General features: G+C 44.5%; 4 protein-coding genes across 7 annotated transcripts in view; 2 read left to right on the top strand and 2 right to left on the bottom strand.

Moving 5' to 3' along the window:
• The first annotated feature begins 10,539 nt into the window (after positions 1-10,539).
• Positions 10,540-26,577, top strand: entpd3 (ectonucleoside triphosphate diphosphohydrolase 3). Its single transcript, XM_078539675.1, has 7 exons — positions 10,540-10,630; positions 13,280-13,439; positions 19,525-19,752; positions 23,924-24,193; positions 24,311-24,421; positions 24,969-25,106; positions 26,334-26,577. The coding sequence occupies exons 1-7, from the start codon at positions 10,617-10,619 to the stop codon at positions 26,520-26,522; spliced, it is 1,110 nt and encodes a 369-aa protein (XP_078395801.1). The 5' UTR covers positions 10,540-10,616; the 3' UTR covers positions 26,523-26,577.
• Positions 26,578-30,757: 4,180 nt separating this feature from the next.
• Positions 30,758-37,644, bottom strand: rpl14 (ribosomal protein L14). Its single transcript, XM_078539854.1, has 6 exons — positions 37,560-37,644; positions 37,123-37,224; positions 34,181-34,275; positions 32,648-32,747; positions 32,379-32,432; positions 30,758-30,869 (listed from the first exon to the last, which is right to left on the bottom strand). Exons 1-6 carry the CDS (start codon positions 37,560-37,562, stop codon positions 30,807-30,809), a joined length of 417 nt encoding a protein of 138 aa, XP_078395980.1. The 5' UTR covers positions 37,563-37,644; the 3' UTR covers positions 30,758-30,806.
• Positions 37,645-37,801: 157 nt separating this feature from the next.
• On the top strand, positions 37,802-101,206 carry gask1a (golgi associated kinase 1A). 2 transcript variants are annotated; one of them, XM_078539853.1, is made up of 5 exons: positions 37,809-37,863; positions 64,407-65,882; positions 82,346-82,468; positions 94,588-94,691; positions 100,557-101,206. In XM_078539853.1, exons 2-5 carry the CDS (start codon positions 64,482-64,484, stop codon positions 100,756-100,758), a joined length of 1,830 nt encoding a protein of 609 aa, XP_078395979.1. In that variant the 5' UTR covers positions 37,809-37,863; positions 64,407-64,481; the 3' UTR covers positions 100,759-101,206. The 2 variants fall into 2 exon arrangements, 1 of the variants encoding a protein (XP_078395979.1); XR_013576347.1 differs by lacking the exons at positions 64,407-65,882; positions 82,346-82,468; positions 94,588-94,691; positions 100,557-101,206 and adding an exon at positions 50,321-50,538 and having other exon boundaries at positions 37,802-37,863.
• A 23,087-nt stretch (positions 101,207-124,293) lies between these two features.
• The window catches only part of pomgnt2 (protein O-linked mannose N-acetylglucosaminyltransferase 2 (beta 1,4-)), a 33,608-nt gene continuing 13,722 nt past the window's right edge, over positions 124,294-144,179 (bottom strand). The window contains exons 1-3 of one of the 3 annotated variants that reach the window (XM_078539849.1): positions 142,120-142,364; positions 137,601-137,768; positions 124,294-127,068 (exon numbers count right to left, since the gene is read on the bottom strand). In XM_078539849.1, the coding sequence (XP_078395975.1) occupies positions 125,244-126,998 (1,755 nt within the window). In that variant the 5' untranslated portion in view covers positions 126,999-127,068; positions 137,601-137,768; positions 142,120-142,364 and the 3' untranslated portion in view covers positions 124,294-125,243. Of the gene's footprint in view, positions 127,069-137,600; positions 137,769-142,119; positions 142,365-144,179 lie in introns of those variants that run through there. The other 2 variants (XM_078539850.1, XM_078539851.1) reach the window with 2 other exon arrangements.

The raw sequence follows: 144,179 nt of genomic DNA, 5'->3' as shown, positions 1-144,179 counted from the left end.
ACTTGGAGGGGAACTTGCAGGTGGTGGTGTTCCCATCTATCTGCTGCCCTTGTTCTTCCAGTTTTTATTTCTACCTTAAGTCTACCTGAACAAACCTTTCATAAACTTAAAGACCCCTTTCCAATCGGCCCTCAGCCTTGTCTTCGCAAGAGAAAAGAGCCCCCAGGCTGCTGAGCATTTCCTGATGGTCATAACCTTTCAGGTTGTTTGTTTAAGATTTGAAGGTGTTGCCTGATATTATTGGGGGGGGCAGGGGTGGAGGAGATGACCCTGGTGACATAACGTTTGTGGGGTTGGTGTGAGGGAGGATAAAAAAAAAATCCCTTGCGCCACTAGACAGCTCAAAGAGGTTTATTTGGGGTGGGTTTTGACTGCAGTTTGTTTATAAAGGCTGTTCCAAATGAAAGCAGACATTAGATTAAAACTGACAGTGAGATGCCAAGTGTTTGCACGGAGAGGCCAAAACCACTTACCTGTGACTGCTCTTGGGATTCAAGCATCCATTAGCGTGTGTGGTACTATTAGGCTGCAGGGAACAGAAAAGCAAGCGCCACTCCACATTGCCTGATACCGCTGATTCCATTATCATGATAGATCCCCATTAGTTTGTTTATTTGGTTAGGAGCCACCTAATTTTCCGACAATCCTTCTAATCGGGAGGGGCAGCGAGAAAGCCGCGATTGTTCCCCTTTTCTCTTTAGAGTAAAAAAGGTTAAGAGGAGATTTAATCAAGGTGTTCAAAACGATGAAGCGATTTGATAAGAGTAAATAAAAAGAAAGTGTCCCCACTGGCAGGAGGGTGGGTAACCAGATGGACACCGGTTGAAGGTAGCTGGCCAAAGAACCAGAGAGGAGGGGAGGAGAAATTTTATTTACGCAGCGGGTTGCTGTGATCTGGAACGTGCTGTCTGAAAGGGTCTGGAAACAGGTTCAAGGGTAACTTTCAAAAGGGAATCTGATAAATAAAGTGTTTAGGACTATGGGGGAAAGAGCAGGGGAATGGGGCTAATTAGATAGCTCTTTCAAAGAGCTAGTACAGGCACGATGGGCAGAATGGCCATGGGAGAGACCGAGGGCAGAGACTGGGGGGTCAGGAGGTAGCTGATGATCTTGGTGGGAGGTGATTACGGATAGGGAATTAGTGATTGCGTGGGGGTCGCTGATCACGTGAAGCGGAGTGGGGAACAGTTTAGCTTGGGGAATCCCGGGGAAATCATTCCTGCTTCTCCTGGGCCACAGGCAGTGCTGGATGGACACTGACCTCTTCCACACAACAGCCACGTAATCCTTTTTTTTTTATTTCTTCATGGGGTGTGGGTGTCACTGGCTGGGCCAGTATTTATTGCCCATCCCCAATTGCCCCTTGAGAAGGTGGTGGTGAGCTGCCTTCTTGAACTGCTGCAGTCCATATGGTGTAGGTACACCCACAGTGCTGTTAGGGAGGGAGTTCCAGGATTTTGACCCAGCGACAGTGAAGGAACGACGATATATTTCCAAGTCAAGGTGGTGATTGACTTGGAGGGGAACTTCCAGGTGGTGGTGTTCCCATCTATCTGCTGCCCTTGTCTTTCTAGCTGGCAGTGGTTGTGGGTTTGGAAGGTGCTGTCGAAGGAACCTTGGTGAATTCCTGCAGCGCATCTTGTAGATGGTACACACTGCTGCTACTGTGCGTTGGTGATGGAGGGAGTGAATGTTTGTGGATGGGGTGCCAATCAAGTGGGCTGCTTTGTCCTGAATGGTGTTGAGCTTCTTGAGTGTTGTGGGAGCTGCACTCACCCAGGCAAGTGGGGAGTATTCCATCACACTCCTGACTTGTGTATTGTAGATGGTGGACAGGCTTTGGGGAGTCAGGAGGTGAGATACTCATTGCAGGATTCCTAGTCTTTGACCTGCTCTTGTAGCCACAGTATTTATAAGGCCAATCCAGTTCAGTTTCTGGTCAATGGTAACCCCCTGGATGTTGATAGTGGGGGATTCAGTGATGGTAATGCCATTGAATGCCAAAGGGCAATGGTTAGATTCTCTCTTGTTGGAGATGGTCATTGCCTGGCACTTGTGTGGCATGGATATTACTTGCCACTGTCAGCCCAAGCCTGGATAGAGTCTAGGTCTTGCTATATTTGGACATGGACTGCTTCAGTATCTGAAGAGTTGTGAATGGTGCTGAATATCATGCAACCATCAGCGAATATCCCCATTTCTGACCTTATGATAGAAGGAAGGTCATTGATGAAGCAGCTGAAGATGGTTGGGCCAAGGACACTACCCTGAGGAACTCCTGCAGTGATGTCCGGGAGCTGAGATGATTGATTTCCAACAACCACAACCATCTTCCTTTGTGCTAGGTATGACTCCAACCAGCGGAGAGTTTTCCCGATTCCCATTCACCCCAGTTTTGCTAGGGCTCCTTGATGCAACACTCGGTCAAATGCTGTCTCGATGTTATGCGCAGTCACTCTCACCTCACCTCTGGAGTTCAGCTCTTGTGTCCATGTTTAAACCGATGCTGTAATGAGGTCAGGAGCTGAGTGACCTTGGTAGAACCCAAACTGAGCATCAGTGAGCAAGTTATTGCTAAAAAAACGCCACTTGATAGCACTGTTGATGACCCCTTCTATTACCTTACTGATGATGGAGAGCAGACTGATGGGGCAGTAATTGGCCGGGTCGGATTTGTCCTGCTTTTGTGTACAGGACACACCTGGGCAATTTTCCACATTGCTGGGTAGATGCCAATGTTGTAGCTGTACTGGAACAGCCTGGCTAGGGGCGCGGCAAGTTCTGGAGCACAAGTCTTTCAATACTGACTAACCTGTATCCTATCTCCAGTTTTCCTCCTTTCCCCCGGTATCTTGCGAGCAAAAAATCTATCCACCACAGTCTTGGAAATTTCCATTTAACCCTAGCGTTGTGAGGAATTCCACATTTCCACAATCATAACAGAATGGGTTACACTTGAGAGTGTTTATATGGAATGCTAAGATCAACAATCATACAATGTAGATAAGGTGCAGAGAATATAGACGTTAATGTGAAAAATTATTATGAGGTGGAAATCATGAACACAGTATGTTTATCAACACAACAGCGAGGGATAAACTGGCAACACTCAACGTGAAGACAGGTAACACTCAACATGGAGAATGTTAACTCTCCAGATGGGGACAGGTAACTATCCACATGGAGACAGGTAACACTGGACATGGAGACGGGTAACTCTCTACATGGAGACAGCTAACTCTCCACAGGGAGACAGGTAACTCTCCATATGCAGGCAGGTAACACTGGACATGGAGACAGGTAACTTTCTATAGGCAAGTAACACTCAAAGGAAGACAGGTAGAATTCCACATGCAGCCAGGTAACAGTCGGCAGGGAGACAGGTAACACTCCACATGGAGATAGGTAACTGTCCACATACAGACTGGTAACACTCTACGTGGATACAGGTAACACTTGACAGGGAGACAGGTAATGCTCAACGGTGGGGGGGGAGCTTACACTTCACATGGAGACAGATAAAACTCCATAATGACACAGGTAACTCTCCACATGGAGACAGGTTTCAGTCAAGAGGGAGACAGGTAGAATTCCACATGGAGGCAGGTAAGACTCCACTTGGAGATAGATAACACTCCACATAGAGATAAGTAACTCTACATGGAGACAGATAACATTTGACATAGAGCCTGGTAACTCTCCACATGGAGACAGGTAACACTCCACCTGATGACAGATATCACTATACAGGGAGACAGATGACTCTCCATTTGGAGACAGACAACACTTCAGAATGAGGCAGGTAACAATCAACATGGGGACAGGTAGCTCTCTACATGGAAAGAAGTAACACTCAACATGGAGACAGGTAACTCTCCACATGGAGACAGGTAACTCTCCACATGGAGACAGGTAACTCTCCATATGGAGACAGGTAACACTTCAGATGGAGACAGGTAACACTCCACATGGAGGCAGGTAACTCTCCACATGGAGACAGGTAACATTCTAGAGGGAGACAGGTAACACTGAACATGGAGACAGGTAACTCTCCACATAGAGACAGGTAACTCTCCACATGGAGACAGTTAACACTCTAGAGGGAGACAGGTAACACTGAACATGGAGACAGGTAACTCTCCACATAGAGACAGGTAACTCTCCACATGGAGACAGGTAACATTCTAGAGGGAGACAGGTAACACTGAACATGGAGACAGGTAACTCTCCACATAGAGACAGGTAACTCTCCACATGGAGACAGTAACACTCCACATGGAGACAGTTAACTCTCCACATGGAGACAGGTAACTCTCCACATGGAGACAGGTAACTCTCCATATGGAGACAGGTAACACTCCACATGGAGACAGGTAACTCTCCAGATAAAGGCAGGCAACACTCCACATGGATTCAGGTAACTCTCCACATGGAGACAGTTAACTCTCCAAATGGAGACAGGTAACTCTCCACATGGAGACAGGTAACACTCCATGTGAAGACAGGTAACACTTGAGAGGAAGACAGGTAACTCTCCACATGATGATAGGAGTACTCCAGAGTGGGAGAGGGTGTTGGAGGGCAGAAGAGATCCATGTAGTCCATATTGGGAATTTAACAGGACAGCCTAAGCAGGGTGGAATCATGCTGTAACTAAATTTCACCCCAAATGACTTCCTCACCCCTTTTCACTTCCTCTTCAGCTCTGAGTCTTTCCTTCCTCTCATGCGCCTATCGTCGCTCTCAATCTAAGCAATTCTGTGACCACCAATGTCTCAGCTGAGATGCTTTTTGTGAACATTCTCTCTGTGAAATGCTGTAACAAGATTTAAACAATCTGAAATTATAACCATTTGGAGCTGAAGACACAGCAGGCGGTCTGCACTCAGCCTGGGAGTGGTCAGAAACACTCTGGGGAAGAAGCAGTCTTCTCACAGCAATCCAGAACTCATTTGTGTGAAATCACTTAGCCAAACCGCTCCATTTATCTCCAATCTTTATTGTGAGAGCAGCAATATCTCTTGTGTGTCCTTCACTGGACTGTCAGCAGACAAAGGCTCCTAAAACTGGTAGGTGGATGTTTTAAGGAATGATTTCAGGTTTTAGCTTTCAGTGCTGGAATATACAGTGTCCAGCAGCAGGAATTTACCTTGTGATTTCTGCCCATATCCCACTGTAAATCTCTGGGCGTGAGTTTGAGTTGTTGCCATCATTCTGATTGAAGAAATTCAGTAGCTGCTCAAAATCTGCAGCACCTGTGTCTTCAACTTAAACATGAGCGCAATATGTAACCAGCCCCCGGATGCAGTGAGGAATTGTCGGGTGAATTCAGTGATTCCACAGGGAGTCAGGCTCAATATGGGTGTGAGGGGCAGGTCTGAAAGAGCTGTGTAACACCAACTCAGTGATCTATCGGAAGAGGAAGATCATTCAGCTGCTATGCCTAGCCATCCTAGTTATGCCTGTCTTTTTGTGGGGTGTGTAGAACATTCTTTGATCCAGTGCTACTCAGGTGATATATTTCCAAGTCAGGATGGTGAGTGACTTGGAGGGGAACTTGCAGGTGGTGGTGTTCCCATGCATCTGCTGCCCTTGTCTTAAGGGATATGGGGAAAAGGTGGGTATGTGGAGTTGCGTTGCAGATCAGGCATAATCTCACTGAATGTCAGAATAAACTGGAAGGTCTCCTCCTGTTCCTATGCCAGTGTATGTAGTATATCTCCACTGCCACCAAGTGGATAAAGCTCCCTGTACCCCTGGTGCTCTTGCAGTGCCTGCCTCCAATGGGCATGGAACTGCAGGTACAGGGGCTGCATTGTGACGAGCAAGTGCCATTACAATAGGGAGTTGAGGGGATTGATTCACAGTTAATGCACAGGGTCTTCGTGCCTTGGGTGTTACCTGTTCCATTGGCCAACAATCAATATATCAGATGGAGCACGTACCAATGCCCTAAGTGCTCTAGTCTTCAGGCACTGTGAATTATATCATTGACATACGAATATATGAACTAGGAGCAGGAGTAGGCCATTCGGCCCTTCTAGCCTGCTCTGCCATTCAATAAGGTCGTGGCTGATCTGATTGTAACCTCCCGCCTAACCCCGATAATCTTTCACCCCCTTGTTAATCAAGAATCTATCCAGCTCTGCAATAAAAATATTCAAAGACTCTGCTCCTACTGCCATTTGAGGAAGAGAGTTCCAAAGACTCACGGCCCTCTGAGAGAAAAAAAATTCTCTTCATCACTGTCTTAAATGGGCGATCCCTTATTTTTAAACAGTGACTTCTAGTTTTAGATTCACCCACAAGAGGCAACATCCATCCTCAGGATCTTAAAGATTTCAATCAAGTCACCTCTTAATCTTCTAAACTCCAGTGGAACACATTTAAATATCAGATTACATATTTATTGACAGTGAGTGGATTCCTAGAACATTCTCATTTACAGCAAGTAACATTTAGTTATTGAATTATGTAGAATTTTACAGCACATAAAATGTTTCAGCCCAACTCCACACAATCCTCCCCCACCACTCTTTGTCCCAGCCTATCAACATATCCTTTCTCCCACATCTACTTATCTAGCTTCCCCATAAATGCATCCATGCTTTATGCCTCAAATCCTCCCAACGTTCCACATCCTCACCACTCTCTGGACAAAGAAGTTTCTCCTGAATTCCCGATTGCATTTGTCAGCAACTATCTTATATTTATGGCCCCTATTTTTGGTCTTCCCAACAAATGGAAAACATCTCTGTGCCTACCTTAGTAAACCCTTTCACAATGTGAAAGACCTCTATCAGAACTCTGTGGTGAGTAACCCACCTCCTGACTCCCCAAAGCCTGTCCACCATCTACAAGGCACAAGTCAGGGGTGTGATGGAATACTCGCCACTTGCCTGGATGAGTGCAGCTGCCACAACACTCAAGTAGCTCGACACCATCCAGGACAAAGCAGCCCACTTGATTGGCACCCCATCCACAAACATTCACTCCCTCCACCACCAACAAACATTAGCAGCATTGTGTACCATCTACAAGATGCCCTGCAGGAACTCACCAAGGTTCCTTAGACAGCACCTTCCAAACCCATGACCACTACCATCTAGAAGGACAAGGGCAGCAAATACATGAGAACACTACCACCTGGACACTCCCCTCCAAGTCACTCACCATCCTGACTTGGAAATATATCGCCGTTCCTTCACTGTCACTGGGTCAAAATCCTGGAACTCCCTCCCTAACAGCACTGTGGGTGTACCAAAACCACATGGACTGCAGCGGTTCAAGAAGGCAGCTCACCACCACCTTCTCAAGGGCAATTAGGGATGGGCAATAAAGCCAGGGACACCCATATCCCATGAATGGATTTTAAAAAAACCCTCTAAAGAGAACCTCAGCCTCTTCAATTCTTCCTGATGGTTATAACCTCTCAGTTCTGGTATTATCCTTTGAAAAATGCCTCTAAATCCTTTCTATAAATTGGAGAACAGAACTGTGCACAGGAATCCAAGTATGGTTTAGCCAAGGTTCTATACAAGTTTATCATAACTTCTCTACTTTTTAGTTCACTGAACCGAATCCCAGTTTGTTTTATTGATAGTCTTACTAACTTGCATTGCTATTTTTAGGGATTTGTGTATCTATATCCCCCAGATTACTTTGCTCCTCTATTCCATTTATTTTCCAAGCTATATATACCCTCATTATTTTTGCTACTAAAATCCGCCACCTCACCCTTATTTGTATTGAAGTTAATTTGCCATCTGTTAACCGCTGCTGCATTCATCTTCCTTCTCTGCCTTTCTGCAGGGACATTACTCAATGGGGCTGAAAAGTCCAGTTGTCGCCGCTATCATCATCCTATTCGGCAGTGTGATCACCGTTGTGACCATCTCCATGTTGCAGCAGCTGAAAAGGGTTGCTCTTCCCGCTGGGCTCAAGGTGTGGCACATATTTCAGCAAAAGCTCGCTTGTTCTCCTGTGTCCCTGGGGGTCAGTGGGGGAGCCGGGCCGCCCCCGTCTAGTTTTAAGCAGGTGTCATCGTGTGAACTTCCTTGTCCATCCCTGGCAGTGCCCCACCTTTCCACAGCCAATCAGGAAGTAGACAGATCCTTTGTTAACTGAGTGGATGAGTCTTTTTCTCAGTCTTTCTGATGAGCTGTTGAATCCTGTCTGCTCTCTTAGCTGGGCGTAAAAGATCCCATGGCATTATTTTGAAGAAGATCAGGGGAGTTCTCCCCAGTGTCCTGGCCAATATTTAACTCTCAATCAACATCACAAAAACAGATTATCACATGACCATGGTCTAATAATATCTAACTATCACATAACTATATCTTCCTCTGGTCTAACTGTATCCAACTATGACCTAACTGTATCTTTTCTAGTATGGAATCGTTTTTGATGCTGGAGCCTCCGGTACAAGCGTTTATGTTTACAGCTGGCCAGCAGAAAAGAGGAATAACACTGGTATAGTCAGTGAGAAACACCTGTGTCATGTCGAAGCTACGAAATTCAAATCCAGTTGAAGGATACCTTCTGCTAATTAAAGGGATTAACACCATTTATAGAATTATAGAGTTATTGTGGCTCTGAAGGAGGCCATTTGGTCCATCAAGTCCATGCCAGTTCTCCAGAGAGCAATCAAGTTATTCTTATTCCCCTGTTGCTGGGTAGAAAACTCTTCCTCACATCCTCCTTGCATCTCTTGCCCAAAACCTTAAATCTGTGTCCCCCAAAGCTATGTACCTTCAGCCAATGGGAACAGGTTTTCTTAGTCTGCCTTATCTAAACGTCCCATAGTCACCACAGACCCAATCTGTGCTCCAAGGAGAACATCCCCAGCTTCTGGAGCCCATTCTGGTAAATCTCCTCTACACCCTCTCAAGGACCCTCACATCCTTCCTAAAGTGTGGTGACCAGAACTGGACAATTCTCTAGTTGTGGTCTAACCAGAGATTTATAAAGGCTCAGCATACCGTCCCTACTTTTCTACTCAATCCTTCTGTTTATGAAGCTCAAGGTCCTGTGTGCTTTGCAAACTGTTCTCACTATGTCCTGCCAACTCAAGGAACTATGAACATGAGCCACCAATGTCCCTCTGTCCCTGAACACTTTTAGAATTGTACCATTTAGTCTATATTGCCTCTCCCTACTCCTTCTGCCAATGTGGGAGCATGATGAGATAAAGAGAAAAATTATGCAGCTCTTAAAAGGCTGCTGGTCAACCTCCAAGTTGTCCAATACTGAGAGTAAGGGGTGTAAAGACTCCACTGACAGAAAGAACAGCTACTTCTTCTAGGTGGCACTCTATCCTCTAGGCCAGGAGGTTATGGGTTCAAGACCCACTCCGGAGACTTGAGAACAAAATCCAGACTGACACTCCCAGTCCAGCCCAGAGGGAGCGCTGCACTATCAGAGGTGCTGTCTTTCAGATGAACCGTTAAATCATGGCCCCATCTGTCCTCTCAGACGGGTGTAAAAAATTCCCGTGGCTCCATTTTTGAAGGAGAGCAGGAAATTTCTCCCCAGTGTCCTGGCCAATATTTACCCCTCAAACAACATCACTGGTGGCCTTGCACCATCAACACTTTTGTCATTTAATCTCTCCTGCCTTCCACCCTATCACAGGCCTTCCCTCTTTTAACTGTCACCCCGTCTCCCCTTTCCCTGACTCTGTGCTTTTCTAAAACCCGTTACATCTCGTAATTCTTTCCAATTCCCATGAGAGGTCATCGACCTGAAACATTAACTCTGCTTCTCTCTCCACACAGATGCAACAGACGGGCCAAGCATTTCCAGCACTTTCTGTTTTCATTTCGCTGAAAAAGAACAGATTACCTGAGTCATTATCTCCTTGCTGTCTGTGGGATCTTGGTACATACGAACAAACATACGAACTAGGAGCAGGAGTGAGGCCACTCGGCCCCTCGAGCCTGCTCCGCCATTCAATAAGGTCATGGATGATCTGATTGTAACCTCAGCTCCACATTCCATTTACCCTGGATAACCTTTGGCTCCCTTGTTAGTCAAGAATCTATCTACCTCAGCCTTAAAAATATTTATTGGCCCAGCCTCCACCGCCCTCTGGGAAAGAGAGTTCCGAAGGTCCATGACCCCCCTGAGAGAAAAAGTTTCTTCTCATCTCCGTTTTAAATGGGAGTCCCCTTATTTTTAAACAGTGACCCCTAGTTCTAGTGTCTCCCACAAGGGGAAACATCCTCTCAGCATCCACCCTGTCAAGTCCCCTCAGGGGTTTAATGCTTCAAAAAGATCGTCTATCAGTCTTCTGATCTGCAGGCCCGCCGTCCAAACTTTCCTCGTGAGGTAACCCCTCCCCCCCACCCAATCTTGCTGTGCGCAAATTGTCTGCTGCATTAGCTACGTTAAAGCAGTGACTACACATCAAAAGAATTTCATTGGTTGAACAAATGCAATTTCCGTCTTTATCATTTGTGTGATTGTCCACATCCACAGGGCCAGACGTTTCCAGCTACGATAATGAACCCGCACAGGCAGCTCAGTCACTGCAAAAATGCCTCAATGAGACAGTGGAAGAGATCCCAGAAGAAAAGCATAACTCCACCCCTGTCTACTTTGGAGCTACCGCTGGAATGCGACTACTCCAGTAAGAGTATAAGATTACTTATTCGCTTATTCAAACAATATCACGTTGCTTAAGACGTCGCCTTTTAAATTCAAAACATACGCACAGTTTGAAGAGAAAAAAATTTCAGGTTTAAGGTGGGAAAGACGGGGGAGTTTGATTAGCCCAATGTTCTTGCAGAGAGCTGGCAAGGATATGATGGGCCGAGTGGCCGTAACCATTCTATGATTCTATCCTATACACACCAAAGCATTTAAAACACAACAAACTCTTGGAACTTTTGGCTCTTGTGTATCCCTGAAATGGACAAAAAATATTGCAGGGCTGTTGAGGTAGGGCGGGGGAAAGAGAAAGGGGCAAATGGGATGGGCAAGCTCTTTCAAAAAGCTGGCACAGGCACAATGGGCTGAATGGCCTCCTTCTGTGCTGTATACCAGGACTTCACCTTTTTTTTTTGCTCTGGTGGGGTGAAAGCTTTTTAAGGAGATTCATGGAAAAAGCCATGTCCTCTTCACTTTGGAGAACAGTTACAGCAGTGTGGCCCTTACAGCACTGGCCTAGTAACCCAGAGAATGTGAGTTCAATCCCCACTATCATGGCAATTTCTGGCTGAGTTTCTAGTCCCCCCCCCACCCCCTTTGTATTTATTTGAAAGCCCTGGATTTTAAAATCCTCACCCTTGTTTTCAAATCCCACCATGCCCTCACGCTCCCTATCTCTCCAATATCCGATCAGGAATGCGCTGCCTGAAAGAATGGTGGTGGAAGCAGGTTCAATATTAACTTTCAAAAGGGGATTTGGATAAGTATTGGAAAAAGAGGCATTTGCAGAGGGCTCTGGGGCAAGGGCAGGCGGAGTAAGAACTAAAATAAAAGCCAAATACTGCAGATGCTGGAGATCTGAAATAAAAACAGAGATGCTGGAAAAACTAGCAGGTCAGGCAGCACATTTGAAGAGAAACAGGGTTAATGTTTTGAGTCTCTTCTTCGGAGTGAAGAGAGGTAAAAACGTGATGGGTTTTGTGTTGTTGAAATAGGGGGAGGGGCAGGGGGAGCAAAAGAGAAGGTCAGGGATAGGTTAGAGAGTGAGGAAGATTAAATGACAAAGGTGTCTTAGAGCACAGGCAAAGAGTGTGGTAATGATAGTATTAAAGACACAAAGCCTGATCAGAGGAGGTGTTAATAGCAGAATAAAGGTCAGCACTGTCTGAAAGCAAAATAGCAGAATGTGTTATTAACAGAATAAAGGTCAGCACGGTCTGAAAGCAAAACCATGGGAACACGATACAGACTGGCACTTAGGGGGGGGGATATTCAAAATGGAGGACAGAGTTCATGGTCTGAAGTTGTTGAACTCAATGTTGAGTTCAGAAGGTTATAAAGTGCCTAATCGGATGATGAGGTGCTGTTCCTCCAGCTTGCATTGGGCTTCATTGGAACATTGCAGCAGGCCGAGGATGGACATGTGGGCATGAGAGCAAGATGGTGAATTGAAATGGCAAGCAACAGGAAGGTCAGGGTCATGCTTGCGGACTGAGCGAAGGTGTTCCACAAAGCAGTTACCCAGTCTGCGTTTGGTACCCGCAATGTAGAGGAGACACGTTGTGAGCAACGAATACCATCGACTTAGATTGAATGAAGTATAAGTGAATTGCTGCTACACCTGGCAGGAGTGTTTGGGGTGTTGGACAGTGAGGAGGGAGGAGGTAAAGGTGCAGGTGTTACACCTCCTGTGGTTGCATGAAAAGCTGCCATGGGAAGGGGATGAGGTGTTGGGGGTGATGGAGGAGTGGACCAGGCTGTTGTGGATAGAATGGTCCCTTTGTAATGCTCACAGGGGGTTGAAGGGAAGGTATGTTTGATGATGGCATCATGCTGGAGTTGGCAGAAATGGCAGAGGATGGTCCTTTGAATATGGAGGCTGGTGGAGTGGCAAGTGAGGACAAGGGGATGCCCTATCACGGTTCTGGGAGGGAAGGAAAGGGGTGCGGGCAGAAGTGCCGGAAATGGGTTTGACACGGTTGAGCTCAACAACTTCAGACCATAAACTCTGCCCTCCATTTTGAATTTATTTCCTCTAGTGCAGGTCTGTACCTTGTCCTCATGGTGTTGCTTTCAGACAGAGCTGACCTTTATTCTGTTATTAACACATTCTGCTATGTTGTTTTCAGACAGCGCTCACCATTATCCTGCTATTAACACCTACTCTGACCAAAGTTTGTGACTTTAATGCTATCATTACCATTCCTTTTGCCTGTGTTCCATGACATCTTTGTTATTTTATATCCCCCGCTCTCTAACCTATCCCTGACCTTCTCTTTTGCTCACCCTGTCCCGCCCCGCCTTTTCAACAGCATAAAACCCATCACATTTCTACCTCTCCTCAGTTTGGAGAAGAGTCATATTGGGCTCAAAACATCATCTTTCTCCACAGATGCTGCCAGACCTGCTGAGTTTTTCTGGAATTTTCTGTTTTAATTATTGGAGTAAGGACTAATTGGATAGCTCATTCAAAGTGCTACCATGGACACAATAGATTGAATGTCTTTTTTCTGTGTGGTATGATTCTACTAAGTAGCTGAGGCTAAATCAATCCGCTGTGTCTGATGTAAAACGTATGTAATTCTCTAACTCTGGCTTCAATTCCTTCTTCTTTCCATGAAACTGTCAGGTTAGAGAATGCAGGAGCTGCAACCATGATCCTCTCAGAGATTAAAGATTACCTCCGATCTTCACCGTTTGATTTTAAAGGCACCCAGATTATTTCAGGGAAGGAAGAAGCAGTCTATGGATGGATTACAGCAAATTATTTACTGGGCAATTTGCTTCAGGTTTGTTAAGGTTACATTCTTGAAGTATGGCCTGTTCTGGGAGAATCATGGGGAAATTGTCACAGGGAAATTGCTGGAATCTGTTATTAAGGAGGCTATAGAGGGGCACTTAGAAAATCGCAGTGCAATCAAGCAGAGTCAACATGATTTTGTGAAAGGGAAATCATGTTTGACTAATTTATTGGAGTTCTTTGAGGAAGTAACAAGCAACGTGGATAAAGGGGAACCTGTGGATGTGCTGTATTTAGATTTCCAGAAAGCATTTGACAAAGTGCCACATCAAAGGTTACTATGCAAAATAAGAGTTCATGGTGTAAGGAGTTAACATATTATTATGGGTGGAGGATTGGTTAGCTAACAGGGAGCAGTGGGTAGGGATAAATGGGTCCTTTTCAGGTTGGTGAATGCAGTGTCACAGGGATCAGTGTTGGAACCCGACTATTTACAATCTATATCAATGACTTGGATGAAGGCACCGAATGTATGGTTGCTAAATTTGCTGATGACACAAGGATAAAAAGTAAGTTGTGAAGAAAGCAAAAGGAGGCTGCAAAGGGACATAAACAGGTTAAATGAGTGGGCAAAAACTTGGCAAATGGAGTATAATGTGGGAAAATGTGAATCTGTCCACTTTGGCAGGCAGGATAGAAAAGCAGCATATTATTTAAATGGGGAGAGATTGCAGAAATCTGGGGTATCTTGGGTCTCTTGGTACATGAATCAGGAAAAATGAGTATGCAGGTACAGCAAGTGATTAGGAAGGCAAATGGATGTTGGCATTTATTGCAAAGGGGAAATGGAATATAAAAGTAGGGAAGTTTTGCTACAGTTGTACAGGGTGTTGGTGAGATCACATCTGGGGTTCTGTGTACAGTTTCTTATTTAAGAAAGGGTATAAATGCTTTAGAAGCAGTTCAGAGAAAGTTCATTCTACTGATACCTGGGATTGGGGGGTGGGGTTATCTTATGAGGAAAGGTTGGACAAATTGGGCTTGTATCCATTGGATTTTAGAAGATTGAGAGGTGATCTTATTGAAACATAAGATGCTGCGGGGACTTGACAGGGTGGATGCTGAAAGGTTGTTTCCCCTTGTGGGAGAGACTAGAACTAGGGGACACCGTTTAAAAATAAGGGGTCTCCCATTTAAAATGGAGAGGAGAAGAATTTTTTTTCTCAGAGGGTTGTGAGTCAGTGGATCTCTCTTCCCAGAGAGTGGTGGAGGCAGGGTCATTGAATATTTGTAATTTAAGGATGGATAGATTCTTGACTAACAAGGGAGCCAAGGTTTATTGGGGTTAGGCAGAATGTGGAGTTGAGGCTGCAATGCTATCAGATCAGCCATGATTTTATTGAATCATGGAACAGACTCAAGGGGCTGAATGGCCTACTTCTGCTCCTAATTCATATCTTCGTATGTATGTAATCACTTCGCCCATGTCTGCTGCTTTGCTCTCCCTCCCTGTGGAATGTGACTGCAACCAGCAGACAGACACAGCGCTGTCCTTTAATAACTGCCTCAATAGTTCATCCTAATGGTTTGAGCCAAATGCTGACTGCTGACAAGGTATTCCATTGGAAAAGACCTTGAATTTCTATAACGCCTTTCACCACCTCAGGATGTTCCGAAGTGCTTCACAGCCAATGAAGCCCTTCTGAGGTTAAGTCACTGTTGCAATGTAAGAAACGTATCAGTCAATTTGCACACAGCAAACTCCCACAGTCAGCAGTAAGATAATGACCAGATAAGCTATTTTAGTGATAATAGTTGAGGGATAAATGTTAACCAGGACACAGAGGAGAACTCCTCTGCTCTTCTTCAAAATAGAGTACTTGGATCTTTTTAACATCCGCATGAGAGGACAGAAAGAACCTCTGTTTAATGTCTTAACCCAAAAGATGACACCTCTGCTGTCCTTCAGAGTGTCAGCCTGGATTTTGTACTTGGTGTGGGAGAAGTGGATTCTGGTTCATGGGGCACTGGCATCAGGACTGGGGATAGCGTGGGCTGTACCGTTGGGATGATCTACACCTGAACTGTGCTGGGACCAGTGTTCTAGCGAACTGCATAACTAGGGAAGTAGAGAGGGCTTTAAACTAAACAGGGGCGAGGGGGGTGGGGGTGGCGGTGATGGTTGAGGGATCGAGCTTGAGTAGATATAGCAAATCGAAGGGTAGAGTCAAGGCAGGAAAGCAAAATAGTAATATGGGAAACGAGGATCAGAGAATGGCAAGAAGGGACAGAGAGAAAAAAACCTAAGAATACACCAACACTCAAGACTAGATGTCACAAAGATAACAAAAAGACAAAACTAAAGGCTCTGTATCTGAATGCGAATAGTATTCATAACAAAGTAAATGAATTGATAGTGCACATTGAAGTGAAAAATAAGATCTGATGGCCATTACGGAGACATGGCTGCAAGGATGACAAGGACTGGGTCCTGAATATTGAGGGATATATGACATTCAAGAAGAATAGGAACCTAGATAAAGGTGGAGGGATAGCACTGTTGATCAACGATAGCATTGGTGCAATAGTTAAAGATGACCTTGGTTCAGGAGGTCAGGATATAGAATTGGTTTGGGTGGAGATGAGGAATAGTAGGGGAAAGAAGTCACCAGTGGGAGTGGCCTACAGGCCCCCAACATTAACCACAATGTAGGACAAAGTAGACAAGAAGAAATGTTAGGTGCTTGTGATAAAGGGTGATTTTAATCTACATATAAATTGGGAAAAATCACATTGGCAGTAGTAGCCTGGATGAGGAGTTCATAGAATGCTTTCGAGATAGTTTCTTAGAGCAGCATGTTCCGGAACCAGAAAGCAGGTTATATTAGACTTGTTATTGTGTAATGTGACAAGATTAATTAATGACCTCAGAGTGAAGGCACCCCTAGGTAGCAACAACCACAAAATGATTGAATTTTACATTCAGTTTGAAAGGGAGAAGACTGGGTCTAAGACTAGTATCTTAAACTTAAATAAGGGCAACTATGTGGGGTTGAAAGCTGAGCTAGCTGAAGTGAACTGGGATGCTAGACTAGAGGATAGGTTAATAGAGGAGCAGGGGCAGACATTTAAGGGGATATTTCAGAATACACAGAATAAATATATTACTACTATAAAGAAAAATTCTAAGAGGAAGATCCACCATCCGTGGTTAACTAAATAAGTTAAGGAAAGCATCAAACTTAAGGAAAAAGCATATAATTGCGCAAAGATGAGTGGCAGGTCAGATGATTGGTCAGAATATAAAGAATGGCAGAGAACGACTAAAAGGTCAATCAGGAGAAAGAAATTAGAGTATGAGAGGAAGCTAGCTAGAAACATAAAAATGGCTAGCAAGAGTTTCTATAGGTATTTAAAAAGGAAAAGAGTAAGTTAAGTGAGTATTCGTCCTCTAGTGAGTGAGAATGGGGAGTTAATGGTAGATAATAAGGAAATGGCGGGTGAAATGAACAAATATTTTGCTTCTGTGTTCACTACAGAGGACAGAAAAACATTCCATTAATAGCTGTAAATTGGGAGGTGGAAGGGAGAGGGGAACTTGGTGAAATTACAATCACTAGGGAAGCCTTACTGAGCAAACTGTTGGAGCTGTAGGCTGACAAGTCTCTGGGTCCTGATGGACTTTATCCTAGCGTGGCAAATGAGGTAGCAAATGAGGCAGTAGATGTTAATTTTCCAAAATTCGCCAGATTCTGAAAAGGTTCCATCCGACTGGAAAGTAGCAAATATAGCCCTCTATTCAAGAAGGGATGGAGGCAGAAGGCAGGAAATTATAGGCAGGTTAGCTTGACATCTGTCGTGGGGCAGGTATTAGAATTGATCATTACAGAGGTTACAGCTGGGCACTTAGAAAAACTCAAGATAATTGGAAAGAGTCAGCATGGTTTTGTGAAAGGGAAATCATGTTAAACCAATTTATTGCAGTTCTTTGAAGGAGTAACACGAGTCGTGGATAAAGGGGAGCCTGTAGGTATGTACTTGGATTTCCAGAAGGCATTTAATAAAGGGTCACATCAAAGGTTATTGTGGAAAATAAAAGCTCATGGTGTAGGGGGTAACATATTAGCCTGGATAGAAGGTTGGTTTGCTGGCAAAAAACAGAGTGTGCATAAATGGGTCTTTTTCTGATTGGCAGGATGTGACGAGTGGAGTCCCACAGGGGTTTGTACTGGGGCCTTAACTTTTTACAATTTATGTCAATGACTTAGATGAGAGGAGTAGAGACATGGTAGCTAAATTGCAGATGGCACAAAGGTAAGTAGGAAAGTATGTTGTGAAGAGGACATAAGGAGTCTGCAGACAGATATAGATAAGTTGAGTAAGTGGGAAAAAAATCTGACAGATGGAGTATAATGTGGGAAAATATGAAGTTGTTCACTTTGGCAGGAAGAATAAAAAAGCAGAGTATTACTCAAATGGGGAACGGCTGCAGAATTCCGAGGTGCAAAGGGATCTAGGTGTTCTAGTGCATGAGTCACAAAAAGTTAGTATGCAGGTACAGCATGTAATCAAGAAGGCTAATGGAATGCTATCCTTTGTTATGAGAGGAACTAAGCATAAAGGTAAGGATGTTATGCTTCAGTTATACAGGGCATTGGTGAGACCACATCTTGAATACTGTGTGCAGTTTTGGTCTCCTTATTTAAGGAAGGATGTAAATGCGTTGGAGGCGGTTCAGAGGAGGTTTACTAGATTGATACCTGGAATGAGCAGATTGTCTTATGAGGAAAGGTTAGACAAACTGTTTCCACTGGAGTTTAGAAGAGTGAGGGGTGACAACTAAAATATATAAGATCCTGAATGGTCTTGACAAGGTGGATGTGGAAAGGATGTTTCCTCTTGTGGGTAAGTCCAGAACTAGGGGGCACTGTTTTAAAATTAGAGGTCGCCCTTTTAGGACCGAGATGAGGAGAAACTTTTTCTCTAAGAGAGTTGTGTAACTTTGGAACTCTCTGCCTCAGGAGGTGGTGTCAATGAATATCTTTGAGGCGCAGTAGATAGATTCTAGTTAGGCAAGGAAATCAAAGGTTATAGGGATAGATTGGAATGCAGAATGTGAAACGCAGACAGTTCAGCCATGACCTTACTGAATGGTGGAGCAGGCTCAAGGGGCTGAATGGTCTACTTCTGCTCCTATTTCGTATGTCTGTATGAGCGGGAATTGGGCCTACAACTTTCTGACTCAGAGGTACGCACTCAGCCTTGGGCTGATGAGAATGTGCTACAGGTGAGTCTGTAGCTGTGTTCAACAGATGATCATCACAAGTGATCAAGAGTAAGAACCCAAATTGGTTTGCCTGGAGCTCAAAAGCTAATTTCTGCACTCCTACAGCCACTCCAGCTATGACCAACTGATGTCCAAACCTGGGACCGTCTGGTCTGCATGCATTTAGAGTGTACTCTGCTTTTGACCATTGAACCACTGGGGAAGTGACTGACATGGCAGATTAGTTGAATATGTAGGTGAGAAGTAGGTGATTCTATCTCCTCCATAAACTTAAAGTCATCCAAATTTCTGCTGTCCCCCTCCTAACTTGCATCAAGTGCCATTCATTTGTCACGTCTTGTCCTCACTGGCCCACACCTCCATTGGTTCCTGGTTAAGTGATGCCTCAATTTTAAAGTTCTCATCCATATTTTCAAATCCCTCCATGGACTTGCCCTTCCCTATTTCTGTGATTTCCTCCACCCCTCCAACATCCCTGCGCTCTTTCTAATTCTGGCTTCTTGAGCATCCTCAATTTCCATCATTTCACCATTAGTGGCCGCGTCTTCAGCTGCCTTGACCCTAAGTTCTGGAATTCCCTCCCTAAACCTGTGTGCTTCTCTCTTTGCCCTTTAAGATGGTCTTTAAGTCCTACCTCTTTGACCAAACATTTTGTTGTTCCACATTATATTTACTTTGGCGGCTCAGTGTTAAATTTTGTTTGATTACGCTCCTGTGAGGTGCCTTGGAACATTTTACTACATTCAAGGTGTTATATAAATGCCAATTGTTGTTGTTGTTCTGCAACGTTTTCATATTCATCAATACTAATCTCAGCGTTTTACTGTTTGACCCCAATCCTTTGCAGAGACGTACTTGGAGGCAACCGCAAAGAACTTTTACTGTGAAGACCATAGGCACTCTGGATCTGGGTGGAGCTTCTACAGAAATAGCTTTTGTTCCTGAGTCACATACGCACGTGAAGGAAGCCACAATAATCACACTGTACAGTTACAAGTACAAGGTCTACATTCAAAGCCTGGCATGCTATGGAAGGGATGAAGCTGAGAAGATGTACAGGGCAAAAATCATCCGGGTAAGATCTTAAACCATTCAAACAACTGGCTCAAAATTCCTTCATGTGCTAAGAGTCTAAGTGTAAACATTGAAAAGGGAAGGATTTCTATAGCACCTTTCATGGCCTCAGGACTTCCCAAAGCTCTTTAAGACCAATGAAAAACTTTTGAAGTGTATTCACTGTTGTAATGTAGGAAATGTGGCAGCCAATTTGTACACAGCAAGATCCCACAAACAACAACGTGAAAAATGACCATATGATCTGGTTTTAGGTGTTGGTTGATGGATAAATATTGAGCGGCAGGGGAAATTTCCCTGCTCTTCTTCAAATAGTGTCATAGGATCTTTGACATCCACCTGAGAGGGCAGCTTGCTTGTTGTTCCAGGCTGACAGTGGCCACAGGGTCACCTCTGGAGCTAGAACAACACATTTAATTATTGTGGAGACTATCCATTGGAGGAATAGCAGCATTACCAACTCAATGAGCTTAGTATATCAACGATTCAAAATCAAAATACTGCAGATGCTTGAAATGTGAAACAGGAAACGCTGGAATTGGAAATACTTGACAGGTCAGGCAGTACTTGCGGAGAGAGAAATAGAGTTAACGTTTCAGGTCCATGACCTTTCATCAGTTCTGAGGAAGCCTGAAACATTAACACTGGTTTTTGATGCAATGCAACATATGGATAGGGAAATCATTTCATTTTTACACAAGAGGGCCAAATGTACGATGGGGTGGAAAATTGTGGAAAACATGTTTGTAAGTTTCCTAAACATACCCCCAAGGGTGAAATTCACTGCAGTGGGTGCAGCTTCCTTTATAGTTTTATGACTGGGATGGGAGGAGTGCGCAGTTTATCTAGCCCTACTACTCCACAGGTCACATCATTAGCTTACAAGTTTAATTCACTCACCAAAATGGCCGATGATTTACCTTCGCTGCTGTTAGACCCAGAATAAGAGAGACTTTAACCAGGCTTCTTTCAATAAACCTAGAATAATTGATTTATTATAAAATGAAACTTCTTTTTTAAAGCAAGTTGCAAGAATTGGTTAACACACAATGTCTAATCTGGAAGTGTAACTATCTATCCCTTTAAAAATTCCCCAGCACACGCACACACACACACAAAAACAAACGACAAACAAATAGGGTCTTTGCAGAGATCGGCGGTTGAAGAAAAAAACTTCATAAAAAGGATTAAGTTCGCAGAGTTTTGGCACTGTCGATCTGGTGTTCCCGCTTGCGAGAATGGGTTGCTAATTCCAGTAGATGTCTGGAGGTCCTCACTAGGAGGTCCTCTCCTCACTGGAGAGCTTCAGTGTGGAGGAAAATAAAGCCAGATCAATCCTTCTCGTCCCAGCCTCTCAGGTTTCCACATGTAGACAAGTTCCACTGAGATGAGGATTCCTAGCTGGATTCTGATAACCACACTGTATTTCAAGCAAGGCCAGGAGAGCACAAGGTGGGCAGCTTTTCCACTTCTCCATTCATTACCAACTGAGTTCAAAACAACAAGTTCAAAACATGAAGCTCCTCTGTCAGGTGATTACCAGTAAATCACCAGGCCTTTGCCTTCAAAACAATTTTTTTCCCCCATCAATTAAAGAGATTACAGTTCAAATAGGCAAATAGCTCTCCCCAGTCAAGTACCATGCAGCTCAGGTGAGTTCTTGAAGAAGGCAATGCTTGTTCATGGTCCAAGGTGAACCTACGATTTTTTTTTAAAAAAATCCAGGTCAGCTCCCAAGCTTCCAAATAATGCAAAGTCCTTCCAAATTTTAAAAGAAAATATAGTTCTTGTAGATATGGCTCTAACAACAGGCTGAACCCTGGATGGAATGTGATGATTGAAGATATTTCCCTATGTATTATGTATAGAGACAGAACTATACAGAGTTAACTGTGGATCAGTGGTTAGCACCCTTGCCTCTGTACCTAGAAGGTTATGGATCCAACTCCCACTCTAGAGACTTGAGCAGACTATCTAAGCGGACACTCCTGGGCAATACTGAGGGAGAGATGCATCGAAAGATTTGCCGCCTTTTGGATGAGATGTTAAACTGTTGCTCCTCAATCAGCATCATTAAAAAAAAACACATTACTATTTGTGGGAGCTTTCTGTATGCAAATTGGCTGCTGAATTTCCTGAATTGCAACAGTGACCATACTTCAAAATTATTTCACTGGCTGTAAAGCACTTTGGATCATCCTGGGATAATGGAACATTGAGAAATAGGTATAGGCCATTTGGACCCTAAAGCCTTTTCCACCATTCAATAAGATTATGGCTGAATCTCTGCATCAATCCCATTTTCCTACCCTAAACCCATATCCCTGATATCTCGTGATTCCCTTTGTCCTGAATTTCTGCTCCCAACTTGGGAGCGCAGGGTTAGGAAAATTCCTAGCTCAGCAAACCCGATTTGGGAGAAAGTGCTCCAGACAATTGAATTTTTGCTCCGGATGCTGGGGAGGAGAGGTTGGGTGTTAGAAGGAGTTGGACACGGAAAGAGTTTGGAGGCAGCCACAGGGGCTGCTGGGTGCAGAGGCAGGCTGCAGGAAAGACCATCCTCGATGATCCACAACTTAGTTACAGCTGTTAAAAAGCAATGAAACAAAAACAGCTCTCCAGCCCTTATCCTTCACTCCCTATACACTTGACATCCATGCCAACCCATGCCACCTCATGCACTCAGCCCACCCCCATGGCATCTCATACCCTCCATGCCAATCTATGCCCCTCTATCCACCCCACAAGGCCCTTTATAGCTGCTATGCCAATTTAGTGCCAACTCATGACCCCACCCACCACGCTTTGCCCTTATACTCTCCATGCCAACTCATCCACTATCCACCATGGACAGACCTCCGGACCCATGCTGAGATTAAATAAAGTTCTAAGTGTCAATTGATGAATTCACTATTTTGAAAAATAAACATTCTCATTGATAAAAATCCATTCACTACATTTAACTCCCTTCAACTACTTAATCCCTTACAAAAACAAGCATTTGTATTTTTAGCCCCACTTCAAAGACTTTATAAACACTGGGAGCTATCAATCAAACTGTGAACTGACAGGAACTGATGATAGTTTGTGGAATCAGTCATGCAGCACAAATCCTTTAATGATAATCCTCAGGCTTATTTCAACAGAGTGAAATAGCAAACACTGATTTTTTTCACCCTACAGTTTTCTCAAAAAGTTAAAGGCTAGGAGATTTAAATGACTTGACAGCTGGACAGTTCCAATGAGCTTGATGGTTTGACAGTTCCCTTGACAGTTCCAATGAGCTTGACAGTTCACTTGACAGCTTAACAGGTCCCTCGACAGCTTCACAGTTTCCTTGATAGCTTTACAATTCCAATGAGCTTGACAGTTCCAATGAGTTTTTCCATTTTTTATACACATTCATTTCTAATTTTAACAAGCCCAAAGAACACCTTACCACTCCCAAAGCTGTCCCTGGACCTATCCAAAGGGCACCCTGCTCTCCAAAAGGGTACCCTACCTCTCCATAGAACACTGGCAGCTTTAGACCTTCTCCTGAAAGGTCTAAAGCCCTCAAATCATGTTTTGAACACACCACCAGTGGAAATTAGATCTGACTGAAGGCAGCTGCACTTTAACATGCCTTTGTGAACCATGGATGTGAAAATTGCTACTCCACCCCCACCCACCCCACTTACCCTGCCAAAATGGCAGGTGTCGGGTTCAGGGGAGGGACTTCCAAATTCGGGTCTTGGGTGCTATTTTGGCTAAGCCAGGGACCCTCTCCATCATGGCAAAAATTTTGGACCTCAGTGTCCAAAAACCTATTGATCATTGTCTGGAATATATTCAATGGCCAAACATCCACAGCCCTCTGGGGTAAAGAATTCCAAAGATTCACAACCTTCTGAGTGCAGAAATTTCTCTTCATCTCAGTCCTAAATGGCCAATCTCTTATCCTAATTCTGTGATCCATAGTTCTAGACTACCAAGCTCAGAGAAACAGACTCAGTGTCTACATTGTCAAGCCCTCTAAGATTTTTATGTGTTTTCACGAGATTGTTTAAACTTTAGGGGACATTGGTCCATTCTACTCAATGTCTCAAGGCTGTATAGAAATATAAGTTCTTTCTTTCTATTTTAGCAGAAATAACTATATCCACACATCCCTTTCCATTTTATCAACTCAGGACTCAAAGAAAAACTCAAGCATTGAAGATCCTTGCCTTCCCTCAAATTATAATCTGACTCTCCAACTGGAGAATATATTTGATGGTTTATGCACTGCAACTGAGATACCAAAGCATTATGATCGTGAAAATAACGTCACATTTATAGGAACTGGAAATCCTGATCTGTGTCAGAGGAAGTTGTTGTCAATATTTAGTTTTGAATATATCAACATTGGAGGTAACTGGACACAAAGAAAACTTCAGCCATATATCAGTGGAGACTTTGTGGTATGTTACCAAATGTTTGGAATATCTCTTTGCTTTCCTCAGATTGTCTGGTCATGAGCTTAACTTGTGATATATTTACTCATCTTTATCCAAACCATCTTTATCCAAACTGTATAGGCCTTCTCTGGTTTCTATTACACAATGCAAGCCTTGAATTTATCCAATTCCTTTTCCATGGAAACCTTCATCTCAACAGTTCAGGATTTCTGCCGGAAAAACTGGGATCAGGTAAGTGAAGGAATTCATGTCTGTATCATATTCACCGCAGCCAATTGGAGATCCCAGGGTTGCTGCAAGTTGTTTGCTAGCTTATTTGCCCGAGACTGGTAGATGGTCATCTTTTTCAATGGGGTACCATTATGTACAGGGTGCAATTACCATGCAGCAAACAAGCTTATATAATCACTTTCAGGTACGTCTGAGTTTAAAATCCAAACTTATTTATATGCCACTCATAGACATTTTACATATTACTTTCAGGCATAGCCTGTTGTGTGCTATTTATAGACATGGTCTATTACATGCTACTTACAGGCATGGCATGTTACATACTACTTACAGACATGGTCCATTGCATGCTACCTACAGATATGGCCTATTACATGCAACTCATAGACATAATACATGCTACTCAAAGTTGGCACATTACATGCTACTTAAAATTCTGACATATGTCAAATTCAATGCAAATTGATATGGTGTCAGATACAAAATGAAACGTGCATCATTATCAATGTGGCAGAATGCAAACAAGAATATATTATCTATTGTGCAGGTTCAGCAGGTATTTCCAAATGAGGACGACTCATTTCGCAGAGCGAATTGTTTCAATGCAAACTACATCTACGCCCTACTGGTTCAAGGTTACAACTTCAATCGAAAGAGTTGGACCCAGATAAGCTTTCAAGAAAAAGTAAGTTTAGAAATGTGAAAAAAAAAATGTTTTGTAAAACCCTCTTGTTATTTGTTTTGGGTTGGGGTTAGGATTATGCTCAAATTTCTCCATATTATTCCAACGCTAACAATGGCAGAAGGCAGTTCGTCTTCATCCACAGCCAGAGTACAGGGTTGAGCTGACGTGAGGAGGAATTTGGGTCTTAATGATGTTATTATGCAGAATCACAACAGGGAAATGAAATAATTCTGATCCAAAGGGGTGTTGGGTGATATCACTAGTAGCATGTCCGACAGACTAGGTCGAGTTTTCCAAATGTATAGGATTGCGCCTTGGTTGTCATAAACTCTTCATCATTCACCTGGAGTTTCAAGATTCTACTTCTTTAAGTAGAAAGGAATATTTTAATGGTTTATTTTAATCCCTCTCTCATGCAGTCTCCGAGATGTCAATCTCATATCATTGTTAATTATTGTTCTCTCCCGGGTCTTTTTTGACAAATTTAGATTTTCTGGACACTTGTTAATGAAAATTCTGTATCCTCCAGTTTTGTTTTATATTTGTGGGAGGCTAAATAAGTCAATTAGTGTTGCTATCAATCAGATGATTCTTTTCCAGTTACAATGGTTGGGCAACAAGTGATGATAGGAACATAACAAAAATTGGCCAGTTAAGTACCAAAAGCTGGCACATAATGGGAAATATTGATTAGTAGATGGTTGAAGTTAACCAATATGTAACATAAATTGACTAATTGGTAGAATAGGCTGACTTCTAGGTAGCATAAGTTGTTGCCCTTGGTAAGCTTTGAAGCCTTAAAAATTCCTAACAGAGAAACAGTTGTAAGAGATATTCAGGGCCCTCATTGTTCATGACTGAAAGTCTTCCCCCAGAGTTAAGGATTGCACAAAACAGATGATGCAACTGAAATTCTAAATGATGCTTTGAATGGGTTACATGTCTCCAGAGGCTTATTGTGGCTCAGGTTAGTGTCTTACGATCAATCCAAGGGTGGTATTTTGTTGGGGAGGTTGTAAGGCAGGTATGCACTGCAAAGAAATTGACAGCTATTCTATTTTCCACTGAAGTGCCATCCCCATATTAACTATTGCATAGTGGGTGCAGTACCCAGTAGTAGCGATCCTTTGAATTTCAGTACAAGGCCTTCTTAACTTTTGGCTGCTGCAGGCATCAAGACTCTGTGAAATATCTAATCCTCTTAACACACCGTTTTCCTTGTTGCAGGTGCAAAACAACAGCTTTGGCTGGTCACTTGGTTACATGTTAAACCTTACCAACATGATCCCCTCAGAGAACCGAGTCATTCAAACACCAATAAGTGAAGCTGTATTCTGCGGACTTCTCTTCCTGTTTTCCGCTTTAGTTTTGTTCTGTTCAATGTTCATTTGTATGTCAATAATACGTTCACTTTAGTGCAATCTTTTGCTTTCTGAGCTCCTTACAGCAGAATGGTTGAATATTTGAGGGAAAAAACAGCACTATCTGGGTGATAAGGAAAAACACTTGAGTCGGAGAAACTTCTCCAAAATTTTTAGCCCCTGTGGATTTAATGGGAAACTTTCAAAAGCACTAAGGATTCTGTCCATGTCTTTCTTCCATCCTGGCACTGCACTGAAAAAGCAGTGAACATAACACTGTTAGCCATGGATTTGACATCAGAAATTGAGCGAGAAAAGAGAAAGGATAGAGAAGAGTCAGAGAAAAAGATGACAGAGACAAAAATAAATAAAAGTTAAAAAATTATCAGGCCCATAATGATTGTGGAATCGAGCCAATACTGTATCCACAATGAGGCAAGCGGGAGCCACATTTTTACTGCTTGCTGCTAAGGTTAGGAGGGTTCTATTCGTGGAACTCAGAGGGAGGGAAAGCTGTTCGCTTGCTAGTGGAAAATAATAGTTGTCTTTTAGTTATTAACAAAGAGATGGTGGGGTTTGGCAACTATCAAAGGTTGAACTGGCCTTTACATTGGCATGAATTTGAGCAACCCTTAACCATCCAACTTCACATAACATTCTTTTGACGCATTCTACAGCTAATCGACCTGTGTCCTTTTTGCTGACAGGACCTTTACAAGATCCTTTTCCTATCTCATCTTGTAGTTTTGTTTCCCGCCCCCCCAGTCCTTGCTGGTTCCACGTACAGCATTTTAGCTCAAAAACCAAGTTATTGTTAAATTGTAGTCATTAATCCTGCAAGGCATTAACCCATTCACTCCTGGCACGAGAGAGAGTTTTAGCTGGAGGCACACACCTACCGTGGAATGTCTTGCTGCATTGAGCATGTAAAATAAAGACCCAAGATGTAACACTGCATATCTGTATGCTTAAGACTAAAATAATTAAAAATCTTTGTTTCATAGTTGATATGTAGATGTAAACAAGCACTTCTGGAAACACTGGTCCTGTGACACAAATTCTTTCATTACTTCTTGTGCAAAAATAAAAAGTGTTTTCAAAGTATAAGGATGTGGTGGTGGAACACTTTTTGACTGAACTGCTAATGGTCAAACAGTTGGATGACTGAGTGAATGGTCTCCACTGCTCCTTATTAATTTGTTTCCATGAGCAATAAAACTGAAATAACACGAGAGTGAAATACTGCAGATGTTAGGAAATCTGAAATAAAAACAAAAGTGCTGGAAAAACCCAACAGGTCTGGCAGCATCTATGGAGAGAGAAACAGAGTTAACGTTTCGGCTCAGTTCTGAGGGAAGTTCAGCGAGGTTTTAATTCATTCAGAACTTATCCACTTGCAGAGTTAAAACCGGGGCCCAATGTTTTGGGTCAATATATATCGGTCCGATATAATAAAATTAACACGGAAAGCAGCTATCAAAGGGCCTAAAGCCCTCAGATGTTGGACATTATAGATCATGTCTATTACAGCCGCCTGTCTGACAAAACATTCTATCTGTGGCTCCAAGTTAACAGTATTACCAAGACAGCCGACACATTTGTATGCCACGTGGCATTAAAAAATCTGACTTTCAGCAGTCATTTCAGAGCCAATGCATCTAACCGCATTACACTTTCATGTTAAGTAGTTGGATGTATTCCAATACCATTTACTTGATCAATGAAAGTTAAGCATTTGGAGATCATTTTCAATCATTAAAAAGGCCACTAAGAAAATGAATTGGCATGAATTCAGATTTTGATTTGCAAAGATGTCAGAATTACATTTTCCACTTGCAGCACCAGAATGCCAAATTATATTGCCACAGGCTTACAAACAGACCAGTTCCACAGATGGCTTACATCTGAATGGAGTCCCTACCACATAACACCAACAACTTGCATTTGTATAAGGGTCATTGATGTCGTAAAGCATCCCAACCCATTTCACAGGTGCCATTAACAAAATCAGACATCGAGCCACGTCAGGAGATACTAGGTCAGGTGGCTAAAAGCTGATTCAAAGATTAAAGTTTTAAGGAGCTTCCTAAAGGTGAAAGAGTGCAAGGTGGAGAGGCTTAGGGAGCTAACTCCAGAGCTTAGGGCAGGGAGCTGCAACCTGCAGCTCTGGAGCCCCATGAGGATCTTTAACATCTCATTCATGGCTCCTTTTCAGCTTTATTTTTCCAGTTGGATTGCATTAACATGAAAAAAAGCCTAAACAAAGTCAAAAAAGACGAGTGTTTATTGTGAGGGATAATCATTATGCTGCACTTTAGATTCATGTAATTATTTTAACAAGAAAAATCAATGTGCTCTAAATAAATGCCATCTATATAGATGTCTTTGGTTCATGACAGATTTTATGGTTGCGACCATTGTTTCTAATATAGCCAAGCTGAAAAATTATTCTGAATGTGCTCTTAGAAGCTATTTTTTAACCACGAGAATCAACAGCTGAAAATCTAATTTTATCCATCTTAAGGCAACTTGTTTTAGAGATGACTGATAAAATAGTAAAGTCAAAAAAGGGGACAATTCAGTTAGGTCCTTATGTATCTACCAAGAACACTTTGCAACTTGCCAAGTATTAGGGTTTAGAAATGCCAAATTTTCATCTTACAGTTCCCAATAATTGTTTTAGGCAATTTTTTTAAATAAATGGCTGCTTGGGTAATAAAACACATTTCTAACCTGTCTTAGGGCCTTAGCAGCTGAAGGCATGGCTGCCAAAGGTGGGGCAATGCAAACCGGGGATACACAAGAGACCACAACTGCCAGAACACAAGAGGTTTGAGAGTTGTAACATTTGAGGATCCCGAGATGGGAATGGGTGAAGCCAAAGATGGATCTGAAAATCAGGATGAGAATTTTAAAAACAAGCCATTGCTAGACAAGGTGTCAGGGAGCACAGGGTTGATGGCGAATGCGACTTGGGTTAGAATTGGATACAGGCAGCAATTTTGGATATGGAGTTACAGATGATACAAGCTGGGATAGTTCCTCAAATGTGTCTACACTGAGATTTTCCCGCTATATGTGGTGGATGGTAAACACGGCTGCCCAATATCACCTGTAGTTAAACGTGAACAGTTTCCAAAGTCTCCCATCAAATTTTGGCAGCTACCTACAAGCACAGCTAGAAAATGGAGACTTTAGGGAGCTTCAATTTCCCAAAATTAAAGTTTGTTTTACTGAGGCAGCCTTGATAATAGGGTACATCACACTGTCACTTATGAACTCCCTGAATTAGCCTGCATCTTTATCTGGCTTTAGTGGTAATAACAAACACTGTCATTTATTCTCACTTAAGTGTGGACAATGTAATTGGTTGGAACAGTACCAGGGTGATGAACCGGTGACAATTACTGCCTAAAACAGCAGTGCTATGATAATGAAATTCAGGAGGCATTAGTTTATGTATTTCATAAAGTGGCGGATGTTAATTTTAGTGACAAGCTAAATGTTTAGTTTTGTATATTGCGATGCTATCAGGGCCAACTTTACTCATACAAATAGATATTTATTGCTAATGCTGGTTTCAAAGCAGAAAGACCAACAGATGACAATCTTTAAAAATAGCACATCACAACAAAAAAAAAGGCAATGATGATGCAATATTATATACTTGCAAAAGCAGCCTGTGATCTAACTCGTCAAGTGAGAAAATAAGGTGAATATTCCTGGTGTGGGTGCCGTTGACACCTTTGAACGCCCTTCAGCTCAAAAATACTTTTGCGCCGTAACTTACTGGAATGTGAGCTGCTGGCACTGTGGAGCCTCTGACCAGTGCAGCAAGCCATTACACAGTTTGTCAGGGTCACACGTTGCTGTTCAACTAGATGGGAGCTGTCTGACAGCATCTGATATTGGGTAATTCCTTTGACATACATGTACCCTCTTTGTGACTATGGTGCAAAAATCAGAAAGGGGCTACAAAGTATGCATCAATAACTAGTAAGTTCTGGATTTTCACCTCAATCCCCTCAACTTCCTGGGCTAATTGTACATTAACAGCACACAGAGGACAATTTATCCTGCAAAAAGGGTCTGTCCTAAATTTATACATCAATACATCAGTGTTAAAATAAAATTCCATATCTTTGCTTTAAACAACTGAGAAACCTGGAAATTGCTGAGTAGTAAAAGCTAGGTTTTGCAGACTAAATGAAAGGCAAACATTTCCAACCTGGCATGCTACTTTACTTTGTTAATCCACTCAATAACAGGCAATGAAGTCACAAAGATCAGTTTAAAATGTTGGTATCAAGTTTATTCTTTTTGTTTAAACGATGAACATTTATGCTTTCTTGCCGGCTTCCTTCTTCAGCTTTGACAACTCGTGCTTGATGATTTTGTTTCTCTGAGGGCGGGAGGAGAGGGAGAAAAGAAATGAAGTTACTCCACACTGATTCATTAACCATGCCACACACAGTTTGTCAGGGCCACATGTTGCTGTTCAGCCAGATGGGAGCTGTCTGACAGCATCTGGTATGGACCCTAATTCCTTTGGCATACATATCCCCCCTTTTTGAATATGGTGCAAAATCAGAAAGGGTCTACTAAGTATGCATAGCATTAAACATTTATATGAATTCAATTCACATTTTACCTACCACAAGCCAACAAGTGCATTTCTGAGCAAGCACTGGATTCCCTGAGTGTGGCAATTATGCAGAAAGATCGATTGGAACAGGAGGCCATTCAGCCCCTCGAGCCTGTTCTGCCATTCAATGAGATCATGGCTGCCCTATGACCTAACTCCATGTACCTGCCTTTGCCTCATACTCCTTACTAACAAATGTCTATACCAATCTTGGGTTTAAAGTCAACAATTAACCCTCCATTAATTTTTGCTTGCAGAAAACATATCCAAATGTACCCGCCTTTTGCGCATTTAAGCTTTTTCTAATTTCACCCCTGAAAGGTCTGGCTCTAATATTTAGACTGAGTCCCCTAGTCCCAGGCTCCCCAACCAAGAGATATAGTTTCTATATCTGCCCAAAAACTTTGATCAAGTCACCCTGTAACCACCTAAATTCGAGGGAATACACTTTGGTGTCTGGAATCTCACCTCGCAATTTAACCCTTGGAATCTAGGCCATTACCTCTCGTGAAGTAATGTTAAATACAATGACCTTATTTACCAGACATTAGTTCAATAAAACCTAATAATTTGCCTGGGTAAAGCAAATATCTTCAGCTGTAGTTAATAACATGCCTCAATTTTCACTATTTTCAAATGTTTTTGACCAATAAATTGAATGGCTGTTAGCACGAGTTTAGTAGAATGAGAGGCGATCTCATTGAAACATTCAAGATTCTGAAAGGGCCTGATAGGGTAGATGCTGAGAGATTGTTTCCGCTGGTCAGGGAACCTAAAACATGAGGGGCCACAGTCTCAGGATAAAGGGCCAGTCATTTAGGACTGAAATGAAGAAAAATTACTTCCCCCAAAGGGGTTGTGAATCTTTGGAACTCTACCACAGAGTGTGGTGGATGCTTCACTGTTGAATACATTTAAGGCTGGGATAGACAGTTTTTGGATCCCTCAGGGAATAAAGGGATATGGGGATCGGACAGGAAGGTGGAGCTGAAAACTAAGATCAGCCATGATCAGACTGAATGACGGAGCTACGGTCTACTCCTGCTCCTAGTTTTTATGTTCCTTGTGCTAAACAATTTAAATAAAGCAGTTATGAAAGACCTTCCTATCACATACCCACCCCAGTTACCCAGCCAGCCAAAGTCAGCACCGTACATACTGTAAAATAAGCTAAATGAATATAACAGATTTAAAAGCTGAAATGCACACACTTAGTAAAATATCAGACAACAACGTAAAGAGTTAGTCTTGTGAAAGCAAACTCACCATTTTCTTGGCCTTCATGACCTTGTAGCGGTCAAAGTCTGTCATTTTAGCTCTCTGTGGGTGGGTGAGAGAGAGAGACAGATAGGTAGATTTTATTCAGCACTCTTTTTGCAAAGTCATTTTAATTAGACAAAGCATTGATACACCTATATGGAGGATGTAAATTTACAGCTTTTAGTTAAACAACAGGTTTGGGCACTAACTGCTCAACACAAACACTTTAACTTGGCATTTTCCCCATGGATAAAAGGTGTTGATAAAGTACCAACCTTTGCACGGGCTTCAATTTTCTTTGCCCAGTGGGTGGCTTGCCATTTCTCGGTGATTTTCTCCTTTTCCCACGCCGCTTTCACAGACTTGTGGCGGACACTAAGAGAAAATTATACAATGTACTTGCTTGTTAAGTCATCCAGTTACACAAGGTGCGCGTTTTGTGATTGGTTGCTGATTCCTACTTCCAAGAGCCTTTTTTTTGATATGATGCATTTTTAAATTAAATCTTTCCCCTCCCCCAAACACAAGCTCAGGAGGAATTTTGGTTTGGCAATACAAGGTGATCACTAGAAATGGTTTGAAATAGTAAGAATTCAAAGTAAACGAAACACAGACATTCCTTAGCTGGGAAAAATGACCCAAGTTCTGCCCATTTTCAAATTAAAGCTCCTTTGTTGGATGGGTTGTCCAACCAAAGCTGAAGATAAGAGACAGGAGGTGGCCAGGTGAAAGTTAACAAGTGCAGCCACATGGTCAGACATTGTAGGAGGGCAGACATTGAATTAAAGCACATTCAATGGAAAAGCATTGTTGGCCGTGGATGGACAGAGAAACCTAGGGATTCATATGCACAATTTTCCTGAAAGTACAAGTCCAGGTAGACAAAGCCATATATCTAGGTCAAAAGCATTTGTTAGTTTATAAACAGATAGAGCATATAGTGAGAATAACTAGATCATAATTAATGACGTGCAGTTTTGGAATTCCATTATACAAAAGATATTAACACAAGTATACAACATACAGGCCAGGGAAACGAATTATTACCTAGAATACACAGCACAAAAAGACCACGTTGATGTTTATGCTCCACATGAACCTCTTTCCAACTCTCTTCATCTAAACCTTATTAGCAAAATCTTTGATTTCTCTCGCCATCATGTGCTGACCTGGACTCCCGTTAAATGCGTCGATACTAGTTGCCTTAACTACTTCCTGTGGTAATAAGTTTCATATTCTAACCACTCTTTGGGTAATCCAGTACCAAAACAATGCAAAAAGTTCATTCCTCCTTAATTCCCTCTGAGATTTACCTTCTTTTTCAAGATGACCTGAAGGAGTAGTTGGAATGCATGCATGAACACAAAGGCTTGACATTGAGATCAGCCAATATATCCAGGTAACACGGCTAACACTAGTCAGGAGGTTACATCTTCGCAGTGAGAGCCCACTCAGCAAAGCTGTGCGATAAATAAACAGCTAGCAACTGTGCAATTTGCCCCCCGAAGCAAGGAAACCACACATTCAAACCCATATTCTGCCACATTGCAGTGCAAGTTACTGGGCCGACTTCAACTGAATTGTTTCAGCCCACTTGAAATCTAACTTAGCCTTCAAAATCAATTTTAAAAATGATGAATTGGCCTATCACCAAGAGACCGGGTTTGAATCTAGTCCAAGCTTCTGAGCCGAGACTTGAGATTCTAAGACTGAAAAAAATGCACCATATTGAGTTCAGCTTCTTGGTAAACTATATACATTTGTATAAAAAGGATATTTAATTTTCACTGAAGAAATCTAGATCTCACCTGTGGGGTATTTGAATCTTGAAATCAGTGAGCTGCATGCACTTAAATGGCATTGCTTGTCTCCGCACTCCACTGCAAGGGCCATCCACCAATGCCTAGGGGAGAGATTCAAAGAAGTGGCCTGACTTAACGCAGTTCATGGTTGATGTTTGCAAAGAACGATCTTACAAAGTATGAAAGTCGACACAGGTAAAGGTTGAATCCACCCCACCCCCCCTCCCACCAAAATTGTGCGTGTGTTAAGTTTCAGCAATTATTTCTACTGATCCTCATGGACAGAAAGCCATTTCAAAGTATTTCACAGGAGTGACAATGAGCCAGAGAGAAAACAGCTGCAGTTAATAGCCAGTGTGGAGAACCAGTGGACAGTAGTGGGTTTAGGGAAGGGCTCTAAAGGAGAAAGAGCAATAACTGAAGAACATGTACTGATGTAGAGCAGGCAGTGGCATCTGGTAGGAAGAGGGTAGCTGCAAGGTCAAGAGGCAATGGGAGGATTTAAAAGCAGAACATAAGTCATTTCACTAGGACAAAACCCACAAGCTGGTTGAAGCTATCCATGCTGCACCTCACTTACCACTCCAAGATGACCTGATTAACACACCTACTGCCCGCCTTCCATCTCTGCGCCCCAAAATGAGCACCTTCCTGAGCAAGATCTACCAACTTTGGATCAAGGAATGGGATACACAGAAAGTCACTAACAGGTTCCTTGTGACAAACCCATCTCAACTACCACGGCGAGAGTGGTCCTTGCTGAACAGGCTCAGGAAAGGCCAAGGCCCCTGTCCAACCAACCTCCGCCGCTGAGGCGTCAGTACAAACCCCTTATGCACTTGTGGAAAGACACAAAGCTGTACATTACCAGGGAGTGTCCCCTCCAAGGGCTAAGTGACTGAGCTTCCACGGCTCTCTGGGGTAGAGATTTCCAAAGATTCACAACCCTCTGAGTAAAGGAATTTTTCCTCATCTCGGTCCTAAGTGGCTTCCCCCTTATTTTGAAATTGTGTCCCCTGGTTCTAGACTCTCCAACCAGGGGAAACATCTTACCTACATCTACTCTGTCTATTCCTTTAAGTATTTTTTAGGTTTTAATAAGATCATCTCTTATTCTTCGAAACTCTAGAGAATACAGCCTCAATCTCTCTTCATAAGACAGTCCCGCCGTCACTGGGACAAGTCTGGGTGAGCCTTCATTGCACTCCTTCTATGGCAATAATATACTTTCTGAGGTAAGGGGACCAAAACTGCACACAGTACTCCAGATGCAGTCTAATCAAGCTTCTCTATACAATTGATGCAAAACTTCACCAACTCCTGTGCTCAAATCCTCTTGTGATAAAGGCTAACATTCCATTAGCCTTCCTAATTGCCTGCTGCACCTCCATGTTAGCTTTCAGATTCAAGAGAGCTGCAAGCAGAGGAGCTCGAGTTGAAAGGCACAAATGCAGACACAAAGAGAAAGCAGACAGAAACAGTAAGAACACAGAATTCTTGAGAGAAGCAGCAAATCACTCTCAGAAAGAGGTCCATTTTCTGATGGCAGAAAAAGAGACTGGAGCTCTTGGAGGTACTGTGCGAGCTGGCTAAAAAACTCTGAAACCTGGAAAGCTGTGTGAATAGCTAAGGCGCTAAAGAGCTGGATGTTTTGCCAGAAGTGTCCAAACTGTGAACCGGGGTGTTATTGGTTAGCTGGTTGAAAAGAAGCTCTGGAAAGACACACCATTAGGATTGACGTGATCTGAAGGAGAGGATTCGTAAAAAACGGATTCGCAAACTCAAAGGTGAAAGCTGTTATCAGATAGGACTCCTGACCTACCCTGCATGTATAAAGAACAGCATATTATGGAACTGTGTAACCATGTAATGTGCAGGGAGTGATGCAAATGCTTGTGGTTGCTTAAGTATCTTTGCTGTGTCAACTATGTAAAAGCCACCTTTTTATTTGAAGTATAATTTTCCTGTTAATTCATGTAATTTGTGTTGGTTCTGATTCATTTTAAAGTAAAAAAGGAATCGTGTCAATAATTTCTTCTTTGGGGGTCATTTGGTAAATTTGGTTTACAGTTCCCATGGGGATAACAATAGCCTCTGCTTGCAGCACTGAAATGTCAGGTGTGATTTTAGCGCTCAGATCTCTGGGGTGGGCTTGAATCCACAACCTCTGGTTCTGGAGCACTGTTCCTCAAACTGGGGTCCATGATGCAGGGCAGGCCCAAGGATGGCTGACAACCTAGAGCATGATAGGCATGAGCAGGTTAGTGAGCAGCAGTCAGAGGGGTGCTTTGCTGCCCCCATGCTCCTGCTCTCACTGCAATGTGGTTCCCCAATGCTCCTGCTCTCCCCCTCCTCTGCCCTCCGTGGGCTCCTACCAAATATAGACAAGACACTGTCACGGGAAGGAGGCACACTCACCTCACTCAATTAACATTTGTTTTCTTAAGTGCCATTTTAAAAGAGTTTACATCCAGCACTTTCATGTTATGAGTGCTGTACAACATTACAATTTAGATGTGGGGGGGTTGATGGGACAGTGATTATTAAAAACAAAAACAGAATTACCTGGAAAAACTCAGCAGGTCTGGCACCATTGGTCTCCACCGATGCTGCCAGACCTGCTGAGCTTTTCCAGGTAATTCTGTTTTTGTTTTGGATTTCCAGCATCCGCAGTAGTTTTTTGTTTTTTATCTCAGTGATTATTAATCCCATTTCAAAGAAAACTGAGAATTGCTGAACGAGAAAGGAGGGTGCGCTGCCAATTGTGCCAGGGGTGAGAGAAGGGTTTAACGCAGACAAAATATAACCCTGCCACAAGTGGATCAACCACGTCAAACTATTGACCGGCTGCCCAATTTAAGGTTACTGCTGAGATACTTCAAACTGCTCACCCAGAGCGAGTTTAAAGGGTTTAATATGCAATACGGGACCAGTAGGAGAGCACCTACCCTGTTCTGGTCAATAACATCCACAATCGCCACCAGTTTGCCAGCATGAGGGCCGAAGGCGATGTAGGCCACGCGGCCGATCTCCACGTATCGCTTGTAGACCTGGGAACAGAGGAAAGGAGAATCAGCAGGAGCCGGCCCGAGAGAGAGAGAGGGCCCGGGGAACTCAGGAGCGCGCCCAGGGCCTGGAGCAGAGCCGCCGGCCCCGCCAGACACCGGCCCAGCGGCCCCGCCAGACACCGGCCCGCCCGGGGCCTAGGAGCCGGCCCCAGGGGCACGCGGTCCGCGGGGCTGCTCTCCCTCATGAGGCCCGGCTCAGAAGCCGGGCGGCCTACGAATGCTATTCTGCCGCTAATCAAATGCCCGGGGCCCGAGGCCTGACTCCCCGGCACCCCGGGACGGTCAGGTTTTAAGCAGCGGCTCCTGTCCACACTCACCATGGCGGCCGGCAGCGAGGGAGAGAGAGAGAGAGAGAGAGAGAGAGGGGGAGGGGGTTGTTTCCGGTTCCGGTCTTACACACGCGGTGGGCGCATGCGCCGTTCGCGCAAGGGGGGGAGCGGAGTGGGGCGGGTGTGGCCGGTGTGCGCATGCGTATCCGTTTCCCGCCGCCTCCGCTCTGTACCCTCACTGCGCATGCCCGCCGTCCGGAGCGCCCATGCTTTGCGGGTGTGATGGCGCCTGTTGTTGTCGTCGTCGTCAGGAGAGGGCAGAGATTCCTGAAACTTTGCAGATGGGCACAAGGTACACCCGGCCGGACTTTACACAGAAATACTTTTAATAACATAAGAAATCGGAGCAGGAGGAGTAGAGCCTATGGCCCCTTTAAGCTATTCAGTAAGATCATGGCTGGCTGAGCAAGTGCTAACTACATTGATAAGTGTTGGCAGAACACAGATGTTAGTCTGTGATGCTGACACAGCCAAACCAAACCAAACCAAACCAGAGCTTCCGTTTCAACCCCACTTTCCCACCCACTCCCCCAAACCCTTCATGCCCCACAAAACCCTTCATGCCCCCAAAACCCTTCGTGTCCCCCAAAACCCTTCGTGTCCCCCAAAACCTTTCGTGTCCCCCAAAACCCTTCGTGTCCCCCAAAACCCTTCGTGTCCCCCAAAACCCTTCGTGTCCCCCAAAACCCTTCGTGTCCCCCAAAACCCTTCGTGGCCCCCAAACCCTTCATGTCTCCCAAACCCTTCATGTCTCCCAAACCCTTCATGCCCCCAAAACCCTTCATGCCCCCAAAACCCTTCATGTCCCCCAAAACCCTTCGTGGCCCCCAAACCCTTCATGTCCCCCAAACCCTTCATTCCCTCAGAGATCAAAAATCTGCCTATTTACAGCCCTTTTAGCCCATTTGTTTCCTGCCAGTGTTTATACTCCACACAAGTCTCCTCCCACCCCTCTTCATCTCACCCCATCAACGTCATCTTTTGGTTCCTTTCTCCCTCATCCAGCTTTCCACATCACAACAGTAATTACTTCAAAAAGTACTTCTTTTGCTGTGAAGTGCTTTGGGACATCCTATGGCCGTGAAAGGCACCATATAAATGTAAGTCTTTTTTTTCCGTCAATGCATCTACGCTATTTCTCAACCATTCCCTGCAGTAGCGAGTTGCACATTCACATCACTCTACAAAGTTTCTCCTGAATTTCTTATTGCTGGGGTTCTTAACTTTTTTGCTTTTGAACCCCTTCCACCCCTTGTCATAAGAATGTCATGGACCTCCAATAACACAAGACAAGTATTTTTTCTGTATAAAAATTAAGCTATACAATTAAACATATATATTCATTATTATTTTTGTTTTGATTATTTAATGTGAAATTTGTTGCTGCTGTTGGGCAGCAATTCAGTCAGGATGTTGAGATACTCTGAGCTATGCAGTTAAAGGACTCCCTTAGCCCCATTTACCAGGTTCACAACCCAAATTATGAGGTAGATTTCACACAAGAAAGGGAACTTGTTTCACAGAGGGAAGGCTCTGGGTAAAATCTAACTGTGATCAAGTAACCAGGAGGGAGAATTAATCCCAAGGTGAGCATGCCTCTGCTGAACCCCCTGACCTGGCATCCATGGAGTAGTTGGTGGTGAGTGAGCCTGGAAAATGGATTTAAATGTCAAGAACATCAAGGTGGCTAACACGCTACCATGTGTAACCCCCATCATGTGTACTGAAGGCAGTTTCCCCATCTTATGATGAAGGGGGAAACTCAGAGACTTGGGAGGACAACCACTGGAGCCATTACCTGGCAGCTGAACCAGTGAGAACCATCCCAGTTCTGTGTACTGGGAAGTGGCCCGTGTATGCTAGGTACAGAGGGAGAGACATTTGGGGGTATGCAATCCTTGATCTTCTCAACATGCGCCTAAACTGTCTGTGGTTAGGTTAAGCAAGCCTGTCTGTCAGGGCTAGAGTTTGGCATCCAAATCTGGACCTTGTATTTGTTTCTTTACACTGATTTTCTGGAACCATTTGATCTCTCAATTGCCGTTCCTCCATTGGAATGCATGGCGTTAAAACAGTCTGTTAGTATCTTTAATTGTCACTGTTTCTAGAAGGAACTGAGGAGTTTGATTTTTTGCTTTACTCTCTCTTAGCATCCTCCCTTTATTTGTATGGAACTGTCCTCAGTATCATATTATGTTGATAGGATCCTTCTGTGTCGGGAAACGGTGGACTGTGCCCGGGGTGTCTGTCACTTCTGGATTGAACACCATCTGTTGTGGCTGTCCCTTCCACAGCTGGTATTAATGAATAGCGTTGTCTCGAGGTCAACTAATGATTTTTGTTTATTCTAGCGGGCTCTCTTTTCCGCCATCTGGTCATTTATTTTGTCCTCTCCTTTTTCCACATCCTTCCTGACTGCATGGCTTCAGGCACTCCCCGAGGACTTCCCATTTATCGACTCCAATCCCGGACAATTTGAAGTCCAGCTTGCAGGCATCCTTGTATCGCACATGTGAGCGACCTGTTGGTCTCATGCTGATAGCAAGCTCACCGTAGAGCATGTCTCTGGAAATGCAGCCGTCATCCATTTGGCTCAGATGACCCAGCCAACGGAGTCACTGCTGACTCAAGAGGTTAAACATGTTGGGGATCCCTGCATACTGGTGTACTTTCACATTCGGCACTCTGTCCTGACAGGAAATGCCCAATATTCTCCCTGAACATCTATAGCACGTCATATTTAATATTGATTCTAAGGGCCCATAGGGGTTGGAGGCATTTTTCCGTTTTTCTTTATACTCGGAAGATTCAACAGTTGTGTGAAAGAGATTTTCATCAGCCTGTGCCTGTAAATTCTGATGTTTTGTTGTGGAGAGATTTTGCAGTACAGGCAAAAAGTATCAGGTGTAACTTTGAGAAACACAATATAAAAGGATGAACCTGAACAACAGTTTAATTTGCTTCTCCTTGTTCACTAGACCCAATTTTATATAGGTCACCACCTGAAGGGGAATAGTCCACGGATTGTCTCCATCCCTGTATAGTTCAGGCTGCGAAACACTCAGGGACTCTTAAAGTGAATAAACCAGAGACTGAAACTATGTTCAATGTGAGATCTTTATAGCTGCAGTTCCTAGGGGAGCCACTGGGTGACAGCATCATTCTGGGTCCGATCACATATTAATCACAGTAGTCTCTTTGATGAGAGAGAGCAGCCTATGGTCCTCTGGAACCAAGGCAACTTTCATTTTATTTTTAAACACCGATTTTAGCTGGCCTAAGCCTTTTTTGACAGACTCCTTGAAACTTTCCAGCAGACTCAGGGTTGAGAACCTCTGATCTGTTGGATTTATTAGTGACTATCATATTTACGGCCCCTAGTTCTGGTATCCTCCACAAATGTAAACATTTTCTCTGTGTCTATCCTATCAAACCCTTCCATGATCTTAAAAACCTCTTGGAGGTCATCCCTCAACCATCTCTGGAGAAAAGAGCCCCAGCCTGTTTAGTCTTTCCTGAAAATTAGAGGTGTAACAGAGAACACCATTTTTTTCTTTCCTCCCCTCTTTCCCTTCACCTGTACTTCCTTAGAACCTGTTACCTCGCTAATGTTTTCCAGTTCTGATGAGAGGTCATCAAACTGAAGAGTTAACTTTGCTTCTGCCTGCACAGGTGCTGAATATTTCCAATGCTTTCTGTTTTTATTATAGTACTCTTATCAGTACAGTGCTGTTTAACCATGGTAATACACCATGTTTAACATAACTTCTCTGTTTTTCAATTCTATCCCTCTAAAAATGAACCCCAGTGCTGGTTTGCTTTATTAATTACCTTATTAATCTGCATTGCTACTTTTAGTGATTTGTGTTTCTGTATCCCCAGATCACTTTGCTTCTCTATTCCATATAGGCTGTTATTTCCCAAGGAGTATGTGGTCACCTTATTTTTCCAACCAAAATACACTGGATATATTTAAATTCATTTGCCAATTACACACCCGTTCTGCCAATTTATTAAGGTCTTCTTGGATCCTGCTCAGAATTAACTACATCCCTCAATTTGGTATAGTCTGCAAATTTTGAAATTGTTCTTCCAATTCCTGAGTCCAAATTGTTTTATGTAAATGGTGAATAATAGTGGCCCCAGTACCGATCCTTGTGGAATGTCACTTCCTACTGTGCGCCCTTAATGCCTAATTTCTGTTTTCTGTTTTGTAGCCAGCTAGCTATCCATTCTGCTAGTTATCCTTTGACACCACATGTTCTGGCCTTAGTCTCGAGTCTACTAGGTGGTACCTTATCAAAGGCCTTTTGAAAATCCAAATATATGACATCAACTATGCTGCAATTGTCAGGGTGATTTTTCCAGTAAAATGCAGAGTGAAGGATAGTTAAGTGATTCAAATTAGTTATTTGTCCAGCAAAAAGCAGTGAGTGGAGGATAGTTACATGCAAATTATGTGCATAAAATCAATCCCATTCATTTGCAGCAACGATTGACAGAGGAATTCCCCAATCATCTCCATTCTGGCCTGGAATAGTGGTGTCACCATTTGCAGCCACTGCGTTTTGGTTGAGTCAGCAGGCAGTTCTGTTGCAAAGACATTGGAGGATGGTGCAATATATGGATGCACGGTGTGCTCAATTGAAGAACATTTCATCGTGATACCAAAAAATATCCATTTCACTGTCTAACTAGAGGGAGTTGGAGAAGGGAATGTAAACCTTGGAATAATACAGTAAGAGAGGCCATTCAGCCCTTTGTGTTTATGCTAGCTCTTTCAAAGAGTAATCCAATTCGTCCCACTCACCTGCTCTTTCCCCATATCTCTGCAATCTTTTCTCCTTCAGATATTTATCTAATTCCCCTTTGAAGGCTCCTTTTTTGCCTTCCCTATCTTTCCTGAATATTTAAATATCCTAGACCCTGTCTGTGAATCGTTTATCCCAGGTTGCTGTGTTTTAATTATAAGTTTTCATTATTTGTGCAGGAAATAAACTTATTACCAAATAGAACTTTTTAGCATATCATTTACTCGTATCTACAGTGAAGCCTGAAAGAATGAAACCGTGCCAGTCTTATCAGGTAACAGGAGCAGTTGGCCTGAGACTGGTTTATGACAGACTGACAGCTGTTGTATAGAAGTAAAGGTTAATAATCAGGTTTCTACCCAAACTCCAGGGGAAGCTTTTCATTTGACATTCTTTCAGCTGCCAAACTGTGAAAACAGCAAAGGAAAATGTACCCAGAATAGCTCTCTATTTAAGTCAGTCCAGAGCTACCCTGCATCTCTACAGGCATTGATGCCCAGCTGGGCTCTTGCTGTGCATCCTTTATTCACAGCTGTTCTCGGTGTGCATGCATGAACCCTCAGGCAATGAATTCCAAAATGAACCTTTACCAGATGTGTTTTTAATCCAGTCTGATCCAGTGGCTCAGCTTGGCCAGTCCACACTGACAACTGTTTGGAGTGCTTGTGTTTCAGTCTGATGCTTTGCATCCCACATTGAAAAATGTCTATCCCCCATTGTCTGCTTCTTTGTCTTTGCACGGTTCTCACACACTCTCTTATAGAGTTGGATTTAATTCCAGGTTTCCGGAACCATTCTCAGGCTGTCTGATTTTCGAGAGTACCTTTAAAGGGTCTGGGCTGGTTCCACTCAAAAGCCCACACCTGGCAATCCTAACCTGGCCAGCTTTATTGCAGAGATAGGCAAGACCTACTCCTTCACAATTTTCATGGAGTCAGGCCAGGTTTATAAAGAGCTGTGGTTCATGGCCCTCAGGAATCGTGAACCATAGTCTGCTTGAGGGTGCCTTTTAAAAAATCAGTTCAAAGAGTCCTCATTCATGCTCCGCATTTTAAGGTATGCCCCCCAACGACCCCCCATGGCCCCTTATGCCAAGCTATGCCTCTCTACCCACCCCTCATGCCCCCATGCCAAGCTATGGCCCTCCACCCGTGCCCATGGCCCCTCGTATCCCCTATGCCAAGGTATGCCCCTCCATCCACCCCCATGGCTCCTCATGCCCCAAATGACAAGCTATACCCCTCCACCCACCCTCCCATGGTCCCTTATGTCTCCAATGCCAAGCTATGGCTCTTCCATGCCCATTGACCCACTATAAACTGTACAGAACCAATGAACCCTATAGTGATCATCGGTTGTGAGAAAAAGCTTTTAAAAAAGTAATTCATTCATTACTTTCCACTTTTAAAAAAAAAATTAATTTCACTACAGGGCAATAGAAGTGACAATCATCCAAATCCTTTAAAGTATCAATAACAGAAACAACAAAGCCCTTGAAACAACTTAATCTTTTTTAATGCTTTTTTTGCACATCTTGCTACCAACCTCTGTGATGAAAATCCAGTCCATAATCTCTATATCTCTCTATTTGTCTACTCTTGTGCTTACATTTTCTCTCTCTATCTCTCCCTCTAAGTATCTCAGCTCTCTTCTCTTTGTCTCTCTTTTGGTTTATGCCTCTTACATAAGTTCCTTTACTAACTTACAGAATTTGCAACTTATTGCCTTTTACAGAAAACTCAAGGCACACAGGAAGATGGTACTCAACCCACAAACATTGGACAGTGAAGGAACATGGCACATGGTTAGAACTGAAAGTCACAAATGACATCCCCTGTGAGTGTAACAGAGAGTGGCTATCCTTTCTCATCCTCCTCAAGTTCTTCGTAGCCTTTTACATGGTTGACTACCCCATCTTTCTCCAATGCCTCTCTACCATCATCCAGCTGGGTGGGACTGCACTTGCTTGGTTCCACTCTTATGTATCCTGTTGTAGACAGGGAATCACCTTTAATAGCTATTCTTCCTGCTCCCTCATCATTACCTCTGGTGTCCTCCAAAGATCTATCCTTAACCCCCTTTTATTTCTCATCCACATGCTGTCCCGCAATTATATCATCCAAAAACACAGGGTCAGTTTCCATATGTACGCTGACAACATCCAGCTGTACTTCAACGCCACTGATTTTTATCCCTGCACTGCAACATCCAGTACTAGCTGAGCAGACATTTCTTCCAAATAAACATTGGGAAGACCAAAGCCTTTGTCATCAGACCCTACCACAAACCCCATTTCTTGGCCACCAATTCCATCGCTCTCCCTGGCAACTGTCTGAGACTGAACCAAACGCATTGCAAACTTGGTGTCATATTTGATCCCATATCTGTGCTATCAACGGGGCTGCCTATCTCTGTAACATCACTCAACTCCATTCTGTCTCAGCTTGCCTACCGCTAAAACCCTCCTCCTTGCCTTTGTTACCTCTAGCTTTAACAATTTAAAACACTCCTGGCTGGCCTCTCACTTTCCTCTGTCTACTTGAGATCATCTAAAAACTTACTGTTCATGCCTTAACTCAAAACAAGTCCTATTTACCCATTACTCTTGTGCTTGCTGAGCCACATTAGCTCCCAGTCCATCAACACTTTAATTTTAAAATTCTTACCCTTGTTTTCAAATTCCTCCATGACCTCAGCCGTCTCTAACTCTATAATCTCCAATTGTTCTTCAAGAGATCTGCACTTCTCAAATTCTGACACCTCTCATCCTTTAAGACGCTCCTTAAAACTTACCTCTTTGACCAAGCTTTTGGTCATCTGGCTTAATATCTCCTTATATGACTCAAGTGTCAAATTTTATTTGATAACGTTTCTGTGAAGTGCCTTGAGACATTTTACTATGTAAATCGCTATATAAATGCAAGTTGTTGTTGAAAGTGGCCTAAGGAGGAGACAGGACCAGAGGTTGTACTATCTGAAGGAGAACAACAGAGTTCTTCCTGTGTCCTAGGCAGCATTTATCCATTAACCGGCACTATCAAAACAGATTAACAAAGAACAAAGAAAAATACAGCACAGGAACAGGCCCTTCGGCCCTCCAAGCCTACGCCGATCATATTGCCCATCAACTAAAACATTTTCCACTTCCAGGTCCTTATCCCTCTATTCCCATCCTATTCATGTATTTGTCAAGCTGCCTCTTAAACACCACTATCGTACCTGCTTCCACCACCTCCTCTGGCAGCGAATTCCAGACAGACACTCACTACCTCTGCGTAAAAAACTTGCCCCGCACATCTCCTCTATAGTTTTCTCATCTCACCTTAAATCTATGTCCCCTAGTAATTGACTCTTCCACCCTGGGAAAAAGCTTCTGACTATCTACTCTGTCCATGCCACTCATAATTTTGTAAACTTCTATCAAGTCGGCCCTCAATCTCCGTCGCTCTAGTGAGAACAATCCGAGTTTCTCCAACCTCTCCTCATAGCTAATAACCTCCAGACCAGGCAGCATCCTGGTAAACCTCCTCTGCACCTTCTCCAATGCCTCCATATCCTTCTGGTAATGTGGCGACCAGAATTGCACGCAATATTCCAAGTGTGGCCTAACCAAGGTACTATACAGCTGCAGCATGACTTCCCAGCTTTTATACTCATTACCCCTGCCAATGAAGGCAAGCATTCCATATGCCTTCCTGACTACCTTATCCACCTGCGTTGCCACTTTCAGTGACCTGTGGACCTGTACACCCATTTACTGTATAATTCCTGCCTGTATTAGACCTTCCAAAATGCATTACCTCGCATTTGTCCGGATTAAACTCCAACTACCATTTCTCCACCCTATTAATGCTATTATCTCACCACTAGTTTGTGGGACATTGTTGTGCACAAATTAGCTGGGTCTTGGTTTAATGTTTTACCCAAATGACAGGACTTCTGACAATGCAGCACTTCCTCAGTACTGTAATGGAGTGTCAGCCTAGATTATGTGCCTAAAAATGGCTTGAATCCACTTCTGACTCAGAAGTGAGAGTACTGGCTACTAAGTGAAGTTGTTAGGTCAGTTATAATATGCCATGATATATCACATGTTCCTTGCAGCATGTTCACTGTTTTTGTGTCATCTAATGATGTATTTTCTTATTGATGACAGCAAATATGATACTTTATTCTGAGGTACTTTGTGCAGATTCAATGTGCTAGGAGTTATAAGTAGTAAAAACAAACAGCTTCTGAGACTAGTGTAATGGTTTGACATTATTTCCTGTATTTTTCCTGCATGTCCTCAGGTGTCTAAGTTTTATACTAGCAATGCAGCAGCACTTTAGTATCTGGTCATGTGATCAACATGAGACTGGGAAAGATCTCCAGCTGATCTGGAGTAAAGTCGGATATCATGCTTTCTCCCGAGGCTTTTGTTGTTCTACTTTGATGGTATGAGCAGGTCAAACCTTTGCATCATGCTGCATTTAAGAGGAAACTAGATAAATACTTGAATGAGAAAAGGAATATATTGATAGGGTGAGATGATCTAGGTTAGAAGAAGGCTTATGTGGAGCATAAGCACCAGCATGGACCAGTTGGGCCAAATGGCCTGCTTCTATACTATAAATTCTATGTAATTAAACAATGTATATGAACTCCCAGTCTAGTCTGTAACTTCTGACAGGAGATCACTGAAGGATAAAGTGGTGGGGGAAGTGACATGAATCTGCAACCGCAAAGATCTAAAGGGATGTGGGAGCAGTCCTAAAACTAGGTGGTTCAGAAATTACTATTCAGTAGGGTGCACCCTTAACCTTCTTGTAGGCAAATAAATGCTGGCCCAGCCAGTGAAGCCCACATCCTGTGAATGAATTTTTAAAAAGTCCAAAGGTGATTTTTGTACTGGTTTCTAATGATTTCACCAACATCTCATACTTTCACCTCTGTAACATCGCCCAACTCTGCCCCTATCTCAGATCACCTGCTGCTGAAATCCTCACCCGTGTTTACCTCTAGACTTAACTACCCCAGCGCTCTCCAGGTCAGCCTCCATAAATCTGAGCTCACCCAAAACCCTGCTGCCCGCATCCTAACTCACACAAGGTCTTGTTCATCCAAGACCCCTGTGCTTGTTGACAAACATTGGCTCCTGGACCAGCAATGTCGATTTTAAAATTCTCATCCTTGTTTTCAAATTCTTCCTATCTCTGTCCCAGCCTAACAATCCTCCAAGATTAGCAACTGTGCCTTCACCTTTCGAGACCCTGAGTTCTGTGAGCACCTCCTTTGTGAGATACAGATGACATGTACACACTGATCCTGGCTTAGGTGAAGGTAAGAAAAGAGCTCCCGGAAGACTCTAGGTGGGTAAGGCCTTCTGCTGAGAGCCCTTCTCCTGCTCCTCCCTTTACAAGCACCTTGTTTTCTTATTTGCTGTATCTACACCATCTCTCTCATGCTGCAGCCCAAGGGGGATTCTTAACTATAGCTCCCATGACTGGGAGCAAGTGGTGTGCCCAGAACCTTTGCAGTCACAACCAACGCCTTCCCCAAATGCAATACCACCCCCTGAAAACTTCACCAACTGTAAGCAACTCCTCAAAATACTAGCCCTTCCACAAACTCAAACAGTACCAATAGAAAGTAATCAGAAACAAACATGCAAGTTGACGGTAATCCCTTTATCCCTTGGTATTGGAGGTGGGGTGGGTGGGTTGGGGAGGGACTTTCCTGATGCTGAACACATGTTCAGCTTGGTGTGTTTGAGAGAGGGCATTAACTACAGCAGCGAGGTCCAGAATGACAGCACCAGCATCAAATCAGCGTTACACATTTACTGATGTCACAATCTGCCTACTCTGCATATTTCCCATGCACACTCTTAATGCCCATGCTAATGTCCTCACCAAGATGGCGCTCAGTCAGGACACCATGGAAATAAGTGTGAGCAGTGCAGATGCCTTTCGAAACCAAAACCCATGGTACCAAAACAATGGACGCCGTGGAATCAAATTTTGCAACCTGTAAATTCACAGTCATACGCTGTGCAAAAGTGAGTATTGGAATCACAGGCCCGATGGTGGTGTGTCATTTTCATCAGAAATGCAATTAGCTACATCTGGATTCCCAGTTAACCACATGTGACTAGTGGCTGGTGAAATGGACAAAACTGGTGTAAAGAATTACTTGCATGCTGCACACAAGAGAACTATCGGCTAGGGTCATTTCCCTTTAATTCTTAACAAGATCTTTAAAGCTTTCTTTTAATCTAACACCTTCCCACGCACCATATTGTGCACAACACTCTTCCATTTGATTTCCTAAGCCTGGGGCAATCCTTTATATGCAAGTGCAATGAGGAAAATCTGCCCCACTAATAAATTGTTATTATAAGTTGTTGTTGCTTTTGCATCTTTGCATTCTTCCTTTAAAGTTCCTTTAAAGAAGAGGTAATCCACGGCTTCTAATATTACAAACAGATTCTAACTGCACAAACTTTTCCAAAGAAGGCAATATGCCAGAAAATACATATGTTATTGTGTTATGTTGCTACTCAGTATGTTATTTCTGTGACAGTAACACTGAAGGCAAATAGCACCGTGATACTTTCAGGAGGCATTGATGTGTTCTTTCATGATTTCCAGGGCTGGGTTACATTTGATCAAACTAATGAGCAAAGGTGTGTTGAGTGTTTTTCGAATGAAGACACTGAACCTCTCTCAAGTATTTTATTCCAACAATAATGGCTGTAACTCAGTATTTTTAGAAACATCTTTCACAGCTCAATCTGTTGCACTGAAAGGCAAAGGATTTTGCTAAGAAAGAGGAGACCACAGAGCCAGACTAGGCCAACTAACATTGATATAAGTAAATAATGATTTACAGTGAAATCAGAAACTGCTTCATCATAAGCCATTTGCTTCAGAATTTCATACAGCAGCTCAACCAATTTCCTGTTGTAATTATGAGTAAGGACTTTATCCCTTAGGCTTGGCTAACTATAAAACTCTTAACAAAAATACCCAGCTTTCGTCTGATTTCTTTAAGTGGTGCAAGAAATGATTAGAACAATGCCTTAGAGTACCCCAAGTCCTGTGTCCCAATGATAATGCTTCAAAAAGTTTGCAAACACCCCTGATCTCAGGTTTGTTTTCAGCTGTCACAGAACCCACTGTTTACAAGTTTAGAAATTCAGTGATCATAAAGTTACAGAGAGCAAACAGCTGGGTACAGGGCAGCTGCTCAGCACATTTATTTGAGAGCTGTTTGGGGCTACGTGATGGATTTAGTAAAATCGTTAACCCATCATTGTTTTGAATTGTTTGTAATTTTAAATTGTGATATGTATAGGCAGTTGAGAAGATAGCCTAGAAGTTGGTCCAGTGCTCACCTATTTCTTAGGCACTGTCCTGTCTACTAAGTCCCCGGTATCGCGGCAAGAAGCAGCTGCACACTTCTGGTCGGAAATGCGTCATCCGTCACATGGGGCATCACATGCATTAGGCCCATTGCATTTGGTCTTAAAGGACCGCATTAAAGGATACAATTGCCACTCCCAACCTCACCCACCATATCCCAGCCTCCTTTCTGCTCCCGATCCATTCGCGACACTGAACCCCTGGATCCCTTACCCATGCCCCCAACCTGAACCTAACCTTGATCCCCAAACCAGGCCCCAACCCCTACCAGACTTACCCAAGGGCTGCTGCAACATTAGCAATGACCCAGCCTTGGAGTCCTCTTCATTGACAGGCTCTTGAAGCTTTTCTGAGAACATTAAAACAAGGACCATGGCTCAATATCTGGAGAGTTTCAAACCTCATGGTTCAGGTGCAGGCAGTGTGGCTGAACTACAGCCTCCACTCGGGGCCTATTTCTAAACCAATCATAATCACTTACAGGAATTTTTTTCTACCTGCTCATTAAACACCTTTTCTTATTCATTGACAGGATGCGGGCATCATTAGCAAGGCCAGCATTTATTGGTCTTAATGGAATGCCTCGTTCGGCTATGTCAGAGTTAAGAGTCTTCCACATGGATATGGAGTCACAAATAGGCCAGACCAGGAAAGGACGACAAATTCCTTTCCCTAAAGGACATTAGTGAACCATCTGGCTTTTTAGGACAATCTGCCATGGTCATCAATACTGATACTAGTTTTATATTCCAGATTTATTTATTAACTGAATTTAAATTTCCCAGCTGCTGCAGTGGGATTTTAACTCTGTCTCCAGGTCTTTAATCTTGCCAGAAACAGAAATACCTGGAAAAACTCAGCAGGTCTGGCAGCATCGGCGGAGAAGAGTACAGTTGACGTTTCGAGTCCTCACGTCAACTGTACTCTTCTCCGCCGATGCTGCCAGACCTGCTGAGTTTTTCCAGGTATTTCTGATTCTGTTTTTGTTTTGGATTTCCAGCATCCACAGTTTTTTGTTTTTATCTTTAATTTTGTCACTTGCTTACTGGTCCAGTACCATAAGTACTATACTACTGTTCCCTTCAAACTCACTTTCTTGCCTAAATTTAAAAGTATTTGTTTCTTCACCAGTACAATCTTTACAAGTATTTGGCCCTTCACAAAGAAATAAAGCTTTTACTTTGAAATGATCTTCTGCACATAAACGGCCCTCCCTAGAAGGGGAGGAGATAGACAGGCGGTTTTAACTGTGTTTCTGCTGGTACTTTTCATTATAGATTAGAAATGATACGGGAGTTCAGTGCAAATGATGCTTAGTGGACTGAGCCTCAAGGAGTAAAGGAGTTTATACAAAGCTGGGAGCTTTTGATCATCAGGTACTGCTCTCAATGCTTAGCAGGAGAGATAAATTTCACCAGAAACAAATGAACAAATAGTTTGCACTGAACTTTTTGGATTGTAGATAGGAAGGAAAGTTATCTGATTTTTTCCTAGAAATGGAAAGTAGCACAGAAGGGTCTGTGAAGCAGTACTGACACCAAAAAAAAAACTTAAAGACTGGCTCCAGTATATAACTGGCTCAGTGTAAACTAGCTCAGGTTTCTCGCTAAAATGCTGCTGCTGCCTAGAAGGGAAAAAAATGCAGTAAATCCCCACTAACCAACTCATGAAGGAACGGATAGAAGATAGCAGAAGAATTTCTGACATGAACGTAAAAGATACGTTTCAAAAAGTGCAAGAGGATCATCATTCTTGAGGAGAGATGGTATGACTTCATTATTTTTATATAAGTGCTTTTGTACATTTATTTTGAAGCATTAGAAAGACTCAACTCAATTTTCCAAAAGAAAATCTATCACAGTGTGAAGGTAATGCAAAGCTTCACAACACTTAGACCTGGCTTGCATCTCTGAAAACTAATGCTATATCATCATTCCAAGTCCCAGCAGGAGGACAGTGGGATCTTAAAACCATATTGCGATGTCAAAATGAGAAGTGCTCTAAAAGAAAGACTTGCATTTATATAGTGCCATTCACAACCTCAGGACATCTCAAAGCTCTGTGTAGACAATGACATACTTTTGAAGTGAAACTTTTGTAATGAGAAAATGGCAATTAATTTGTACACAGCAAGCTCCCACAAACAACAATGTGATAATAGCCAGGTAATCTTTTTTTGGTGATGTTGACTGTGGGATAAACATTGGTCAGGACTCTCCTGCTAATCTTCAAAGTAGTACCATGGGACCTTTTATGTCTAGAGAGCAGATAGGACCTCAGTTTAATATTCACCCAAACTAGCATTTCACCTCCAGCACTCCTTCACTAGAATGTCTACTGTGATTTTTAAAGTTTAAATCACTGGAACGAGACTTGAACCCACAACCATTTGAGTACAAGGTAAGAGTGCTATCCACTAAGCTACTGCTACAGAATTGCTTCTGATAGACAGGTATTTTGTGGTATTATAAGAGGCCAAGTAAAAGTGTCAGCTTGGTCAGTGGGTGTATTTGTGTCTCTCTAGCAGAAAGTTGTGGGTTCACACCAAGATTTGAGCACATAATCTAGGCTAACACCTCAGTACCCTTCTGAGCAAGTGTTGCATTGCTAGAGGTGCTGTCTTTTGTTGGAAATGTTAAACAGAGGACCCATCTACCAGGTCAGTTGAATGTAAAAGATTCCATGGCACTTTTTGAAGAGGTATGCAGAGCTCTGCCAATGACCTGGCTATCATTCATCCTTTAACCAACACTACCAAAACATATTAATTCATCCCATTGCCATGAGTGGGAGCTTGGCATGTATAAATTGGTTGGTGTGTTTGCTTGCATACCACTTCAAATGTAATTCATTGGCCTAAATATGCTTTGGGACATTCTGAGGATGTGCAAGGTAAATATATAAATGCAAGACTTCATTTAACAGTTTAAACTCATATTTGACTTGAAATGTTAACCATATTTCTATCCACAGCTGCTGCTAGACCCGCTGAGTATTTCCAACACTTTTTTTTTCCGATTTCCAGCATCTGCAGTATTTTGCTTTTAATTTATTATTTAATTCAAGGCCACTTCTCGTCCAGGATGCCTACCTTGAAGAGGTTCTACACTTCTCTCCATCAGGATTTCCATTAGTCTCTTTTATCTAGTTCACCTTCATTGCTTTCCATTTTCCTGCTGGTGTGTGATAAGGTGTCTGCTAAAACTCGCTTGCACAGCCATATCCCCTTCCTCAGCAACTGTCTTTGGCTCTGACTTATTCCACATGGATCCCAAGCGAAGTTCCATCCTTTGTAGTATAAGGGTGTTTGGCAGAGCAAGGGTTAATGTGGGACTGGAGAACAGTACCACCCACGATATGATGCAGAGAGTCACATGAAAGTAGACTGTCTGTGGAAAAGAGTCTGGAAGAATCCTGCATGGAGACGGCAGCTATGCATGGCAGTACCTCGGATATCTAGATAGTTATGAGTTACCAAGAAACAGTTTATGTTCAACCATACAAGTCTGCAGGCCTCTCCATGAAACATTAAACAGTCTTTACAACATGGTGGTGTGAAGGATGAACCCTGAAACCCCAGAGATGATGGAGAAGGAACCCAGATTCTCAAAACATGAAGAAGTAAAGAAACTGAAGCCTGACCGACGTGAAGAGCGCCTAAATTGAAGACATAGTTGGAGATCATCTAAAAAGAAATTGAAGACATAGTTGGAAAACACCTAAGTAAAAAGCTCCATTACAGACGTAGAGGCTGAAGGACTCCACCAGGCAACTGGCGGTCCATTGCCAGACCTGATCGATTGCAAAGTCAAGGAACCGAGCAGATCCCAAAAGGCTGAGCAAAATTCCAAAAAAAAGGAAAGGGAAGGTTGAAAAGCAGAAGTGCGCTGTGAGAAGCCAGACCTGATCAGAAGTAGAGGCAGAGTCAAAGGACCTAGCCAAACCACAAAAAGGCTAAGCAAATTTTTTTTAAAAAGCCGGGGCGGGGGGGAAGGCTGAAAACAATAATGATCCACTGTGCAGATGAAAAGAAGAACTAAGTGAAAGCAGAGTCAAGAGACCTAGCCAAATCACAAGAAGGGTAAGCAAAATACAGTAAAAAAGTTGAATAGGCAGCCATCAGGATCAGCGCACCCAGAGTGCAGCTGCAAGAAAGCTACAGCAACGCGGTCACAGCTGGCACTATAACATGAGGTGGCCAAGCTGACCTGAAAAAGTTTTTAAAAAGCTGCAGACAGAGTTTTAAAAATCACAGGCAGAATTTTCCATTGTGTGTTGGGGGGGGCGGGGGGGGGGATGCGGGCGCGGACCCGATCGGTGCCCACAATCGGGCCCACGCCACCATTTTACGCGGGTGGGCCAATTAAGGCTGCCCAGCGTATTTGGCAACTCCCGAGGATAGCGGGAGTGTGCAGGCGGCAGCGGGCGTGCACGGACCACAGGGTCCAATGGCGACCCAGCAGTCTGTTTAAAAGAAAGCCTGGCAGCCTCCTGCAGGCTGGTGACAATGGCCAGTTCGAGCGCGCACCACAGGGGGTCAGCTGAGCAGGCCAGGCTGGAGGGAAGGGCAGAGGAGCAGGGCAGGCTGCAGGGTCTGCCACAGGAGTAGGGCTGGCTGCAGGGTAGACAGGCGGCTCGCTTTTCAGATGATTGCCTTGCTGTCCTGGAGGAGGTGGCAGAATGGTGGGAGCTATTGGTCCCCCAGGACGGGAGGAGGAGGCCCCCTCCCACATGACCAAACGTGCCTGGGAGGAGGTGGTGAGCTCCTGTGACGTGGTGCGGTGCACCTGGATCCAGTGTCGTAAGCGCTTCAACGATTTGTTGCGCTATGGAAGGGCGAGTACCATGTTGGCATTGGGCATTTAACCCAGCAGGTAACCTTAGCCTTTGAGGCCCCCCCCACCACAGTCTTACTGTCGTGACTGCATTGAATCACGTAGGGCATTTTTCCTATGTTGGGTGGGCAAGCAGATAGTGCCCATGCTTAGATCAGCCTGAGTGGTTCATGAGGAGATGAGTTCTCCCCCGCACCATGTGTTGTTCTTAGTCGCATATGACTGGGAGCAACCTGCAGGAGATGCAGCTAGGTGCATACTCAGAACTCCAACAGATGTCCTATTCAGGGTGATGAGATGGTGGAAGGGTGTCGTGGCCAAGAACCATCTGCTGCCCTTGACGCTGTACATAGTTGCGCATCCTTGTTATGGGAGCAAAGACCGTGTGTTTCCTAAAGTGATGTACACAGAATGTATCCAAGGTGACCGTTGAGGGGGTTGGGAGCAGGTGTACTATCTTTGTGTGACTGATCAGCAGTAGTGGGGAGAGGAGACACTGGAGACCTGATATGGCCCACCGTGGTTGGGGTGCGGCATGCGCGTGCAGAGTCCATGTGCAATTTGCCATAATGAACGGTGTTCTCTCTTTCTCAGGAGAAGAATGCTCATAATGCCTCGGAGCATGCGAGGACTAGAGACAGCCAGAGACACCTCCTCATGTTAAGCCACTTCGAGCAGGAGGCCTTTCAGCTTGAGAGGCACCATGCACAAAGGTCAACTGGTGTCGGTGAGGCTGTGGTGGAATGGCCAGGTATTTGAGGCCCACAGTGAAATCTGCAATGTCCTCCCAACATCCATAGCACTGATGATTGTTAAATTTGTTATTGTTGCAACGTTGCTCAGTCATAGAGTGATAGAGTCAGAGGTGTGGAGCACAAAAAAAGGCCCTTTGGCCCATCGTGTCTGCGCTGGTCAAACACGTACCTAACTATTCTAATCCCATTTTCCAGCACTATGCCCATGGCCTTGTGTGCCATGGCATCACAAGTGCACATCCAAATACTTATTACAAGTTAGGAGGGTTTTTGCGTCTACCACCCTTTCAGGCAGTGCGTTCCAGATTCCCAACACCCTCTGTGTGCAAAAGTTGGTCATCACATTCCCTATAAACCTCATGCCCCTTACCTTAAATCTATGCCGCCTAGTTACTGATCCCTCCACCAAGGGGAAAAGTTCCTTTCTGTTGACCCTATCTATGCCCCTTATAAGTTTATATACCTCAATCACGTCCCCCCTCAATCTCCTCTGCTCCAGGGGAAATAACCCCAGTCTTGCAATCTCTCCTCATAAGTGAAACTCTCCAGGTCAGCCAACATCCTGGTAAACGTCCTCTGCACTCTCTCCACTGCAATCACATCCCTCCCATAAAGCGCATTTCAGAACTGCACGCAGAACTATAGCTGTGGCCTAAGTAGTGTTTTCTGCAGTTGGAACATTACCTCCCTGCTCCTATATTCTATGCCTTGGCTAATAAAGGCAAGTGTGGCATATGCCTTCTTAAACACCTAATGTACCTGTCCCACTACCTTAAGGGACCAGTCGACATGCACACCAAGGTCCCTCTGATCCTCGTTATTTCCCAGGGTCCTACCATTCATCGTGTATTCCCATGCCTTGTTTGTCCTGCCCAAGTGCACCGCATCACATTTATCCACATTAAATTCCATTTGGCATTCATCAGCCCATCTGACCAACCCGTCTATATCCTCCTGTAATGTAAGGCTATCCTCCTCACTATTTACCACCCCACCAATGTCTGTGTCCATGGTTCTGGAAGGTTGAGCGCATAATGAGCCAGGGGGAAAGGGATGAAGTGTGTCACTGTGTGCACGCTAACTGATCCACTGTCCTTGTTGTTCATTTCAGCATCATTAGAGCATGGGCGCCAGGAGGAATTGCAGATGCCCCCTCTCACACCTGAGGGCCCCCAAGTGTCACCTGCGTCACACCATTTCTGCGAGGCAGGCGTTAGCGCAGATACTAGCACCTTGGTGGGCATTGCAACATCGGCTAGTGTCCCAGGGCACAGTGGAAAGGACACTTCACATTCACTGGAGGAGCTGGCAGAGACAGAGAGTGCCGATGGCGCCAGCAGTCGGAGGACTGCAGGAGACCAGGCACATGCTCAGCCGGTGCCTGATGATGTGCCTCTGGAGTCGTCCACGATGCAGCAAACGCAGGAAATATGGCTGGGTGTGCAGGGGCATCTGGGTGTGATACATGAGGCTATGCTTCGCTTGGTGTCCGTAGGGAAGGAGTTCATACGGAGCATCACTGATGCAGTGAGCCTCATGGCTGAGCGTCATGCTTCCTCCATGGAGAGAGTGGCGACCCTCGTGGAGAGGCGCCTCCAGGAGAACAATCAGGTCCTCCTGGGGTTACGCTCGGACCCGCAAGCCCTCACAGCAGCATCGGCCACAGCTGGTCAGTGCCAATGTGGGAGATGGTGTGGGCTTCAAACTTCCCAGCCCGTTGCCCATCCACCCATGGTGAGCAGGGAGGTCCGAGGCGACCTCACATCGGTGCAGCAGCTGCCTGTCATCTCTGTAAGCTCCTCTCACGGCGCTCTGGATGAGGGCACCAGCTCCTCCGCCCCTCTCCCAGTGACCGTTTCATCGGGTGAAGCTGCGGCAGCTGGGGAGATGCCAGCTGTGCAACTGGCAGATCCCTCCCAGGCGGGGCCAGCACAGGCTCCACAGGCCAGAGGACGACCGCCAAGGTCATCGCGGCGAACAGGACAGCAGAGTCAGCAGGCTGTCTCAGATACCACTCCGAACGATGGGGCAGCACCAAGATGTAGCACCCACAAATGGAAATGTAAGGCACATTAGGCACACCATGGGTTTCTCACCGGTGCTTTTGTGTTGGCCCGAGATTAGGTCCTTAGAATTTATTTTTGCTTGCTTACAGTATTGTTTTGCTATTGGGAGAACATCTGATGTTAAAATTAAAATTCAGATGTGTGACCAGGGCTGAGGGTGGCTTGTTCTGCATCTGTATGTTTAAGAAAAATGGCATGATTGTTTGTTTGCACATTCAAATTTACGTACAAGGCCCTTAGTTCCTGCTGATGACCTGGCAGATTTTGCACTTGGCTGCTGAGTGTGGATGCGCCAGGCAGGGCTGGTCCTGCTGATCCATTTGTGTTGTGCTAGCTGAAGGTTCATTGGATTAAAGCCTCGCGGGTGTCCCTGCCTCCTTGGTGTAGTACCAGGTCAGCATCTACCTCCTCAGCATTCCCCTGTGCATGCTCATCCTCAGAATCAGTGCTGGACTCATCGACAAAGACAATGCGTCGACGTCTTCATCTTCCACTGCTTCCCCCCTTTCCAGCGCAAGATTGTGAAGAGTGCAGCATGCAACCACTATTACCGACACACGATCTAGGGGGTACTGGAGTGCACCCCCTGAGCGGTCCAGGCATCGGAAGCGCATCTTGAGAAGACCGATGGCTCTCTTCACCACAGCCCTTGTGGAGGCGTGGCTCCTATTGTACCGCTGCTCAGCTTCTGATATTGGATGGCGGAGAGGCGTCTTGAGCCACCTTCTGAGGGGATAGCCCTTGTCACTCAAGCCGGGCCGGAGCACTGAAGAGACCCGGCACCTGGGAGTGTCTGAGGATGTAGGCGTTATAGGAGCTGCCTGCCTTGCACTGACTTGTAGAATCTGCATCCTGTGATCACACACTATCTGCACGTTCATGGAGTGGAAGCCCTTCCTGTTGACTAAGGCACCGGACTCACCTGCTGGCGTCTTGATGGCCACATGTGTACAGTCTATTGCACCCTGGACGTGGGGGAAGTCAACAATGGCTGCGAAGCCTCTGGCTCGCTGTGCCTGGCTTTCCTGGTCCCAGTGGAAGTGGATGAAGGTCAATGATCGCCTGAACAGAGCGTCTGTGACCTGCTTGACACAAGTGTGGACAGCTGATTGGGAGACACCGCAAAGATCACCCACCAAGCCCTGGAAGGAGCCAGAGGCGTAGAAGCTGAGGGCAGCTGTGACCTTCAGAACCGCTGGCATGGGGTGCCCACCTACACAGTTAGGGGAGATCTCAGGGCCAATCATCTGACAGATATAGCTGACTGTCTCCCTTGACAGTCGGAGCCTCTTTTGGCACTGCACCTCAGACATATTGAGTAGCTGCTTCGCCACCTGTAAACCCTGGCAGCAGGATAGTGGCATCTTCTGCGACCCCTTCCACTTTGGACTACCACTTGACCCTGCGCCCCTTGTGCCTGCGCCTGGCCTCCCAAAGGCGGCTTCCCAGAGGCTGAATGTGCACTCCTGGCCTCCTCCTCCTCCTTCTAGCCCTCCCTTCCTTCTCAGAGGAGCTGCCTCCAGTGGACATGTCAGATCCCATACCCAGGCTTAAGGGCAGGCTTCCAGAAAGCTGCAGGCCTGCTAAAGATTCCTGACTGCAGAGTGCTGACCTGAAGGTTCAAAGTACACAGAAACTTGCTGGAATTCGTTCTGAACTACTGCAGATCACACAGGTTGAAAACACTTTCTCCAATAAATACTCCACAGAGCAGATTGATGACCCCACTGAGTCCTCTTATCCCGCCCGTGGATGAGGTTCATAGAAAAGTCTCTTACCCGCCTGCTCGTCGCGCCCATGCGCCGACCCGAAGATTGCACGGGCGCCTAAAAATCGCCGTCGATTGCTGATTTAAGGGCCTTAACTGGCCCCTTAATTAATGGTGGGCGCGCGTCGGACTTCATTGCACGCGCGCCCAGCGAGATATCGTGATGGCGCGCGGTGACACTGGGACGCTCGCCCAACGTCACGGCGCATCATCTTACGTGTGGGGCCTGCCCCCCGCACGTCAAACTGAAAATTCTGCCCCACCTTTAGGTTGAGCCCCAGGCTTAAAAATCCAGTAGCTGGCCCAAACAGCAGATTTCCTATGCAGCTAATAAGTTTTAAACGAGGAAGAGAAAAAAGGACCCGTTGGCATAGTGGGATCCCACTGAAACTGACAAAGTACGGGAAGAACAGGAGAGAGAAAAAAAGAACGGCAGCTGCGGAGCTATCTTGAAGAGAAAAAAAAACATTTAAAGAGGTACTCACCCTTTTTTAAAAAAAAAGGCCATCGATAGTAAATTAAAACTACCTGACCGGTTTAGGCACAGGAAAGGCAAGGGCTAAACCAAACCCAAGATCAGGAGTCTTGGAGAAGGGAATTTTTTAATTATTGGAGTATATCAGGGTTAAGTAAGAAATCAGAAGAAGTACAAGTTAATACATTTTTAAAGTTGTTTGGTGTATTTGTGGATGAAGTAATCCTAACACAAGGTATAGGTGAATCCTCAACCACATTTGGTGAGATGTTAAAATGTTTGACAAATATTTTAAACTCCAAGTTGTGGAGAGCACAGACCTTGAAAGAAAGTCCAGAACATGCCCAATAAAGGGCCAAAGGGGGGAGGAAACCCCAGGGCAAGGGAGACAGAAGACCCCAGAGCGAGGGAGACAAGAGACCCCAGAGCAAGGGAGACAGAAGGCCCAGGATGAGGGAGACAAGGACCCCAGAGTGAGGGAGACAGAAGACCCCAGAGCAAGGGAGACAAGAGACCCCAGAGCAAGGGAGACACGAGACCCCAGGCCAAGGGAGACATGAGACCCCAGAGCAAGGGAGACAGAAGACCCCCAGGATAAGGGAGACAGAAGACCCCAGGCTGAGGGAGGCAGAAGACCCCAGAGCAAGGGGGACAAAAGACCCTAGGCTGATGGAAACAGGAGATTCCAGGCCAAAGGAGACAATACTCAAGCAAATCACAAGATGGTTGCAGACCATGTCAATGCAATGAAGTGCACGAGTCAAAGAGTTTAGTGCAAAAGAAAGAAGAGGCTGAGAAACAGTCGAAAGGCTTAAAAATAGGCCTTTTTGAAAATGCTGACTCATTACCCAAACTGCAACGGGGGCAGCAGTGCAGAGTGGGCAACTGGCTGAGAGTAAAGGAAAGGTATCTGAGATAACCCAAAAGAAACAAAACCTGTAAAAAGAAAATGAAGCCATTCCACAGGAAAATGTTAGTTTCAGAGCTGAGCTGGAAAGAACTCAACCAAAGGTACAGCCAGGCACAACAGCAGGCAGAAAAGGTACTCAAAAAGTTGTGGCCCTGAAAGACTCTTTGAAGAATATAGCACTGGAAAAACATGAGGAGCTAAAATAAGTTGTTCAATACTAATTCAACAAAAGCAGTATTGGAACTACCAGTAGTGACAAAGCAATGTACTAAAGTGCAGTGTGAGTTGGCAACCGGTAAACAAGAAAATAAACAGTTGAAAGAATAGCTGATTGCTCTTCAAGATGAAATGCAAGAGGAATACATAACCCTTCAGCATCATGAAGAAATGAAGACTGCCTTGAACAGCAAAATGGAAGAACAGCAGAAGAAACTCGAGGCGACCCTGTTGAATTATGAGAAAAATCATAAAATGTAAGAAGAAATCGGAAAATGTAAATCTGATACTGAAGCTCAAGGAACTAGAAGAAAAAGCACTGGATGCCTCAAACATACTGAGAACCACTGAGTTGTTGAAAAATGAAATGGCTGAAATTGTGAAACAAGTGGAAATGAAGGTTCCATTTTTGAAACTTCAATATTCAGCAAGATCATGGCAGACCCCACGGAAAAAGAAAATCCCAGTCTGCTCTGGGAATGACCAGAGTGAACATTCCCTTTGGAAGGAACGGGACAAACCTACAATTTCCAAACAAAGCAAACGGATTTTTGATAAAGAGAAATGCAACTTGAAGGAGCACAAAAAGCAAATCAAATGGACATAACCAAGTGCTGGAATCACAGAGTACTACAATTTCAATGTCAAACTGACAAAGTCAACCCAAAGCAATTGATACTACCATTGCCCCACACATGATGGGATGAGATCTGGAAGAATTGTCAAGCCTTCAAACCATGTGAATTTATGAAGTCAGAGACTTGAGGGGAGAGAGAAGGGATAGCAAGTAAAGCTTATATTGTAAATATATATTTGGGTAAGGACGAGGGGGAGGTGTAATATAAGAGTGTTCGACAGAGCAAGGGTTAATGTGGGACTGAGGAACCACCCATGTAATGATGCAGTCACATGAGAATAGACTGTCTGTGGAGAAGAATCTGGAAGGAGCCTGCATAGAGACAGCATGGCAGTACCTTAGATATGTACTTAGTTATGGGTTTCCCATAAATGGTTTATGTTCAACCATACAAGCCTCATACCTTTCCGTGAAACACCAAACAACCTTTACAACATCCTTCATATTTCAAATCCATCCAGGATTATAGGTATTTCTGAGACTTGCAATGTTCCTCAGACTGCTGTTTCCGCTGCACCCTGAGATCCACACTCAGTGCGTGCCCTGCCACATCCACACACTCGACCTCTCTCCAGGAGCACTGATTCATCCTATCTCAAAGCTGTCATGGTACACGGTTTCATTTCATCCTTGGCCTCGTCTGACACTTTAACGGAAAAACTTTTTTATATTCCTTTCAGGTGTTAAGGAATGCAAGCTCCAACTTAATTAAAATCCCAATTCGGAAGAAGAATCATATTCGACTCACAACATTAACTCTATTTCTCTCTCCAAAGATGCTGCCAGACCTGCTCAGTATTTCCAGCATTTTCTGTTTTTAAGCCACTATTCCTCTCTGTCCTAGCCCTGAACCTGCATTCATGTTTTCTTTGTGCTCACTTTGTCCATGATACCCAGTTCCTGGTCCTTTGTCTTCATTCCCACTAAACTGCTGACCAGCTGTTCCCTAACTTCACTTCCTGTCCCCTATGCTAACTGACCTTAAAATTGATTCCCTTGATCCCTCTCAGATACTGGTTCCCACTCTATCAAAATCACCCCCATCACCCCTTTCCTCAATGAAAAGATTTTGATCTTGAAAACTGCCATGGCATCTCCAACAGCCTGCTTCCCTCTCCATTATTTTTCAACCTGTTGTCTCCCAAATCTGTGCCATCTTTCTCACAACTCCACAGTAGAATTTCTCCAGTGAAGTTTCCATCTCCAGCCAACATAAAAACAGCTCTAGTCAAAATCACAAATGATATCTTCTGAGACTGTGACTGGGATGCATTTTTCCTTCTCATCTGCAATGTCTCTGCATCCCCCTCTTCAATACCTTTCCTCTGTTGTCCAACTCTGCAGGATTGCCCTCACATTGTCCCACCCTTATCCAATCATAACTCAAGCATCTCCTACAATGATTTCTCTTCTTACCCTGCACTATTACATCTGGAGTTCCCCAACAAGCTGTCCTTGCTGCCCTTTGGTGACATCATCTGTAAACATGGGGGCAGCTTCTACATGTACACTGATGACACCCAGCTCCACCCCCTCACCACTTTTCTCCACCCCTCTATTGCCCTTCTGTTGTCAAGCTGCTTGTCTGATATCCAGTCTTGAATTAGCCACGTTTTTCTTTGGTTTGTCCTTGCTTCAAACTCCATGCCCTTACCACTGATTTCATCCCCTTCCTCAGCCATCATCTCAGGCTGAAACAGACTGCTTGAAGTCTTGGCATCCTATTCACCCTGGGGTGAGCTTTGCATTCCTACGTCCAATCCATTATAAAGACTACCTATGTCTGCCTCCATGACATCAACCCACCCTTTCAACCCCTGCCTCAGTTCATCTGCCACTGAAACCCTCATCTATGCCTTCATCAGCTCTAAGCTTGTTTCAGTTCCTGTCCTGACCAGCTCCTCAACCTTTATCCTCCATGAATTTCAGCTCATCCAAAATTCTGCTGTCCTGATCCTATCCTCCATGAGGCCCTGCTCACCCAATATCTCTGCCTTGACAACTTACACTGACTCCTGGTCCATCAAAGTCTGCCGTTTAAAAGTTTCAGTTGATACTTGGCATTTTTTTCCATATTTCAAAGCACACACTCAAGATTGTTTCTGAAATGTTATTTCCTCAGGAGGTAGTTATTGTAAGGTAAATTCCTAGGGGGCAATTCTTCACTCAGAGGGTGGCGAACCTGTGAAATTCTCTACAACAGAAAGCTGTGGAGGCCAAGTCACTGAAAATATTTAAGAAAGAAATAGATTTCTTGACTCTAAAGGCATCAAGGGGCATGGGGAGAGAGCAGGAGTGCGGTATTGAGATAGAGGATCAGCCATGATCATATTGAATGGCAGAGTAGGCTCGAAGGGCTGAATGACCTACTCCTGCTTCTATTTTTCTATGTTCTAAAACCTATTCACAGGCTTCAGTAATACCAATTGCTTAACTAACAAGAACAGCTGAGGATGGCTTGCCATTCCTCAGCTGCACAAAAAATTTCGTGAGAGACAACAGTGGCCAACTACTGATGCTGAAATTTTGGAACAAAATCTATGCAGACACAGCAGAAATAAAACCATGGTGATAAGAATTTGGAACTTGTAGGCGGATAGTATAGATGCATTTAAGGGAAAACTAGTTAAGCACATGAGGGAGAAAGGAGGATATGGAGATGGAGTGAGATGAAGTAAAAGTAGGGGGAGATTCATATGGAGCATAAACACTAATACAGACAGTGCGCCGAATGTCCTGTTTCTGCCTGCCAATTCTGTGTAATGTAAATGCATGTTATTTTGCTGTTTCGTTGATGAAAAACATCTCCACCGTTTTCACTGAAGGGTTTGTAAATCTCACAAACATTCAATACATTTTCCATCAACTCTTTCCAGGAGCTTGTGGTAATGAGCATTCAGATTTTTATGAAGCAGCACAATTTTGTTGAACTATTATTTTTTTCCCCTCCTTTCAGGTGCCCAGATTTAAATTGAAGAGAAAATTAAGGAAGAAGCCTGTGGTTGTCTGCTGTTTCTTCACTGCCCTATCCATGGTGGTGATAAACACTTATCCATCTCTCCATTTTGATGACAAAATGTCTGGCCTTGATTACCAAGCATCCAGCCAGCTACATGGAAAACTTACTCAGCAAAGAAGACTGTGGAGAAACACTGGCACCTTCCCCAAGCAAACAAATACCTTCCACAGAAATGACAAATTACTACCAATGGAGAACAGTTATCTAAAGAGATGGTATTTGAACGTTAAGCCACACAGTAACATAGAGCCTTTTCAAAAGCAGTACAGCTATGGTGAAATGCAAAAGGCTTTCAGCATATTGGAACATAAAAACAAATTGCTGCAGAAAAGACACACAAGTAGAAAGATTATACTGCCTGAAACTCTAAATAACCAGAGGCAGGAAGTCAACAGGGATGCTGAGCCACCTCTGATGCCAGGGCCTCCAAGGATTGGCCCAATATGTTATCACTCCTCAGTGGACAAGGCCTTTTCACAAGTTCTTAAGTCTAATGGGAACACAACAGCCATCCGAGATGTTGGGGAGATGCCTGAAATATCTTCTATTTTGAATTATACAGCAGATAAAAAGGACATGAGGTCTCTGCAGACTCATTGCAAACCTGACATTCAGGGTATTGCTGCTAAAAAACGAGTTCTCCCGCAATTTAAACTATTTGTTCAGAAAGCTAGGGGCAATGACTATAAGGGATTTGGGAAAGTACCATTCTTTAACACTGCAAGGAAGAAGCACCTGGATTTTTCATTGGTAAACAATGGGAAAAGTGAGCGACAGACTACTTCACAAGCGAGGAAAAGGATAACTGAGCATAAAATCTGTGACGGTGTTGAAACCAGTCATCCAGATTCAGAGATGGAAGATAACTTTAGACTCCCTGAGGATCCTCCACCCTGGTTTGACTCAAGTGACATTGAAAAGATGAAACTGTTGGCTAATGGCTCAGTAGTTGCAAAAGCACGGATACCAGCTCATGGGCAAGTCATCAAAGTAGGCCTAAGCTTTCATTCTTCCATTGTGATCCATGACCTAATGGGGCATTGTCAAAAGGGACTGTGCGGCCTAATAAAGCGGCCCAGTGACCTCGATGAAGTCTTAGCTTTCCATTTGGACAGGGTGCTGAGTCTAAACCGGAGTCTGCCTGTTGTAGCCCGAAGATTTAATGCTGCGCTGCTCCCGTACAAGTTCACAGACGGAGTGGCCAGGCCAGTTGTTTGGTGGGATTCAGACATTCAACATCTAAATGATCCCAACAATGACCAAAATTCATTCGACCTGAGCTGGTTTCAATACCAGGCGGTGCTTCGGCAACAGTGCGGCATCAACAAGTCTCCCGAGAATCACACCGTGTCCTGCCTCAGTGTGAAACACTCCGAGTGGGGCAAGTTAGCTCTTTTTGATTTCCTCTTACAGGTAAGCTTCTTTCAGAGTAGAGATAACTTTCCACAATCTTAAAGAAACTTATACTTAGACATATTAGACGCGATGACTGGAATTTTACAAGCCCCGCCACAGTAGCAGGCTGCCAGGTAGTGGGAGGCATAAAACTGAGTGAGGTAGCGGGGGGAGTATGTTGTGCCTATCACCTACCCACCTTCGTTGGTATTTTACCAGCAGCCAAGTAGGATGCAGATGGCCCACATGCCCTTGGGCCAATTAAGGCCCTTAGGTGTCCAATTAAGGGCCTCTTCCTGCCAGTGCTGGTATTTTACCAACAGGTGGGGTGGGGAGGTGGTGGTGGGGAATGAAGATCCACACCACATAGTGAAGTTGCCAGGTAGCTGGCGGCTTGACTGCAGCCTAGAAGTGGGGGAGGAGGTTCCCTCCTGTTCGGGAACCCTGTGCCTCACAGAGGGTCACTTCAGTGGCGAGAGCCACCCCTGCTTATAGAACCCCTCGGCCTATCACTCGCCTCACCTGTCGGTGGGTCAAAATCCTGGAACTCCCTCCCTAACAGCACTCCGGGTGTACCTACACCACATGGACTGCAGCGGATTAGGAAGGCGGCTCACCACCATCTTCTCAAGCGCAATTAAGAATGAGGATTAAGTGCTGGCCTAGCCAATGACACCCACATCCCGTGAACAAATGAAATAAAAGAAAACCTCTTTATGAGGGCCTCCAGCACTGGCCCCAGGAAGTTTGCTCCACTTACCTTAAGTCTGGGCCTCCAGCACTGCTCCTGGTCCTACTGCAATCCCAGCAGTTCTGAGTTGCACTGCCTCTGATTGGTTGACAGCTCTTGGAGACAGGACATCCTGCCTTGGGGCATGGATGCCACACCTCAGGCAACTTTTTTTTTATTCATTGGATGTGGGCATCACTGGCTAGGCCAGCATTAGTTCAGAGGACATTTAGGAATCAACCGCATTGTTGTGGGTCTGGAGTCACATGTAGGCCAGACCAGACCAGTTAAGTACAGCAGGTTACCTTCCCTAAAGGGCATTAGTGAACCAGATGGGTTTTTTGTAACAGTCGACAATGGTTTCAGGGTCATCATTAGACTTTTAATTCCTGATTTTTATTGAATTCAAATTCCATCTGCCATGGTGGGATTCGAACCCAGCTCCCCAAAGCATTACCCTAGGTCTGTGGATTACTAGTCCAGTGACATTACCACCATGCCATTGTCTCCCCACAAAACTAAATGCCGTGGTGGCTTCCAGGGCTGGCAGAGGCAGGATCGGCCTTGATTTCCAGCCGGTGAATAAGGTCACCATCTCCACATTAAATCCAAGTCAATGTTTACACATTTCTGCGGGTGGGTTTACAATACTAGCAGGGCATATTGGATATTGTACATGAGTCAGTTGATGATTCCCATGTAGAGGTATTTACAACAGCATCTTGCATTTATTTAGCACCTTTAACATATAAAGATGCCTCAAGGTGTTTCTCAGGAGCATTATCAAACAAAATTTGACACTGAAGAGTTAGAAGGGCGGTTGACCAAAAGCATGGGCAAAGAGGTAGGTTTTAAGAAGTGTCTTAAAGGGCGGGCTGAATTTTACCCAGTGGCAATCCTGAGCTGCTGACCCTCTGATTGGCTGGTAGCTCCAGATAAAATTGAATTCAATGGGAATCGGGTAAACTCTCCACAGGTTGGCGTCATACGTAGCACAAAGGAAGATTGTTGTAGTTGTCAGAGGCCAATCATTCTCAGCCCCAGGACATCACTGCAGGGCAGGAGTTCCTTAGGGTAGTGTCCTAGGCCCAACTATTCTTAGCTGCTTCATCAATGGCCTTCCCTCCATCATAAGGTCAGAAGTGGGGATGATCGCTGATGATTATACAGTTCTCAGTACAATTTACAACTCCTTAGTTATTAAAGCAGTCTTTGCCAATCTGCAGCAAGAATTGGACAACGGTCAGGTTTGCACTGATAAATGGCAAGTGACATTGGCACAACACACAAGTGTCAGGTAATGATCATCACCAACAAAGAAAATCTAACCATCTCCCCATGACATTCAATGGCATTACCATTGCTGAATCCCCCACCATCAACTTCCTGGGGATCACCATTGAGCAGAAACTGAACTGGACCAGCCATATAAATCCTGTAGCTACAAAAGCAGGTCAGAGGCTAGGAATTCTGCAGCGAGTAACTCACTTCCTGACTCCCCTGACTCAGAGCCTGTACACCATCTACAAGGCATAAGTCAGAAGTGTGATGGAATACTCTTCACTTGCCTGGATAAGTGCAGCTCCAACAGCACTCATGAGGCTTGACACCATCCAGGTAGACCACTTGATCGGCACCTTATCTACCTCCTTAAACATTCACCCACTGCATCACAGGCACACCATGGCTGCAGTGGTTGTCATCTACAAGACACATGATGGTAACGTTCTGAGACTTCATCGATAGCACCTTCCAAAATCAAAATCCCGGAACTCCTTCCCTAACGGCACTGTGGGAGAACAATGATGCAGCGGTCAAGAAGGCAGTTCAACACCATCTTCTTGAGGGCGATTAGGGATGAGCAATAAATGCTGGTCTTGCCAGTGATTCCTACATCCCATAAATTAATAAATGAATCGGACCTTGCTCCTTCGGTGTCATTTACTTGCAGTAGGCAGTGAAGATGTGGCTGCGCCAACAGTGACTGAGGGAAGAAACCATAGTCCTCATCTGATTGCAATTTAATCCTAACTCTAGCCCCTTTGTGGGGGAGGGGGTGGTATACAGGCACCAACATCATCCTGGACTCTCAGATGGGTTGCACTTCCTCTGGGATGTCAGATCAGAGCAAACAAAATTCTAGGCGTAGGGTTTGGAACTGTGCTATTGAGGGAGACAGAACTAAAAGATGGATAACCTTTGGAGGCTGGCAGAGCCATTGGCACTGCCCAGTTTCTCCTGGTTTACCACTACTCCCCCATTCAATCCCAAAATGGATAGCAGAGGAAAGTCAAGTCCAACATGCCAAGAAGACTAATAAAACTTTGAAAAACCCAAGCAGTTTGAGGTTTTATTTGTTGCAATTGCCAAATAGCAACATCAAGACATTGCTGAATGATATGGAGCTTATACAGAAATCAAAAGAGTTGCTGTATAAGACTATGAAAATGCAGCTGCTGTGTTAGTGCTGTGATTCATTAAGTATTTATAAATAAAGCCATAGGCTGGAAGTAATTCAGTGATTAGTCATGACTCTGAATTGCAGACATTAATTACCATGACCAAACTTTCCTGATAATCCAAATGAGAACCTGATGTCCAAACAACAGCTGATTAAAAAGCACATGCTTTCTGTCACAGAGAATTGAAACGTTTTTGCTTGCCATTCCAAGGTGCATCTTGTTCTCTTACCTCGTGTTAGCATAAATGTTTTCAGTTGTCAAATAGAACTGTTGCCAAATAACAGAGAAATGGAGATACTTCCTATCTCTTCACACAATTCAGTAAAGCTGCCCTTTCAACTGTGTATTCATTTTTAGAATGTTGTGTACCCACCTATTTCTAATCCTAAATACTCATGATTCTGGTCACCTACTTGTTTTGCAGACTGAACAGCCATGATCACTCCCCATGGCTGCTGAGGAGCCAGCTTCTTCTGAATCTACAATGGGAAATTAACCTGACTAATACTTAGATTAATTGATTCTCCTCAGAAGTTTCCATATCCTCCAGTGCCCCTTCCCTGTTACCTTAGATTCCAGAAAAACTGACTGGAGCTGGCTAGCCTGGGGTGATGGTGGGGTAATGGGGTTGCTGCTCTCCTTCCTCCAAAGAACAATCTTCTTGTGCCCAGGTGGTTTCTTTAGAAAGGAGATCGCTTCAGTCCCCCTACACCCCAAGACCTTTTGGCCTCTTCACAGGCGTGGGGTTGGGCCCAGGCCCCAACCTGAGCCTTGACCCAAAGATGAGTTCCACTTTCTCCAAGATCAATCTCACGAACAAATATCTTGGAACTATTCTATTGAGGATCACAGAATTAAAGATGGCTACACATTGGAGGATTTCAGTGAAAAGAAAGAACTTTCATTTGCATGGCTCATTTCACAACCTCAGGATGTCCCAATGCGCTTTACAGTCAATGAAGTAATGTTGAAGTGTAGTTACTGTTCTAATGTGGAAACCATGGCAGCCAATTTGCATACAGCATAGTTCCACAAACCTCAGTGTGATAATGACCAGATCATCTATTTTAGTGATTGATGTTGGTTGAGGGATGAATATTGGCCAGAACATCAGTAAGAACTTCCCCTGCTCTTCTTCAAAATAACGCTGTGGGATCTTTTATGTCCATCCAGGGGAACAGATGGGATCACGGGTTAGCACCTCATTCAAAAGATAGTGCTGCCAGTAGGGCAGCACTATCTCAGTACTGCACTGGGAGTGTTAACCTTGATTTTGTACTCTCCTATCCCTGGACTTGGGCATCTGATTCAGAAGTGACTACTACCAACTGAGCTGACAGCTGAGACCTATCATACACCACTCAGTACACAAGTCACATTCATAGCAACAGATTACCTACTTTTGAGAATGATTAGTATCATCTGATTTTTTTTTTGTCTTATCAGGGGCTTCATGTGTACAGATGGTCATTATCAAGATGGTCATTACCATTCCTTGTAGGGACCTTACTTATTGGTGCTGCAGGATGGCAGAGCCCCAGGTTTAAGGATCCCCAAGTGTGCACAGTGATAAGGCATTATTTCATTGGCTAAAATCCCACACATAGCACTCATAAGCTTCCCAAGTTTGTCCAATTCAGACCATCCTACAACAACAACAACTTGCATTTGCATAGCACGTCAAATATAGCAAAATATCTCAAGGAGCATTATCAAAGCAAGCCACATGGGATAGCAGGACAGGTGACCAAAAGCTTGATCAAAGGAGTAGGCTTTAAGGAGCATCTTAAATGAGAGGAAGGCAGAGTGGGTTAGGAAGGGAATTCCTGAGCCTAGGGCCCAGGCAGCTGAAGCAACGGCCACCAATGTTGGAGTGATGCTGGGGATGTGCAAGAAGCCAGAATTGGATGAGGGTTGTGAGAGGTTACAGATAAAGGGAGGGGTGAGACCATTGACGGATTTGAAAACAATCTTAAGAATTTTAAAATCAAGCACAGGGTGAACAGGACTTGGTGTGAGTTACGATATGGGTAGCCGAGTTTTGGATGAGCTCCACTTTATGGAGAGCGGATAGCCAGGAGAGTATTGTCAATATCTATTGAGAGAATAGTCAAGGGGTAACAAAAGCATGATTGAGGGTTTCAGCAGCAGATGAGCTAAGGCAGGGGCAGAGATACAGAGAGGTGCAATAATACAGCGTATTGTCTTAGGGTATTGCCTTTGAAGGTTATATAGTGCCTTTGTAGAGCTGGTTTGTTGGTCTTGAGGTATGGTTCTGGCTTTTGGACTTTCATTTGAATATGTGAGAGTTCCTGGGTTTAAATCCTTCTGTTTAGCAAGTTGTCAGCTTGGCCAAGTGGTCTAATTTATTGTACTCAAAGTGTAAGAATCAGTGCCTTGCTGAATTCTGGTCCCTTTTTCAGTGTGCAGGTTCAAATCCTGTGCCTGATATTTACTGCAGATAGGTTGATCAGGCTATCATAAACTCTACTTAAATTAAATTCTCATTGGTAATGACCATCTATGCACACCAAACATGTGATGAAAAAAATCAGATGATTCTAATCATTCTTCAAAAGTAGTAACCTGCTTCAATGAATGTGACTTATGTAATGAGTGTTATATGATAGCTGTCAGCTCAACTGGTAGCAAATGTCCAACAGGTTGATGTAATGTGTCCAGTGTGTGGGTGAAGAGTTAGCATGTTTTCTGCTTTTGGGTTTTTTTCTTTTTCATCGACTGCGATTTTCAAATGGGTTGCAAATAAAACTGCCAGTGCTGGAAATTGGAAACAAAAAGCAAAAATTTGGAGTACACGCAGGTCTACCAGTCTTCAGTGGAGAGAAACACAGCTTTTTGTGGAGTACTGTAACTGCCCAAACCGATGCTGCCCTTGCATGACTGGAACCTATCCAATTGAGTCCCATTCAAAAGCATTTTCCTCCTTCGCGATTTCGCCATTTGCGAGGTTTCACAGGAATGCAACCCCACTCAAATGACAGTACTTTACAGTACTTTGCTTCTCATTTTCAGCCTACCCTGCTGGCTAGCAGCAATGTGAAAAAGAAAGCCAGATGTATAAGTACACAGCCTGTCCATTGGCAAGTCTTCAGTTGTGCCTCCTTACGGCAACACAGAAACTGCGTCCTTCATGGCCCCAGGCTAAAACTTCAGAACTCTGTGGAGATTTGGCCCCTAGACATGCAGTGTGCAGGCCCACTGGCATGGGGACACTCATGAACCAAACTCCCAGCAGGAAGGCTTGTTTTTTTGCTGTAAATTCGATGTAATTCCACATAATTCCAATCTCCCATTTCATGGAGTAAACTGGATCCCAAGGAGACCATACAATCATCTTCCTCCTGGTCAATATTTCCCCCAAACATTGACAAAGAGAAAGAAAGTACCACTTTGTCACATCCTTGATTATTTTTCCAAGACTAATTTCATAGATGGAATCAAGAGAGGCACCCAGTTACAGATGCGAAAGTCTTTTTGGAAGCAAGTTGTCTAAGTAGTCCAAAAACTAAAGTTATAGAATCTGAGCTGATGTGATCTCCAGCGTAACTGTGGAATTTCAGCAAGTAGTGCTACATTCCTTGAGTGATAATCACAGCACTGTACCTGCCCAGAGCCCAGCCGACCACCTGCTAATGAATGGTGCCCCCGTTTGCCTGGGGTTAACTACCCTTCAACATTTGACATGGGTTAGAAATGCTGACACTGCCTTACACTACTACATGAAACTAAACCCAGCAAGAGTGCTTCAGTCTTCCAAAGTTAACTAAATAGAAACATGAGACCTCCTTTGCCACTGTCAGCCCATTTCACATTGTACACTGGCCAGGATGGTTTGGTCATTGCCATTCATTGTACTTACAGCCTTCCACAGACTTTTCGCAGGCTTTTGAGTGTCAACCTCCGGTATTTACAGATCCTCTACAGTGCGGCACCCTCTTCATGGGAACAATGGCATGTATGAGTGGGGCAATATTGTCTCCTTAACCGATCAGATTGAAGAATCCTCACAGAGACAGGCAGCGTTGGATTTTCCCTGTCCTGCGGAGGTAGGTTAGAAGGCAGGACTGGGAGCAATGTTGGAAAATAGCACATAGGATCTACTACCCAACTCATTTCTGCCTCAAGGTTATTTTGCCAAATACAGCAGAGGCCAATTAGGCCCATTAATGGGCCAATTGGGGGAGGGTTGATGGTGCCACCAGGACCTTCCTCCTTCCTGCATGATTTTTAATTTCCCTCAATGCTGCAGAGAGTGCATCCATGTTAAGGCACACACGTGGTCCCGTTTGCCATAGCAGTGCCCATCTCTGCTAGTGGGGCTACCAGCCAGACATCAGGGTGGGCCCTCCTATTGGGCTTCCCTGGTCCGCCCACAGTCCTTAATTGGGCAGGGCTCCCGGAGGTGGCTTCTTAATTGGCCGACTTTGGGAAGATTGCAATGTACGTCCCAAAATGATCACTTTCAGGTTCCCAAGCTGAAACTGAGGCCAGCACCAGAATCGCAATCCAACCTCAAAAATTCAGCCCGCAGCACCTGCATCAGGAAATAAATAATGTAAAATCATATACAGAAGTGAAAGAGAGGGAAACAAAACAGATGGAATTAAGAAAGAGATAAAAGAGACAGAAAGAAAAAGTAAAATAAAATTGACTTTATTTTTTAAAATTTCCAACATTAATTAAATTCCACAAATGTCTAGGCATTACACCTTTTTTGAATTAAACAAAAGCGTAGGGAATAATATTTCTCTGGTGCATCCTCCATGGCAACACTTTGACCAATCAGAGTTGACTTGCCAACCAATCAGCACCGTTTTCCCATGCAGTATAAATTGTTGCTCCCTTTAAAATTTGGCATGTTTGCATCTGTCCAGATGAGTGGAGGATGAAGAGCTTTGACAGCATGTCTCTTTTTTTAGAAATAGTCAAATAATTAAATTTTGTAGGAATGTGATTCAACACTTGTACAATCAAATTTTCAGGGCCAGAGAGATCGCTTGAAAGTACTTAAAACTTAACATGCTGTTAAAAATTCAATTCTGTCTAAATGCACCAGCCCTAATTTTTTCTGAAATCAACACATGCATTACAAAACCTGCAGCTGTTATGTCCAAGCTGAGTAAGAGAATGTGGAACAACAGAACACCAACCTGAATCTACCAAGCCTGTGCCCTCAGTGCACCCCTCTACATTGGAGACCTGGACAACATATGATGGTAGGAGAAGAGGCTGAACAGTTTCCACCTTCGCTGTCTCAGGCTTATCCTCGGTATCTCTTGTCAGGACAAGATCACCAACTCCAATGTCCAGCAGCATGCTAATTCTATCAGCATACACCCATTCCCAAGCCAACAATGCCCACATTGGCTCTGTTACATTCATCAAATGTACGGCAGCCATAAAGTCAAAGATCTTCCGTACGGGAAACTGGTCACTGGGTCTCAACCTGCTGGACATCCATATCTCCACTACAAGGACACCTATCTGCAAGCAAGATATGAAGAAGGTGGGCATTGACACAGACAACTGGGAGACAATCATCAATGGCCATGACCACTCGAGGCTGACTGTTTGGAAGGGCATTGGGAGAGGGGTGGAACAGAGAGCTCAACTGGCTGAGATGAAGGCCCAGAGAAAACAGAGGTCAGCAAATCCTGCACCTTCTCAGCCCACTGTATTCCTCCGCAGCAAACCACTGTCTCACGAGATGTAAAGCTGCCAAAGACAACTTTCTCTGGCGTGTTTAGGGATTATGGAGTGGGTAAGTGCAGCAGCCTTGCACCCTTCATGTGCTTGAATTCAAGTCGTTCGGTGAGGTACCAGTGAAGTTGCAGCTTGTAAGAGGAACAGGAAAAATCAGCCGGCAACTCCCTGACGCCCATGTCTAACTGCACATGTGTGAACTCCGCATGTTGCTGTGCAGTTTGCTCCATAATAATGGTGAACACTGATGGCCTCATTGTTATTCTTAACACCAAATCTGGGTCATTATGTTTGTTAGAGGACGGATTTTCAGGTAGGGAGGTGAAGCCATGAATGGTTGTTAAAAAAAGATCCATCTTGCCATAGACTTTCTTTTGCTCTTATTCTAGAATGTCTCCCATTTCACCCAGACAATAAGGATACACTAAATCCTTTGGATTTCTTCACAACACACACTTTACTGGTATCGGTTCAGGGATTCCCGAGTCAGGTTGAATTTATTTGTTAAGACTGACGTGAAAGATCTACTCAACACATCTGGTATCTGCTGATTTCCAATCGTCAGTGTCCAATCCCCATCTAATTATAATGGCCCAGATCTACCTGTCCAGCGGTCATGCTGGGCACATTGCCACTGCTCGTGAACTTTTCCGCGCCCCAAAGATACTGCCCACTCTCAGCCGCGATTTCCGATCCTGGCTGCAGCAGCAATGGGGCCAGTGCAGACTCCCCAGGGCAAGTCTGGTGAGCGTAAGAGAAGATGACAGGAGCTGCCATTTTCAGGTAGGTTGTTAAAGGTCTCAAGTCTTTCAGTAAATGAGCGGATGAGTGAGTGGGTTGTTGGAACGGGGGTAGTCGGATTGGGTGGGTCTGAATATTAGCCTTCACTAGTTTCTGTACTTTTATATCCTTCAGATTATTTCTGATCTCATTTAGCCATTATAGTCGAGATTTTGCTAAGTTTCTCTGCTCCTAAGTATTGGGGTTGAGGTTTACGATTTCCAGCCGTGTGGGCCTTAAATTCTGGAATTCCCTCCCTAAACCTCTCCATCTCTCAATTTCTCTCCACTATTGAGGTATTCCTTCTAACCTACCTCTTTCACCATAGGTCACTGTCCTATTACCTCTTTATTTGGCTCAGTGTCATGTTTTTGTTTGATAATGTTCCTGTGAAGTGCCTTAGGGCACTTTCCTATCTTAAAGGTGCTATACAAATGCAAGTTACTGTCTGTGAGTCAATGTCCCATAAATGGGCCTTACACTCCAGGAGCCGCGCTCTCTTGCAGAGATCTTGCTTCCGTAGGACCCTCACATATCTTGAGCTCACACTTTGCTCCTGGTTGTTCCATAAGAGGGATAAACCCCACCCGACCACACCACAATCATGTTCATTTCTGACTCTGAACCAGGTTTATTGGCGATGACTTTACCAAGTGCAGCACGTACAGAATAGCAACAACTTGCATTTAAGGGGGGGGGGGGAAAAATCAAGTTTCACAATTCAGCAACTTCAAGATCACCAAACATTTTCATATTGAAGCATTTAGTCAGTAAAATATTGGGTATGATAATCGACAGCCCGTACCTATTGTGTTGATGCACATCAAGCCCATGGGTCCTTACAGTTGGGTTCTCTCCATGCATGAGGCACCCATAAACACCACTGCGAATGGCCAGTGTGCTATGAGCAAGCACAGAGTATACATAGGGCACAGCAAAACCCCTTATCTATTATTCAGATGAGGCCTGTCTCATGTTAAGCAGCTAAGCTGCAAGTGTGCTCCAGCCTCTCTTGAAAAGGAGGACCACAAGATTTGAACGTTTTATCACCTAAGTGGCCCAGTGTTTCAGTAAACCCAGCCAGTTTAGATGCCACCTGAATGGTGGGGTAGGATTAACAAACCTGGTTTAACTCATTCCTGGAGGTTTCAATACATGGGGTGGAATCATCCCAGATTTGCAGTGAGGTAGCGGGCGGGAAAAAGGTTTTTACCTGCCAGCCACAATGACCTGTTTTCGCGCCGTATTGTCCTATTCACACCTCATTAATTATGCAGCCACAGGGAACACACCGTCTCGCTGGAAGGCAGTCTTCGATTTGCCTGCCACACCATTACCTCGCCACTTCCTCACTCAGGGCGCCATATTTAAACGGCAGCTGCATGCACACTTCTCATTACTTGCAATGCAGGACTGCTCCAGTGAAGACATGGCCCCAAAAGCCATGAAAAGTGCAGCCCCCAGTTCATTGACGCATCCCCGGGACACCTTCTGGATGCCATGGCAGCCCGCTGTAATGTCCCCTACCCCCGCTCTGGCCACAGGAGGCCCATCAGTCTCACCACGCCGACTTGGGAGGAGGTGACAGAGGTGGTCAGTGCTAATGCTGCACACAAGAGATCAGCCATTCAGATCAGAAAACGGATGAATGATCCCATCCGTGCTGCCAGTTTAAGGCAACCATCTTATCACTCTAAACTCACACACTCACAAGGCTATTACACATTCACTGGCAACTCACTCACTGCCAGCTCAAGAGACATCACCACTCACTCTCTCACACACACCCTCATATCTCCATCTGGGTTCATTTCTTCTGGAGACTGCCTCCTCAGCCCTCATCATCTTGAGGCCATTTGCGCAGATCAACATGTGCTCCCACACCTGCCCTGGGATACCCGCTTCCTCAGTCCAACACTCACAATGCAGCCTCTTTCCTTGCCTGAGGCCACTTCTCCCCCTTCCCCAAGCAAGCCCTAGCCCTACAACCATTGAAAAGCCACCGCTGCCTTACCGCTGGTCTGGTACATAGAGACCTGCCCGTGAGCCCCCCCTAAAAGTGATGTGGTGCTGCCTGTGAAGCCTGGCGCTGATGACTGCGAGTGCTGCCTGAAACAAGGTAGGAAAACAAGCCTCGAAGTCCCGAGTGAAGTGCGGGTCGCTAGGTGCACATCGCTTATGTACAGTTGTGAAACACATCGGCATGCAATCGACATGCCCGGATGATCCAGTGTGGGGGGATGATTCCCGCGAGCAGGGCTCATATTGAGATGCTAAAATATTGAAATTAGTTCCCAATGCGACAGGAAACGTGGCACATCATTAATGGGTGGAGTGGATGATTGCAAACTGGTTTCACGATGGCGTGAAACCAACTTTTGGCCTTCTCGCCATATTGTCCCTCATTCCCCCCCCCACCCACCCACCATGACGCCTGATGTCAAGGGGGCCAGAAAATTCTGGCCATGGTCTCTCACCTGCAACTATCCCATCCGGTCATACGTCCTTTGTCCCCATATCCAGTATCTTTATAACTAGTAAATAAAGGTGTTTAAACAAAATTCTACACCCTTATATCTTCCCCCCTTTTTAAAATTCATTCACAGACTATCGCATTGTTGGAAAGGCCGTTTTTTATTGTAGATTCCTAGTTGCCCCTTGAGAAGGTGGTGGTGAGCTGCCTTCTTGAACCGCTGCAGTCCATGTGGTGTAGGTACACCCACAGTGCTGTTAGGGAGGGAGTTCCAGGATTTTAACCCAGTGACGACGAAGGGACAATGATATAGGGCGGGATTTTCCGCACCCGCCACTGGGATCTTCCAGTCCCACCGCAAGTCAATGGACTTCTGGCTGGGGCGCCACCTCGCCCGGGACAAGTCCAGCCCGGGACAGGGCCGGAAAATCCCGGCCATAGTTTCAAGTCAGGATGGTGTGTAATTAATGGGGAACTTATGGGTGATCGTGTTTCCATGTTGCTGCTCCCCTTGTTCTTCTGGGCGGTGTAAGCCATGGGTTTGGAAGGCGCTGTCAAAGAAGCCATGGTGAGTTGCTGTAGTGCATGTTGCAGAAGGTACATACTGCTGCATGGTGGTCGACCTGAAAAAGGATAGACTTAAATGTGAGAAAAGCTGAGAATAATGGAGGTCAAAAGAGGTCCATGTGCACAAATTACTAAAACGTAGTGGTCGGGTACAAAAAAAAAATCAAAAAGACTAATGGAATCTTAGTCTTTTTAACTAGAGGGCTAAAATATACCTAAACAAAAACAGAATTACCTGGAAAAACTCAGCAGGTCTGGCAGCATTGGTGGAGAAGAAATCAGTTGACGTTTCGAGTCCTCACGACCCTTCGGCAGAACTGAAGTATAGTTAGGAGAGAGGTGAAATATAAGCTGGTCTAAGGTGGGGGGCGGGGGGCGGAGGCCCCCCCCCACCTTAGACCAGCTTATATTTCACCTCTCTCCTAACTATACTTCAGTTCTGCCGAAGGGTCGTGAGGACTCGAAACGTCAACTGATTTCTTCTCCACCAATGCTGCCAGACCTGCTGAGTTTTTCCAGGTAATTCTGTTTTTGTTTTGGATTTCCAGCATCCGCAGTAGCTTTTAGCTTTTTGTTTTTAGCTAAAATATACCTGGGAGGCGGCTTTGATACAGCCAAACAAAGCCCTGGCATTGCCACATCTGAAACACTGTGTACAGTTCTGGGCACCACATTTTATAAAGGATATATTGGCCTTGGAAGGAGTGCAGTACAGATTCAACAGAATGTTATCGGGGCTCCAAGGGTTAAATTATGAGCAGAGGTTATATAAAGTAGGCCTGTACTCCCTGGAATGTAGAAGGTTAAGAGATGATTTGTTTATATTTTTTAGGATTTTGAAATAAATTGATGGGGTATATAGAGAGAGAAACTTTCCTGAGAGGAAAAGGCTGGAATCAGATGTAACGGTATTACAGTTGAATAAAGGCAACCACAGAGGCATGAGGGAGGAGCTGGCCAGAATTGACTGGGAGATGAGCCTAGCAGGAAAGACAGTGGAACAGCAATGGCAGGAGTTTCTGGGAGTAATTTGGGAGACACAGCAAAAATTCATCCCTAGGAAGAAGAAGCATACTAAAGGGAGGACGAGGCAACCATAGCTGACAAGGGAAGTCAGGGACAGCATAAAAGCTAAAGAGAAAGCATACAATGCGGCGAAGAGCAGTGGCAAACCAGGGGATTGGGAAGTCTAAAAAGACCAACCGAGGACAACTAAAAAAGAAATAAGGAGGGAGAAGATTAAATATGAGGGTAAACTAGCCAGTAATATAAAAGAAGATTGCAAGAGTTTTTTTAGATATGTAAAGGGTAAGAGAGAGGCAAAAGTGGACATTGGGCTGCTGGAAAATGACGCTGGAGAAGTAGTAGTGGGGAACAAAGAAATGGCAGAGGAACTGAATTGGTACATTGCGTCAGTCTTCACAGTGGAAGACATGAGTGACATCCCCAAAGCTCAAGAGAGTCGGGGGGCAGAGGTGAGTATGGTGGCCATTACCAAGGAGAAGGTGCTAGGAAAACTGAAAGGTCTAAAGGTGGATAAATCATCTGGACCAGATGGATTACACCCCAGAGTTCTGAAGGAGATAGCTGAAGAGATAGTGGAGGCGTTAGTGGTGATCTTTCAGGAATCACTGGAGTCAGGGAGGGTCCCAGAGGACTGGAAAATCGCTAATGTAGCCCCCCTGTTTAAGAAGGGAGCGAGGCAAAAGACGGGAAATTACAGGCCGATTAGCCTGACCTCGGTCATTGGTAAGATTTTGGAGTCCATTATTAAGGATGAGATTTCAGAATACTTGGAAGTGCATGGTAAGATCGGGCAAAGTCAGCATGGTTTCATCAAGGGGAGGTCATGCCTGACAAATCTGTTAGAATTCTTTGAGGAGGTAACGAGTAGGTTAGACAAAGGAGAGCCAATGGATGTTATCTACTTGGACTTCCAGAAGGCCTTTGACAAGGTGCCGCACAGGAGGCTGCTCAGTAAGATAAGAGCCCATGGTGTTAGAGGCAAGGTACTAGCATGGTTAGAAGATTGGCTGTCTGGCAGGAGGCAGAGAGTGGGGATAAGGTGGTCCTTCTCAGGATGGCGGCCAGTGACTAGTGGAGTTCTGCAGGGGTCAGTGTTGGGACCACAACTTTTCACTTTCTACATTAATGATCTAGATGAAGGAACTGAGGGCATCCTGGCTAAGTTTGCAGATGGTACAAAGATAGGTGGAGGGACAGGTAGTATTGAGGGGAGGCTGCAGAAGGATTTGGACAGGTTAGGAGAATGGGCAAAGAAGTGGCAGATGGAATACAACGTGGGGAAGTGTGAGGTCATGCACTTTGGTAGGAAGAATAGAGGCATAGACTATTTTCTAAATGGGGAGAGAATTCAGAAATCTGGAGTGCAAAGGGAATTGGGAGTCCTAGTCCAGGATTCTCTTAAGGTTAATTTGCAGGTTGAGTCAGTGGTTAGGAAGGCAAATGCAATGTTGGTATTTATTTCAAGAGGACTAGAATATTAAAGCAGGGATGTGCTGCTGAGGCTTTATAAGGCTCTGGTCAGACCACATTTAGAATATTGTGAGCAATTTTGGGCCCCGTATCTCAGGAAGGATGTGCTGGCCATGGAGAGGGTCCAGAGGAGGTTCACGAAAATGATCCCAGGAATGAAAGGCTTAACGTATGAGGAACGTTTGAGAACTCTGGGTCTATACTCGATGGAGTTTAGAAGGATGAGGGGGGATGTGATTGAAACTTACAGAATACTGAAAGGCCTGGATAGAGTGGACGTGGGGAAGATGTTTCCATTAGTAGGAGAGACTAGGACCTGAGGGCACAGCCTCAGAGCAAAGGGAAGACCTTTTAGAACAGAGATGAGGAGAAACTTCTTTAGCCAGAGAGTGGTAAATCTATGGAATTCATTGCCACAGAAGGCTGTGGAGGCCAGTTCATTGAGTGTATTTAAGACCGAGATAGATAGGTTGTTGATTGGTAAGGGGATCAAAGGTTACGGGGAGAAGGCGGGAGAATGGGGTTGAGAAACTTATCAGCCATGATTGAATGGCGGAGCAGACTCGATGGGCCGAATGGCCTAATTTCTGCTCCTATGTCTTATGGTCTGCTGTTGTGGGAGTCCAGGACAAAATCAAAGCCAGACCATTCAGGAGAGAAGTTAGGAAACATTTCTTCACACAAAGCGTGTTGAAGTGTGGCACCTTTTTTCACGAAACAATAGTGGATCTGAGATCAATATATTTTTATTAGCCAAGCATATTAAGGGAAATGGAGCCAAGGAGGGTGGATGGAGTTGAGATACAGATCAACCATGATCTTATTGAATGCAGAACAAGCTCAAGTGGTTGAATGGCCTTCTTCTATTGCAATGGGTGCAGGATTATGTTATCAGCACCCCAGTGTTTTCCCATCATTAGCACAATGATGGTTCAATGTCCTATAAACATTAATTGGGACATGGAAAAGCCCTAGCTTTAACTCCCGCCTGTGCACTTTAATCTTTTGCATGAAAGAGAACTGAGGCCTCCCCGAGATAACATTCACTGTCAATTCTACGGTAGCTGATAATATTATGAAATTTGCACTAAATTCTCTCTCTGCATGCAAGTTTCTGAGTACTTGAGCTGAAGACCTGGCATTCACTGGCACACGTCCTGGTGCTTTGCAAGGTGTGGAGATGGTCCAAACATGTGGCAAAATGTTTCTGTATCTGTTACATTCACAAACCAGCTTTTGTTTCCCCCAGGTCCATGATCGCCTGGATAGACATTGCTGCGGTTTTAACCCAGACTTCTCTGAACCCTGTGTAGAAGATCTGCTGCACGAAAAATGTAGAAATCTTAAGGACCATCTCCTTGTGCATATCCTGGTAAGTGAGGAACAAGAAATTTTAGAATGGCCCCATGCAAAAAGAAAAAAAATCTAAAATTTATATTGCGCCTCTCATGACATCGCAAAGCGCTTGCAGGCAATTAATTACTTTTTGAAATCAAGTTAGTGTTGTAATATAAGAAAGGTGGCAGCCAATTTGCACACAGCAAGATCCCCCAAGCAGCAATGTGATGATGTTCAGATATTCTGCTTTTAGTGATTTTGAATGAGGGATAAATGTTGGCCAGGACACCAGGGAGAACTCCCCTGCTCTTCTTCAAATAATGCATAGGATTGTTTACATCCACCCAAGAGAGCAGTTGGGGCGTCAGTTTAATATCTCACCTGGAAGATGGCACCTTTGACAGTGCAGCACTCCTTCAGCACTGCACTAGGAGCGTCAGTCTTGATTTCGGGCTCAATTTCTTCATCCATTAACCCTGCACAGCAAATGTAAGTACCTGCTAGTGAACTAACCACACAATGCAAAATCATCTGTCGCTCCAGCTCTAACAGGGCCATTGCATAACCTTTGCACCAAGGTTCCAAGTCATGACCATCTCAACACAGCCCCAGCACCCAATCTCAACACAGCCTGCCACCCTCGTTGCCCCATATAGGGAACATTTTGACACAGCCCTAGGTTGAAGAGTTGCGCATGCACACCAGATAGGGGAAAAATGGCAGTAGAAGACACATACATTTGTAACTAGCACAACAAAATGCCGACCTTTTTATTTAATCATTGGCTAGCCCTGGTAGATTTGGGTACAGGGTCATGCAACGCCAAGTTAGAACACTGAGGGTCAGCAGTGAAGTCCTTCACTAGGAAATACCCCTGCTCATATGTGGGCAGTGTTTGTTCGATGGGCTGTGGAAAGAAAGCGAACAGTGGGAAGGGCCTGAAATATGGAAGTGCAGCAGGAGTGCAGGGAATGAATACCATGTTCTTGCACCTATTATACGTGGTTGCTCTTTTATTGATTGTTGGTAGAATGTATTCAATCCTGGAAGTAGCTAACTCCAACAAAGCCCACTCCTAGGGCTGGATTTAATGGAAGCAATGGGGTCTTGCCCACCAGCTGGAGAGCCAGCAAGAGTCCTGTGTCACCTCTTTTTGGGGAAGACCCTCTGCATCATGAGCCACACAGGCACTTACCTGGACAGCAGCAGGCCTTCCCCAGGATCAAGGACCCGAGGGGGTGGAAATCTCACCCACCGAGAAGTGCCAACCAATCAGAATCCAGCAGCTCTATTGCACGGCAGCGACACCAGGGAGGTGGTGGCTGCTGTTGGTATGACATCCACCCAAGGCCCAGCATTGTCATGGACCCAGGCCACGGCTGAGTGATGCTGGGATGGGAGTTGCGAGGTAAGGGTTTCAAGGTAGGGGTTCGGCAGCAAGGTTCTCAGCTCTCAGAGGGCCCCCTATTTCCCAATACTGGGTCTCTTAATCTGGCACTGAGTGCCTTTGAGTGAGGGACCCACCCTCCTTAATTGCCCACTTAAGGGCTTCAATTCGCAGCAGAATGGGAAAGCTGTTCACAGAGCTTCCCACCACAGACCTAATCGGGGGGGGAAGGCAGTGGGAACTCCATCTGCCACCACCCTCCCGCCTGATTAAATGACCCTACACCACCAAACTCACCACAGTGGAGGGCAATAAATTCGGCCCCTCATTTCCCTGCCTGCATATCACCTTTTTATTCTTTCACAGGATGTGGGCATCGCTGGTTAGGCCAGTATTTGTTGCCCATCCCAAATTGCCCTTGAGAAGGTGGTGTTGAGCCGCCATCTTGAACCGCTGCAGTCCATGTGGTGCTGTTAGAGAGGGAAATTCAGGATTTTGACCCAGTGACAGTGAAAGAACAGCGATTTAGTTCCAGGTCTGGATGGTGTGTGGCTTGGTGGTGAACTTGCAGGTGGTGGTGTTCCTATGCATCTGCTGCTCTTATCCTCTTAGGTGATACAAGCCTTGGTGAGTTGCTGCGGTGCATCTTGTAGATGGTACACAGCATGTCAATCACGGAGGGTGTGAATGTTTAAGGTGGTGGATAGGGTCCCAATCAAGTGGGGTGCTTTGTTCTGCTTGCTGTTTAGCTTCTTGAGTGTTGTTGGAGCTGCACTTATCCAGGCAAGTGGAAAGTATTCCATTACACTTCTGACTTAATTGTACCTTGTAGATGGTGGACAGGTTTTGGGGAGTCAGGAGGTGAATTACTCACCACAGAATCCCCAGCTTCTGACCTGCTCTTGTAGCCACAGTATTTATATGGCCGATCTAGTTCAGTTTCTGGTCAATGGGAACCCCCAGGATGTTGATATGGGGGTTTCAGTGATGGTAATGTCATTGAATGTCAAGGGTAGATGGTAGATTCCATCTTGTAGGAAAAGGTCATTGCCTGGCACTTGTTTGGCACAAAGGTAACTTGTCACTTGTCAGCCCAAGCCTGAATATTGCTCAGGTCTTGTTACATATGGACATGGACTGCTTCAGGATCTGAGGAGTCATGAATGGTAATGAACAATCATCAGCGAGCACCCCCACTTCTGACCTTATGTTGGAGGGAAGGTCATTGATGATGAGCTGAAGATGGTTGGGTCTAGGACACTACCCTGAGGAACCCCTGCAGCAATGTCCTGGGACAGAGATGATTGACCTTCAACAACCATAACCATTTTCCTTTGTGCTAGGTATGACTCCAAACAGTGGAGAGTTTTCCCCCTTTTTCCCATTGATTTCAGTTTTGCTAGGACTCCTTGAGCAACCTCCTGACACTCAGTCAAATGCTGCCTTGACATCAACAGCAATCCCTCATTCTCCTCCACAACCTAATCCTTTAGTCCCATGGACCTCCTCCTCAACTTGCTGCAAGTCCGGTCCACATCCAGTGGCGAAACTGTATAACATATAAGAGAGATATAGGAGAGACTGGAGAGATTGGCTGAACTCTAGTGTAGAACCTCACCTCAGCTCTCCAAACAACAGAATCATTCCTTAATCATACCTGTGGTGTGCTGCACATAAACTTGGACCCATAGTATATGTACTGGCATATTGGAGGGGTAGAGTTTTCTAACTAGCCAAGACTTCAAAGGCTAGAATAGTTGCCAACCATTCAGATCTTCTCACAAAGACCAATGATTTTGGAGTGATGTTTGTGCACCACCTGTTCCAGATATCCTGCACTAATTTCCCATATACCCACCCACCCCTCATGCCCCCCAAACATTATTGGTGCTTATGCCCCCTCTTTCATGCATCTGTGGAATTCCGAGCATTTCTGTGCCAAGGTTGTGGTTCCCATGTTGGCTCACCACAGACGTTCCACATAAACATCACAAAATCAGACAAGGTTGTCTTTGTCAGACATACTAGAGTAACATAAACAGTAAAAATAACTTTCATCCTCAGCCAGAGGGCTGTGAATGCTGTTATTGACATTATTCAAGACTGAGGTAAATAGATCTTTGGACAATAAGGGAATCAAGGGGTATGGAAAGAGGGCAAGAAAGTGGAATAGAGGTAGAAGCTCAGTATTTATACATGCTATAATTTCACTGAAGAATAATACTGCATCTATATTTCAATAATAATAGCATCAGTTAAAAGTACTTAGCCCCTTTATTCAATGTCACTTGTTTAATATGGCCCAACATTTCATTATTTGTACTGATAAAGGCTGACTTTTCAATCCTTCAATTTCTTGTTACGCAAGGGTCAGGTCACAGAGATGTGGCCTTTTATGAGGAAGACTCCATTTTGCAGTTGAATCAATTGTCAGTCTGCTACTTAGGTGAACTTAATGTCCTTGACCAACATAACCATTCTCTACAAGGAAACCATTGAATAAAAACATATTCTTCCCAAAATACTAACACCATTCTGTAAATATGGATCCAGAATATCTTGGTGTCTATCTTTAACTCAATGGGTTGGAAAGAAATTTTCTAGAGTAGTTTTTCCTTTGAGGCCCGTAATTGTTATCACCTCTTCCAAGTGATTATGGGCCCATATTCTCTGGAGTTTAGAGGAATGAGAGAAGAATCCAATTGAAATATATAAAAATTCTTAAAACTCAGTATCAGGAAGAGGAGACGACCATTTAAGATTAAAAGGAGGAGAAATTTCTTCCTTTCCTACATGTCACTTTTGTAACATTGGTAAGTGACATTGACTCACTGCCGGGCACCCAAATAGCTGGTGTGCACGTCGTAGCTCTCACTAGAACAGCAATACCTGGAGTGCAGTTCACCAGAGAAGAGAGAACAACCATTCATAACATATGACAAGGCAGTAAAAACCAGCCCTGAACTCTGTACTTAGTATGTGGCCAGGTAGCAAAGTCAATTGAAAGAAATCCCATGGAGAAAATCAGTTAGTGCAATACATAGCAATGAGAAAAATTAAAGTCAGAAGGGATAAAGGGTTGTATTTCCCAGTAGTACAGTTGATTTATATATTAGCACTTTGTGCCAAGGAGTGTCTGGACACAGGGTTATGCCAGTTATTTCTCATACAGCGATCCAGGGCTCAATAAGATTATGGGACATGCTGAGGACAGACAGAGGCAAAAACAGATGAATGAACAGATTCTGTTCTTAAGCACTAACTGACATTCAGAGAAACATTGCTAAGAAACTGATGGTGCGTTGCTTGCCAACTCTCTTGATTATGTTTGAGAAACCAAAAGAAATTGAGAACTAATTTTAAAAAGGCCTAGAGAGACAGCAAGACTCTCCAGCTGGGACTACTGACAGTGGAAAATCTCAAACCATTTCCAGCTATGAATTAGTGATGGTTTATTTGAGGGCAAGTCCCAGATGGATGTTTCTCTGTCTCTTTCTCCCAGCTGCTGTATTCTGGGAAGATATTTGACAACTTGAAGGCTCAGTAAGCGGAAAACCCAGGAGAAGAAAAGGAAAACTCAACCGTAACACATCAGAAATTTCCAATCCTTGGTAAGGAAAGTCCCAAGCCAATATCTAGCTCATTTCCTACCTGTCCTGCCATCTGTTACAGCTTCAGCTCCACAGCCAGGTAATCGTGTGCTGCAGTTGCAATAACATGTACTAAGTTAATTCACAAGGTCAGGAAATTCTGCTTCTGCAGCACTGAGCTAAATGCCTGACTACAGGAGCCAAGTCTGAATTCACAAGGGGTAAGGAAATAGCCATCGCACCAAGCAGACCTTTCTAAGGATCTGAGTAAATAAGTTGTCATTATGGATACTCAACTGCACAAAGCACACAACCCAGGCTCGCTTTTTTCAGTCTTTCATGGGATGTGGGTGTCACTGGGAAAGCCAGCGTTTGTTGCCCATCCCTAATTGCCCTTGAACTGAGTGGCTTGCTAAGCCATTTCAGAGGGCAGTTAGCCTCATTGCTGTCGGTCAGACCAGGGTAAGGGTGGAAGATTTTCCTCCCCTAAAAGGGGCATTAGTGAAACAGATGGGTTTTTATAAGATCTGATAGTTTCACAACTAACTTTATATTAATTGAATTTTAAAATCCATCAGCTGCCATGGTAGGATTTGAACCCATATTCCAAGAGCATTAGACTGGATCACTGGATTACTAATCCAATGACATTACCACTATGCCACCATCTCCCCCTAGCTTTCTCTGTGTATCAGTAAACACAGCCTGCCAAGTAATCCTCCATTGCCAAGTGTCACTTCTGCTCGATTCCACACGCCAAGTACTCCAAAGAAGCTAACAAAAAAAATCCAGAAATCCATTGCAATGAAAAGAAAGTAAATTTATTCAGTACTGGCTTTGATCACAGACCTTTAATCACGGGCATTTTCCAGCTGTTCATTGTTTGGGGGACTTTTTTAAAGCTGTTTATTGGCCTTTCCAAGTTTTGTACATTGGCGTGTATGGAGCGGCCCTGCTCTCCCAAGACCTTTCACCTATTCACTTAATTGGGCCAGCTAAATTGTCGCAGAATGAAGGAGTCATGGCTGCTTCCCAGGTAACAGGTATTGACATACAGGGTCACATTTCTATAGCCTGAAACTACTTGTGTATGCATTGGGGGTTCCTCTTCCTCTACATGTTGCCCCTTGCTAACACCATCCAGGCAAGGGGTGCGTTTTCACAAGTATGCTAATGACACCCAGAAGTCCTCTCCACCACTTCCCCTGACCCAACTGCCTCCATTTTGTCAGATCGCTTGGCCGACATCAGGTCTTGGACGTGTCGTTGATTCTTCAAGCTCAAAGTTTGAAAGTTCCAATTATTGTCTCCTGTCCTTGCCACAAACCTCGCTTGCCTGCCACCAGTCCCTTTCCCTTCATCATTGTCTGTCCCTGGCTGAACCAGATCTTTTTCAATCTTGACAACCTGATCAGCCCTAAGCTTAGTTTCAGATTTGATATCCCCTCCACTACAAAGTTCATAGTTCCACCTTTACAATATTGCCCACCACCTCATACATGCCTTCATCATCATCTCCAGAATTTACTATTCCAAACCTTCCCTTGCTAATCTCCTTCACCGCACATTTTCTCCCCGTCGGGCAGGCCGTTTGGGAACAGAGCCGACCGCTGCCCGTGATCGGCTCCATGCCACCATTTTGCACGGGCGGGCCAATTATGGCCCGCCCAGCGTGAAGCATGGCTCCCGAGGATAGCGGGAGTGGGCGGGGAGCGGCGGGAGTGCAATGACTGCCGGGTCCAATGGCGACGTGGCTGCCTGTTTAACTGAAGTGCTGGCAGCCTTGCAAAGGCTGTTCATCACGGCCAGTAGAAGGGCTCACCAGAGCGCTGCTGGAGAGCAGGCCAGGCCAGGGGGTAGGGCAGCGGGGCAGTGTGCCCCTCGGTTTTCCAATGAGTGCCTAGCTGCCCTCCTGGAGGAGGTGGCAGCACAGCGGGAGGTCCTCGTTCCCAGGGATGGAAGGCAGAGGCCCCCCCCGCACCTGACCAAACGTGCCTGGGAGGAGGTGGCCGAGATAGTCAGCTACCATGACATGGTGTGAAGCACATGGGTCCAGTGCCGCAAGCGATTCAACGACCTCTTGCGCTTGGGAAGGGTGAGTACCATGTTGGGAGAGGTCACTTAGCACAGCCGGTAGCCTTTCCCCCCAACACCCCACCAACTCTGAGTGCAGTTACAGCATTGAATCCTTCACGGCATATTTCCCTTGCTGGGTGGGCCAGCAGATATTGCCCATGCCTAGTTCACCCTGAGAGGGTAGTGCTGAGGTGGGTTCTGCACCCGCAGCATGTGTAACACTAACACTCAGAGTCGAGGTTTGGGGGCAACCTCAAGGATCTGCACTTAGGCACAATGTTGGAACTGCGAAACATGTCAAAGTCAGGGTGCTAACAGGCTGGGAGGGGGGCTTCCAGGTGGTGGGGCACCAATCCATCTGCTGCCCTTGGAGTTCCACATGCTTGTGCCTCCTCGCTTTGCAAGGTTAGACTGTATGATGCCAAATGTGATGGAGGCAGCATGTGGGCAAGGCGGGGTCAGCCCTGGCGTCTTTGTGTGAGTGTGTGGCAGCTGTGGGGTGACAAAGCACTGGAACCCTGCACTGTCCCACTCTGGTTGGGGTGGCAGGGATGCGATGGGAATCCAGGTACAGGGTGGACTCTTCTCTCCTTTTCAGGGGAAGACTGCACACAATGCCACCGAGTGGATGCAGACTGGCGGAGGCCAGGCCCAGTTTGCCATTGTGACCAGATACGAGCAGGAGGCGATGGATCTGGAGAGGCGCCATGCGCCCAGGTCCACCATTGGCGGTGAGGCTGGGGTGCCACGGGGAGATATGATTGCCGAGTACCGAGGTCACCATGTGTGGCCCAGCTGAATGCTCAGTGATTGAAGCTTGCAACATGGGTTGACCATTGATTGTGGAAGGATGAGCGCATACTGATCCAGGGGACAGGCATGCACATTGAAATTGTCTCCACTTTAACTAATCAAATGTCCTTGTTCTTCCTTTTAGCATCACTGGAGCAGGGCCGGAAGGAGGAGGCAAAGGGGCTACCTCACACCTGAGGTCCCTGAACAATTGGACTCACCAGGGTCACACCATCTCTGCCAGGCAGGCACCAGACCAGATACTAGCACTTCGGTGGGAATTAGATCATCGGCTAGTGTCCTGGGGCACTTCACACTCGCCTGAGGTGCGGGCGGAGACAGAGAGTGCCCATGGCGCCGGCAGTCAGAGGACTGCTGGGGACCAGGCACGTGCTCAGTCAGTGGCTGACGGTGTGCTTCTGGAGTCGTCCGTGAGGCAGCAGACGCTGGAAGTGCAGCAGGATGTGCGAGAGGATCTGGCGGAGATACATGAGGCTATGTGTGACATGGTCTCCGTGCTGAAGGAGTCCACGTGGAGCATCACCGATGCAATGAGTCTCATGGTCGAGCGCCATGCGTCCTCCATGGAGAGAGTGGCGACTCTCGTGGAGAGGCTCCTCCAGGAGAGCAATCAGGGCTTCCTGGGGTTGCGCTTGGACCTACAAGCCGTCACAGCGGCATTGACCTCAGATGGTCAGTGCCAGTGTGGGAGATGTTTTGGGCACCAAGTATCCCAGCTCAATGCCCATCCATCAATGGTGAGCAGGGAGGTCCAAAGCAACCTCATATCGGCGCAGCAGCTGCCTGTCGTTTCTGCAGGCTCCTCTCAGGGTGCTCCGGATGAATGCAGCAGCTCTTCCACCCCTCTACCAGTGACTGTGGGTTCCGATGAGGCTGTGGCGACTGGGGAGATGCCAGCTGTGGAACTGGCAGCTCTCTCCCAGGCGAGGCCAGCACAGACTCCATGGGCCAGAGGACGGCCGCCAAGGTCATCGAGCCCAACAGGACAGCACAGTGAGCAGGCCATCTCCAATGCCAATGAGGGGGAGCACCTAGACTTAGCAACTGCAAGCGTAAACTTAAGGCACCTTGTACACACCACAGGTTTCTCACTGGTGGTTTTATGTTGCTCCGCTATTAGTTCATGATCACTCGGTGTGATGCGTAACACCTTTGTAATTATTTTTTTGTGCACTTCATTTTGTAAAATCACTAAATTTTGATATGTGAGCATGACTCAGGGTGATTCCTCACTTCTGCAGGTGGACAGGAACCCTTGATGTTATGAGTGAGTTGTTTGACATTGAGCTTTATTGACAAGGCCCTTAGTTAATGTTCCTACCCAGGCAGATTTTGCACTCAGGTATCGAGTATGGAGCCTGCAGCCCTGGCTTGTGTTGGAGGTCCATCTGCGGTGGGCTAGCTGAAGGGTCATTGGATTAAAGCCTCCCAGGTGTCCCTGCCTCCCTGGAGTATGCCCAGATTAGCATCTACCCCCTCAGCGTTCTCCTGTGCGTGCTCACCCTCAGACTCACTACTGGATTCATCGTTTGCAGCCAGAGCAACTGTGTCTACATCATCTTCATCTACTGCATCCCCTCTTTCCAGCTCCAGATTGTGGAGAGCGCAGAATGCAACCACTATCAGCGACACACAATCTGGGTATTGACGTGCACCCCTTGAATCGTCCAGGCATCAGAAGCGCATCCTGAGAAGACCGATGGTTCTCTCCACCACAGCCCTTGTGGAGGCATGGCTCCTATCGTACCGCTATTCAGCCTCTGTTCTTGGATGGCGGAGAGGCGTCATAAGCCACCTTCTGAGGGGATAGCCCTTGTCACCCAGCAGCCATCCATCCAGCCGGGCTGGAGCACTGAAGAGCCTCGGCACCTGGGAGTGTCTCAGGATGTAAGCGTCATGGGAGCTGCCAGGGTACCTTGCACAGAGTTGTAGAATCAGCATCCTGTGATCTCACGCTATCTGCACGTTCATGGAGTGGAAGCCCTTCCTGTTGACTAAGGCACCGGGCTCACCTGCTGGCGCCTTGATGGCCACATGTGTGCAGTCTATAGCACCCTGGACGCGGGGGAAGCCAGCAATGGCCACAAAGCCTCTGGCTCGCTCTGTCTGGCTGGCCTCGTCCCAGTGGAAGTGGATGAAGGTCAATGCACGCCTGAACAGAGCATCTGTCACCTGCTTGACACAAGTGTGGACAGCTGACTGGGATACTCCGCAATGATCACCCACCAAGCCCTGGAAGGAGTCAGAGGCATAGAAGTTGAGGGCAGCCATGACCTTCAGTGCCTCTGGCATGGGGTGTCCACCCACACAGTTAGGGGAGATCTCAGGGCCAATCATCTGGCAGATATAGTTGACTGTCTCCCTTGACAGTCAGAGCCTCCTTCGGCACTGCACCTCAGACATATTGAGGTAGCTGCTTCGCCGCCTGTAAACCCTGGCAGCACGATAGTGGCATCTTCTGCAGCCCCTTCCACCTTGGACTTCCTGTTGGCCCTGCACCCCTTGTGCTTGCGCCTGTCCTCCCAAAGGTGGCTTCCCTGGAGGCTGAATGTGGACTCCTGGCCTCCTCCCCCTTCTGGCCCTTCCTTCCTCCTCAGAGGAGGTGCCTCCAGTGGAGAGCACAACTCCCAATCCCAGGCTAAGGGAAGGTTTCCTGAAACAAGCAAGGCCCCAGAAATGATGTTTACTCAAGAGTCCTGACCTGAAGACTATTACTCCTTTCCAAGCAGCTGTGAAGAGTTTTGAAGTATTCCTGCTCACACAGGCAAATATCAGCTTTAAATGCCTGACAAGTAACACTGGCGACCCCACTCACCCCCCTTATCCCATTCACGGATGAGGTTTATACAAATGTCTCCTACCTGCCTGCCCGTTGCGCCCGTGCGATGTCCTGAAGATCACAGGGGCCCTGAAAAATCCCCGATAATTGCTGCCTCAAGGGCCTCAAGTGGCTCACTAATTAATGGCGGATGCGCATCAGAGATCATCGCGCACCCACCCGCCTAAATATCGCGATGGCGCGCAGTGACACTTGCCCAACGTCACCACGCGTCATTTTAGGCTTCAGCGTGCAGGGCCCAGCCCTCCACACACCGATGAGAAAATTCTGGCCATAATCTCCCAATCTGTGCCAGAATCTCCTGCAAAAATCTTGGCCACACTATGTCTCGCTCACCCTTTATTCCTGTCTTTGCTAACCCACTGATGCTCTCTCTACCTCCAACATTCCAAATTTTAAATCTTTATCCATTCCTGTATGGCTTTACCACACCCTGCAGTCTGCAATCTCCTCCAGTCCAACATCCACATCAACATTTAATTCTTCTGACCTTTCCCTTTGTCCCACCACCGGTAGCAGAATCTTCAGTCAATGGATCATCCTTACTAGAGTTTCCACCCTACACCTGCATACCTTTCCACTACCCTTTGAATACGTGTGTCTATTCAACCAAGCTTCCAGTCACTCCTCCTAACCTTTCCCTTCCTGACTCAGCATCCATTTTGCCTAAGCCTATTCATGAAGTGTCTTCAGGATTTCTTTCCTTAAAGACACTGTACAAATAAAAGTTGTTGTCACATGCAGCTTCACTGGCCACTCGGATTGCATCTAAGATAAAAGCAAAAAGGGTCATTCAGACTCAAAACGTTAACTGTGTTCCTCTCTGCAGATGCTGCCAGACCTGCTGAGTTTTTCCAGGTATTTTTGTTTTTGTTTCGGATTGCATCTAAACTACCCTAAACCCTTGGGAAGCCTGCAAACCAGTAAAAGTTCAAAGCTCTGTCCAGTTATCATCTCCTCTTCAACTGGATTATGATAAAGAATGGAAATGTGGCATCAGTCACATGTTTTATATGGGAATTAATTTAAGATTTGCTCATCTAACAGGTGTTCTCTGCGGTTGCTTAGAAACATCTTGTACCATAGCATCTTGGTGCTACAGGGAAAAGCCATCCAAGTCCACGGCTACAGTTAGCCTGCAGCAGCTAATGGTGTTTGATCATTTAAATTGCATGACCTATCCTTGACCTCATCAAACATTGGCAGGGGGAACGGCAGAGAGTCCTAGGTGGGCACTCTTTCACAGGGTCGTACCTCTCGATCATTGTGGGTTTTCAGTGCATATTCTCCAGTCTCCCTTGCAGTAGGAAAGCATAGGCAACAGAACCGTTATGTGGTACAGGAGGGTCTTTGGAAAAATAACCATTCATGGGCAATATTAGCAACTGGAAAGGATACAAGATCCTAAAGCTGGACTAACCATTAATGAATGTAAATTGTTACATTAGGTTCGAAAAGGAAATCCATCTCAACTTGTCTACATAGACAATGCAGGAAGGCTTCTACAGCCTGAGGACAACCTCAACTTCAGACTGTTGGAGGGCATTGATGCGTAAGTATGCCTTCAATGTCAGACTCCTAAAGCATGATTATACATCTTCATCAACGCTTCCCAAATTCAATAATGTTTAAGGCTCCAAGGTTGGAGTTCTTGACGCCTTAGCCTTATACAACAGCTATAGCAACTGAGGAATAGTCAGTGGTTGATGAAGAGAATACGAGGGGCTGAATTTTACCAGCTCCCAGGCAGTAGGATTGGGGGCTAGTGAGGTGGGTGGGGGGGAAGTGTGGGGCCAGTAAAATGTGGGGGACCCACATTGGGACACTCCCTGACACAATCCCACTGATGGAGAGGTCTCCTAGTGGTAGGCCAGTGAAGCACTAAAGGCTCCCGTTAACTACAGCAGCCAACATTTTGCCAGTGGCAGGTTGGCCCCCTGGCTGCATGGGGAGGCCACCAGCTTCATAGAGGCAGCCTCCCTCTTACAGCTCGGGGTGGGGGTGAGGCGGCATGAGAGCCAGAGTCTCCATGGCCCAAAGAGAGGACCACGAGGAGGAAAGACCATCCTTGTGGTCTCAATGCTCCTCCTGGAGGAACTTCTCCTCCAATGGTGGGGCAGCGCAGTCTTGGGATCCCCATTTGGTCCTGACATCGGGGTCCCGAAGACTACAAGAAAATTTAGCCTGTGGCGTGGGAAGGTGCCGCACCAAAACCTATTCCACAGGAAACATTTCAGAGTGAGAAGTGATTAGGAACAGTTACCACACAAGAGGCCCATGAATTTTAACCTCCTATCTCCTCCCTACACCACAGCAAATGAGAACAAAACTCAAAAATGAACATCTTGCATTTTCTGTAACACCTTTCACGAGTTCAGGATATCCCAAAACACTTCACAACCCAATGAAGTACGTTTTGAAGTGTATGTTACAATGTAGGAAATGAGCTGGTAATTTGCACACAGACAATAATGACCGGATAACCTGTATCAGATAAACCAGTTGAGGGACAAATATTGACCAGGACTTCGGTGAGAGCTTCCCTGCTTTTCTTTGAATAGTGGCCATGGGATCTTTTACATTCTCCTGAGAGGGCAGACAGGGCCTACGTTTAACATCTCATCCAGAAGACGGCACTTCTGACAGTGCAGCACTCCCACAGTACTGTCGAGTGTCAGCCTGGATTATACGCTCAAGTCTCTGGTTTGGGATTTGAACCCAAAAACTTCAGACTCAGAGGCGGGAGTTACCCGCTGAACCACAGCTGCTCTCTGTTGCAAATATTTGATTCTCTCATCTGCCATTGACATTGCAACTACTTATATTACATTTATTCTTAAATATTAAATGTACTCTTAACAAGATGAGGGTCCATGCCCTCAATGATTATAGTGGTACTCTACATAGAAGGATTTTACGAGGAGATATCCATGGGACTTAGATTAATCAGTCTTTGAAGGAGCACAAGTGAAAATGGCCAAAATATAAGCAAATGAAATGCTTGTTTTTATTAGGGACATTAAATATGAAAGGAAAGAAATGATGTTGAATTTTTACAAAACATTAGGCCACAGTTGGAGTATTGTAAGCACCATGTTCTTTTTGTTCAGTTCTCTGCTGAAGGCAGGTCCTTGGTGATCATTTGCTGAACCACAGCAAAGTGCCATGACCGATTACTGCGAGGATACAGGCCCCGAGTCTATCTCGGCTGGAACAGGGATCAAACCCTGTGCTGTTCGCGTTAATCTGATCCATGTCCCATCCATCTAGCCAACTGAGTTAACCAGCTCCCAGCAGAACAACTTGTAGGAAGGATATTGGAGACATAGATTGAATACACATGCAGTTGCAAACATTCACTATAATGCGACCAGAAATGAGAGGCTGTAGTTAATCTATTCTTTCATGGGATGTGGGTGTCGCTGGCTAGGCCAGCATTTATTCCCATCCCAAATTGCCCTTGAGAAGGTGGTGGTGAGTTGCCTTCTTGAACCTCTGCAGTCCTTGTGGTGTAGATACACCCACAGTGCTGTTAGGAAAGGAGTTCCATGATTTTGACCCAGCCACAGTGAAGGAATGTCGATATAGTTCCAAGTCAGGATGGTATGTAGCTTGGAGGGGAATTTGCAGGTGGTAGTGTTCTCATGTGTCTGCTGCCCCTGTCTTTCTAGGTGATAGAGGTCATGGGTTTGAAAGGTGCAGTCTAAGAAGCCGGTGAGTTGTCGCAGTGCATCTTATAGATGGTACACACTGCTGCCACTGTGCAGCAGCGGTGGAGGAAGTGAATGTTTAAGGTGGTGGATGGGGTGAATGTTTGTGGAAGAGGTGCCAATCAAGTGGGCTGCTTTGTCCTGGATGGTGTCGAGTTTCTTGATTGTTGTTAGAGCTGCACTCATCCAGGCAAGTGGAAAGTATTCCATCACACTCCTGACTTGTGCCTTATAGATGGTGGACAGGCTTTGGGGAGTCAGGGGCTGAGTTACTCACTGAGTTAATGAACAAAGCTTTGGAAAATTGGTTATTTTTCCTACCAGAACAGGGAAGGTTGAAGAGGGGCTCAATAGAGGTTTTCAAAAGTATGAAATTCTTTGAGAGAGTAAATAATGGTTATTTGCACTGTTTGACAAATTGGTAACAAGGGATTGGAAATTTCGTATTACCACTAGAAAATTATAAGGGAGATCAAAAGAATGTTGCACACAGTTATTAGAGGTCAACGCTTCACCTCAATGGCTATTGACTGGAAATTCTAGTAACATTTTAAAGGAAATTGGATAGGTGTTTGAAAAGGAAGAATTTAAAATTGCATAAACAGGAAGACTGATTATACTGGAATAAACAGTCCCTGAAGCAGCTGAGATGAGCCAAATGGCCTCCAACAGTGCTGTAATTTCAATGATTCCACCATGAGCATAATTTGAAGTGGATGCAATGAATGTTTGTGCAGTGCAGCCAACATTGTCCACTTTCTTGCCTGGCCTTTTCCATTGCAAATCAACCATGCTCTGTGTCACCGCCTCCCCAAAAACATAAATGTGGTTGAAAGTGGCCAGTTGCATCTATCAGAACTGCAGTTCCCTCAAAACATTCCCTCACACCTAAAATATTAGCATATCTGTTCCTTCCTTGGTCTAAGGGCTGAAAAGTTATATTGTTGTGACTAGACCAGTGAGTTATACCCTTTGCAGCGAAGCAAGAAATTCCAAACATAAATCTTAGACATGTTGCTGAGAAAATAGCTGGGCCTCCATCTTTCTGCATTATTTCTCTCCTCTCATTTCCTTTTCTAGGTTTTTTTCCTATACTTCTTGCTCTTTTTCTTCTCTCTATTTCTATCTGTCTTCATTCAGTGTCACTTTAATAAATCTCCTTCATTTTCACCAATGGATGCTGGCGTAACTCCATATATGCATCCCCAGTGAGAACTCCGTGCAATGCTGTCTGACTGCAATGTATAGGTGCAACCTGAATGCAACATGCAATGTGACCTGAGTGCAGCATGCAATGCCAGCTACAACACGCAGTGCTGTGTGAATGCAGCATGCAATGCGACCTGAATGCAGTGTGCAATGCTGACTCATTACTCAGATTCAGCAGCCATCAGAATTTAACGAGTTATATAACGAAGTAGTGTAGCTAAGTCGGCTATTGCAGAGAGGTTTCCAGTCGATTTTGCAGAATGTTGTTCTTGGAGATTTCTGAGATACTGAGGTATGAAGAGGGATTCATCTGCCCACATTCCCGGATGAAAAACTCTATGAATACATAAATATATAAAACCAGCTGTTCAAACCAGTTCACCCCTAGAGATACGTATGCAGCAGTAGAATTACTCGAACAGACCTTCTTCAAATATTATGAGCTTTCTGCTCAAATTGGCCTGACTTTGCTGGAACATATATCTGAGCCACCTCAGACTGACAGGCCTAGGAAACAAAGGTGACTACAATTAATATACAGTCATAGCAGCCTAGAGGGTATCCTAAATGTGCACAGAATCAACTGTGCAGCGAGCTGTCAGTGATGCTAGAGATTGCATGATGTCTGCTCAACTAATTCACAGCAGAACAACAGAACCTAATGAACATTGCATTATGTGTACACAAGCCAACAGCAATGTACACTTTCAGTGTACACACTTGAGGCAACAACTTGCATTTATATGGCACCTTTAACGTAGGAAAGGCACTTCACAAGAGCATTATCAGACAAAAATTGACACCGAACCAAAGGAGATATACTATATGTGATTAAAAGCTTGTTCAAAGGTCAGTTTTAAGGAGCGTCTTTAAGAAACAGAGAGGGGCAGAGAGGTTTAGGGAGGAATTCCAGACCTTTTTGCCTTGGGCAGATGAAGGCATGGCCACCAAAGGTGAAGTGATTAAAATTGGGCATGTGCAATAGGCTACAATTTGAGGAGTGCAACTATCTGAGGGTTGTAGAGGCTAGAAGACTGTGTACTATCATTATACATGGATGAGGAAACTCCAGTATCAACTATAAGCCTATGTACATGAGGCAGCAACACTGGACACAATCAGTGTATATACATGAGGCAATAACACTATTCTATAACAGTACACTCTGTGAGGTTGTAGAACTGCATAACTTCATGCAGTGGTAGCCCATTGGCCCTTTTATTTGACCCCTATCCAACACCTATCCAATTTGCCAGAAGATTCCATTGATCCATTTCCACTCTGCTATTTGTAGACAGGAATTTCTCTAGTCCTTTATCCAAGCCTGTTTTGTTTTCTTTTTATAATTCTACCACTTTCCTCGTAGTCTGTGCCATCACATTTTGGTGAAAATCAGACTTTCCATTCTACATTTAAAATGCTGAACGCTTGATTTGGAATTTTTTACACAGCAGGTATAAATTGCCTTAAAGTTGGATCAAACTGCAGAATGACCAGCAGAATTATATTTTTATTCTTTTGAAAGATATTGCGTAGCATGGGTTGGGAAATTATGTAGCTGGAAATGGCCCGGATTTTGGATTAGAGTAATTATGGAATAAATTGGACAGCGACTTCTGACAACCCCACATGTGCAGTCAGACACAGAAATACAGAAGTTGCTGTCCAATTTTCCCTGCTCCTCCACAGCCTTCGTTTCACCAGTTACTTCACTGAGAAACTCCATGTTAAAATATATGAAAGGGTTTTAAGTTGCTAGTTACCCACTAAACATACCCACAAAAGTCAGGGCTTTTCCACTGAGGTGTAAGTGAATTTTTAATGGCATGACAAGTTTTAATTATTGCCAAACAATCTCTCTGGTCCTGAAAATTAATTTTTTTTATAAGTGTTGAGTCTCATTCCTTCATAACATAATTAGTGTTGGAGCTTTAAAACAATTAAAAATTAATATTAAACTTTTTACTTTTTTCTGTCTCTGTTATATCTTTCTCTCTTAATCCCATTGTTCTTTCCCTCACTTTATTTTTCTTTGTGTACTTGTTTTAACTTGATGTAAGATATTAGGACAGGTGACCAAAGGTTTGGTTAAGCTGGTAGGTTTACAGGAGTGCCTTAAAGGAGGAAGGAGAGGGAGAGCTTGAGGCCTTGTTAGCTGGAATGTTGTTAATCCTGGAGTGATTAAAATCGGAGGATACTTGAGGCCAGGAGGGATAAATATATTTTAGAGGATTGTCTGTTTTGGAGGAGGTGACAGTGATAGGGAGGAGCAAGGGGATGGAGGGACCTGAAGACAAGAATGAGAATTTCAAAATGGAGGAATTGCTTGGCCAATATAGAGCAGCGAGCGCGGTGGGGTGATGGGTGAATGGGACTTGGAGCATGTTAGGCTATGGGCAGCAGACTTTTGGATGAGCACAAGTTTACAGACAGCATTGACTTTCAGCAGCACTCACCCTTCTGTAATAAGTGGGTTCTGGTATCTCTCTCTTCCATAGGTTTCCTGCGCATGCCATCTCAATTTTACAGTCTGGATGCTTACAGAGCAGGCTGCTGAGATCCCTGCGCATGGACACAGAGTTCTGGGAGAGCCACAATGGGATCAGAGGCCTGAAGAAGCTGGTCCAGGTCATAGAGAAAAGGGCTCAGCTACTGCTCGACTACATCCAGGAGAAAAATATCAAATTAGTTCAGGAATAAAGAGGATACAACAAAGGCTGCAGTTTAAAGCGTGACATTCAGACACTGACTGTTTGAAACTAGAGATGGGAAACCTAATCCAGGAAATAAGTACACCGTCCTTCATGCCTCTTATATCGTGGAGCTTCTGGAGCCATTATTATCCCTGGGGAGACAGACTGTTATCAAATCAAGCTTTACAGTAATTTTGCTTTAGTGCACGTGGACGAGCTGAATATTTAATGAGAATTCTCCAGGAAGTCCGCGAGCTAAGGGACTGGCGTCCTCCTGCCCTTTATGTCCCCATCACCCTGGCCCACTTCCCTTGAAAGGGGCATTTAAATGTTTCAGGCAGGGCAGCTGAAATGCCACTTCAAGTGAGGGTGGGGATGGGGTTGTGGGAGGAGACAAGCATTGACTGGCTGTGCCAGTTGAAGATTATTGTTAAAAATTGCTGCCAGATTTTTAATTTCAGTCAACTACCTTCAGCCAATCCATCTGTGATTGGCCCCAGTTGAGACACAAGGCATCTAAAACTTAATTGCACCCTCTCCACACCCCTCAGTGCCTAACCCCTGGCCCTCAGCAATGTAGACTCCAGCCCCTTGGGCCCAGTGTTGCTAGTATAGTAATGATGAATATGCATCATATGATATACATACTTATTCTGTCATTGTTCGTGATGCTTCATATGCACTTAGTAAACTAGACCACACACTGAAATCTGTCACCTTTAACATATTACATGAAAGAATCTAAAGGCATGTGTGGGATTACGCTTATAATTAGTATCAGTTCTATTCTGATCCCATAAGGAAGCTTGGATCTGATATGTGGCCAAGTCAGAAATGTATTTTGACCCACTTCATTCATGAGTTCTGGCATGCTGCCATCTCAAAATCACAGAGGACAATTTACATCAAATTGAAACTGCTAGATTTCTTGAGAAATCTATATCTGAGGTTTTAAGTTTAAAGTACACTTTGCAAAGTTGTCCTCTGCACTTGTACCCATTTCCTGTAATCAATGTTTGAAATAGACTCCATTTAAAATACAGCAGTAAAACAGCTGATCGCAGGATACAGAGTAGAATCCAATCTTTCTCACAAAATAACCGTCGAAGAATAGATTCCCGAAGTGAAATGGTTAATGGAACTTTTCTAAAAAACATAGATAAAGCCAAAACTACCTCCCACGTCTGCAGGAAGTGCCATCTGATTGAGAGAGCTTCCTGGGAGAGCCTGGAATCAGATACACCCAGTTGAACTGGGAAAACACAGCACCCAGGGAGCAGGAGATACATCTCATATCCCATTAACCAAAACTAACTACTTTCCGAAGCTTTCAAGGCTTTGGTTTATCTGTACCGCACAGAGATTGCATTATGGCCTTGAATGTATAAGACAGGGCCACTGGCTCTCTCTCTCTCTCTCTCTCTTTATCTCTCTTTGTGAACCAAATCAGACCCCTCCTATAATATTGAGTTTTGGACCAGAAACCTGAGCAAGGAACAATGCGGTGGTGTGAGAAAAAGAACGATGCATCTCATTGTACTTGTGGCATAGGCCAGGGTACAATAGGCTTGTGCAGCTCCTCACAGACAGATTTAACTCAATGTGCTTAAATTACTTAAATTGCACCATTTAAATTGTGCTCATTTGTCTATCCTGAATATTGCTGAAAAGGGAGACATGTTGATGAAGCTTTCACTCATTTAAGACAAATGCCAAATTTCAAACAATCACAACAATTTATACTAGAGGAGAAAAGGCTTCAGCAACACGTCTCTCTTTTCAGCAATGTTCAAGTTCTCTGTTACATATTTGTGACTATTTGTCTATGTTATTTAAGATAATGTGAAGACAATAGAGATACCAGCTTGCTTTGATTGTTCAAGTAATAAAGCTTTCAATGTCGACCTGTGACTGTGCTGTGGTTGTTTTGAGACCCAATGTGGCCTCCATAAAGCCTGCATTACATTCTTAGATACATAGGGAGCGATTTTCCTCTCCCTGCCTAACTAACCCCTCCCCCCACCTTTGCGCAATTTAGGTGCTGCGCTGCTAAAACATACCCAGGTCACACACACCTGAACTCATCCTTATCTCTGGGCTCGTAGGTCATTTAACTGAAGCAAGAATGAGTGAGCACACCTAATGTCCGGGGCCGAGTGCACACCCAAGAGGTAGTAGGAACTCAGACACTGCAGCAGACCTTGATCCAGCAGCTTAAAGTTGCACGCCTGTCTGTGAAGCTGGCTGAGCACGTGGCTGGCAGTAGAGTGGAGGGAGGGTGGTAGTAAAGGCTCCTGCTTTGATGACATGGTGGTTGAAATCTTGTAACACCAAATTACAGCTCCAGGGGGAGCCTGTCTAGCTGCTGGATCAGTACCAGATCTGCCTGACTGCAGCAACACCAGCAGCATCATTCATAGGACATGACTACAGCACAGCAAGAAATCCCTTGGCCTCACCAAGAAAGGCAAAGCCTGTCACAACGTCAGTTCATCTGTAGGTACCTTACCAGCTATTGCTACCTTGAGGATTCCTTCACTTACCTTCCGCCTTCCTGTGGTGCCCATTATTCTGCACTGTACACGTTCCAGCAGACCTACCCATGCCCAATCTCTCCTCCTCCTACAGAAGGCTGCCCATGATAACCCATTGTCATCTTCTTCAATGGCCAGCATCTGCATGCTTCACCAACAACTTGCATTTATGTTCCACCTTTAGCCTAACAAAATGTTGCAAGGTGCTTCACAGGAACGATTATCAGACAAAAGTTTGGCACTGAGTCACATAAAGAGACTGTGGGACAAGTGACCAAAAGCCTGGCCAAACTAAGTCAGTTTTAAGGAGCATCTTAAAGGAGAGAGAGATAGAGAGAGACAGAGAGGTTTAGGGAGGGAATTGCACTTTTTACAACTTCCTGCCTACAATATCTACAAAGAGCACTTTTAGACATGAAAAGAGTGCATTCCACCAATAGCATGTAATCGATATGTTTCTGCTTCTTTAGGAGTAGGCCTCACATGACAGGAGGTAGCGAGAACGGCAAAGTTGCGCCCATTTGTCTAGCAGGCTTCCCAAATTCAGTGGTCAGATTTGACAGGAGGAACAGGAGACTCCAGCTCAAGAATGGTGTACCGCTTGCCCTTCCTTATGGCACCAGACTATTTAATCACGCAAGCACTGACACACAAGTGTGCTCCAGGCCAGCTGCTCATCAATGAGCTGTTACACTGTCTTAACACTCTTCTTCTTTTTCTGGCTGATGGTGATGTCACTGGGCCCTCACACCAGAACTCAAACTGACACCCCGTCACTCTGTCTCACTACAGCCCTGCAGGATCCAGACAGAAGGCCACACACCATCTCAGCTGAAGGTGGAGGTACTGACACCCATATCTAAAGGAGCGGAAAGTTATACGGTCTTATCAATGATTCATGGGAAAAATCATGGTGAACCAGGTTATCTGGTCATTTTGTATGGCTGATATTGCTGATGTCGGGGGAGTGGGGCTAAATTGCCCTTCAAAAGAGTCAGTGCAAACTCAAAGACCAAAAAGCCCCCTCCTGTACTGTACTATTCTATAGTATTCTATGTCCTCAGTGGCCCTTGTAAGGAGCCTAGAGGAAAAGGGTTCATATATTCATTAAATTATTCCCATTCACTGCCATCCAAATATGTGTGTGTCTCTCTCTCTCTCCCTCCAAGAAACTAAAGTCTAAAGAGAGTACAAATGGGAGACACCTCATGCCAATGGGAATGAGGGTTCTTCTTGGCATTACCCACAATGGCACCTCTTCTGCAAAGGCAACTTGTTAAAAGCTTTCTGACTTCAGCTACCAAAAATCATTATCGAATGAATTTGTGCTTGCCTCTTTAAACTTCCAAAGTTTTGAAATATAATGTGTGTCATTCCCAGTCCATGTGGGCGCTGTCTGCATCTGGCTTTCAGTGAGATTGGTGGGTAGGTCCCAGTAACATTACCTGCAGGTATGATCAGTGTCTTTGCATTGAAATCCCTGTTGGAGGAGTTGACTCGACTCCCATACGACTCTCAACCAGAAGCGAGCATACCAACAAGGCGAGGACCAGGTGCGAGGGGGTCTCCATCTCCTTTTTGCTCCACATTACCGCTGGGAATTAGACAGAAAACTGAATGCAGTGAAAATTCAACCTTTAGGAACATAGAAACAGGAGTAAGCCCTTGAGCCTGCATTGGGGCTTGTTGTTATTTACATGTAAATGGTACAACAACTGCAGGCGAGGAAGCAGGTGTGTGATTAAACTCCAGTTTCCAATATTTGCTCTCCAAATTCTGCTGCTCTGCCATTAACTTTGCAAAAACAGCATCTTGCTGTCCGCCCCTTCACTGATGTACATTGAATGGTGTGAAGCTACTGTATTTGCACATTAGATAACAACCAAACTCGCCACAAAAAGTGAAGTCTTATCAATTTAGATCTAAGTACCCTTTTAGCACATGGTAAGTGATAATTATTGCAGGATGGGATGGTGAGTGACTTGGAGGGGAGCTTTGACGTGAAAATTAATTATTTCTAGTTGGAGTCTCATGCCTTCGGGTTTTAATTGTTGGAGATAAAATTTTAAATGAATTGTTTTTAACTTTCTCTGTGTCTTCTTTACCTCTTTTAATGTGATCTTTCGATCCCTGCCTTTATTTCTGTTTCTTTACCTAATTTAACATTGAATTCATCCACTCTAATTTACACTTCCTTCTCAGTCCATGCTAACTTCTCAATCTTTCAATTTAATTTGTTAAGGTGAGGTGAAAGTGACTGCCCTTGACATCAAGGCAGCATTTGACCGAGTGTGGCATCAAGGAGCCTTAGCAAAACTAGAGTCAATGGGAATCAAGGGGAAAAATCTCCGCTGGTGGAGTCATACCTAGAACAAAGGAAGGTAGTTGTGGTTGTTGTAGGTCAATCATCTCAGTTCCTGGCCATCACTGCACGAGCAGCATCACTCAGGGTAGTGTCCTCAGCCCAACCATCTTCAGCTGCTTCATCAATGACATTCCTTCCATCATAAGGTTAGATGTGGGGATGTTCACATGTTCCACACCATTCGTGAGTCCTCAGATACTGGAGCAGTCCATGTCCATATGCAGCAAGCCCTGGACAATATCCAGGCTGGGGCTTTCAAGTGGCAAGTAACATTCATGCCACGCAAGTGCCAGGCAATGACCAATGAGAGAATCTAACCATCGCCCCTTGACATTCAATGGCATTACCATTGCTGAATCCCCCACTATCAACATCCTGGGGGTTACCATTGACGCGAACCTGAACTGGACTAGCCATGTAAATACTGTGGCTACATGAGCAGGTCAGAGGCTAGGAATCCTGTGGTGAATAGCTCTCTTGCTGACTCCCCAAATCCTGTCCACCATCTACAAGGCACAAGTCAATAGTGTCATGGAATACTCTCCACTTGCCTGGATGAGGGCATCTCCAACAACACTCAAGAAGCTTGACACCATTCAGGAAAAAGCAGCCCACTTGATTGGCACCCCACCCACAAACATTCACTCCCTCCACCAGCGACGCACAGTGTCAGCAGTGTGTACCATCTACAAGATGCACTGCAGGAACTCACCAAGCCTCCTTAGACAGCACCTTCCAAACCCACAACCACTACCATCTAGAAGGACAAGGGCAGCAGACACATGGGAACACCGCTACCTGGAAGTTCCCCTCCAAGCTACTCACTGTCCTGACTTGGAAATATATTGCTGCACATTGGGTGTACCTACACCACAGGGACTGCAGCGGTTCAAGAAAGCAGCTCACCACCACCTTCTCAAGGGCAATTAAGGATGGGCAATAAATGCCGGAGACACCCACATCCCATGAATGGATAAAAAAAAGTAGGTAGATCATTGCTTGACCTGTTCACATGGGTCCCAGATGCCATTTCCCTTGCTGAGACATCATCAACTTGCACTTTCAGCAACCTAAACAGGCAAGGGAAAGTCTAACTAATGGCAAATGCCAATAGATGTCCTGCTACAGCAGAATTATGGGCCAATATGTTTGGTGCTATCAGCTTGTGATGCACTGAAATCCAACTCCTGACTAATCCAAATGTCTAAAATGGTCAAGGTACAATCAAAGCCATTTGCAGGTTTCAGTTGCCTAATGCTAAAATTCTTTCACAGCACCTTGACAAATATCATGAAACGATGATGTTTAACTGTTTTGGAGCACCAAGTTTGCCTGGAAGTGATAGGTTTACGAAGTGAGGCTTCAGTTGTGCTGCAGTCATACAGTTAAAGCATTCCTCTATCACGCTGCATAAGTCATGATAGTACACTTGAGTGTATCAATAGTTTTGCTTTCTCTGTTTTTAAGGAAAAAGATGTCGCTTACAGTCTTCCCTGTCAGAAAACTACAGGTAGCTGTATTATATTCATTGGAACCCAGAGAAGAAAATTGAAGGCAACAATTTGCAGACAATCAATCTCATAGCCTGCATACAATCATCAGATCTGAAAAGAACCAACATATAGAACAAGCCCAAATGATAAATCCCAGAGTGTTAGCATGACCTGAACAAGCAACAATCACATAAAACAAGCAGGTAGCTTCTAAAGGGTTTGGAAAGTTGTTTTTGATGTATTGGATCTTGCTGAAGTGGGGCATCTTGTGCTGTTCCCCATTAGTTAGAGTTGTTTCTGTGACCTTCAGCTCCAATGTAATTTGCCCTGTATCTTGCTGGGAGCGAGAGCTGATAACGGTGTGGTGAAGGAAACAGGGCATCTGGGATCTTAGTGAAAGATGGGACCAACAAGCTATTTCCTTAATGAAATTACTTTAAGGATTGAGAAAGACACGGGAAAAATGGAGAAGAGAATTGGGTGAATTAGGTTCAAATCAGCTGCAGAAAGGGAAGTAAAAAGGGAGGGTGGAAAATGGGATTGGTGGAAAGTGATTTCATAGGGACTTTCAAAAGAAAAAATGTATTTGAGGAGGACTAATTCATAGAATCATGGGGAAAAAGCTGGGTTATGAGGCTAAACTGGAGTTGGCATAGACAAACCAAATGGTGTGAGATTTCTTAATACAATTTCATTCAAATACTTTTTTTATAGATGTTTAGTTAACCATGTAGAGCTCTTGCCCATTCAAGGTATGTACAGGTCTTGGATTTTACCAAATGTTTCTTGGAACAACTCCCAATTATTGCCTGTGGTTTTACTCGTTGCTAGTTCTGCTCAGCTTACTGTGGTGAACTTCTGCCTCAACCTCCCACAGTCCACCTTACCTAAATTTAACACCTTGCTTCTTCGTTCATCTCAGTGAAGAATCTTCAAATTCATCCTCCTGTTCCTTCATTGTCCTGTATAAAGAGCTGATTTTGGATCTTCACCAGTTCGCTCCCTGAAGATCACAGAATCATCCACAGAATTGTAGAATCTTACAGTGTAAAAGGATGTCATTCGGTCCATCCTGCCTGTGCCGACTCTTTGAAAAGCTGGCCAATTAGGTCCTGCACACCAGTTTTAGTCCCAGAACCCTGCAAATTAGTCCCCTTGAAGTACATATTTCCTTTTGAAAGTTCCTCTGGAATCAGATTCCACCATTCTTTCCAGTAGCGTGTTCCAGCCCTTAACAACCCTCAGTGTGAAAACATTTCTCCCCATTTTCCCTCTAATTATTTTGTCAATTATCTTAAATCTATGACCTCTGGTTAGCTACCCACTTAAGGAAATTGATTCTCCCTATTTGCTGTTTTAAATACCCCATAATGGTGTGCACCTCTATTAAATATCCCCTTAATCCTCTCAGCTTATTGGAGAACAGTCCCAACTTCTGCAGTCTCTCCAGATAACTGAACTCCCTCATTCTGGGCATCAGCCTGGCACAAGTTATAATTGTATCTGAGGTGAGAGTAGGTCACTCATCCTTTCCATGGGCTTTTATGTTATTGAGTATTTTAGAAACTCCATGGATTAAATTCAGTGGGTGCGAGAGTATTGCAGGTCCCGCCAATCTTGAAATCCTGTAAAACAAGATCCTACCTGCTGCGAAACTCAATTACTTACCTCGGAGTTCGGGAACTCCAGTTCCCAATGGGCTTTGGGACTTCTGCACATGCGCTGGCTGGGAACTGCTGCACATGCACAGTTCGTTGATTTCCCATCTGCACTGACCAGGAAAGGGCCGCACATATGCAGTTCATCCATTTTTACATTTCTTAGCTGGGGACTGGCCCTGCGCACATGCACAGAAGAAAAGGCTCCAAGTTAAAGAAAGAGATGCGGAGAGCAGACTTGAAGCAAAGTGGGCTTGAGAGAAGCCCAGAAGATTCAAGGAGGCAGTCAACAGTTGGTGACTCCTTATTGCGGGCCATTGGAGCAATGATGTTCTGCTTGAGATGGCCAAAGATCTGAAAGTGTGCTTGGAAGGCGAAGGTCGAATGTACGCAGAGATCCAGGAGAAAGGAATCTCAGAAGGTGAGATTGAAACCCTGGGGATGAATCCTGGTTGAAGTTGAAGTGAGAGTGATATGTGAGAGAGAATTCCCAGGCAAGTTTGAATGTGGAGATTGAAAACCTTCAGGAGAGAGACAGTGGGCAGCATTTCCCCCAGTCAGGGGGGTTGTGCAGGAGCAGGCACAAGTGGGCGGGTTCCTGATTAACGCCCCCAGTCAGGGGCATGCTGCCATTTTACGTGGGTGGGCAAATTAAGGCCCACCCAGCGTAATGTCTGCTCAGAAGTGCTGTGCGTTTCCTGTCCGGCCGGGGTGGTGTGGGGGTGGGGTGGGATTCCCTGAGCCAGGAGTGTGCTCTTTTATGCATGCCCGCGAAAGAGCGCACAGATCTCCCTGAAGCAAAGTGCTGCCTCAGGGAGTTCAATGTTACTTTTAAAAACCTAATTAAAGCTGGAAAAAAATTTAAGGACATGTCCCCTCATGTGAAACCGTCACATGAGATACGACATGTCCATTACTTCTATTTAAAAAATTTTCATGAAATTTTAAATCATACATGAAACCTCTGAGGTTTCGTGCATTGTCCGAATGCCTGGCCTCCTCGCCTGCCCGCCAACCTTAAGGTTGGACAGGCAGGCCCATTAAGTTCATTAATTAGTTTTTTAATGGCCAAAATAGGTCGAACTGAAAATCTAAATGACGCGGGATGACGTCAGGATGCATCACCCTGCATCATTTTACGTGTCAGCGAGTGGGCCCCGCCCCCGCTCGCCAACCGGAAAATGCTGCCCAGTGTTCCAGCGAGACTGGTTGGCTTATGGTGTGACAAGCTTCTGGGTGCGTTGCTGAGAAATCCAATGAATCTGCTTTGGTTGCATCTGTCATTTACTTTGGAGGGTGGTGTGTCTGCCTACAGCTCACCAGTTGATTCACGTCTATTGCACACATACCCTGAATATTAGAGTATAAGATAGATATGGTAAATTGTTTTAACTTTCTGAATTTGTATGTGTTTGTAAAGATAAAGCTGGGGTGAGGGATAGTAAATATTTGGATCATTTTCTTGTGTTTGTATTGGGATCTTTCCAACCTTTTTGTCTGGTGTAATATAAATCATTTTTCTTTAATAAATGTTTTATTCTTTGTGTTAAAAGTTCATCAGCAGCCTCCTGTGAATTTGTTCAGTAACTTACCTCCACGGTTTCTTAAAGAAAAGTTAGGATCTATCAAGCCAGGTTTCACACTGGGATCTGACTTGTCCAGTATTAACATAATCATGACAAACCCCTTTGCAACAGGATGAAATCTCCTCTTCCATAAGACCAGGTAAATACGTGTCCATTGAGGGAGGTGGTGATTGGAGTGGGAGGAGACTTGTTTGGAGCAAAAACATGATTAGACCGGTTGGGCCAAATGACCTTCTTCTGCACGGTAACGTCTATGTAACCTTCTTTCGCCTGTCAGCATTTCTTGATTGTTACAAAAGTATAATAATTTTCATAATATTATTCTGATTTATTGTAAAGTAGGTTTATGGGTGTGAGTGTAGATAGTTCTGTCTGTGTGATTTAATTCCATTTGGAGTCAGGTAGACTGCAAGCTTGAAATTTTCAAAAGAAGATAGGCATAGAAATGTACTTGAAATGCTAATGAGTAAACATTGATGAGGTCTTAGCATGTAAGGTGTGAAGGGAATTTGAATTTTTAGATAAGTGAAGGGGTTGTTTGGATTTCAAAAGGACGTTAGGATGTTTACAATTAGCCAGATAAGCAAGGCTAAGCAGTGTATTTATTTTTCCCAAAGGTTACTGACAATATTGGCAACATGAAAGATTACAGGAATCCTGATATGCACCCCTAGCCCAAAAAGTACCACAGGAAAAAAAAAACAAAAAATACACCCCTAAATCTAACCCAGACCCTGACCCTAGGACCCACCACTGGGATGGAGACCCCAACAGACACCACCAACCCTAAACCGGAACCCCAACCCAATCGAAGCATTCAAATACAACCTCCAAAACAAAGCCATAAGGCAAGGATATTATGGGAAATGTAAAGTTCCAAAGACATATGGAACATTGGAATTTACACATTAAAGAGAGAGAAACATATATAAAGGGGAAGGAAAGGCTATGTTGAAAAGACTATGAAGGAGTGTGTGAAACAGCCTTTGGGAATCCTCTTGTGTCCAGTAACTAAGTTAGAGACAACCTTTGGAATTTCACTGTCAAGTAGGTAGGGAGGTAACTTGCTGGCTTCTTTTTTTTAAATTTAAAATCCATTTTGGACTGTTACCTTTAAGGGGGTGTGGAATTTTAGGATTTGTTATAGTATTAAGTAATTGTGGTCCTATGTATGTGCTTGAAATCTTTTCTTCTGTTAATAAATATTTTAATTTAATTTTTTAAATCTCTAAAGGTCTTAGTGGACTCATTACTTCTGAATTCAGTGCAGACATCTCATAATAAATATAAATTTCAAAACCGTTGTGATTTCACGACCAAGTTTCCCTTTTGGATTTGGTCCGCTTGGCACATGTCATCTGTCATAACACGATTAGCTGTGAATGAACGATTTTCCAGACAGAGTATTACAGCTCTTATTCAAAGAGGAAAACATGGGGAAGAATTTTCCGGTCGGTGAGCGGGGGCAGGGCCCACTTACCAACGCGTAAAATGACATGTGGTGACATCGGTCAGGCGCAGCATTTAGATTTTCAGTTCCTCCGAACTGTCAAAGGCCTATTAAGGCCTGTTATAAAACTAATTAAAACAGTTAAATGAGCTGCCCGTCCAATCTTAAGGTTGGTGAGGGGGGCAGGCGAAGAGCCCAGGCGGCCTTTGCATTTTTCATGAAGCCTCATCCACGGGTGGGATGAGGTTTCATGAAGTGTTTTAAAATTCAATAAAAATTATTTTAAAAATTCATTGACATGTCCCAGCTCATGTGACACTGTCACATGAGGGGACATGTTTTAAGAGTTTTTTTCCCTTTATTTAAATTTTAAAACCTTAAACTGATCTCCCTGAGGCATAGATATCTGCGCTTTTTCGCACGCAAGAGCACAGGCCCCGACTCAGGGAATCCCCCCCCCCACCCGCACAGGGAGCTCTCATCGCTTCCAGGCCTTATTTGGCCCGCTCACGTAAAATGGCGGCACGTACCCGATTGGGAGCGCCGATCGGGTTCGAGCTCACTCCCGCCCGCCCCCACACAACCCCCCCCCACCCCACAATGGGGGGGAAATTCAGCCCATGATTTCGGCAAAAATGCATTTGGCCCTGATGTTTACAGCACTAGCAACAGGCTTCACATAAAACATTGACATCCGGTGTAGTTCCTATCTCTATAACCTCCTCCAGCCGTAAAATCCCCTGAGATCACTGCGCACCTCCAATTCTGACCCCGATTTTCCTTCACCCCAAAGAATGGTGGCCATGCCTTCAGCTGCCTGGGCCTTAAGCTCTGGAATTCCCTTGCTAAGCCTTTCAGCCTCTGTACCTCTCTCTCTTTCTTTAAGAAGTTCATTAAAACTTACCTCTTTGACCAAACTTTTGGTTGTTTATCTTAATTTCTCCTTCTGTGACTCAGTGTCAAATGTTGTTTGAGAATGCTCCTGTGAAGCGGCTTGGGGTGTTTTACTACATTAAGGGCGCTATATAAACACAAACTGCTGTTGATGATGCATTGTCTCTGAATGAGAAGCCTTTGTTCAACAGCAGATGGCGATGTTACAAAAGGCACAAGTGGTACATAGATACAGCAATGGATCCACCAGTCAGGACGTACATCTAAGCAGCAAGATCAATGGTGTAACTATAGACACTGCGCCTGCCCACTGATGAACAAAAAGAAAGTCTTGCATTTCTACAGTACCTTTCATGACCTCAGAGTGCCCCAAAACACTTTATAGCCAATTACATACTTCTGAATTGTAGTCACTGCTGTAATGTAGGAAACAATTAAAATAGTCAATCTGCGCACAGAAGGATCCCAATAACGGCAATGTGATCATGGCCAATGTGACCAATGTGATGGTGGGGTGATGGCATTGTGGTAATGTCACTGGACTAGTAATCCAGAGGCCCAGGCTAATGCTCTGGGGCCTCAGGTTTGATCCCAACACGGCAGCTTTTGGAAATTTAAATCCAGTTAATAAATCTGGAATTGAAAAGCTAGTCTCGGTAATAGTGACCATTGTCGAGTGTCGTAAAAACCCATCTGGTTCACTAATGCCCTTTAGGGAAGGAAATCTGCCATCCTTATCTGGTCTGGCCTACATGTGACTCCAGACCCACAGCCATGTGGTTGACTCTTGTGCCCTCTGAAATGGCCTAGCAAGCCACAAAAATGCTACAAAGCCTACAAAAAGGAATGAAACCAAACATATCACTTGGCATCGACCTAGGCACCGAAAATGACAACAGCAAACCCAACCCTGTTGACCCTTGTGCCAAAATTGGGAGAGCTGTCCCATTTACCAGTCAAGCAACAGCCTGACATAGTCATACTCATGGGGTCATACCTTACAGACAATGTTTCCCAACACCACCATCACCATCCCTGGGTCTGTCCTGTCGGTGGCAGTACACCGGTATACCACCTCCACTAGAGTTTGGGAGGGAGTTGCCGAGGGAGTTGTCAACAGTGACTTTGGACCCCATAAAGTCTCATGGCATCAGGTCAAACATGAGTAAAGACACCTCCTGCTGATTAGCACATACCGCCCCGCCTCAGCTGATGAATCAGTACTCCTTGATGTTAAGCATCACTTGGAGGAAGCACTGAGAGTGGCAAGGGTGCAGATTGTAGTCAGGGTGGGGGACTTAAATGTCCATCACCAAGAGTGGCACAGTAGCACCACTACTGACCGAGCTGGCCAAGTCCTAATGGACATAGCTGCTAGACTGGGTCTGCAGCAGGTGGTGAGGGAATCAACAAGAGGGAAAAATCTACTTGACCTCATCCTCACCAATCTATCTGTCGCAGATGTATCTGTCCATGACGGTATTGGTAGGAGTGACCACCGCACAGCCCTTGTGGAGACAAAGTCCCATCTTCACATTGAGGATACCCTCCATCGTGTTGTGTGGCACTACCACTGTGCTAAATGGGATAGATTTCAAACAGATCTAGCAACTCAAAATTGGGCATGAGACACTGTGGGCCATCAGCAGCAACAGAATTTTACTCAACCACAATCTGTAACCTCATGGCCTGGCATATCCCCCACTTTACTATTACCACCAAGCCAGGGGATCAACCCTGGTTCAATGAAGAGTGCAGGAAGACATGCCAGGAGCAGCACCAAGCATATCTAAAAATGGGGTGTCAACCTGTTGAAGCTATAACACAGAACTACTTGCATGCCAAGCAGCAATGTGAAGCAGCATGTGATAGACAGAGCTAAGCTATAACACTGGCACCTACGCGGCTATGTGGAAAACAGCCCAGGTATGTCCTGACCACAAAAAGCAGGACAAATCCAACCTGGCCAATTACCGCCCCATCAGTCTACTCTCGATCATCAGTAAAGCGATGGAAGGGGTCATCGACAGTGCTGTCCAGTGGCATTTACTCAGCAATAACCTGCTCACTGATGCTCAGTTTGGGTTCCGCCAGTTCCACTCAGCTTCTGACCTCATTCGAGCCTTAATCCAAACATGGACAAAAGAGCTGAACTCCTGAGGTGAGGTGAGATGAGAGTGACTGTCCTTGACATCAAGGCAGCATTTGACAGAGTGTGGCATCAAGGAGCCCAAGCAAAACTGGAGAAATGGGAATCAAGGGGAAAACTCTCCACTGGTTGGAGTCATACCTAGCACAAAGGAAGATGGCTGCAGTTGTTGGAGGCCAATCATCTCAGCTCCAGGATGTCACTACAGGAGTTCCTCAGAGGAGTGTCCTAGGCCCAACCATCTTCAGCTGCTTCATCGAAGACCTTCCTTCCATCATAAGGTCAGAAGTGGGGATGTTCGCTGATGATTGCACAATGTTCAGCACCATTCACAACTCCTCAGATACTGAAGCAGTCAATGTCCAAATGCAGCAAGACCTGGACAACATTGAGGCTTGGGCTGACAAGAGGCTCACCACCATCTTCTCAAGGGAAATTAGGAATGTGCAATAAATGCTACCCTAGCCACGCCCCGTGAATGAATAAAAATAAATCTGTTAGTGATGGCCATTGCGGGATAAACATTGGCCAAGACACCAATGAGAACTCCCCTGATCTTCTTTGAAATAGTAGCCGAGATCTTTTCCATCTACCTGAGGGGGCAGCGGTGGGGAAGGGCGTGGTTTAAAGTCTTATCTGAAAAATGCACCCCCAACAGTGCAGCACTCCCTCTCTATTGCATGTTAATTGTACATAGATTGTGTTTAATTGTATGCAGTTGGTGGGCATTAATGGCCGATTCACTTGAACCCAAATAAATTGAAATAGGCTAAAACTGTTGTTGGGTTAGGAGGTATGTGCTCATAATGTGTAACTCTCTAAATAAATACAAAATTGTGTAAAGTTTTGCATCCAGTTCTCTCCTTCACCAACTGAATTTTTGGAATTCAGCACTGCACTGGAGAGTCAGCCTGAATTATGTGCTCATGTTGCTAGAGTGGGGGCATGAATCCACAACCTTCTGACTCCGTGGCAAGAGCGCAATCCTCAGCTGACACCTCAAAATAATTATCCTGGGACTCAAAAAATAAATTAGTTTTCACTCGGTCTTTTCATGTATCACTACATTGTGGTTTCATCATTTATCAGCGGTTTTGATCTTTTATCTTCACTTGTGCATACATCCTTATATTTACACTTCTTCCCATTCAAGCTCTTCTCAGCTCTCTGTTGTTTGTACCTTAAGTTCTTACACCCATTTACAGACTAGCATTTCCCTGTATGCACTAGCTGCTCAAAAAAAGGAAATGGGTGGGTTTTACTCTGCGGTTAGTATCATTGCCTCAGAAGTTTGGTGGGGCTTGCATTCGTACCTTGTGGTTACTGCGATCTCCAGGAACTTGATTTTGATTGCTTTGCAAGGTGATTTTGGCTCTAAAATGGTTTAAAATGATATTTCTTGCTCCAAAATCTCCTCCCACCCTACAACCCTCCAAGATACCTGCGCTTCTCCAATTCTGGCCTCTTGACTGTCCTTGACGAATCTAAACACAATGGAATCTTACAATCTCTTATCAACCAGTCCTATTTGTTAGCAACAACATTAGTTATCCACTTATGGACTGACTCAATAAAATTGAAAACTATTAAGAAATGGTAAATTATTAGATGTGGAGGTAGAAACTGATTTATTTTCTAAATTACACAAGTAGCCTGCAAGCCTATGAGATTCCCACACTCTTCCAATTCTGGCCTCAAGCATCCCCAATTTCAAATGTTCCACCATTGGCGACTGTGCCAACAGCTGCTTAGGCCCCAAGCTCTGGAATTCCCTACCTAAACCTCTGTGACTTCTACCTCTCCTCCTTCAAGACGCTCCTTAAAACCTACCCCTTTGACCAAGCTTTTAGTGACCTGCCCTAATATCTTGTTCTGTGGCAAATTTTGTTTGCTAATGCATTGGGATGCTTTACTACAAATGATGCCAAATCAATGCTCGTCATTATTGTAGTGCAGCGTTTCAGGAAGGCGTGGGTTATCAGGTGAGATGAATTGTAAGTCATGTCTTGCCCCGTGAATAGTGAACCACGTAAAGCTTTTTAGTGACATGGGGAGAGAAGTGAAACGTATATCGCCTCGACCACCATTTCCGCACTGGGCTTGTCATCAAAAAGCTGCCTTGCTCCGAGTGCTTTTCATTAAGAGGAGCCACATTGTCAGCTATGTGCACATGTTCCACTCTGACAAGCCTGCCAAGCAAACAGATAAGGGCTGGGAAAAGAAAAGGGTTTTGTTTACAATGAGTCAGAAAGGAAGAGACAGGCCTTTAATAGAAGTGTCTCAGCGTGAGCTGAAACTGCTGCACTAGATCACATCTGCTAGCTTAACCTTGCAGAAAATAACCTTGAGATGAAGGAATAGCAGTATCTAGTAAGAGACTGTCATCTGATACAGACACCCCTCAATGCATACGTACAGATACAGGAATCAGCATCAAAAATGATGTGACAGAAATAAAGCACAAGGGGAAACATCCTTGGGGGATGCTCTACTTTCAGCATTTTATAATTCTCTGTCATGGACATATGTAACTCGTAGGTTTACAGGTGCATGTATATGTCAAAGACATATAAATACAAACCAGAGAAAGACAATTACAAGACGACTTAGTATTTGCATGAAAGACGACCTGGATATCTGTCCAGAATCTGCCTATTTTAGAAAAGGTGTCACAGTCAAATGGATTATCCACGTAGCATGTTTCCAGCATGGAGTATAAAGAGAATTATGCTACCATTGGGACATAATGTTACTGTATTACATTAGCTTATAGTCTGGGTTTCAGGCCTTTATTGATGCAACAGACAAAAGAATTTTCCTAGGGACATATCGACACATCCATGTGCCAATAACACTTAGTGCAATTTCAGCCTAGGGGTTCTGCAGTCTCGTGCACATTATGTCCGGCCTGAGTCGTGCCCTATTTGAAAGTAAGAATTATTTTGAATGTCACACGGCCTTTGGGAATGCAGATTGACTGGGTTGCTTTATCATTGTTACAGAACCACACAGTGCAGAAGAGGCCCTTCGGCCCATCGAGTCTGCACCGACACGTGACCTCCACCTTCCGAATTTGCAGTCAGTGGCAAAGGAACGGCGTTTGCCCATTCTTTACACCTGCAGCTGCTCTCAAACATTTTGTAGGCTTTTGAGTGGCAATTTATTGTTCCCAGAGATCCTTTGCAATGCGTACCCCCTAAAGAGAATCTCGGGCAAGTGTGCGCAGGGCAAGCAACAGCATGGTTCTGCAACCACTTAGACTGAACCATGTAGCAACATAGTAACATGGGAACTGGAGGAAGCCATCCAACTCTTTCGAGTCAATTCCACTCGTCTATTAAATCATAGCTGATTTGTACCTCAACTCCACTTAGCTGGTCTTTTTGACCCCAAATCCATATCTTTTGAGGGATCAGAGTGTTCCAGATTTCCCCAACCTTTGTGTGGACAAAAAGGTTTCTTGATTTCACTTTCAAATGTCCAAAGTCTAATTTGAAGATTACGGCCTCTTGTTCTGGACTCAGCTACCAGAGAGTTTCTGTGTTCACCTATCTAATCCCTTAATCATTGTAAAGAACTCAATTAAACCACCCTTAGCCTTATACCTGAAATGTTAACTCTATTTCATTCTCCACAGATGCTGCCTGACCTGCTTAATATTTCCAGCTTTTTCTACTTTTATTTAAGAAATTATTCTAATTTGTCTTTCTCAGGTCCAGAATAGGTGACCTCACACTTCCCTAAATTGAACAGCATCTGTTACAGTCCTGCCCACTCACTCAGTCCATGAGACCATAAGACATAGGAGCAGAAATTAGGCCATTCGGCCCATCGAGTCTGCTCTGCCATTCCATCATGGCTGAGAAGTTTCTCAACCCCATTCTCCCGCCTTCTCCCCGTAACCTTTGATCCCCTTACCAATCAACAACCTATCTATCTCGGTCTTAAATACACTCAATGACCTGGCCTCCACAGCCTTCTGTGGCAATGAATTCCATAGATTCACCACTCTCTGGCTAAAGAAGTTTCTCCTCATCCCTGTTCTAAAAGGTCTTCCCTTTACTCTGAGGCTGTGCCCTCAGGTCCTAGTCTCTCCTACCAATGGAAACATCTTCCCCACGTCCACTCTATCCAGGCCTTTCAGTATTCTGTAAGTTTCAATCAGATCCCCCCTCATCCTTCTAAACTCCATCGAGTATAGACCCAGAGTCCTCAAACGTTCCTCATATGTTAAGCCTTTCATTCCTGGGATCATTCTCGTGAACCTCCTCTGGACCCTCTCCAGGGCCAGCACATCCTTCCTGAGATACGGGGCCCAATATTTCTCACAATATTCTAAATGTGGTCTGACCAGAGCCTTATAAAGCCTCAGCAGCACATCCATGCTTTAATATTCTAGTCTTCTCGAAATAAATGCCAACATTGCATTTGCCTTCCTAACTACTGACTCAACCTGCAAGTTAACCTTAAGAGAATCCTGGACTAGGACTCCCAAGTCCCTTTGCACTCCAGATTTCTGAATTCTCTCCCCATTTAGAAAATAGTCTATGCCTCTATTCTTCCTACCAAAGTGCATGACCTCACACTTCACCACGTTGTATTCCATCTGCCACTTCTTTGCCCATTCTCCTAACCTGTCCAAATCCTTCTGCAGCCTCCCCGCCTCCTCAATACTACCTGTCCCTCCACCTATCTTTGTATCATCTGCAAACTTAGCCAGGATGCCCTCAGTTCCTTCATCTAGATCATTAATGTATAAAGTGAAAAGTTGTAGTCCCAACACTGACCCCTGCGGAACTCCACTAGTCACCGGCCGCCATCCTGAGAAGGACCCCCTTATCCCCACTCTCTGCCTCCTACCAGACAGCCAATCTTCTATCCATGCTAGTACCTTGCCTCTAACACCATGGGCTCTTATCTTACTGAGCAGCCTCCTGTGCGGCACCTTGTCAAAGGCCTTCTGGAAGTCCAAGTAGATAACATCCATTGGCTCTCCTTTGTCTAGCCTACTCATTACCTCCTCAAAGAATTCTAACAGTCTGTCTATGCTCCTTTGTATCTTGGTACTCTCATTTGCACAATGCACTACGCCTCCTAACTTAGTATCACCTTAACAAACTGGACACAGCATGGATTTTTTTATTTTTATTTCATGGGATGTGGGCATTGCTGGCTAGGCCAGCATTTATTTCTCATCCCTAATTGCCTTTGAGAAGGTGGTGGTGAGCCACCTTCTTGAACTGCTGCAGTCCATGTGGTGTAGGAATGCCCAAAATGCTGTTAGGGAGTTCCAGGATTTCTATCCGGCAATGATGAAGGACCAGCGATGTCAGAATGTGGCGTGTGGCTTGGAGGGGAACTTGTGGGTGGCGGTGTTCCCATACATCTGCTGCCCTTGTCCTTCTGGGGGTTTAAGATGATGCTTCACCCTTAAATCTGTGTCCTCTGGTTACCAAACCACCTTCCAGTGGAAACAATTTCTCCCCATTTACCTTATCAAAACCTTTCATAATTTTGAACACCTGCATTAAATCTTCACGGCTCCAAGGAGAACAACCCCAGCTTCTCCAGTCGCTCCACATCACTGAAGTCCCTCATCCCTGGTACCATTCAAGCAAAACTCTGCTGTACCCTCTCCAAGGCCTTGACATTCCTCCTAAACAGTGTGGTGCCCAGACTTGAAAAAAAAAATTCCAGCTGAGGCCAAACCAATAAAGGGTTAACATAACTTCCTTGCTTTTGTGCTCTGTATCTCTACATAACCATGGAGTGAATGGAATTACCTGAATCAGCGATAGCGCAGCGGGGACCTTAGAGGGAACAGCAAGGAGGACCATCCGCTTGGTACTTCTGGCTGAAGGCGATCACAAATACTTCAGCCTTGTCTTCTGCACAACTTCACAAAGTAGACAAAAAGGTCCAAGGGATGCTCTGCAGTTTTGACAACATACCAAGCTAAATGGAGCAGAAAGCAAGGACAATGTTTGCTTTAATGTCTGGTGTCATTGTGTTCATACTGTCAGCACAACAACTACCCTTCGGTTTGCTGGGGCTGAGTGAAACAAACCCGAGTGTGAATTATAACAGCAAAATAGATGGACTAAACCTCTGGTTTAAAAGATTTATTTTGTTTGTGATACAGTTGAGAACTGCCATTACTATCGGGCAAGTATCCATAAGCATTCAGCAAGATCATGACAATAACAACAACAACTCGCATTTATGTAGTGCCTTTAACACAGAGTTGGTGGTGTGTTACAGTTCACTCAAGGCGTCAGAGTTGCTGTGGCAAAATGCATTTTCACATGCATGTCGCAGTCTGAAGCTATGGATAGATAGTGGTGATTCCCAACTTTCTTTCCATGACATGGCTGTCCAGGAATCTCTCCTGCTCTTAATGCCTGCCATTGGTGTGTTGGAAGGATTTGCAGGTTGATACTTAACCTGTTTGGCTGCATAGCATTCTGAACACACTGTCCTTGGTCATCAAGTCCTGGGATGGGACTCTAACCCAGAGCTTCAAGTTCAGAGGCAGGGACACTTTTTACTGCACCTCAAGACATCCTTTAACAAAATAAATGTCCCAAAACATTTCATAGGAGTGATTATCAAGCAAAATTTGACATTAAGCCACATAAGGAGCTGCTAGGACAGGCGACCAAAGGCTTGGTCAAAGCAGTAGGTTTTAAGAAGCATCTTAAAGGAAGAGAGAGAGAGAGAGATGAAGAGGCAGAGAGTTTAGGGAGGGAATTCTAAAGCTAAAAGGACACAGGCAAATGAAGACATGGCTGCCAATGGTGGACCATTTAAAAAGGGAGGGATGCACACAGAAGGCCAGAATTGGAGGAGCACAGGGATCTTGGAGGGTTGTAGGGGTGAAGGGGGTTTAACAGAGATAGGGAGGGGGGAGTAACAGGAACTAACTGGGGTGAGGAGGGAGGGGGGTTCTCTCATTCGCCAAATTATTAAATCATAAATGAGTAATTACACGTTTGGAGAATTTTGTCAGTTTCTTTTTGGAACATATATTTCAATTTCATGATTTCAAGTGAATGTGCAGGTTAAAAAGATCAGATGAAATATAGAACAGAATGCAGAGGAGAAACTTGAATCTGCTAATCCTATATTTAATTTCCAAAGTACAGAAATGCCACACAGATTTACATTAACACTAAAAAAACATGGCCTTTGGATCAAATTCTGCTCAAACAAAAATGCACACTGGGACACAGTATTAAATAACCCGCAACGCCAGAATTAAAGCAGCATATTTTTTTTCTGTACAATTCACGACACCCTGGTCAACAATACAATTAATTATTCATTGATAAATAGTCAATATTCCCTGATCCAAATAAAGTACAGCACGTAGATTAAAAACCAGACGAATATTAAAGACACTTCAAAACATTCACAATACAGCCATCTTACACTTAGTTTGTACAATACACTATTACATTATTACACTTTTGCTTGGGTCCCAAGATTGAAGTGTTTGTTTTTTTTGATACTTGTTTTTACGTTTATCCCACTTATTGATGTAAAGCTCATGCAATTGTTCGTCGGTCCATCCTGCCACCCAGAGCAGTTTGCACTTTTTCACTACTATCCAGGTGCAGTTTGACTGTAAAACACTTTGGGACATCCCGAGGTTGTGAAAGATGCTACATAAAAGGCAAGTGTTTTCGTTATTCATCTATTGTAATTGATGTTATTCGGCACTGTTCACATTCAATAAAAGTCATTCATGCAACTCAATCCTCGTCATAAGCAAGTCACACTAGAAAATTGCCATTCAGCAGCACTGAGGCTGCAATGTCTGTGTTGACAAAAGGTCTCTACCCAATATGCTAACCTGTTGTTACAGGTGTTGGCAGCCTGCTCCTGTTTTAAACAGCACTGCAATCCCATTCAACAGCTTGAGCACTGGCAGTTCTTTTCTCTTTATTTCACATTCCCTTGATTTTCAAAATAAAACAACTTTGATTATTCATATCAGATAAAAGCAAAATACTGCAGATGCTGGAACTCTGAAACAAAAACAAAAATTGCTGGAAATTGCCCTCCACCTATCAGTGGCCTTCTATCCAGCTACATCTGTCCCACCCAACCCCCCTTATATAGCATATATTTCTCCACATTTCTACTTCTCTTTAGTTCTGAAGAAGAGTCATCTGGACTTGAAATGTTAACTCTGTCCTTCTCTCCACAGATGCTGTCAGACCTGCTGAGTTTTTCCAGCAATTTTTGTTTGATTATTCATAACCGGCTGCCTGTTCTTTTCGTGTTCCTTCAACGCGAGTTACCAATTCCAATAAAGCAGATTCCATTACTCAGCTTCTGCGTTAAACCAAGGTAGTTACAAATTATGGAGGAGTAAATTATATCTCACAAGTGCCGAGCAATGACTGTCTCCAAGGAAAACTCAGCCACCCATCCCTGACCTTCAATGACCTCAACATTGCAGAGTGCTCCACTGTTGACATCTTGACCAGAAGCTGAACTGGAGCAAGTGTATCTGTGGCTTCAAAATCAAACACTGGATATTCTATGACAAGTGACTCACTCTTTGATCTCTCAATGCCTCTCCACCATCTGCAAACCTCAAGTCAAGAAGGTGATGGAATAGTCACCTGAAAATGATTCACTATGCTCAGCATCATGGACAGCAAAACAGTCTGCCAGATTGACGCCTCTACACCTGAACTCAACATCCACCAATTCCAGCACTGGCACAATGTGGTTTCAGTATGCACCATTCACCTGAAGAAGTGCAGAAACTCACCAAATTTAATCCAACAGCATAGCCCAATCACATAAACCCCATCAATGAGAAGGATGATAGCAGCAATATCGTAGGAACACTATAACCTTCAAGGCTCACAGCTTCCTGACTTAAAAGGTTAGCACAAAAAGTACAGGCCATTTGGGAACTGAGGGGAACAGGACCTGCAAGACATTCTGTCCCGTCAACTTTAATTAGAATCACAGAATGATGCAGCACAGAAGGAGGCCATTCAGCCCATCGTACCTGTGCTGGATTGAATGGTCAATGCCCCATGCTTTCCACTGGGAGCGCAAACCTGTTAAATCTACTGTTACATTTAATCCAATAAAGTTGTTGCAAATAAGGACACAATTGTAAACACGAGGCAAGATTATAATATATAAGTCAAGGGGAGATTTTAAGGTTGTAATTGGCCATTGGTGGGACCATATCTGGAGCATCACATTAATAGAGAGGTTCAGCCAATGAAGAAGATGAGTAGTAGAATTTAGTACATTAAGCTTCAGCTGTGTACTCGGGGCATTTTTGTTTCTGAAAAGAGATGGAGGGAAAGAAGATTTTTAAGATCTTAATTTAGAATCAGGTAAGTTTACTTTTCTAAAATCATATACAGGATTGCAGAATCGGGGAATCGATTCACAGTGAGGGGAACTGAAGTAAGTCAGCACCTGGTCAGATTTCTTCAGCAAAGGTTCATCAATATCTGAGAAAAAAACAACTTGTGGAAATGGGGAACAGAAAGCCCATACAGGAACAAGTCTTTAGCGTCTGGAGGGAGTTGTGGTTATTATATTTTGTGCAGGGACAGTGATGGGATGGATGCTCTTCACCACTCTGCAATTCAGCAAGTGTAATGAAGTCATTTCCAGTTGGAGAGGGGCAGGCTCTTCTGATAGAGGAAAAAGAACTTTAAAAGAAACGCAAACATTTTACCAAACCAAGCAGGTTCACTTTAGCCGATCTACAACCCTTATGTATTATTTTATGCATTAGATCGCAGCAGACCTGTGTGAAATTCTCAGCAGTCACAGCTCATTACATTTGTTGGCGAAGCTTTGGTTGGTTTCTTCACTTCAGAATTGACTAAGTTGCACATATGATATGAGCAAGCTAACTGTTTTTGCTTCAAAACCCCAAAATTGTCTTCATTACGAACCCATTCACATTCTCTCCGTCTCACATGCTGCCATAGCCAATGATACCACCCTTACTCAGATACTGAACTTGTGATTTGAGATACTCCGGCGGTTTTATCCAACCACTGTGTTAAGAACCAGTCCAAAACGACATTATTAATTTTAGCCGCGATTCATCACAATGAAGGTGAGCTTCATTTCAACCACATCTCAATTGGCTTTGAACCTGTACCTCTTTACATCAGGTCAGCACTTCACGACAGGCTCACTCAACTGTGCACAAAAGCCCCAAAACAACCCATTATTTAAGATCTGTCCCATTACTCACTACAAATATTTTCAGCTACAGGGGCTAAACAAATATTGAATTACACATTTTCAAGCCACACAACTTATTGAAGTACAGGATGTTTCTTCTCATCTGTCCAGCAATCTTGCTTTATGTGTTGCAAGTCAGTGCCTCTGCAAATGGGCCAAGAAGGTTTTTATTAAAGATGCACCTTATCCAAACCAGATAGGTTGTAAACGGTTTAATGTTTTCCATGAATGTGTAGTTCTGGTAAGGCAAGATGTAAGGCATGTAAGTGTTCTCGCCCTGTTCCTGTATCCACACCTCATACTTCACCTCTTTTACCTTTAAGTATTTCAGATTCCAAGGTACTTGCCAAGAAATGGACAACTTTGCCACTTTGGCGCTCTGAACAGAGGTTTGGCACTTGGAATCTCTCACCTTTCCAGGGTATATTACGCTGTTTGACTTAACCTTTCTGAGAGGAAGTTTGGATTTCACTGACTGATGAATGGCGCTCATCAGTGAGGGGATATCCACAAGGGTGTCCTGATAAATACGAAACAGCCACTCAGGATTTCGGCAGCACAGATGGCGAGGGACCTCTTTGCTCTTTATTATACGCTCTTGTTCAGCTTTATCGAGATGAGCAATTCCGCCTTGTTCCCATGGCCTTTTGGGATAAGCAACCGTATTCTCCTCCTTAGTATTCTGCCAAGCAACATACTGCAGGTCCATGCCTGGGAGAGATGCCAGCATTTTGTAAGGCGTGTAATGTTCTGGATTAACAGCGTAAGGGAAGAGTTCGACAACCACAGCACCTGGGGGCAGAAAGAGCGCCATCACCAGCTGGGATCCATGCATGCTGACCAGCATGGAGGCTCCACTAATCAGTCCCACGAGCTCTCCAAAGGAATAATCATCCAGAGACACCACAATAGCCTTCATCTGAAATTCCTGCGCAAAGCCCAAGATCAATTCTGCTTCATTCAGAATTAACCGATTAACTGTGCGACTGAACACCACAATGTACCCTTCACCACCGGACTCTGTGGTTGCGTTTAGCTTTTCCACGAGGAAGTGTGTGAATTGCCTAATTTCATTCCCAGATACCAATATATTTGCTTTTGGTCCCTGAGGTTGGATGAACCCATACTGATACCAAGTTGTCATTTTTGACAACCCAACGTAAGACTTCGTAAAGCAAAGCAACTTGCCGAGGCCTTTCAGTTGATCCCTCAGAAGGGGCTGCTTGTTGCTGAGTAATTTGTAGAGATCAAAGTGCAACCCTTCATTCCAGCCTTCCATAAACACCAACCGCGAGTCTGCGTCCAAGTCTGGAAACTGTTGCATGGTGTAGTAGATTGGGAGGAGGTCGTCATGAAAGACATGCATGAGGTTGTCTGAGTTGAAACGGTTCATGATCAATGCAACATCTGGCACAAAAACCGGCTTCGGCATGAACTTAAGAGCAGCAACAGGTAATTCCACAAAATTGAAGTATTGTGAGGTGTGATCTTCTACAGAAGACAGGTCTAGCAGCGCAGGCTGGAACCGCCGGGAGCCCAGATTCGGCAGCAAGACAGAAGCGTTGCTATGGAAGAAGACAAACTCCTCAGCCTCGGTGGAGTAGCAGAGGGACTCAAAGCGGCAGATCCTCTCAGTATGCATTCTTCCTGTGCAAACCATCCTGGTACCATCTTCCATCAGGGCTTGCAAGGCAACATGGTAGTCAATCCTGACTTGGGACAGCTCTTGGGTCTGCCGGGACAGCATCAACTCTTCCTCAATGGACACGGCATGTTCCCACAACTTAACGTACTTCCACAACACGGCCGCCAGGATGGACACAAGCAGAGCGTTGAAAATAACTGCTATGCTCATCCTGCAATTTGGTCTATGCATGTAGGGATGAATGCATTTCAGTGAGGAGATGGCGATGAGAGCTCCTTCAACCAAGGCAGAAGTGAGGATTCTTAAAAAAGAACAAGATAGTATTATCAGGGAGTTACTTCTAATCAAGAACATTGAGAAATTGTGTTACAGCCTCACTACGAGAGGAACTACTGGCAATAAAACTTGCATTTATGTAGCACCTTTAATATAGTGAAATGTTCCAAGGCAATTCACAGGGACATTAACAAAATTTGACCCAAGCCAGATGAGGACGTATTAGGATAGCTGTTGCCTCCAGAATGACATCAATGGCTTGGTTGAGTAGATTGGGAGGAGGTCATCATGAAAGACATGCATGAGGTTGTCTGAGTTGAAACGGTTCATGATCAATGCAACATCTGGCACAAAAACCGGCTTCAGCATGAACTTAAGAACAGCAACAGGTAATTCCACAAAATTGAAGTATTGTGAGGTGTGATCTTCTACAGAAGACAGGTCTAGCAGAGCAGGCTGGAACCACCGGGAGCCCAGATTTGGCAGCAAGACAGAAGCGTTGCTATGGAAGAAGAGTGGAAAAGTGGCAGATGGAATTCAATCCAGAGAAGAATGAGGTAATGCATTTGGGGAGGGCAAACAAAGTTAGTGAATACACAATTAATGGGAGGATAATGGGAAGGGTAGAGGAGGAGAGAGACCTTGGTGTGCATGTTCACAGGTCCTTGAAGGTGGCAGGACAGGTGGATAAGGTGGTAAAGAAATCATATGAAATGCTTTCCTTTATGGGATGAGGTATAGAATACAAATGCAGGGTTATAATGATGGAACTGTATAAAATGCTGGTTAGGTCACAGCTGGAATTGTGAACACAGTTCTGGTCACCACATTACAGGAAGGACATAATTACTCTGGAGAGGGTACAAAAGAGATTTTCATGAATGTTGCCAGGACTATGAGGAAAGATTGGATAGGCTGGGGTTGTTTTCCTTGGTACCGAGCAGGCTGAGAGGTGACCTGATTGAGGTGTATAAAATTATGAGGGGCTTAGATAGAGTAGACAGGAATTCCCTGTTTCTCATCAATAACCAGGGGGCACAGATTGAAGGTGATTGGTAGAAGGATTAGAGGGGACATGAGGAAAAACTTCTTTACCCAGAAGCTGATAGGTGTTTGGAATTCGCTGCCTGGTTTGGTGGCAACAGCAGAAACCCTCAACTCATTTAAAAAGCACCTGGATCTGCAACTTAGGTGCTGTAACCTGCAAGGCTATGAACCGGGTGTTGGAAGGTGGGATCAAAATGGGCAGCTAGTTTTTTTTTCCCCGGCTGACACACACATGATGGGCTGAATGGCTTCCTTCTGCGCTGTAACTTTTCTTGTGGTCCGATTATTGACGGGTGACAAAGAGATAGGTTTTAAGTCACATCTTAAAAGAGGAAAGAGAGGTAGAGAGGCAGGGAGGTTTGGGGAGCCCATTCCAGAGTTTAGGGCCCAGGCTGTTGAAGGCATAGCTGCCAACAGTGAAACAGGGACATTCAAAAAAAACCAGAATTGAAGCAGCACAAAAATCCTGGAGGGTTTCAGAGATAGGGTGGGGTGAAGGCATTAGAGGACAAGAATGAGAATTTTTAAAATCAAGGTGTTGCCAGACTAGGAGCGAGCATAAAGAGCGATGGATTGACGGGACTCAGTGCGAGTTAGGGTACAGGCAACAGGGTTTTGCGTGAGCTCAGGTTTACAAGTGCAAAGTGGGTGGCCGTACAGGAAAACAGAACGAGGAGCACTTGGCTAAGACAAATCTTTCTTGTCCAGCAGGTTGCCTTGGAGGAGAGAACAATTGCAACACCACATGGAAAAGAGCCATCCAACTAATGCAGGTGGCCGGTCCATCAGCTACTAGCTCAGTACCAATCAGACCCTGGGTCCCTTTCCCAGAGCCTAGTGCTGAACTCTTGCTTGCATCACTGACAGCTCCAAGACCTGTATCCAGTAACAAGGAGGATGCTAATCATGCCCCTTGTGTGCTTATCAGGATGACAGTAAGTGGACAATGGCTGGCCTCTCCCAACAGCAATCATTGGAATTCTCTACCCCAGAGAGCTGTGGATGCTCAGTCAACGAGTTTACCCAGGGCTAAGATTGATAGATTTTTGGCCACTAAGATGGATATGGCAATGGACGGGAAAGTGGAATAGAGGTAGAAATTCAGCCATGATCTTATTAAAAGGCAGAGGAGGCTGGAGGGGCCAAATAGCCTACTGTTGCTCCTATTTCTCATGTCCTTATCTCCCCCCACTGGCCCTTCCTCCTCTGTAGCTGGGAGGCAATATGTTGCACTGGCACTTGCTCCTACAGCACTCTTCCACTTTAAGTAACCTAAGCAAAAGCCAGCTTGGTGCAGGAGTGTAATGAACAACAAATAAATAGGTAACTCAATATATCTGCCCTTCTTAGCATACAGTTATTCCAAACTAGGAAGAAAACTGTGCTCAAGATTTTTTTTAAAAAAAGAATGAATTCTTTGTCATTTGAAAGGAACTAGAAAATAAGAATATTGTCGATTCCAATTATTAATAAGCATCGAGTTGCATGGAAACAGGCCGTTCAGTCCATACTGGCTTTTATGCTCCACTCAAGTCTCCTCCCATCTTTCCTCATCTAATCCTATCAGCGTAACCCTCTATTCCCTTCTCCCTTTTAGGTTTATCCAACTTCCCCTTAAATGCATCTATATTATTCACCACTATTACTCCCTGTGGTAGTGAGCTCTACATTCTCACCACTTTGGATAAGTAAGCCTTTTTTCTGAATTCACTCCTTGTTATTTATTATATCTCCTGTATGGGATGGTCTCTTGTTTTGCTCCTCCCCACAAGTGGGAATGATTTTTCTCTCTGTGTCTACTCTATCAAAACCTTTCATAATTTTAAAGGCCTCTATTGAGTTGTTTCTACATGCCCCCTCAGAAGGTAACACACAGTGGGTGCAACAGAGCAGGGAAATGGGAACATTTGGCCATTCAGCCCCTCAAGCCTGTCCCGCCATCAATGAAATCATGGCTGATCTGTATCTTAACTCTCTACCTTTTCATACAACCATTTAACCATTGCACTACTGTACAACCAAGAAGAGTACATGTATAATGGTGCACTATGGTAAAGGTGCTATATAAATGCAAGTTGGCATTGTATGTAAAGTACCATGCAGTCCTGTAAATGGGTGGAAAATAACATTTTGAAAGCAGTTAGCACACAAATCGGCATAAAGATCATAACTCACATTTCTACAGCGCTTCCAAATGACAGTGGATAACCTTGCCTTGCCCCTTTCACAGGCCACGTTCCAGTATATTTTGCTACAGCCACTCTCCCCAGGTATTCTTGCACGCTCTCCAGTGTATTTTACACTGCATTTTCTGCAGCCCTCCTAACACCAATACATTAAATCAGATATTTCTACTGCCAAGAATTAAACTGTAATAAAATCCCAACTTTTGGGTCTGTCCAGCTTCAACCACTTGGATTAAACATTAAATTGGACATGTCGAAGGTTCTTTAACAGGTATCTGATGGCTACTATTCTCCCAGCTGTATCTAATCTTCTCCCCGGTACTGAGCCTGCTCTGTCGCTTCTACAGCTGCTTCCTGCAATTTGCCAGCAGCCCAAAGGTTGGTTACGTGCAGTGCTCCTTGTAACTCCCCAAGAGCTAGGAACAAGGACAGAAATAAACACAAGGTCAACATTTTCACAGCCCACCCAGCAGATGTTAATGTGGAAATCAGTTGCAAAGCAGCCTCGTGCGCAATATGAATAAAACAATGCAAGATGGTTTTCTCAAGTACAGCAAAAGCTTTAGTCATGAATGCTATTTGTGTCAAATATCGTTTCTCTATCTACATTCAGAACATATGTTTATGGATGCACTCTCTGTCTGTCTCTCTCTCTCTCTCACACACGCTCATAGAGATTTCCTGTAATACTGTGCATGAGTCAATGTTTTATGACACGATCACACTAAGCCTTAGTGACAGCTCTTTGGAAAGAGTCCTGGATAGTTCCTCGCTCCTACTCGGTTTCTCCCTAACTGTCCTCTTCTCACAGCACAACAGGTTGTGTCTCCTACTGTCTCTGCCAATTTGCGCTAACGGGATCTTCTCCCCCAAGAGGTTCTCTCTTTCCACCCATCGACGGTATGGCTTTCCATCCCTTGGCCAAGCCCAAGCCAAGTCTCCCCTCCACCTCCAAAGTAACCATCCCTGGTCCAAGAGCAGCAGAGATGCTGAGAGTTGGGAGTTGCTCATCAGAGATGAATCCTGGGTTATATTACTGAAGCATTATTGGGTCAGAACTCATCAGTATAAATTCCCATCATTTCTTGCCCTACAGAAGTTTCAAGGGTATTTCCAACCAGCCAATATCTTGTTTTTACTTCCAGACTTAGAACTACAAAGCCCCTATCCAGGATCCTGCTCTCTGAGGGTCCTTACGCACATTTTATCTTGGATTTGACCTCAAAAATCACACTAGTTCCTCAAGGAGTCTAACGCCAGTGGGATTGGAATTGGGTGGGACCAGCATTCAGAGTTATAATGTAACTTCAGAGTCACAGTGAAGTAAGAATTTCTTCATAGCACTGTTACACTGCAGTCTGATTGCCTCCTTACTTATGGTTCACCATTTTATAATGCATTGACTCACAAAATAAATGAAGCATTGAAAGGCAATTTTGTTTCCATGATGACTAATTCCCAATTGTAAGTGAATGTGCCTTAATTGGCTGCTCTCAGCTGCAAACCTAACTGATGCCAAAAAATATTCTGCACAGATTAACTGCACTTCACATAATGTGAGACTCCAGCTTGGTTTCTACTGATGTGAGCACGTAGGAACAAAAGGAGGCCATTCAGCCCTTCAAACCTGTTCTTTCATTCAGTTACATCATGGCAAATCTGTATCTTAACTCCATCCACCTGCCTTGGCTCCATAATCCTTGTCCAGCAAAAATCTATTGATCCCAAATTTAAAATGATTTATTAAGTTAGCAGTTACTGTTTTTTTTTGTGGGAGAGAGAGAGTTCCACACTTCTACCACCCTTTGAACGAAGAAGTGTTCCAAATTCTGCCCTGAATTTTGGAATTTGAGTTTGGAGATTTTTTTTTTAAATACACTCTCCAGTGTATTTTACACTGCATTTTCTGCAGCCCTCCTGACCCCAATACATTAAATCAAGTATTTCTACTGCCAGGAATTAAACTGTAATAAAATCCCAACTTTTGGGTCCGTCCACTTTCAACCGCTTGGATTAAACATTAAACTGGACATGTTGAAGGTTCTTTAAAAGCTATCTGATCACTACTATTCTCCCAACTGTATCTAATCTTCTCCCCAGTACTGAGCCTGGAGGTTCTGAACCATTGTTTTAGACTCCCCCCATCCCCCAACAATGACAAATGTTCCTCCCTATCTACCTCAACAATTACTTTCAAAGGTCTAAGAAGCTTAATCAAGTCACCCCTTAACCTGTTATATTCCAGGGAATACTGACCTGGTTTATGTAAACTCTCCCCAAAATCAAGCCCTTGGAGCTCTGGTAACATTCTGGTGGATCTGCATTGCACTCCTTCCAAAGTTAATTTATCCTTATTAAGGTTTGGTGCTCAGAACTGTACACAGTACTTCAGGGCTTAGTATAGCTGTAACACTTCCTTCCTTTGATGTTCTAGTGCTCCACTTTTCAAGGCTAACATTCCATCAGGCTTCTTGATAATTTTTTGTGCCTGACTGACTTCCATTTTTTAAAAAATATTTTCATCCAAAATAGACGATAATGACTTTTGTTAAGCACAATGATTCACTATAACTAGTGGGATGTGCACAGAGTCTTGCCAGTGAGCCTTTCAAACACCAAACTATTCTGCCCACCATCCAAACACGCTCACTTGTGGCTATACCGCACCCATAAGGTGATAAGTGGAATCGTAAGGAGATATTAGGACAGGTGATCAAAAGCTTGGTCAAAGAGGTAGGTTTAAAGAAGGGCAGAGAGGGAGGGAGGTAGCGAGGTGGAGAGGTTCAGGAAGGGAATTTCAGAACTTGGGGCCCAGGAAACTGAAGGCACGGCCGCCAATGTTGCAGTGATTAAACTCAGGGCTTGGGAACCATCCAACACACCTGAAATGCTCAATAATCTACAGTTTCTTGAAAAAGTTATTTGCCAAAAATGTACAATTTTCCACTCAAGAACTCCTTACAATTTATTAGGAAAAAATATGTTTGGAGAACGAGATAAAATAATACAGAAAATCTTATGAAACTCAAAAGGGAAGAGTTTCATCTGTGTTTGGGCACAAATCCGAAACGAGGGGGCACAGTCTCAGGATAAGGGGTCAATCATGTAGGACTGAGATGGGGAGAAATTTCTCCAGTCAAAAGGTTGTGAATCTTTGGAATTCTCTATCCTGGAGGGTTGCGGATGCCCCATCATTGAATACATTTAAGGCTGTGATAGACAGATTTTTGGTTTCTCGGGGAATCAAGGGATATAGGGGATGGTTAGAAGTCAGGGGTGCATGGAGCAGGGGATGGTCAGTACTATAGTTACCCAGAGGTTAGAAGTGGTTTTAATTCTTTTAACTTTTCCTGGGTAACTATTCTGGTAAGACAGTTGGAACCATCCAAAATCTGCGATTTAAATCGGGGCATCAGATGATTCCTGGTGCAGGGTAATTGTCCATTGGAAGTTTCAACTTCCTGGGCAATTCCCTTGCAAGGGGACTTGGGGGGGGGGGGGGGTCCCCAGGGGTACCTCCCAGGTACAACCCTCCGGAGATCGGAAATTACGGGCCATTAAATCTTCAAAATAGCATCCAGTGTATCATAAAGTAAGAGCACATATATACCAACTGGTCTAGACAATGAATAACAAAGGTCAAAACTGATTTAAACAGAGAAATACTGTACCCTACATAAAGCATTTGACTGGTTAAACTGCTTCATTACTTAAAAAAAATACTTGGAACACTACAGTACAATCAGCTAAGCAGTCATGTATAAAAAAAACATTGTTTTTCATGTCTTCAGGCAGTTGTCAATTCTTGTTCTAATATTCATTGCATAATCTGTAAGGCATCGAGGCGTGTTTGGACATCAACATCATTTAATATTGCAAAAAATCTAGACAGTTTGTTCACCATTGGCACGGCCTGGCATGAGTGGAAGTCAAGTCCACACATACTGCCTCCATCATCCTCGTCCTCACTCTGAATCCTTTCTGCACTGACAGCAGAACAGATGTCAACCTCTGGAAGCTCAACACAGGCCTCAACAATCATCTACACTCAGTGACATAGCAGCATTTATGGTTTCCTGGGTCCTCCTTTACACCCTCATTTATATACATGCCGCCCCTCCCACCACCCCCCCTCCCCACCAAGTCGCCCGCCTCCTGTACATCCCTCCCCATCTCCCACCTCCTGTACATTCCCCCTTGTCTCCCACCACCTTTACGTCCCCCCCTCCGTCTTCCATCTCCTGCCTCATGTATATCAACACCCCCCTTCTCCAGTCTCCTGTACATTGCCCCCATCTTCTCTCTCCTGTACAGCACCCCCCCGCTGTCTCCCATCTCCTGTACATTACCCCACCCACCCCCAGCATCTTCTGCCTCCTGTATGTGCCCCCCTGTCTTCCATCTTCTACCTCATGTGCATCAACGCCCTCCATCTCCCGCCTCCTGCACATCCCCCACCGTTACGCCCTCATCTTCCATCTCCTTCACAGCACCCCCGACCTCCTTTTACTTTCCTGGTTTAAAGTTGAAGAGGTTTTGCACAATGTGAAATGAACACTTATGACCCTACAAAGTGGCAGAGGGTAATTCCACAGGGTGTGGTACTGCGATGAGACAGCCAAATGATCAGAGATGCACTGTTACTACTATTTTGACATAAAGCGTAAGGTGCTTCAGTGGCTTTAGCTAAAAACAAACACTGAAGCTTAAGAATCACCAGGTTCTGGCCTGATATCTGGGACAGCTATAGCCTTCTGTCCTGGCTTTCAGTACCAAGGGGTGATTGTAGAGCAGGTCTCCAGCTTGCTGCTGATTGACATTATAAAATTTAAATTTTCTAATAATATTTGCTCTGGGCTTCTGCATCTCACTCACGATGCAATAAGCAGAGAGGACATTTCTGGCTACTTAACAACACACTGTGCCTGGAGCACAAGACCGAAGCTGACACACCAGTTCTCTAATGAGGGAGTGCTGCACTGTCGGAGGTGCTGTCTTCTTGATGAGACATTAACCTAAGGTCCTTTATACCCTTCTCAGCTACATGAAAAAGATCCCACGTCACTATTTTGAAGGAGAATAGGGGAGTTCTCCCCAGTGCCCTGGCCGATATTTAGCCCTCAACCAATATCACTTAATCAAATGATCTGGGGCAGCATTTTCCTGTTGGTGAGTAGGGGTGGCGGGGGGGGGGGGGGGGGGGGGGGGAGACCCCACTCGCCAACGTGCAAAATGACGCACAGTGACGTTGGACGTGCGTCCCGACATCACTGCACGTCTTTTAGATTGTCAGTTTGGCGGGCGCGCAGCCGGGTTGGCCACACGATCTGTCAAAGGCCTGTTAAAAACTAATTAAAACAATTAAATGAGCGGCTCGTCCAACCTTAAGGCTGACGGGCAGGCAAAGAGCCCAGGCGGCCTTCGCATTTTTCATGGAACCTTATCCACGGGCCACGTGAGGGGATGTGTTTCAAAAGTTTAAAAATCCTTTATTTAAAAGTGTAACACTGAAACAAGTGTCCCTGAGGCACCTCCCTGCCTCAGGGAGATCTCTGCACTCTTTCGCGCACATGCGTAGGGAACCCACTCAGGGAATCCACCCCCCACCCCCCCCTGCCCGCACAGGGAGCGCACAGCGCTTCCGGACGAGCGTCACGCTGGGCGGGCCTTAATGGCCCGCTCACGTAAAACGGCAGCGCAGATCTGATCAGGATTGCGCCCGTCCCCACCCCAGCCCGCGCACAACCTCCCTGACAGAGGGAAATTTCTGGCCCTGGTCATTAACAATTTGCTGTTTGTGGGAGCTTGCTGTGCTCAAATTGGCAGTTGTGTTTCCTACATTACAGTAGTGACTACAGTCCAGAAGTACTTCATTGGCAGTAAAGCTCTGTGGGGCATCCTGAGGTTGTGAAAGGCGCTATAGGAATGCAAGTTCTTTCTTTTTATACTTACAGTGACCAGGTAACATTCTGTGTACAGTTAACAACAAACAGAGGATGACAGATGGATCAACAATATACCAACACTGAGCTGGTTATTTTAGCAGCAGCACAGGAACTATTTCACATTTAAAAAGACACAGATTCATTTGATCTCTAACCTGTGGAAAAACATCCCAAGCTGCTCTGGCTATGGAAAGCCATTCTGCCCGTCTTAATTCGTCATTGTAAAAAGACACTCAAGTCCCGTTGCCAACTCTTAAACGTGTGCAGGTCTTTTACCTCAGCTGCTTTATCCGTAGGTCAATTCCACGCACCGATCATTCAGTGATTGAAGGAGATGCATGGAATAGACAGACGAGAACACTGGAAACATTTAACAGGCTGCAGCAAAGAGACTTTAGAATCTCTCTCAACACATGAATTAAGATTGGCCAAAACAGAATTCCTTGTCCACAATGATATAATGGTAAGGGTACATGGGAAAGCCAGCTACATGTGTACTGTTAGAAAAGCATTCACATTGCTTTCATTTTTGGTTCATTCTTGCCCTCTTGTAGTACCTGGAAATCATGGGAGTCTACAGCAGAATCTTGGATGTCTACTCCTACTCCAAGGTCAGTGGAAGGGCAGCTGGGAGAATCACTTGAAAATAAAAAGTGAGGCACACTGTCACCCAGCTTATTTGGAGTCTTCATTAAGGGCAGTTTTCAGTTTCTGCTCAGGGTATTTCTGAGAGAGTAGCATTGCTCCTTTTTTTGTAAATGGCATTATGTTGCTGGGGATTTGGTGCACATTTTGAGCAGTGTTCAATAAGCACTGAGTGCATTTGTGAGCACTTAATAACACACCATGACTGGAGTGCAGTATCTAGGCTGCCACTCCAGTACGGTACAGAAGGACCTAAGGACCTGTGCATTTTGGACAGATATAATGGTGCATGGTCCCAGGTGCAGTTTTGCACTTGTTCAAGAGGATCTTGCAGGTACTGACCAGAAGATACAGGAAATATCACTCCCAAAGGTACCTCAGGGTTCTGAACAATGCCAACATCAGGATGACTGCAGTCATTCAAGAGAAGGAGCTTTGGCTTTTTGCATATTTTTTCAAAGCATGAGTAAGCTTGTGACGTATAAAACATGTCTAATCCTGGTGTGTTGCATGCCCTTAAATGTTACATGTTTATGACCTTAAATTGGTTCAAAAACCAAGAGGCAACTGTAATTTTGTGTTTCATACCCATGAACTGTGCATTGTGTGTGTTCCACTACCTGCAGATTTGGCGTTAAATCTATCTTAACTACAGACTGTGTTTAAACTTCTGTGAATTATGCATTGTGCACATTTAAAAACATGTCAATGGCATGAGATTCGTGTTTACATACCTGTTTCTGCTGTTGGGTGTTAATTATCCATCGCAACTTACTGGCTTCTCCCTGTTTCTCTGGCAGATGACAACAAAGCTGGCACCATAATAAAGTGTTCACTGTGCATTCAGCCAACTCAGAACAAGAAAGATACCAATACAGACTGAGCTGATCCCAGCGGTGATACTAGAACGAGGACGAGAAAAGGTCATCAGATGCAAGTCCTAGCAGAACAGCTGTGCTTTCACAGAGCTTTTTAATCAAAGAAATTGAGCTTTATCATTTCAAGCAGAACGCTATATTGACAGGGGTTATTGAGGGTGGAGGTGGGGGTTCACACCGAGGACTATACAAGGGATTACAGGTTGCTGCTACAATGGTTACACCAATGGTCACATGGGATGGGTATGCAGAGTGTCATCCAAGGGGTGGTTCACACCAAGGGCTGTGCGAGAAGGGGGTCACATCAAGGGTTGTACCATGAGGGGTTCATGTGGATCTCCACATGGGGAAGTGGGGGTGAGATGGGGAGTCTTGCTAAGGGCCATACATAACTTTATGGCTGAGTGAGCACTCAATTTGGTGCGGTAATAACCAACTGCTTTCATTTCCCGATCTTCTGGAATATCCTCTTGAAGAATTAACGAAGGCAATACAAGAGAGAGTGTTATTGTGGGAGCTTGCTTTCTCCCATTGCTGGGTCATCATCTAGTGTCAGTGAAACAGATGGAAGTTGAATATACATCATGCAGCTGGAGTAAACCATTTGAAATAAACTTAACAACCCCACATGACCACATCCTGACAGTGTATTTAAACATATTATAGAATGATTCCAAAGTAATTGCTATAAACATTCTTCAATTCAGTATTTTTCTGCAGCATGTGGCTTCCTTATACTAACTAATCTGTAAATAAATCTGGCTAACAGTATTAACCTGTACACATTGGTCAGTCAGAATATGTTTTCTATTTTAAGAGATAAAAAGAACATGTGGACATTACTCCATATGATCTTCAATGATAAGGGAGTATGTCTATGGATGCTGTTTACACGTACTTCCAGAAAGCATTCAAGAATTCATATAAAAATTGTTGACAACGATACATAGAATTGGAGGCAACCTATTGGCTTGGATAGGGAATTAGAGAATAAGGTTAATAGTTATGTACTCAAATTGGCAGGTGTCCCTCAGGGATCTGTACTGGGGCTGCAGCTTTTCACTGCGGTTATAAATTACATGGATGAAGGAAGAGAGAGTTGTATATCTAAGTTTGCTGATGACACTAAGTTAGGTGACACAGCAGATAGCGTAAATGGGAACAGAAAAGGCCATTGATAGATTAAGTCAGTCAGCAAACTGTGACAGAATGAGTTTATCCACCTAGGACTAAAAAAAAGTTGGATCAGAGTATTTTCTAAATGCTGAGAAGCAGGAACTGTGACAGAGCAAAGAGATTTAGGGATCCAAGTACAGAAATCACTGGAAGCTAAGGGAGAGGTTTAAAAAAAAAAGGCTAATGAATGCTGGCTTTATCTCAAAATAGCTGAAATACAGAGAGGTAGAGGTTATGCTTCAGTAACATAAAGTTCTAATTCAACCTCATTTGAAGCAGTGTGTTCAGTTCTGAGCACTGCACCGCAGTTGGCCTTGGAGGGGGGAATGCAATGCAGGTTTGTCAGGATGATACCAGGGTGAAAAGAGTTAAATTATAAGGACCGGTTACATAAACCAGCCTGGTGTTCAGCTGAATACATATTAAGGGGTGATCTAATTGAGGTGTTTAAGATGATTAAAGGATTCGACAGGGTAGATAGAGAGAAACTATTTCCTTTGGTGGGTGGAGTCCAGAATGAGGGGGCAGAATCTTAAGATTAGAGCCAGGCCATTCAGGGGTGATGTCAGGAGCACTTCTTCACACAAAGGGAAGTGGAAATCTGGAACTCTCTCCCCGAAAAATCTTTTGAGGCTGGGGCTTTAACTGAACATTTCAAAACCAAAGTTGATAGATGTTTGCTAGATAACAGTATAAAAGATAGCGCCAAAGCAGGCAGGTGGAGTGAAGAAACAGATCAGCTATGATCTACTGGAATGGCAGAACAGGCTCAAGGGGCTGAATGGCCTACTCCTGTTCCTATGAGCTACATGCCACACCTAAGAGTTTATTGTTAAAATGTGGCACACTGTCCATACAAGGCATGCAGGAGGCCACAGGTTTTGTTTTATGGAAGATCTGGGGGGGGGTGAAATGGGTCCTGGCTGCAAAAGGGAAAACAGTGAGTCAGCAGCCTGTCTTACAGCCCACAAGATTTCTGTTCCATTGATGAAAGACAGACTTGCATTTTATGTTGAGCCTTCGTGACCTCAGGAGGTCCCAAAATGTTTTGCAGCCAATTAAGTGTGAAGTGTAGACACTGTGGTAATGTTGCCCATTTACACACAGCAAGCTCCCAGAAACAATGTTATAACAGTGGGAGAATCTGTTCTAGTGATATTATTGAGGGATAAATATTGACCAGGAGGCTGCTAGTGGGGGTTAAGGGGTGGGTGCAAATGCCCCTGCTCTTCTTCAAAATAATGACATGAAATCTTTTATATCCACCCGAGAGGGCAGATGGGGCCTCAATTTGACGCCTCATCTGAAAAACAGTACCTCTGACATTGCGGCACTGCCTCAATACCACACTGGAGTGTCAGCCTAGATTTTGTGCTGAAGTTTCTGGAGCGGAACTTGAATCTACAACCTTCTGATTCAGAAGTGAGAGTGTCACCCACTGAGCCATGGGTGACACTAGTCAACAGGGAAGGGAATTAAGTGGGCATAAAATCGACTATTGATTGGCAATGGCCCATGGTGTGCTTCTGCAGAAGGACATTTCAACCCCCTTGCTCCGTTTACTGAAACCACAATGGGTAAAAGACGAAAGTAGTGGAGAGAAAGCCAGAACTGGTCACATGTATAGACTGCAGTGATTTTCATAATCAAAACTCGCAGGTCATGAGGAAATGGTGGTGTAGTGATATTGCCACTGTACTAGTAATCCAGAGGTCCAGGGTATTGCTCCTGGGTTCGACTCCTACCATGGCAGATGGTGAAATTTGAATTCAATTTAAAAAATCTGGAATTAAAAGTCATTAAAAACCATTGTCGATTGCTGTAAAAACCCATCTGGTTCACTAATGCCCTTTAGGGAAGGAAATCTGTCATCCTTACCCGGTCTGGCCCACACGTGACTCCAGGCTCACAGCAATGTGGTTGACTCTTAACTGCCCCCTGAAATGGCCTAGCAAGCCACTCAGCTCTCAAGGGCAATAAATGCTGGCCTAGCCAGCGACGCCCCCATTCCAACATGAACACATATTAAAAAAATGTTCAGACATGAAGATTACCAGCGAACTCATTTGGGCGTTCAACAAAAGGCAGTGACTTTTGTTGAGAGGAGAAAATGACACCAATGGAATGTCCATCATGGACGGTGAAAAAGAGGGGAAAATAATCAATGAACATTTACGTCCAGTGCATTACATTTACCCTGCATAATAAGTTAACAACAGGTACAGGAGTGAGAAAAGTAAGGATGATTGTAGGCTGGAAATTAGAGGGTGATTTTGGGAGGCAAAACATGCATTATACCATTTATACATGTTATTCAATTTATTACTCAAATTAGCATTTAGCACTCACCAGAATACCACAGTGACTATTGCACTTCAAAATAATGTATCAAAATACCAAGTACCTTGGGATTCAGAGTGTGTTAAGATGCTATAATAGCCACAAGTTCTTTAAAGGGTCTCTTGTGGTTTTACAATTGGGTGGTCTTAAGTCTGGAGCACAGCTGTGAAATTTAGCTTTTAATAGGAAAGAGGTGAATCTAAAGATGAGATCAGGGGGCTTGTAAGTCTTAGGCCGATGAATGAATTTTAAATTTTTAAAGCGTTTTTTGCTCTATTACACACTTTGTCACAGGTGCACAAGAGCCAAAACACAGATGTAACAATTCCCTTGTATTCACTTTATAACAACAGAATTAAAAGGCCGATATTTTGCAAAGAATTCCCTCCTTCCACTCCACAGCACAGGAAATAAGTGCAACACCAGGTGAGAGAGAGAGACTGTGTGGGAGGCAAATGATCTGAACAGGCCTCTGGCAGTGGCTGCTTTGGAAAAAGCACCAGCAGGTGGGTGAGTGGGCCGCCCTCTGAGTCACATACACATCATCTTTCCTTCTTCATCGGAGGCAGCATTTGGCACAGGCCGGGTGATTCTTTTTAAAAACAGGCCGTGATATCTATCAAGCAACGTGAATTCAACACAAAAACATATACATTGTGTCAGATATTGTATCACACGGATACATTGTATCGAATGGAATCACTCAAACAGAAACGCTGTATCAGATTCTCAGGTACATTTCACCAACCAGGTACATTGTATCAGTCTTACACACGCTATCATTAAGCTACACATTGTATCACACTATTTATTGTATCTCTTTCACGAACAGACTCTCCGCTTGTTCCCATACACTCACTTCTGGCTGTTAGATTGCCAGAGCTCTGGTACTCACTGACCCGCGGTCACTCTCTGCCAGTAACGGGCCCGACCCGGCGCCACTTCCACAACAACAACCTCCCAACTCGACACGTCACACGCCCCAGCACGTATTTCCAGAGCCACCCCCTCCTGCTCTGTTCAAATAGGGGGGTGGGGGATTCCTTCGCTGTTTGTGTCCTCCAGTTGCACAGTGCTTCCGCTGCATTGTGTGGTTTTATATTGGTGTGCTAGGCTGGACGGGTTCTGAACCTATAGGCTGGACTGATATTGGGACACAATATTAATAGAAACAGCAAACATCTCTCTCTCTGGACCCCCTCCACTGCCTCGGTGTTGTCAGACTGCTTGTCCCACATTCAGTCCTGGATGAACCGCAATTTCTTCCAATTATTGGGAAGACCAACGCCATTTAATTCAACCACCACCCCACCCCACCCCCAGACTCGGGCTACACCAGGCTGCAAATGTGGCATTCTAGTTAATCCTGTGCTGAGCTTCTGACCTCATATCTTCTCCATCACCAAGACTGCCGATTTATGCCTCAGTAATATTGTTAGTCTCTGACCCGCCTCAGCATATCTGGTGCTCAAACCCTAATCCATGCCTTTGTCATTTCCAGACTCGACTATTCCAATGCTCTGGCTGGAACCCTTGATAAATTTAAGCTCATCCAAAAGTCTGCTGCTGGTACTCTAATACATTCCCCACTGTGTTCACTAGTTTACATTGGCTCTGCTTCACCAAAGCATTGATTTTAAAAGTCGCAATCTCATTTTCAAATCTCTCCATGGCCTTGACCCTCCCTCTCTCTGCAGGCTCCCTTCAGCCTGAAAGCACTAACTGTGCATTCCTCCAATTCCGGCTTTTTTTGCACATTCCGGTTTCCATCACTCCACCACTGGTGGCTGTACCTTCAGCTGCCAAGGCCTAAATTTAGGAATTACCTCCCTCAATCTCTCTCTCTCTCTCCCCCCCCACTGACCCTCTCTAAAAGCTACCTCTTTGACTAAGTTTTTAGTCATCATGTCTCAACATCTTCTTTGGATGGTTTCAATTTTTGTCTCCGTTCACTCCTGTGACATTTTCCTACATTAAGAGTGTTGTATAAACCCAAGTTTGCGGTGTTGTAAACAGCTGTGAAATGGTGCTAGAACTAACCCCAGGGCAGAAGATATACTTACAAATATCATAAAGGAATGTGTATCATTATCATTCTGGGCTAAATTCTGTTGACTCGATGATAAAACATGCCTTACTTTCATGCATCTAGTCATTTTGTCAATTTTCAGGTTTCTAAAAACCACTTCCTGAAATCTTTGGAAACCGAAGGGTGTAAAATGAGTCATTTTTTTTTAAGCTTAGTTGCCTAAAAGTTTGTTGTTTTAACTCCAAGCGGCATGTCAAGGCAATATTTTAATTTTGTGGTGTTAAAACGATTATGTCAACACCAGTAAGTTTAATTGGTGCCACGATATTTTCAGAGATTTGGTTGATTTTGGGTGATATTAGGTGGGACTGACGCGTGACAGATTTAAAATATGGGGTCTAAATTCCAGAAGTGCTTAATGCACCAGAAGTGCAGTTGGGTGGAGGTGGAACCTTTGCACACCCAGTTATCCTTACCCTATATAAGCCATATAAGAACATAAGTCATAAGAATATGAGAAATAAGAGCAGGAGTAGGCCAATTGGCCCCTCAAGCCTGCTCCGCCATTCATATGAGATCATGGCTGATCTGACATGGCCTTAATTCCACTTTCCTGCCTCCCCCCCCCCCCCACCACCCCCATTACCCTTGACACCATTGACAATCAATAATCTATCTAACTCAGCCTTGAATATATTCAATGACCCAGCCTCCACAGCTCTCCCTGGAAGAGAATTCCACAGACGAACAAACCTTGGAGAGAAGAAACTCCTCCTCGCCTCTGTGTCTGAAATGGGGGAACCCTTATTCTGAAACTGTGCCCCCTGCTTCTAGATTCCCCCACAAAGGGAAACATCTTCTCAGCATCTACCCTGTCAAGTCCCCTCAGG

Source organism: Cetorhinus maximus, chromosome 4 (genome assembly GCF_964194155.1).
Source record: "Cetorhinus maximus chromosome 4, sCetMax3.hap1.1, whole genome shotgun sequence".
In the NCBI taxonomy this organism is placed as follows: domain Eukaryota; kingdom Metazoa; phylum Chordata; class Chondrichthyes; order Lamniformes; family Cetorhinidae; genus Cetorhinus; species Cetorhinus maximus.
The sequence above is the reverse complement of the archived record's forward strand: the minus strand, read 5'-3'. Positions and strand labels throughout refer to the sequence as shown.

Excerpts from the sequence above, each read along its gene's own strand:
- entpd3 (XM_078539675.1), top strand. Across the intron at positions 19,753-23,923 it reads ACAGGGCAAAAATCATCCGG|GACTCAAAGAAAAACTCAAG; the intron begins GTAAGATCTTAA and ends TTATCAACTCAG. Across the intron at positions 24,194-24,310 it reads ATATCAGTGGAGACTTTGTG|GCCTTCTCTGGTTTCTATTA; the intron begins GTATGTTACCAA and ends CAAACTGTATAG.
- rpl14 (XM_078539854.1), bottom strand. Across the intron at positions 32,748-34,180 it reads AAGATTCAAATACCCCACAG|TGTCCGCCACAAGTCTGTGA; the intron begins GTGAGATCTAGA and ends ATTTTCTCTTAG. Across the intron at positions 32,433-32,647 it reads AAATTGAAGCCCGTGCAAAG|AGAGCTAAAATGACAGACTT; the intron begins GTTGGTACTTTA and ends ACCCACCCACAG.
- gask1a (XM_078539853.1), top strand. The coding sequence starts at position 64,482 with ATGGTGGTGATAAACACTTATCCATCTCTCCATTTTGATGACAAAATG. Across the intron at positions 65,883-82,345 it reads TTTTTGATTTCCTCTTACAG|GTCCATGATCGCCTGGATAG; the intron begins GTAAGCTTCTTT and ends TGTTTCCCCCAG. Across the intron at positions 94,692-100,556 it reads CTGTTGGAGGGCATTGATGC|GTTTCCTGCGCATGCCATCT; the intron begins GTAAGTATGCCT and ends TCTCTTCCATAG.